Source organism: Haliotis rubra, unplaced genomic scaffold (assembly GCF_003918875.1).
Source record: "Haliotis rubra isolate DU_JTF1 unplaced genomic scaffold, ASM391887v1 Scf522, whole genome shotgun sequence".
Taxonomy (NCBI): domain Eukaryota; kingdom Metazoa; phylum Mollusca; class Gastropoda; order Lepetellida; family Haliotidae; genus Haliotis; species Haliotis rubra.
In genome coordinates, this window is record NW_025767216.1 from 509,226 (window position 1) to 653,404 (window position 144,179).

At 40.2% G+C, this 144,179-nt stretch overlaps 2 protein-coding genes and 2 long non-coding RNA genes across 4 annotated transcripts; 2 read left to right on the forward strand and 2 right to left on the reverse strand.

Moving 5' to 3' along the window:
• Nucleotides 1–14,319: 14,319 nt before the first annotated feature.
• Nucleotides 14,320–36,579, forward strand: LOC124252744. The gene is made up of 8 exons (XM_046686397.1): nucleotides 14,320–14,394; nucleotides 16,900–16,983; nucleotides 24,896–24,976; nucleotides 25,796–25,847; nucleotides 28,838–28,955; nucleotides 29,452–30,217; nucleotides 31,272–31,432; nucleotides 32,078–36,579. Exons 2-8 carry the CDS (start codon nucleotides 16,904–16,906, stop codon nucleotides 35,077–35,079), a joined length of 4,260 nt encoding a protein of 1,419 aa, XP_046542353.1. The 5' UTR covers nucleotides 14,320–14,394; nucleotides 16,900–16,903; the 3' UTR covers nucleotides 35,080–36,579.
• A 1,291-nt stretch (nucleotides 36,580–37,870) lies between these two features.
• On the reverse strand, nucleotides 37,871–38,102 carry LOC124252746. The gene is made up of 2 exons (XR_006892019.1): nucleotides 38,043–38,102; nucleotides 37,871–37,958 (listed from the first exon to the last, which is right to left on the reverse strand). It is a non-coding gene; the product is annotated as an uncharacterized LOC124252746 (long non-coding RNA).
• A 37,183-nt stretch (nucleotides 38,103–75,285) lies between these two features.
• On the reverse strand, nucleotides 75,286–76,560 carry LOC124252723. The gene is made up of 3 exons (XR_006892013.1): nucleotides 76,549–76,560; nucleotides 75,973–76,079; nucleotides 75,286–75,520 (listed from the first exon to the last, which is right to left on the reverse strand). It is a non-coding gene; the product is annotated as an uncharacterized LOC124252723 (long non-coding RNA).
• A 23,937-nt stretch (nucleotides 76,561–100,497) lies between these two features.
• Nucleotides 100,498–106,607, forward strand: LOC124252736 (E3 ubiquitin-protein ligase TRIM33-like). Its single transcript, XM_046686389.1, has 6 exons — nucleotides 100,498–100,576; nucleotides 102,451–103,502; nucleotides 104,301–104,359; nucleotides 105,212–105,272; nucleotides 105,436–105,504; nucleotides 106,339–106,607. The coding sequence occupies exons 2-6, from the start codon at nucleotides 102,452–102,454 to the stop codon at nucleotides 106,605–106,607; spliced, it is 1,509 nt and encodes a 502-aa protein (XP_046542345.1). The 5' UTR covers nucleotides 100,498–100,576; nucleotide 102,451.
• The last annotated feature ends 37,572 nt before the right edge of the window (nucleotides 106,608–144,179 follow it).

The following is a 144,179-nucleotide window of genomic DNA, read 5'->3' on the forward strand; positions in this document are numbered from 1 at the left end:
TATTCCACAAACAACATTGTTCATGTGAGTTATAAGCCCCCACCTCTCCTCTTCTGACAATCCAGGGCGTACCCAACAAGATCTCTTAGTTTTTCAGGTCGTAAACTGATTCCCTTATATTTTAGGTACTCTATGACATATCTAGAAAGCCATTTAATAAATTTATGAGGTTCCAAAGTGCTTATAAATATGATAATGGATCAATAATGATAATGCTATAATTAAAAGGCAAAACGTTCATTGACTTCATTTTCTTTCAATCCCAACATTTTTCACCACTGGCAGATGACGTTAAACTTAAACATATTTTATATCTATAAGTCTACTGTGTAATTTGTTGAAGCCTGTATTATGTTCTTTATTGGACATTTACGAAATTATTGTCCTTTTTTAGTACAGATATGTGTAATGTGCATAACCACTCCCAGTTAGTTGTGTTAGTATGTATCACTTTGAGAAAAACAAATGAAAAGCCAATGGGTAACTGAAACCTAATGGAGCCTTACCGGTTCTTCAGTAATTTAAAAGTTTAAGGCATCTGTGAGTGTACCTAACAAATCGTTAAGGAGACAACGTAGAATCTTAAGTTTCCGTAATATGCATATGGTTTAACTTTTCCTGAAATTATTCCTCTTTTCATGTGACAGTATCTTTTATTTGAATTCTGGTGTACAAAAACACTGAGATCACTAAACTGAAACTTATATACATGGAATACATAGACAGTTTAGCGTAGGTTAATGTCGGTTATATGCTGTATATACTGGTATATATGGAGTAATTTCGTTCGTTCGTTTCATTGACGGTCCCATCAATGATGGTTTCCAGCTGCTTTATGCAATGGAAACTACCAATGATACTTTACTTTAAATTTCCGTTTCTGGAAACTAACTTTGTTGGTTTCCGGTAGTTTCCAGTCGCTGAAACTAACCTTGGAAATTTAAATGTGTGCATTATATAAAAAAAATTTACCTGTCTTCGAAAGACAGTAAAATAACTAGTCTATCACAAATGTACACTAAAAACATATAACCATAAACACTTTAACAGTACAGTATAAAAATGGGCTATTGCTTTTCCTCCCTGCATGGACCCAAGCTGGATACTGTATACAGAAATTATTTTACAAGTGTAACAGTAAATTAATATAGCCCCCCCAATGGAACAACACAAAGCTAAGTTTGCCATTTCATCTAAGCTGAAATCAACAGAATTGTTAGTTTCCGGGTACAGAAACCTAGCTGAAACCTACATTACCCAGTATCCAATAGGTTTCCGCAACAACGGAAACTAAGTCATTTTGCTATAAATCTTTCAGCGACCTGAAACTAAATGGAAACTCATAATGACAGTTTCAGTTGTAGAAATCAGACGGAAACCTAGATTTGTTAGTTTCAGTTTTGTAAACTACGCGGAAACTCACATTGTCTGTTTCCGGATGCTGAAACCTAGCGGAAACGTACATTACCCAGTATCCATTAGGTTTCCGCAAAAATGGAAACGAAGTTATTTTTGCTGTGACTGTTTTCATGTGAAGATGTCTTCACATACATAGGGAGTATATACAAAGTTTTAGTTCGGTGAATATCCATATTGGACACTGTGAATAGCATCATCTAACAGATACCGCTTGTCGTCAACTGGTGTCAATGCCACTTTGCTTTGTCTCTCAGTGTACAAAGTGTTATTGTGTGATCCAATCAAGTGAAAGGAACAACTGAACCTCTTCTGATCAAACAATGATTGTTTATACATGTCATGTCTGAGAAATTTCTTGATGCCTTTGGCTGTCTTTTTTTCGATGACATTTTTTTTATTTTTGCATCAGGAAAGAGTACATTTTGCTTTTTAACCCTACAAACTCTAATATGATGCTCCCACCTGCTTCATCCTTCATTTTACCAGTCACCTTGCGATTTTTATCCGAATGTAACCCTTTGAGGTCATCAGGTGCATAGTTTGAAGTGTCAAACAAATGCGAATTGAGTTTCATGAACACATAAGGATCCAAAAGGAGCTCACGTGGAGGTGCATGTACATGCGTGAGCAAACTGTCCGTGTCCGTCATCAAAAGGTCAAGTCTTTCTGGTCCATACTGTCTTTGCATGACATCATAAAAGAAGGAGTAAATTTCATATTTGGCTGAATCCAAGATGGTCACCAACTGAACTGTTTTATGTTTTCGTTTATTCATGCAGAACCGTCCAAACACACAATTGTTCATAACGATCTTTATCACATTCATCCTTGGCATTTTTGCGGTTAGCCAAATTAAGATCAAAGTAAGGTTTCAACCATGCTCCTTGTCTAAGTTTGAGCACTCTGTGTACTTTTGGACATATCAATCCATGTATCAGATACAGCTGCGACGTTTTGACGTAAACCACGCAGTGGGAACGATCTTTCAGAGTAGTGAAAAGTTTTTTACCGGACGATTTCTTGGAACGTTTACGCGATGATTTTTTGGCTGAGTTAAAATGAGTTAACAGTTCCTGGTGAGCAGGTGAAAACTCATCGTAGGGAATATCATCATGTGTAGGAGCCATTGGAAAAGCGACATGAGCTTTGTGTAACTGTTTAGGGTAAAACAAATCCACTTCAAGGATGTAACCTGTATCTCCTTGTGTATCTACAGTTGTCCAGTCAATGCTGTCATACTCCTCAGAACTGATGAACTGATAGTTTCCAATGGGGAGGGCTTGTAGCATGATAGTTGCATAGAGGGAGTCATCAAAGTAGAGAAGAAAGGAGGTGTCTATCATAGCATCCAAATCTGATAGGTGATGATTGTTAGCAACTGCATATTTCTTGCTAATCATAGACACCCCACCACGAATGGAATTTTCAATAAAATTGTAAGTGTCAAAATTAGTGAACAGATCAAGTTTGGCATCTGTGATTTTCATGGCAGCATCCAGGCAGAACCCTGGCATGGAGTAATAATGACAAATGTCAAGATCATAGTCTGTCAAACACCCTGTTCTGAAAGTCTCTATGATGTCTGTTAATAGCAGCACATCAACACGCACATACAGCCGAACAAAGTCGCTCATGGTTTCACAGTCAAACTCCTTCCATAATTCATGAACAAAGGCATAGTCTTCCTGGTCAATATTTTCATCAGACAAAGAACTGAAGAAGGATTCTTGGAAAGGTAAACAAACCTCATTCAATATTTCCCAGTCATCCATGTATTCATAAGGAAAGGGAAGTTTCCTTGTTAACATGTTTCCATGATGGGGAAAATGTTCTTTCAAACAGACAAATGAATCTACACCTTTGTTCAATTGGCTTTGAGTCAGTGCATCTAATGAACTTTTCAGAAATTTTTAACTATCCAAAAAGACCAAATTGTTATCTACTGTAAACGACAGAAACTGTTCTGAATTGTGAGGGATGACTGTAATGACTCTGTCGCCAAAGTGTTGTGCTACTTCCAGTATTAAGTGAAAATCATAACGTTCAGAGTTATGAAGCATGACAACCACTTTCTTGCGTAACTGAAAATTCAGGTTACATCTATTATGCAAGACTTGTCGAAAACGTCCTGTCAGGTGGTCATGGTCTAACACTCGGTCAGTACTCAAAAGTTATCCACACAAACCACAATGAGCAGCATTGGCGATGGTTATCTTATCTTGTTCACACAGTTCCATTGGTTTGATAGAATCCAACAAAGTCTGGATGTTATCATATTCCCTTAAAATACTGTCAATAAAATGCTCAGCTGCCTCTTCTCCTACATAGGTTTGTACAGGTTTAGAGTACTGCTCCTCCGTGCACACCACTTTGCAGGCATAAGCACAAGGAACATGCTTATTTAGTCGTGAACTACCTGGGTTGCTTTCTGGAATGAGCAAGGACTCAAAATCAGCCATGATAACAAACTTGGCTGTTTTGCTTTGGGAACGTAAGCCAAACTGATACACAGCATCCTCCGGGTTAGGCATAATGACTCTTTGTGCCTTGTCATAACAGTAGTCTTTATGCTTATCCAAGCATTGTTGTGATGTATAACACCAAAGACATTTGCGACAGATGAACTGAGTGCGGTTAATACATTGCTTGTTTCTTACTAACCCACTTAAACTGGTAATGAGACAGTAATGTGTATTTGGTTTAACGTCTACGTCCATGTGTTCAGGTTCTCCTAACCCTAAGATTCCTTTAAAATTACCCAATTCACTTTCTTGTGAAAGCAACAACAAATCAATCTTTCTGTTTTCATCTACATCTAGCAGATTGCTGTTGTACATGGGATACAAAGTATTATCTTCAAATCCATACACATTGATACTCATGTCATTGACTTCTTCAAATCGTGGAATTTGTTTTAAAGTCATGGGAAAAATAAATCCTTCTAAATTCAATCTCTTTAAATAAGGATGATAATGCTCTTCACGTTCTTTGTTATGAGAAGCCGGAAACAGTTTTGCTAAAATGCTGTAGACAAAACAAAGGTTATCATCATTTTTTATGTTGATAATACTTTTGGATTTCTTAACAAGAGTTTGTGGGAGTGGAATATAACTTCCGCCTTTAAAAGGTTGAAACTTTACCACAGTGAGTTTCAAAAGTACAATAATGGAGATATTCAAACCAGAATGAACCCCCTCGTAATCATCCAGCGTCTGAAGCATCTTGTGCACGGCTTCAAGATACTGTTCATTTAAGTCACTTCCCTCTGTAGCTATAGTCATGACACTTCTGAAATAAGCCTCATGGTAACTTGTACTATCATCTTCACGATTAGGTTTAACCATTCTTATATGGAGGCACAACCCCCATTTCACTGCTTTTTTCTCACGAATTTCATCCTCACTTGTATCAATAACCTGACTTTGTTCATTGATTGAAATTCAGTGGATCCGCGCTATTCCGTCCGTCAAAGTCATAGTCTCTGACATCTCCCTGTAAGGACTGTCTCGAACATGATCGTGAGGTGTTATCGGATGGAGGATGGGTGTTAGGTGGAAGAGGAGGAACAGATACCGTGGCCGTTTTTAGCCTTTTTCCTACGTTTACCTTTACCACCACTGTCATGTCATGGTCAGTTTTATGTTTGTGCATTCTTAATGCTTTAGAGGTTGGGAAAGATTGATGGCAAGTTTTGACATATATGTCGCAGGTAAACAATGTGTTCACTTGTCCACAATGTTTCTGATGTCTTAACAAATGACATTTTTGTTTGAAACAATGACCGCAAATTTCACATTGGAAGACAGGGCATGTAGTTTGCTCAGACCTTTTGTTACCCGTAGTTATTCACCTACTAAAAATTTGAATACGATCCACTATTGCATGTTTTTTCTTGAAAACTTCTACTTTGATTATCTGAAATAATGAAAGTTATGATAGAACGTTTCTAACAATGATATGGTTTAAACTGATAAAAGAAAAAAACAATGATAAAATATTCTGATTGTTACTTACTTGTCTGTTGCTTGCACGTCCGCTGTTAGAAAAAACAAAACGTCCTAACTCTCTTAAGACAAGAATGCTTTCCGAGACTGACTCAACTCTTTTGATGGTCTGTTGAAGTGTGTTTCCAGTTGTACATAACCCTATCATTTTATTCCTAAAAAAAGAGTGCTGCATCACGGTTACTCGCTTCTTTTCTGTTAATCGGTGTTGGTAGCTGGGTACATGTAGGCGTATTGATAAAACGGGTTTTTTAATTGAAAGAGGGAGGGGTGTGTCTAGGTTCACGTTTGAACAGTGACGTGTCAGCCTTAGTCACTACTTCTTTTTCTGCAAGTCAGCGAGGTAGGTTGGTAATAGTGACTAACTGTGGTTGGACATGACCAGGTACTGCACATTTTGTGCTAAATCATGATGAGTTATAAATACAGCTTTCACCAGAGAACAGTTACGAAGTCTGCTCACTTCTGTCATTGCAGTTCATTCGACTTACCAAGCTGAAATCATGTCTGATTCAGTTAATTTTCAGTTTGCAGACAAACATTTTTGTCTATCAATTTGTTTAATTGAACTGTGTACATTCACCTTACGAACTGGAATGCTAGACACCAGAGAAAGAGCATATCTATGACATTAGATGTCTTCAATCAACTTTTGACTGATGCACCTCAGTACGTGCAACAGGCTGAAAATATTGCGCCAACAATACCAGACATCCCTCCCATCCCGGAAATTGATACACCTGACGAGATTCAACATGCATCAACACCGCTACTGATGCCACCTCCTCCCACACCGACAACACACCGGATATACGAATGACCAGCATCCCCACTACACAAATGAAACAAACTGGGAGAGTTACTCCAATGTTTGGGAAAGCAACCACCATCAGAAGCATGCCATATGTTCGTGGTAAGTGATGCATCAGTTTGATAATGTACAAATACTAAAATGCTGAAAAGTATTCTTTACCGGCAAGCTGTGCAGGAAGTGAGGTAAAATATTGTATGCGTAAGCCATGAAATCAATGAAGTGATACATAACTGTACCGCAAGCTACCAACAGAGTAGTCCTAAAATATTTTATATCGTAAGCTAACAACTGAGTGAAGCGACGTAAATTATTTGTATGGTACGCTATCAACTCAATGACGTGATGTAACTGTACTTCAAGCTATTCTGTGCTTGGAAGGTTCTTACAGTTAACGCAATGTTCATTGATGTTGTAAAAAATCACTGTTAACTTAAAGGTTACATGCAACCAAAAAATCAAACATAATTAAAACACAATTATCACTTATTCATGACATATAATATACATTTCTGGTTATGAAAAGGATATAAACAAAATTATAAACGTACAATCGCAAATCAAAAGTGCAATATTGTGTACTTGGGTTTACTTCCCAAGAAACGAAGCAGCCGGGATACCGAACCCAGTCAGAGACGGAGGGTGTGCACTCAAGTGTAACGGCTGGTTCATTTGCAGTTGCTCCCACGGCTCATTGTGTGTGTATATATAGAGATGTTGGGTTTTGTAAATACATGCTCATTTTTTGTGTATAACATTTTGCAATCAACAGACATCATAACATGTCATGTGTTCAAGTATCACACCTGCCTGTCTATGCAATTACATAATGTGACAGAGACCGAACTCGGGCCATAAATGCAAGCGTTTTGTTTATGGTGTATAGCCTGACTGGTGTTAAGTTCAAATTGCATGTGGTCAGTGATTGCAGTTGTGTATTGGATATTGTCATTAGCAGACAGGCAGGCAGACACACAGGTGTCAATAAAATAAGACATTGAGTTTTGTCTGTGACAACGACATATCTATATCACAGTTAGAAATTCTGTCTACGCTAAATAATGCTTTTAAGTATCGAACGGAGAAAGTAACTCGGTAAGAAGAACGTGTGGTGAAATAGACAAATGAAATTATATAAACTGTTTATTTACTGTCATAACATATAAAAAGCTCGCGCCTGTGAGATATCAACAAAACATTAGGAAAATAGCTCACACCAAAGCCTTCACCGAGTATTCATGGGACAGCCAGCTTCCAAGTTGCGCGAACCTATTTCACTGCGCACGTGCTATGAGCGCAGCCCAGCTGTTGAAACCAGTTTTCCCCCGATAAGTCGGGGGAAAATTAGTGAATCGTTTGAACTCCGATTTCGCGCGTTTTTTTGCATTGTGTTATTTTTGAACTTTATAAGTTGAATTTGCATTTTTGATGATTTGTTTCGGTAAGTCCAAACCGAAAGGTATCAGAATCTGCAAAGTTGTGTTTTACGTTGCATGTGACCTTTAAGGTGCTATTTAAGTGTCCAATTCTGTCTCCTTGATTTATCTTGATATCATCGTTTTCCATCTAGTTTCTACGTGTTTACTCTCATTGGAGGAAAAATAAACTACTTATTGCTGTAGAGACGTTATCCCTCACTTTCCATTAAGTGATCTTGTTCATTTATTTATTTTGTTTACAGGTAACAACAGCGCACAAAAGTAAATCAGAAGTGACAGACCCAACTTGTGGAGATTTCTAAAGATAATACGCTCACACCGAATGAATAAATACACATAACATCCGTATTGTTGTTGTTATCCTTTCACCATGCTTCAAGAACACTAGAATTACGGTTTGCTTAGACGGAGTCGCAGTGTTTGTGTATTTTGCGGTGTGGTAGTTAACGTGTCTTGTCAGTGTGTCGTAGTGAGAGTTCGAATCCGATCGGAACCGTTAAGAAAATATCCCCATTTAGATTATAAGACTCTTTGACTAAGTTCTGCACAACCGGAGGGGACGTTCGTGCAAGAGCGAGGTAGTCATGTCGCCCTGCATTGGCTATCCACACGAGTGTTAAATAGTGTCACATAGTGAGAATTCAGGGTGGTGTCACGCGCCCCCTTCTCCTGCGGATGAGAGGCTTGTGTAAAGAGCTGGCGGACGAGTCGCATAGCAGTGTGAACAGCTAGGTTTGTTGAGAAATGTAGTCGTTTGGAAACATTAAGAGGTGACAGGTAATGTTTTCTACGTTTTCAGCCTTAAGAATATTATGAAGTATTCTGTACACGGAGTATATGCGTAAATGTCGTGTTCCTTGGTTGAGAGCAACAGTGTGCGTAGTCACAGGATTATTCAACCCACTCAGGATGACCCACTGCAGCCTACAAACACACGATCTTTCACGACGGTAAGACTGTATATAGTATAGTGAACACATAGGCTTGCTGGCGACAGTGACCTAGTTCTAGGTTTAGCTGTATAACATCACAGTGACGCTGGTTGGAGGTAAAAACTAGGTTATACACTTAATGTTAATGTATTACTTCAAGAGTATGCTTGCAAAATATATCAGTCAGTTAGACTTGATCATACCATCACATAGACAACGTGATCAAACCAGGAGACCGAAACGCATGACTTACACGGTTTGGGGATACCATTCCGCTCAACGCAAACAGCATCAAACAAATCATTTTTTGCTTGAATGAAAGGTTAATTCGAGTTATTTCCTATTATACCATAAACATTTTGATTGACTGTTTTCAATCAACCAATGAAATACGACCCAAGTACACGCGCGAGAATAATGCACGTGAAAACAGCAACAATGTAACATATGATGTTCAAAGACTAAGGACAGTGGCGACACACAGTCTCGTGTCGGCGACAAGAAAGGAATGTGGGTGAGGGATATTGCACGTACACATTCTGGTTAAACCATAAACGATTTTCATACCTTACAAACGGGAGGAAACTTTCATTAAAAGTACGTCAATCTCCGACTTCGTCAAGATATCCGTGGCGCAATAGGACAACACCAGAAAAATGTTTTTTGGGAAAATTTTGGAAAGAAAATTTTTAAATTTATACCAATAGTGACAACCTCACTTACTCTTGCCCGTTTCAAATATTTTCCTAAATTTTCCTAAACGATTTCGGCAGAAAATTTATTTCAGATAATAGTTTCAAATCGTGATGTTTTTTAGGACATTTTCCGAATTCCACTCACCATCCGAATGATAAATTATATCAAGACTATTCATTGCTGGTGTGTACCCCGTCGTGAGTGGGTAAGTCTGATGAGGGGCATGTGTGTGTGTGTGTGTGTGTGTGTGTGTGTGTGTGTGTGTGTGTGTGTGTGCGTGCGCGCACGTCGCGAACAATGGCTGTGTGAGTTGGGGGATCACGTGTTTCCTCGGTGAAACGTCTCGCAAGCACCATTCATATATCGTTTTAGATTAATTCACAGAATAACTACACCGATGCCGTCCATCTTAATAAGACATTATGATGCTAGTAGTACTCATTTTAAACGTACATATATTTTAAAACTTGTGCAGAATAAATTTTAAGTTACATTAGTTAATCAATGTGTTTAGGTACGATATTGATGAGATATTGTCAAAGGAACTTTAAATCTTAACACCTTAAAGTAATACGCATGATTTTATTTAAATGCGGCGGTGACCTGTTGCAATATATTAACCCTAACTTCACAGCGGTATTTTCCCGCATCTTAGCAATAATAGTATATAGCAATAAATATGAAATTTATCCTACAGTATCGCGATGTGGGTGATATAAAAAGTGTGAGAGCAAGAACACTTTTGTGAATTTTCTCGTTCTCAGTAGAAATTCTTAATAGTTGTTCATACTCGCCTAGTATACGGTACACAAGATCATTATCTGAGCGGTTTATTACACCTATCAAGATGTATAAATTTGTGAATATCACCTTTGTTCAAGACAATCGCATGAACATAATTATAAACCACTTATCAGACAGATAAATGAATCTGTATCACATGATAGATAATACGTGTACGTGATTGTGATAAGATATGTGATGATAGAAGTTGATGCAAAGTACTTGCGTGTTAGATTCTGCAGCTTTTCAACAGATCACTAATCACGCGGCTTAAAATTTATTGTTAGCAACAAAATCTCCCTCAGTTTGCTAGTGAACTCACTATCGCATATGTATAAAGACTATGCACGTTCCAAATACAATTTTCGTTTTAGCCTAACTGCTATAATTCTATCTAACGACCTATCACTTGATACAGCACTCACATAATAACAAATTTCAATAAGAGTGGAAACATTGAGGATACCTGCACATGATAGTCCTTTTGATGAGGTAAAGTGCACAAAATGATTAAACAAAAAAGAGATAGAGTACTGACACATCTACTCTATATAAATAATGAATATACTTACCTTCTGTAAGTTATCTTTAAATTCTTCTTTGATTCGGTGAAACTCCACAATAGCATCGGCTTTAATCAGATATTCAACAATAGTTTTCATGTCATCCATATCCAATATGACAACAGAGCTAGTGTCTGTCTTTTGAATGGAAAGTGATCGAAACAGTCGATCGAAAGTGAAATGAATATTTTTTTATAATATGACTCAACAAACAACACGTGGTTACGTTGTATGTCTTAGATTTAAAATTTCTAGCTTCTTGGAAAAAGTCGATAAATAACGCTTTTAATTTGGAAACTGTTTCAAAATCTAAAATAAAATCCGAAGCGTTATTATTATTTCCAATTTTAAGTTCGTATTCTGTTTTTGTAGCATTAAATGTAACGCGAACACCCATTACATGAAATATTCCAACTAAATCCGTTGCGTACAGTGGTGCGCTTTAAGATGTAAACGAATTTTGCAAACCCTTAAACATGTTAAAAGCTATTGATGATGTGGCACGTATGCATACTTAAACGAACTGTCGCGGTACTAACAAATTCTTTTCATCATCAATTCTACTGAAACTTCACAGGGAGGGGTCTTGTGCATCTCAGTTCTATAGACAGTAATACAAAGCGAACCATCTTGACCTACAGATCAAGCTAATTGTCAGCACTTTGACACAATAGGATAATGAGAAAAACGGTGCATGCACGATATACAGCGTTTCTCTTGCTGATGACACAAGGCGAATTTCAGTGCACGAAATTACTACCACTAGATGGAGTCGTGATGGACTAGAGCGTGCATGTGTCTTGAAACAAAATCGCTAGATGTTTGAGTCTATTCTGGAAACTCGCCCCGGTCAAGAACAAACCGAGAAACTTTAACACCTCGCGGGTTTCAATTAGTCTCTCATTTCAATTCACCACCACCAATGTAGATGTTATCCGCCCGCGAGTGATAGGACAATAACGGCTATGGGTGCCTGATAGAAGTCTAACAATGACAAAGGTTAACCTTGGGTTTTAGATATATAACGCGATAATTCTGTGTGTCAGTCCTCTCATTGTATGAATTGTTGATCTTGGTAAGAGGATTGAACTCGGATAATAATTCAGATGAAGACAGAGTTAGTCAAGTTTTGTCAGTCATCAATTAACACGCCAACACCACCTAGACACCGCCTATGCATCCACTTTCAACATTTACCACTGATAATCATCCAGTCACGTTGTCCATTCATAGCTGTTCTATATATAGAGTACACCATGCATTGAGTATCATCCTATAACTGTACATGTATTTGACGTACATGTAATCACGAGTGACAGATAAGATATATGTGTGACAGGTCAACCTGCTGTCTGGGGTGGTGTACGGCAAATATGGTATTATGTCACAGCTCGTACCTGCTGTCTGGTATGGGGTAAGGGAACCAAGGTATGTATGTATTTATTCGTAGTTGTTGACTCGTATGGGGTAAGGGAACTGAGGTATGTATGTGTTAATTCGTAGTTGTTGACTGGTATGGGGTAAGGGAACTGAGGTATGTATGTATTTTTTCATAGTTGTTGTCTGGTATGGGGTTGGGGAAACTGAGGTATGTATTTGTTAATTCGAAGTTGTTGTCTGGTTTGGGGTAAGGGAACCAAGGTATGTATGTATTTATTCGTAGTTGTTGACTGGTATGGGGTAAGGGAACTGAGGTATGTATGTGTTAATTCGTAGTTGTTGACTGGTATGGGGTAAGGGAACTGAGGTATGTATGTGTTTATTCATAGTTGTTGTCTGGTATGGGGTTGGGGAAACTGAGGTATGTATTTGTTAATTCGAAGTTGTTGTCTGGTATGGGGTAAGGGAACTGAGGTATGTATATGTTAATTCGTAGTTGTTGTCTGGTATTGATAAGGGAACTGAGGTATGTATGTGTTAATTCGTAGTTGTTGTCTGGTATGGGGTTGGGGAAACAGGTATGTATGTGTTAATTCGTAGTTGTCTGGTATGGGGTTTGTGAAGTGAGGTGTGTAGGTGAAAGATCTTACCTGTTGTCTGTGTTTGGGATTTGTAAACTATGTATGTGTGTGATATATCGTTTGTATGTGATAAATCGTATCTTCTAGTAGGTATGGGGTGGTGTATCTTTTTAGTGAGACGTATCAAGGAATAAAGGATTAAACTTGAGCTGAAATTACTACATCTGCATATATGTAATTTGATGAGTTGGGAAGGTAGAGTATAAAGGTATGCTTTGCTTATCGGCGTACTAAACAATGTGTACTTGCCTAGTATAGATAACCCTAACATAAGGCATTAGCTGTAATGTATTATCACGGCGAAAGAATATACAGTAGAACACGGATATAACGAACTCCAAGGGACCAAGAAATTTAGTTCGCTATATCCGTTGTTCGTTATTCACATTTGACCGCCATCTTGGATTGTAGAGATGTAGAGACATGTATATGATGAGACTACAAATCTTTATTCTTGTACATGTACATTGACATAACACTTAGTGTTCGGTGGAAGGAAGACCAGTTTGACGTGTGTCCGGTGTTTCACAACAGGATGGGCAGGACAGGACTGTATACATTCCCAACTCCACAAGTGTGAATACAGGTCAGCTTTTCTCTTAGTGGAAAGGATCATAGAGTGATAAAGTGTTATCGCATTCAAGTACCCGAATGGGATTGAATATCTGTAGCCCATCACAGATGTTGTCCGTTCTTGTATTTCTGGAATATTGTCAAAACCAGTGAAATAATATCCACACAATACCGTTTTGAAAAATAGCGTCGGGAAATTAAAACCTACATATAAATGTAACAAACCAAACCTTAATATACTCATAAGAAATATTCTTTAAAAGCATAAATAATAGCTAAACATGTGGACTATACTGCTATCAAAGTTGGTATATGTATAGAAGGCATCCTTCCTTAGCGGCAGCATCCAGTGTGTATGGGTTTGGTTAAAGCGTTAGCTCGTCATGACGAAGACCCGGGTTCGATTCCCTACATGGGTTCAGTGTGTGAAGCCGATTTCTGGTGTGATATTACTGGAATATTGATAAAAGTGACGTAATACCATACTCTCCCATTCACTCACTCATCCGGTGTATGGATTTGGAAAAAAACGTTTCATTAGCGCTTGAATAAGCTAATTACTTAAAACCAGAGCTCATCCAATGTGAACGACGATTAAAAACAAACACGACCCATTTAACAAGGAATATGAAACAACGAAGGAAAGGGAAATGAAAAGCAGTGAACAAGGACGTTTTTAGCATGAACACAACATCGATATTGAACACATTGAGACATGGAATATTCCCCTTATGATACAAAATATTTCATTTAATTGGGATCGCATGTGAATGTTGAAACGATTTCGCAGTTCAGGTATGAGACGGGATCTCTCATTGATGGAATCTGCTGTCTTGATGTATGAATAACATGTGCTTGTGTGCGTGTATTGGTTTCTAACATGGTCATGGTGTTATCTCGTCTCGTTGGAGATATGTGCTTTAGAATGAGAATTGTGTCAATGCAATTAGTGAAACAAAGGATTGCGCCACTAAACTGTCAACCAGAATTGTGTTGAACAATTCAGAGTATGCTTGCACAAAGTCGTGTTTGTGATCCGGAAGGTGGATACTAAGGCTTGCATCGTTTGTGCTTCCTTGTGAGGGGTTGGGCAACCGAGGCATGTATATGTAAACTCAAGTGTGGTGTCTGCTGTATAGTTTGGTCATCTGAGGTAAGTATATGGCAGGGCCACATGTGTTGTTTGTGTGTGTGTGTGTGTGTGTGTGTGTGTATGAGAGAGAGAGAGACAGAGAGAGACAGAGAGAGAGAGAACGAACTGGAAGGGGTGTCTGCAGTGATGTTTGTTTACGTGTGTGTGTGTGTGTGAGAGAGAGAGAGGGAGAGAGTGAGAGAGAGAGACAGACAGACAGAGAGAGAGAATGGGAAGGAATAGACTTGCACATGGCTCTAATGTATAAAAGTAATAGTTCAAAAAATATTAATATCGCTTATTTTGACTTGCCTGTTCGAAGGATAGAATTATAAACAAAAGTATATATCCATGGGTTGAGCATTGGGAAGGGGAGACCGAGGCATCTCTGCGTAAAATCATGTTTGCTGTGTCTGGTCTGAGGTAAGGTTTCTGAGGATTGGTCTGATGAGGGGGGCTGGTGTGGAGTACGTCAGATGATAGCGTGTATGTACTAGTATGTGATTGGTCTGATGATGGGGGCTGGTGTGGAGTACGTGAGCGTGATGATAGCGTGTATGTACTAGCATCTGATTGGTCTGATGAGGGGGCTGGTGTGGATTACGTCAGATGATAGCGTGTATGTACTGGTTAGTCTGTGATTGGTCTGATGAGCGTGGGGCTGGTGTGGAGTACGTCAGATGATAGCGTGTATTTACTAGCATGTGATTAGTTGATGTACTAGCATGTGATTATTGGTCTGACATTGTGAGTTGTAGGTATGGGTGGGCATGTGGTAGTTCCTGCATGTGATCGATCATGTGTGTGATGTTTCAGGCTAATCCCTGTCTGTGATAGGTCACGTGTACTGTCTAAAACAAGTATGGATGAGCATAAGATATAGCGAATTTGCTGTCTGATGTGGGCCTACACTACTGTCTGGTTGAAGTATGCATGCGACAAGTGATATCCACTATGGGTGTGGCAAATGTAACGAGGTTTAGTATTGACATAACATTTCTGTGTCCTGGTGAAGGGTGTATCAAGTATACGTATGCATGTGATGTATTGTATATTCGTTATGTTGTGTGTATCAAGTATCAGTGCGTATGTGATAGGTGCAGTTTTGTGCTGGGTCGACTGTGGAAGGGGTGTAGGAACTTGACCTGGAAAGGTATATATCTGTGTTATAATCGTTTCATTTTGGTGTTTCGACGCGTTGTGAAGGAAATGGAGAATGTTTATGTTGCTGATTGATTGTTCTCATGCGTCAGCGGTTGTATGCCTTGTTGTGTTTGTCAAACCCAATGTCCATAAGTTTGTTCTATATTGCAAACCCCAGGAGTTGAAATTACACCTCGATTGATATCGACGTATGGGTAAGAGTCTGTAGTCGTCCATATCAGCAATGTTTGACTAAACCAATAAATGAGCGAGTTAAATTATAGACACAGCTTTGATTCTTTGTGTCTTACAAAGAACAAACAGTCATGAAGATCCAGGTAAGAATTGGACTTCAGCAACCCATGCTTGTCGTAAGAAGCGACTAACGGGATCGGGTTGTCAAGCTCGCTGACTTGGTTGACACATGTCATCATAACCCAGAAATTGTCGTACATCAACGCTCATGTTGTTTTACACCGGATCGTCTGGTCAAGACTCGATTATTTACAAACCGGGTATTGCTGGAATATTGCTGAGTGCCGCGCTATAACAACAAAAGCAAGCAAGCAAACAAACAAACGAATCGCGTGTTGTCAGTGTAAGCAATATGCCTGTGTGTGTATGTAAGTGGCGGGTAATGAAGCTGTCTTGAGACCTATTGCGTAGCTGAACTTATCGATGTCCTTTAACATGATGTAAGTGCACCAATGCAATTCACAGTGAGTGATATATTTAACGTATAAATTATAGGGATTATAAATGTTGTCAGTACGTACTTGAGGAATGAATCACACTCATGTGCAATGTATGTGGTAATTGGCATACCAGTTTTTTCTTGGAGACGAATACAACTCGGATTGAAATTACACTTTAGTACCATATTACTCGTAGTTTGAAATTAACACATCTCCTACTGAGGGGCTGGTCTCTCCTGGGACCTCAAGATAACATTTTACAGAGAAACAAATATTCAAGACTATACACTTAGCAAAGCACATTTGACCAACGCTGAGGTGTTCAGATTTAGGAGGAGTATGTAACACGCCATCATTGCTCAACAGTTTCATTAGATAACTGGGGATCAATTGAAAAGCTTACATGTTGACATGGAGGACATGTGAGCGTGTGCATGTACTTTATTCCTTATCGTATTAAAACTTCTTGTGCGACCAATAGTATCGATGTGGACTTGTTTATCAGGTAACACGCTTTAATGCAACCATGTTCAATAAGATTAACAGCGAGCGATCTTCTGAAATAAGACACCGCATCACATGTGAGCATTATCAGTATGATCCTTATGTATTTAAGCAATTGTGTCCGTTAAAGACACATGAGGATCTACAATGCATATGGTAATTGGTATCCAAATCTTACTTGCAGAGGAATGAATTCTTTGGTCGTGTGTACACATTGTGGAGAGAAACTTGAAAGGACTGAACAGGGCATCCATTCAGCTTGTAAACTGTAAGTATGTGTTGATTTACGTACAACGAAACATTCCAAGATGACTGATTCGTGGGTAGTTTCGGGTTGGGTTTTGTCTTGTTTGATTGTTTGTTATCTACCTCCGCACCCACCAATGATCCAATCTAAATAATCATGTCTGGGCCAGACAATCCAGTGATCAACAGGATCAGCAGTGGTCCAGGCAATTGGGTTACAATGACGTGTGTCGAACAAGTCAGCGAGCTTGACCACCCGATCCCGTTAGTAATGTCTGGCGACAAGCGTGGGTTGCTGAAGACCAATTCTAATCCGGATCTTCACGGGTATTCGAGCTAGGATGGGTTGACGATATCTCAGTGATTGTCATAAGATCCAGGGCCTCAAATGGAGATCGGTGTTTTTGCAAATGTTGTAGACTATGGTATAGAAACCTCAGGCAATAATTAATGGTTAAGATGCAACAGTCATCACTTATAAGCATCAGACAATCAACGGGCAGATGAGTGTACGATGGATGAAGGCTGTCTCTATCGAAATTAGAAGTGGCGTTGAGGTGTGGACTGTAACACTTGGGTTTAGGGGACAAACGTTATGAAACTTGTTTCCAGAGTTGGTCTGACGTTTTCTTTACACTCGGCGTTGAAATGAATGTTTGATCGTAAACCGAATTGGAGTTTGATTAGGATTTATCGGTATCATTTTGACCCAAACAGCCTATAAATAGGGATAAGATGGATGAACGCCGTCTAAATTCAAAGTGGAAGCGACGTTTAGGTGTTGGCTCTAACATGGAAATGTTACGCACAGAGGCATATGTACAAGTACGAGGAAGTGTTTATACACTTGAGCTGATATGGACGTGTTGACGGTAAAGTGGTGACGTTATGAATACAATACGGATGACATATAAGGCTCAGAATTGCCTGATAAGTGAGTGTCAGTATTTTGAATTAATACGTTCAGGAATATGAAGCCAGTGGAGAGATTGGAGAATGGGTGATGTGTCACAAAATGGTTGGCTTCTTGTTACAATACGGCCAGCAATGTTCTGAAATTTTTGTAACTTGCTGATCAACTCGTTAGAATCTCCAAACAATAAACTGTTACCATCATACTCATCATGATTACATTAACGTTCGGTTGATGCAGCAATGGTTTTTTCAATGTACCCACTACTTACAAACGTAAAACCTGAATCATCATGCCAATATTGACGCAGTGTTATATCATGAAACAGTATTACTGTTGTGCGAGTTAATTCGATATGGACGTAATCTATCCAACAGTCAAAGCAGAACATATATGCATGTTCATGAACACAGTTTTGTACAAGTGAATTTTTTCCTTCGTCGCGAGAGCGGTAGGCAGCCGAGTGGTTAAAGCGTTCTCTTGAGGCACCGAAGACCCGGGTTTGATTCCTCACATGGTTACAATGTGTAAAACCAATTTCTGGTGTCCTCCGCCATGATATTGCTGGAATAGTGTTAAAACTGCGTGCAACTAAACTCACCCACTCCGTCATAGTTATTTGACTGTCAGCAAACCCATTGATGTGACAAGCGCCGACAGAAATGGTGTCTGGCATCTGGAATGGTGTAAGCAAGTGAATCAAAGGAAATTCAAGTCGAAAGTACCCATGAATATAATGAGTGAAATTTGTTGTGAGAGATCTGGTCACTGCTTTTCTGTCTGTTCTAGGCACATTGACAGATGCAATGAAGCTGTTGAGTCATTCAGAGGTACAATGGCTACCAGCCCGAACATCCAATTCATGGGAATTCATGTTCACTATCTGTATGGCATCGACAAGAAATTAAGTAACAAAGAGAAAATTGAGAAACGGGAGAAACGGAATTTGAAACTAACAGAACTCACAAAATATGTCTCAGCTCTAAGAAATTCTAATGGTGGTTACTTACTTGTTCAAATTGTAGGTTTAATCCCAAATGAAAATTATGTTGGTGCTTTCGACGAGTTTGCAGATGAAACCCTGTACAGAATGATAGAAGACGGGAGAATGTTTGAAAGCGTGTATGCAAAAGAAAGGCTAAGCGAAGCCTCTGGATGCGTTAAGTTCCATGATTTCATCAGTATTTATGTCGCAAAAGGCACAGAATTTTCAACAGCGGATTTCAACACCAAAATATGTCTAGACTGGGGACTTGTAAACCCTTTACCATCCACGGTGAAACGGTTTGTTGTCAAAAAAGGAAACGGTTCCAGTCCTAGTCCTCGTGAAGAACTTGATTTCAGGTTCAATGGTGATTTTGAAACCATTCCTCAGTTGCAAGAGAAACGTGATTTACAGCTTAAAGGCTTCATGGAAGACAAGCTCAAAGTTACCTGGAAGGAATTATCGGACTATAATAAAGCTAGAACGATATGGGATGACTTTCGACTGAAGGAGTATGTCAGTGCTTTTACCAAAAACTCGCGAGGTGGATCCTTCCTGCTTGGAATAGGGGAAAAAGATAAAAGCAGAGGTAAATACAAATCAAAAGATCTGCTGATCCAAGGAGTGCCTCTGGAGGATGAAAATGAGTTCAGCCGCCGCCTAAAAGAGGTAGCGCATGACGAGAGCAAGATGTGTGATTTTAAAGGTGACACTGCTAAATGGGACATGATGAAGGTGAGATGCACTATGGTCCCTCCCGAAAAGATGCAAGCAAGTACCACAAGAGCTCAGCACAGTATGAAGTACTACGTTGTCGAAATACTGGTTTACCCAATCAATGGAATGGCATTTTATGACAAAGAAGGTCCTCTATCATGCCGAATCGTCGACAACAAATGTACCCCAGTTGATGTAAAAACGTGGTTCGAAAAGACTGCATTGACCAATTAAACTTCGTTCTGATGATTTACACACTGTCAGGTGTCACTAAGAACAGAATACATATAGAGATCAATGCAGATTGACAGACAGACATCTTCGTGATGTACATACATGTTTTAAATATTCATCTTGAGAATAGCAGCTACTTGTTATAAGTACCTCCGAACAAAAATACCGCGGCTTTGTTTCCGTTATCAAATGTTCGTTTTATGTGTCTCGTCCTTGGATTTAGTAGGTTTTACCGTGTATTACCATGTCAAAATGTCATGTAACAGTAATTAAGAAATCATATGATGTTCAAATTTATGTCCGGATTCAGTATATTTGAATATCTGGCCTTGGCAATCCTCGTCTATAACTCAAATATGTAGTTGTATGCCTATGTTATATTTTCTTGAATGTGAAGATCCGGAATACAATTGATCTTCAGTAAGCCATGCTTGTCGTAAGAGGCGACTAACAGGATCGGGTGGTCAGGCTCGCTGACTTGGTTGACACATGTCATCGTATTCCAATTGCGTAGATCGATGCTCATGCTGTTGATCACTGGATTGTCTGGTCCAGGCTCGATTATTTACAGACCGCCGCCATATGGCTTGGCTATTTCTGAATGCGGCGTAAAACAACAAACAATGCTTTGGCAATCCTTGTCTAATTAGTTTAAATGTGCATTCTTACACGATGTTCTATTTTCCGTCATGGATGTAATGAATGTCAGTATTCAGCATTTCACCACTATTACGCAAAGGCCACGGATATGTACAGTCATTGTTAACACAAACTTGCTGTTCGATTTGCTAGGGTTATTATCCTACTGGTTATTTACACTATTTGTAGCTAGTGAGTTTGGCTTCACACAGCTTTGGCAACACTGTTTCATTTGTACATGTATTAAGACTTGTCAACTTTATGTGGAGTGAGTCAGGATGATTATACACCGCTTTTAGCAATATTCCAGTAGTATCACTGCGGGGAATCGACTTCAGTGTGATGATTTGACGCTTTAACCATCACCGCTCCGCTTCATGTGGAGGAAAATTATGAATGACATAAAACTTGAAAATTACATGCATCGTAGGGTGCTTGCTCAATGTGACATTCACAACGATGGACGTGGGTTCATGGTACTGCTAATTGTGGACAATAGACCGATCCAGTCTGTCAATAAAAACTGGCGCATGCGTCACTTTTGGCCAATCAGAAGGCCGGGCGCGCTGTGTGGATTTGTCAGACTTATTTCCGGGCTCAAACGATGCCTCCGAAGCGATGTGCTTCGAATTACGCCATTTAAACACGCTATATCTATTACATATTGCTGTGATTTTATGTGTACTTTTAACAAAACCATTACGGTCAAGACAAAAAAAAAATGAGGCGGATCAAGGAGCGCGATAGGTCTTGCGATCAGATAATTGTCTGCACCATCGTTCACGAAACCTACGTCACGCCCGCAAATAAGAATTTGCACGAATTTCCACACTATTGCACATGTGCAAAATCATTACCAATTGATGACAACAAATAGCAGTTTAAGACTTTGCAAGTGTTATAAACACGGACAATTCTTGTAACTACAAAATTGTTTTTACTTAACGTTTTTAGTCACTACTGGGCATTGAGTTGGTACGCCCTAAAGCTGAAATGAGACAGGCGCCAAAGCCGTGACACAATGTAAACAAATCTGACAGCGATCCGATTTCGGTTCTAGGGTCGACCGAAATAGCAAAACTTGTTACATTAAAGAACAATGTGGCGGATACACATAGATCTTAGATATTCCTAAATTTGTCACACATTTTAGGAATTTTTTAAGTATCAAATGCGCAATCTGAAGCAGTAGTGCAGTAGGCACTGCACAGTATCGTGTTAATAGTGCAAAATATTCGAGGAGTAATATTGTTGCCTATCATGCAATATATAAATATCAAAATTAATTCATATGAGTGCCTATAGAACTATGCTTCAAATATTTCAGAATTTTTATAAAGAGATAGATGGGACTTTGAATGGAATTACGTTCCTCCATGTGGATCGAATACGGAAACTATGTGAGAAGAAAAGTGACTTTCTGGAGTATTGGGCGGAGTGAAATAAAGTGTATATCTTAATTATGAAGACATTTGAAGTTTTGTTACAACATAAAATTATTCACATATATTGGTACATTTTAGGAGCAATATTGCTACTGTCATTTTGATTAATTCACTGGAAATGATAGCAAGGTATGTTTTACGAATCTTGCTCTTTTTGGCAAATGTGGAAGGGTAGTAAATAAATACTAAACTAATCAACAATAAATAAGTCTTTAATTGATTGACATATCAGATTCATGTGATTTAATGTAATGTTTCTTATAAATCATCAGTTTTTGAGGAGGTTACTAATATTTGAAGACTGAGCCAAATCTAGTGTTTATTAAGATGTTGGTTTTGGACAAATTGTTCAAGGTTTATTGATGGTTATTAAATATTGGAGAATGAGCTTCATTAAATTGCACACTGGTTGTAGGAGGTGTTTTCCTAAACTCTTGCGATGACTTTTACCAAATTTTGAATCAACCTTACTATAATTTTTATATCACTAGTAAGTATCTCAGTAAAGGAAATAGATCAAAATTTAGAAATGTCCTCTAGGAATATAGTCTCAGATCTAATAATACAAAGATTGTCATTGTTTAAGAAGCAATAATGTCAATATATGTATTTGTATTGACAAAAAGCTTTGAACTTAGGGTATATTCTTTGCACCTTATTCGCACTAGTAGTTAGCAGTTAAATATCTCTGAAGTAAAAACAATATTTTTGTATTTTGTGTAGCATTCTATTTCAATGCTAGTTAATTGTTCGGCTAACAGCTAGTGGATCACCTGTTCAAAGATTTTGCATCACAGGTTTCTTATTTCTGGAAGATGGGTCACTGTGGAGGTGCAGACTGTATCTTGGATCTTCTTTGTGTTTTGGTGCCGTGACATACCTGTACATAAACGCTGGCAGTTCATGAAGTCAAGTTTTGTTGAAGTTTGTATGTAAATTAGGTTTTCACAACAAACTACATACATTGTATAGAAAAATAAAATGGAAAGGATGGTTTTAAAAAATGGATTTCCTTATATTCAGTGTCATTTTAGGATGGTGTACAGATTTTGAAGAGGGAAACTTTACTGATCAGCTGCTGAATATTTGCTTCTGGGTGTGTCCCGAGTACATCCATGGAAACATACTGTCACATTTTCCAGATTTCCAAATAAGATCAAATAAGTTATGCGCTGTGACTGATCTGTTTACATTAATTATATACAGACCAATAAGGTGCACGAAGTAGTAAACGGGAAATATTTTCTGCTTTTTATTTACCTTTCATTTAATTCATTAAAACAAAGAAACCCATGTTTTCAGATTATTTAACTAAGTTTGAACAACGCCAACGGATAACTAAGTAAAGGCGCCACGTGCAACATTGACAATCTATTTTATAGATACCGAAACGATCTGCAACATGAACATGTGGATGTGTTCACGGTTTTTATAATCTTATGATGGGAATTTTTTGGGAAAAAAATCCAAGCAACAAAATTCAGTTACCCTTCCCCTGCTGATATCTTTCACGGAGGTGAATTGCCAGATAGATTAATTGATTCGAAAGAAAATATGCTTCCTACTCTCAGCAGCTGGCCGAGACGATTTTTCATCGGGCATGTAACTCATATTCACTCGCGAAATGCAATCTGGCAACTAAAATATATTAAAAATCACATACCTATAACTTGCCTCTTTAAATATCATTCACAAACGACGGATACCGGGAATGGATCGGTCTATTACATGCCGAGAACCATCATGCCCCTCAGTAGTTATTGTTAGGTATATCTCATCTTTGTTCAAATATTTGCACATGATTCGTGTTTCTCTGTTGTGGAATGGTCTGTGCATTAAATAGTAAGTGCTCTAAGCTTCTAATAAAAACAAATTGGCAACAATGTGTTGGTTTTAATTTGCACTGTCACAATCGTATACTGTGTTTTACCTGTGCCAGGTTCCTCCATAAATACCTTATTTAAGACCTATATTACACGTTATGTAATACCATCGGGAACGAGACTAGTTAGACTGCAGTAATTGTCTTCCCTACTTTGGATAGGCATTACTTCGTTTACAAATACACCAATGATATATGGACATTTCACAGGAATTTCGCATCAGCGTTATTATTGTCGTGAATATGTCCAGGTAATAAGTCAGTGCTACTGCTTGTGGAATATCGTAGAAATCGTGGACGAATATCATCTATTCTCGGTCAGATCTGTATTTTGTATTCAGGGCCTTACGAATAAATTATGTCTTTAGTCCGGGTTTGAATTGGAATACATCAACCCATGACTGTCGTAAGAGCACCTGACGTGATTGGGTGGTCAGGCTCCTGACTTGGTTGACACATGTCACAGTATTACATTGTCGTAGATCGATGCTGACGCCTTGGAGCAGGGGATGGCCTGCTCCAGACATGTAGCAGGAAGATTGCAAACAAACAAGACGGTTATTGATCAGAAAAGCAAACAGAACATGTAACTCGATTCCAGTAATGAACACCCTTCACTGTGTGAATATGAATGTTTTATATTCGTCCCTGATATATAGGATCTATTTTGTGTAACGACCACACTGAAATATTGATTCAAAGACATCCTCGTGAGGGTTTTCGAGACAATAGCGTTTCCTGGCATACAATCTGCTTGTAAATGACATCGGAACAATGGGCCCCAACAAATAAGCTTCCTTTTCCGACATAAACGTTTCCCATTTCAAGTAAACCAAGCACCATAATCCGAAATTGTCATCACAACAGACATCCAATGTAACTAGGGAATAGAGCGTGTTTCTTTTCGAAGGACCGATACATACCAACCAAATCAGACGGTGCCATAACATCCAATGTAACTAGAGAATAGAGCGTGTTTCCTTTCAAAGGACCGCGACATACCAACCAAAACAGACAGTGCCATAACTTTCCACGAACAATATCATAACTTTTTCAGGTGATGAATGGTCATGCTAATATCGATATAATTAAATTATAATTTGATTATTTTATTTTCAGATGGCACTCTTTACTGGCAAAAAAGTTTAAACACATTGGTGAAAAACGAAAAGATGAAGAAGAGCAATTTGGCCAAGTCAAGTATGGACTATTGTATTCTCATCCCTCATCTTCAGTTGTTGGCGATCTTTAGCCTATTTTTATATCATGTATTGTCCAAATTGTGCTGTTAGTTTTAGCTTCATATGCTAGTTTTAAATTCGAATTGTGGTAGTCTAGTTGTTTTACTGTCCTTTGACGACGGGTTTTATAATATATACATATTCTTTATAATCAAATTTGTTCTCGTCACGATATGGCTGAAATATTGCTGATGTGACGTTAAATATCAAATCACTCACTCACTCATCCTGCATCTTAACGAGCGCATAAGAAGTGTGGCATCCATGTTTTGAACCAAACCACGAAGGCTAAACCACTTCCAACTTGTCTTTATTTTTCCAAACTGCAGTAATGCAATCTATGCTATATTTTGGACGACGCTTTATCAGTACTAAGAAAGTGTAATCCCAAATACAACACGTGTTACATTTGACCACTTCCTAAATGGCATCCTTTGTGCGTTTATCTTTCACCACGTTTATGGCTACAACAGAGTATGCTGATCCTTTCACCACGATTTCAAGAGCGTCACACGGCTCTGGCTAAGAACATTTAAGGCTGAAGCAAACATTCCAATCAAGTTTTATTGTAGTGAAGGGCATTTCAAACTTTGACTCGTCAGTGATACAAAAGGGTCCGTTGCAATTCCACATATTGACTTTTATCATATGTTTCCGATATTTTTTCAGGTGAACTTTTGACTAGGTTCTATGTTTTTTTCATCCCTAGTTTGTAAGTGATTCATAAAAACATGCTTATGATATAGCCGGAATTGTACAATCGACTTCTCTTCTTCAGAACAAGAAAGTATGACGCCCTAAACTATGTAGCAGCCCCATTTGAGCTTAAGGTGAGTTGTTTTCCTTTCTATATCTATATCAGAAAGTCATAGTATCATAACAATGTACTCAGTCATATCAGATGTTTGCGAAATTAAGAGTAGTTGTAGTAGCTCTTATAAAGTTATGATAGTAGAAGTAGAATTAACAGTAGAAGTAATAGTAGTAACAGCAATAGTATTTATAGTAGTAGTGGTAATAGAAGTAGTAATAGTAATAGCAGTAGTTATAGTAGTAGTATTGGTAATAGTAGTAGTAGTAACAGTAGTAGTAGCTATAAACGTAGTAGTGGTAATAGTAGTAGTAGTAGCAGTAGTGGTAATAGTAGTAGTGCTAATAGTAGTAGTGGTAGTAGTAATTGCAGTAGTTATAAATAGTAGTAGTAGTAATAGTAGTAGTAGTAGTAGTAGTAGTAATAGTAGTAGTAGTAATAGTAGTAGTGGTAGTTAGAGTAGTAGTTATAATAGTAGTAGTTGTAATAGTAATAGTAGTAGTTATAATAGTAGTTGTTATAATAGTAGTAGTGGTAGTAGTAATAATAGCAGTAGTTATAATAGTAGTAGTAGTAGTAGTAGTAATAGTAGTAGTAGTAGTAGTAGTGGTAGTAGTAGTGGTAATAGTAGTAGTAGTAATAGTAGAGGTGGTAATATTAGTAGTGATAATAGTAGAAGTGATAATAGTAGTAGTTATAATACTAGTAGTTATAATAGTAGTAGTGGTAATAGAAGTAGTAGTAGTAGTGGTGGTAATAGCAGTAGTAGTAGTAGTAGTTATACTAGCAGTAGTGGTAATAGTTATAGTAGTAGAAGTGGTAATATTAGTAGTAGTAGTAGTAATAGTAGTAGTAATAGTAGTAGTGGTACTACTAGTAGTGGTAATAGTAGTAGTAGTAGTAGTGGTAATAGAAGTAGAAATAGTAGAAGTGGTAATAGTAATAGTTATAATAGTAGTAGTGGTAATAGTAATAGTAGTAGTAGTGGTAATATTAGTAGTAGTAGTAGTGGTAATAGTAGAAGGATAGTAGTTGTGGTAATAGTAGTAGTAGTAATAGTAGTAGTGGTAATCGTAGTAGTAGTAATAGTAACAGCAGTAGTTATAATAGTAGTAGTGGTAATAGTAGTAGTAGTAGTAGTAGTAGTAGTAGTGGTAGTTGCAATAGTAGTAGTAGTAATAGTAGCAATAATAATAATAGTAGTAGTAATATTATTAGTAATACTAATAGTAGTAATATACTACCCATCAAAAGTTTAGACTCACCCCTGTTAACAGATTACCCTATTTCAATTAACTTTTGACTACTTGAATAGCCCGAAACTAATGAATTTTTCACATGTGTGGAATAAGGCATAACTCGAAATACTGTTCGGCATATTCGTAGCCTTGATGCCTAAGGATTTTGAAATCCATACCTGGTACAATTTTGGTGAAAATGATGAAAATGTCATGAAATTGTCAAGCCAAACGCAGCCATGAGCATGCACGGTGTGAGCACGTGCATCACAACATGTTGCAGTATGAACCTCGTGCATTTCACCTGTACACGGTTTGAAATTGATTCAGTGAGGATAGGGGCCAAATTTCACTTCTCCGTCAGCATGGGTCGAGTGAGAAGTTTGTCCAATGCAAAACGACATCAAGCCTTGGCACTCTTACAAGATGGGAAATCACAACGTTATGTAGCCAGGCGTCATGGTGTATCCCAGAAGGCCATTTCCAACCTCTGGACACGCTTTCAACAGACGAATTCTGTCCAGGATCGGCCAAGATCGGGTAGGCCACGAGTGACGTCGCAACAGGATGATCGTTACATCCGATTGATCGTTCTCAGGAGCCGACACATCACAGCCACCTCAGTCAACGATACGTTCAGACACGCCACTGGACGTCATGTTTCTGTATCCACGATAAGGCGCAGGTTACGTCGAGCTGGACTGCGTGCAAGACGTCCTGCCGTTAGGCCCCCTCTTACACCACGTCACCGTCGGGCTCGATTGGACTGGGTTAATGGGCATTTGAGATGGGGTGCAGGCAGATGGTCACGTGTGTTGTTCACCGACGAATCCAGGTTCAAACTGCACTTCAACGACGGCCGAATACCTGTGTACAGACGTCAGGAGAACGTTACGTTGACGCTAACGTTGTTGAACACGATCATTTTGGAGGTGGGTCCGTTATGGTCTGGGGCGGTATCTCAATGACTGGACGAACCGATTTAGTGGTAGTGGATGGGAACTTGACGGGTCAGAGGTATCGCGATGAGATTCTCGCTCCTGTGGTGCTTCCTTTCCTGCGGGCCATGCCAGGCCAGGCTGTTCTGCAAGATGATAACGCTAGGCCCCACAGAGCTCGCATCGTAACAGCGTGGTTGCAGCAGAACAGGGTTAATCGTATGGAATGGCCAGCGTTATCACCCGATCTCAACCCCATAGAGCATGTGTGGGACATGCTGGGACGCCGTGTTTACGCCAGAGTTCCTCCCCCTGCTAACCTTGACCAGCTTCGAAATGCCTTGTTACAAGAGTGGCAGAACATCCCCCAGAGGCAGCTTGGATACTTGGTACGTGGCATGAGACGTCGGTGCGATGCTTGTGCCAGAGCCAGGGGTGGACATACCCATTATTGACTTTTGAAACACACTTTTTCACAGTACCCATGTTTACGGTTCTTTACAAAAGTTTTGAGGAATGTACACGTCCTCATTTCATACGGATTAAAACCATAAATGAGTGATGTTGTGTTTGTTGCTGATTTTTGAACACGATTGCTATTTTCCTCCAAGATACTGACATTGCCATAACTGAGTCTAAACTTTTGATGGGTAGTATAGTACTATCTGTACTTATTTTGATGGTGAAAGCAATATCAGGTGCCTTGAAGCTCAGTGACGAGTACAATTGCCAGGAACATGGTCCTGTTATCAACCCTCACACTACAAATGTCATAATTGTGTTTCATACACGGACATATCAATGGAAACTAATTAAAAGTTGTATTTCTTCAGACTAACGTCTGTGTGGAACCGCAGCAGTTCAGCATTCAAACGAGAGACTTCTTTCTACCATCACTACAACAGATTGGTGACAGTATCAAAGACATTCGAGAATTCTACTGTCCTCGTGGTATGTTCTTTTTTCTATCCATCCAAGAAAGGTTTTTACATCAATGTTCCACTACACTGACAAATTTAAGATTGAAACAATCCCAGGAAGTAATTAATCGGTATGTCCTTATTGAAATGTGACATGTTTGTATGTCGCCCCATTCAGCAATATTCCAGATATATGGCGGCGGTCTATAAATAATTAATTCTGGATCAGACAGTCCTGTGATCGACAGCATAAGCATCAATCTACGCAACTGGGATACGCTGACATCTGCCAATCAAGTCTGACTACCCGATCCCGTTAGTCGCCTCTTAGGACAAGCATGAGTTGCTAAATTTCAATTCTAACCCGGACGTTAACGTGTCGGAATGTGTCACGTCCCCCAACACATACAAATAAATATTTCCTGTATTAAATGCAGATGATTTATATATATATAAAGTCACAGTAAAATGCATTCAAATGTTATTATAAAATAATTACCACTGATATTCATGATTTATACTTGCAGGTAAACTTAGCATTGTGCCTAAAAGCCTTACCGCCAGTCTAAAGAGGATCACTGAGAAACTTGTAACTTTCCTTCAAGAAGAAACATTTTCTTTGTCCCCAAACAGTGGCCTGATAGACACAGCCAAGCCAAGACTTCTTCAAGAAACAGATGGTTTCATCTTTATCGCTAAGACATTGTGTTTTCCATTAAATATACCGTACAGTGAGTTGCCATCAGATATCCACTGCGACATTGTCTTGATGCTCCCTTCTCAACCAGCATTTGTGCTGACTGTAGTCGATAACGACACCCCAGAAGCAAGGAAATACAACGTCAGTGTTGCTAGAGGGCTGATCACCTCCCTCAATAGGTTCACTGACGATGACTTTTCAGCAGTGTTTGGTGTTGTGTGCAAGTCTCATCTTGACTCATGGGATACATTTCAATCCAAGTTGAAGACGCTTGCGCATTCATGTAGCAGATTTGTTACGTTTGACTCCCTTTACATGTCAGAAGGCAAATATGATAAACTCATTACTTCTTTTTGGGCTTCAGTTGCCAAAGTAGAGCCAGGCGATCAGTTTCCCGACGCAGAAAGGATTAATTTCCTAACAAAAGAACAATGCACAGTGTTGTTAGAAAATATGAATTCCAAATATGTGTTTGTGTTGACGCTTCCAAAATGTGGTGGAACTACTCTTATGTTGGAAGTTGCTAGAAGACTTCAAAACTTTCTACCAACCTATCTCATGGTCAAATCAGTGGAAGACAAGTCCAAGTACAGGTCAGATCATTTCAGTATTTTAGATGAATGAATGAATGAATGATGAATGAATGAATGAATGAATGAATGAATGAATGAATGAATGAATATGGTTTTAGGCCGCTTTTACCAATATTCCAGCAATATCACGGCGGGGGACACCAGAAATGGGCTTCACACATTGTACCCATGTAGGGAATCGAACCCGGGCCTTCGGCGTGACAATGAATGCATGAATGTTTTAACCAGGTAAAATGCAGGATAATACCCCACCATCCATGTGAATGAAAATGTCCTTTAACATCATTAATTGCAAATAGTTACTGTCCAACTAGAAGAGAAACTCTTTACGGATGGTGGCAAGGTAACACATCTGGCAGCAACCGCAAAGCTGGCTCATGGATAAAACAAATACAAGACTCATCCTCTCCGGACACCATATTCTTGTCGGATTTTGTCACTAAAATACTCATCCAATTAACGTATCACAATACTTTTGCAAATATATACTTCTAATTATACATCTACCAAACCCATAGCTACTTTTTAACTTTTGCAACATGAACTTAACAAATGTTATCTTCTGAGTAGATATGCAGCAATTTTATTCTTCAAAATCGATCAATTTTATACATTTTGGGCATTATGGTACAACCTATTTACTTCGCAATGTTGTCGCTTGTTTGCTGCAACTTTCTTTGTAGATTTGTTGAATTCATGATCAAAACTATAAGGTAACGTAAAACAAATTACTATAAGATATTAGATTAATATGTACTTTTTACTGAATTTCTATTGTCTTGCATATCTATGGTGTTTTTGGAACATCTTAACGCATACGTGAACATCAAAGTCACAATGAAATAGTATCCATTATCAGGAAGAAGCGGACATGGTTAATTCCCAAGTAAGGTGTTAACGTTGAACACAAAGTTGATGAACTGAGCTGGCACAGAATAGTTATGTCTATGACATGTTGTTTTCATTTTGTATATTTTATACAACCTGGTCATGGCCTACTACTTTGTCAACAACAATTACCGTTTGGTATCTTCATAGTGTATATTTGTTTCAGAGGTTTGTGTGAGAGTGTTTCAACAGCATTGATTTCTGAAAGTCCTGCCATAACACATGTCTTGGACAACAACTGCGAGTCCGAGAGAGCCGCTGTCACAGAATCAATTCTACCTTTGCATGATGACGAAACCATCAAAATTACGTGGACCTTCTGTTCGGGTATATTTCAAGGACAAAATCATATCACAATACAATCAGAAATATAATCTATGTTAGACTAACTGAACAAATCACTGAGAAGTATTTTCGCATGACAATGTACCAATACATATGAATGTACTTCAGAAATACGAAATACAAACATGAAATGAAGATGTCATTTTGTAGAAGATTAATATTTATCATATATATATATATATATATATATATATATACGTTTATGCATAATTGGGGCAGTGGGGTAGCCTAGTGGTTAGAGCATTCGCTCTTCACGCCGACGGCCCGGGTTCGATTCCCCACATGGGTACAATTTCTGAAGCCCATTTCTGGTGTCCCCCGCCGAGATATTGCTGGAATATTGCTAAAATCGGCGTAAAACCATACTCAGTCAGTCAGTCAGTCAGGCATAATTATACTAGATTCAATTTGTTTGCTAATTTGATAAAAATGTACCTTTGGCGAGTTGAAGTCCAAGGAAGGAAATAGCAAATGGATTTGTAATGCACAGTAGACTTTACCTCATGGTATCTAGGGTAATATTTCTTTAACTATGTATCAAATAAGTAAAATCAAATTTAAAACTAATTCACAACATACAAAATAACACATATGGATGTATTTAAGCTCACTTTCTATATGCTGCAGACTTCATCAGGCCGCAAATTATGGATGAGATACTTGACTTGTTTGGATCATACCGGCATGTGCTTCTTGTTGGGTCAGCTGGTGAAGGAAAATCAGTCACGGGCCTTCTTCTTCTTGAGCACTTCAGGTCAAGGGGAATAAGTGTACTACATGCAACAAGTGCCGCGAAAATGAAGAGTGCTGTTCAAAACTCTGAAGAAACTTTCATCTTTTGCGATGACGTGTTTGGGAAATTCAGGTGCACATTTACATTAACACCAGATTTGGAAAATATGTTCAGTCGGCTCCAAACGAAGACAAACATTAAAATGCTGTTCACCAGCAGATGTGATGTTTACGACGATGCACGTCAGCGTTTGGGGAAGCTAAAATCCCATTTTGAAGGTTCAAGGGAACTGAATCTAACAGAGAAAACCCAGACAAGTGAAAAGGCGAAAATGTTAGATAGATACTTAGAAGTAAGTAACAGGCGTATTCCTGACATGGAGAAGGAAAGTATAGTTTTGAAACAAAATACGCATGGATTTGCTCATTCGTGTCATTTGTTCATCACTCTTGGAAAGGAGAATACAAAAGCCGGACAATTCTTTGACAATCCGTTGTCGTTTGCTGAAAAACGCATTCTACATCTTTTGAGGAATTCTGTCATGAAGTGCCTCCTCTATCTCTTAACGGCATTCAGAGGCACACTTGATTTGGAAGATCCTGCTGAAGATTCAGCAGAAAAACGACGGAAGGTTATAAGACATGTTGGAGAAACATCCATGTCTGAAGTTTTCTCAGTTGCTGCAGAAGAGCCATTCTTGTTTACAACAGAAGGTTCTGTGAAGTTTTCTCATCCATCCTTTCTTGAAGTATCGTCAAATATCATAGCCAAATGTGATATTTCTTTCATCATACAATATGGACCTCTTGAACTGTTTGAAAAAGCAAGCGATATGAGAGACCAAACATACAGCATTAAAATTTCGGAAGACATTCATTTCATCGAACTAGCAGAAAGGTTTTTACACGAAATAGAACTTGGTGCATTTGAAAGCTGCTGCTCACATCGATTGCTAAGAAATCAAAACTTTGTGGATCAAGTTATCTGTCGCCTCCCCACTTCGACAGATGACTTAGCTATCGACAAGCTATTATACTGGGCATCCAGCAATGGTTCAGATGCGATGATGAAAGCATTGTTGCAGAAGTACACACTTACAAGGGAAACGTGCCATCATGCAGTTTTGGGCTGTACCAGATGGGGCAATCATTCTGCATTGGAGTACATTATAAGCAGTTTGAAACTGACTTCACGGGATATTGATGACATCACTGAAGATGGGTTGCCATGCCTAATTGTAGCAGCCAATCAGAATAACGTTGAAGTGTGTAAAGTGCTGATCAAACACGACGTGGATGTATACATCACAGATCCACGTATGGGAGCAAATGCACTTCATTGGGCTGCTGCAGCTGGTCACTACGACAGTGTGGAGGTGCTGTCAAGACACATATCACTTGAACGTGAAAGCAATGGGGGAGTTACGCCTTTATTTGTGGCTGCAGAAAATGGTCACCTGGGTGTGTTTAACTTTCTCCGAGGAGAGGGTGCAGCTATCAATAAACAGATAAAAAGCAGGATTGTGTCATTAACAAATCCTAGAAACGAAGGCCGTGCATTGGTTAAACAACTAAATGTATCAGATGAAGGTTTTACACCTCTTCATGTGGCAAGCTATGAAGGACATTTGGACATAGTAGAACTTTTGATAACTGAAGGGGCTGATGCCAATTTGAAGGCTGAATTAGGACCTCCGGTAGCCTTTGCTGCAAAAGCAAATGATATGTGCATCTTTCGTCTGTTTCTCAGTGATGACAGAGTAGCTTTCAGTGACGTTATCTCTGCAGCATATGAATATGGTCGTACTGAAATGCTGAAAGAGGCTGTCCTACATAAACGGTCCAAAGCTAATGACATTATAAAAGCAACTTTGTGGGGGCAACTTGAAACTGTGAAGGAATTACTTGAGGAGTCTGAGGAAGGCTTAAGCTCACATATCGATAGATACACACTTCTTCATCTAGCAGCAGCTTTAAACCATGGAGATATTGTGGATGAGCTCCTACAAAGAAAGATTGAAGTGAACAAATCTTCTGAAGGTGGATTCACAGCTTTGCACGGAGCATCTATTACTGGCTCTTCTTCAGTTGTTGAAAGTCTCATCAGAAGGGAAGCTGATGTTGACCGGCTTGCTAATGGTTTTGGTCCTCTTCACTTTGCATCGATGTATGGAAACACAAATATAGCCAGGATTCTGATACAACATCAAGCAAATATCCATCTGAAAGGTTATCATCAGTGGAGCCCACTACACGTTGCAAGCATCCACAATCAACCCGACCTTGTTCGGCTTTTGCTGGAGAACAACGCTGACGTGGAAGCTTTGTCTGAAGATCTCTCAACACCTCTTCTATTTGCTTCATACCTCAACAATATGGACATAGCAGATATATTGTTAGATCATGGAGCTGACTTGCATCCCAGAGGTATGTCATACCACCCACTTCTAGGTACTGCTCTCTTGGGCCATCCTGAAGCTGTGAACAATTTATTGCAGAGAGGTGCAAAAGTGAATCATGTAAGTGCAGTTGGTGTAAGTGCTTTGCATGGAGCTGCATATATGGGGGCAATGGATGTGCTCGAGTGTCTTCTTGAGAATGAAGCAGATCCAAACCTGAAACTGTTTGAAGGGATATCACCTGAGGAGAAATCTAAAATTGCAAGTCATGTGGAGCAATGGTGCAAAAGCACTCCCGGGAAGGATATCAATTTGAGAAGGTATGATGGTGGTTCTGCACTACATGTGGCTGTTGACATGGGTTACACAGACATGGTGCGACTTCTGTTGAAATCGGGCGCTGATCCGAATCTCAGGAACATGAACAATGAAACAGCAATAGATATTGCGAGGGAGAAGAAGCACAGTGGCATCTTGAGACTACTAGAATCGTCCTAAACTGTCTCTGCCATTAATGAACAAAGGTTCAAGAAGCGCCAAGAGCTGTACAAAGAAGTCGTGATAGTTGTTTTTGTTGGATTGATTACAATTCAAAACAAATCTGACAAGCAAAAGAAAGTTTTGAAGTTGTGACATGAAAGGTACCTAATGGGGACGAGTGTCTCAATTGTTTCTTCATGTACTTTCAGTTTTTTGTCTCATTTTAACGTTTGAAGAAAAACGTTGTTGGTTGGTCTGAATGAGTCTGCCATGTTCTTTCTCAATATGTAACCTGACACTACAGTGCTCCGTTCAGCCTTTGAGAGACTGCAAGACAACCTATGATGTTTACCGCATGATTCTATGGGTTGACAAAGGGACATTTTTGACGACTGTCCATTTGGTCCAAGGGAAGCTATTCATTTCAACAACCATTTCAAGGTTGTAAGAAGCGGTAACAATGAATGTTGTGTTGATCTGGGACATAATACTTTGTTTATTAATGATCCTCTGAATCTTAATAATGTCATATACTACATAGCATGTCCTGCTTGACTGTGTTGTTATCCATCACAAGGGATAAATATTTCAGTGTCAAAACGGTGAAAGATCTTTTTAACAAAGTTAATTATCATTTACTTATTGAGTTATTAAAAGGAATTGAACTGATTGATAAAGTTTGATTGTTACAATTTGTCGATATATGTAATTTAATGATTGGCAGTTTAGATTAGTAGCTTAGATTGTTAGTGGCTGTAGCCTCAAGGGGGTTAAGGTATTGTAAAATTACTGTTCTCCTGAAAGGGTACGTAAGTTCCAAAACTCTCAAAGTAAATTTCAAACTTACCAGTATTTTAAGCGTAGAATTTTTGTGATTTCTATTATGGCTAAATTTGACTACAATCGCCGGCTGCTGAAGGGATGATGCAAATCCAAATAGGGTCCATGTAGGTAACAAAGGTACTGTAATTCCCCATGGTCCTTAGTATGGTGATCAACCTTTGGTTGCTGGTGATCTATAGCCCTTTCTTATATTGTACTTTAATTTCTCGTGATATATTTTTACGATAGCGTACTAGTTTTGAATTAAGAACTGTGATAATCTAGTATTTTTTCTGTCCTTCAATGGCAGGTTTTTACGTAATACATTTATTGATTTGAATATTGATATAAACTGTTCTCGTCACGATATGGCTGCAATATTGCCGAGGTGAGGTAAAATTTTAACTTATTGCTCGATATGCAAACGACAGGCAACTGCAAAACAGCGCCTTGACACACTAGTAACTCAGCATATTTGACATACCTGGACAGAATGTCTATGCATCTGGGGTGTTTTGTTGACAATAGCATGGTCAATCGGAAGTAGATTATCCGTCTACGAACAGAGCAGTTATCTCAGAGGACATTACAAAGTGCCCAAAATAGTCCGTTCACACTTTTTTAATAATACTGTTTGATATAGATATAGCAATGAATCCTGTAAATAAATACACATCTCTTTGTTTCCACATGGTTGCAAGTCTACACTCCTCTTTCAAATGTTCTTGTTTTACACTGACACAACCGGTCATTTCTAGGGTGTAAATGACAATACCACTGTACATAGACATTATCACATACGGTTTGGGGGCTGTAACTATCCATGTCGTTACACTGGTCATTTTATCACATGAAGTATATTCCTTTAAAGGTGGTTTTAATGTTCGTATAACAACATTTGTACTCATCTTAATGGTTTTCCTTTATATCAGATTATTTAGCTAAAATGTTTGGTACCTATTGCTAACTGTCTTCTTCTATGCAAGGTGTGTTTGGATTTGTAATGCTCGTACTAGATAATGACACCAGGACATATGACACCTGGACGTATGACAAAAGAAAATGACACCAGGACATATGACACTAGAAAATGATACCAGGAGATATAACACTACAAAAAGTCACCAGGACATATGACACTAGAAAATGACAAGATATATGAAACTAGAATCTGATACCAGGACATATGACACTAGAAAGTGACACCAGGACATATGAAACTAGAAGATGATACCAGGACATATGGCACTAGAAAATGACAACAGGACATATGACACTAGAAGAAGACCCCAGGATATATGACATTAGAAAATGATACGAGGACATATGACACTAGAAGATGATACCAGGACAAATGACGCCGAAGATGATACCAGGACATATGACACTAAAAAATGATACCAGGACATATGACAATAGAAAATGACACCAGGACACACGACACTAGAAAATGTCACCAGGACACATGGCACTAGAAAATAAAATCCTTGACACATGACACTAGAAAATGACACCAGGATATATGGCACTAGAAAATAACACCAGGACATATGACAAAAGAAAATGACACCAGGACACACGACACTAGAAAATGACACCAGGTCATAAGACACTACCAAATAACACTAGGACACGTGACACTAGAAAATGACACCAGGACATATGGCACTAGAAAATAAAATCCTTGACACATGGCACTAGAAAATGACACCAGGACATATGAGAGTAGAAAATGACACCAGGACATATGAAAGTAGAAAATGACACCAGGACATATGACACTAGAAAATGTCACCAGGACATATGACATTAGAAAATGACAACAGGATATATAAAACTAGAATCTGATACCAGGACACATGACACTTGAAAATGACAACAGGACATATGACACTAGAAGATGATACCTGGACATATGACACTTGAAAATGACACCAGGACATATGAAACTAGAAGATGATACCTGGACATATGACACTAGAAAATGATAAAAGGACATATGACTCTAGAAGATGATACCTGGACATATGACACTAGAAAATTACACCAGGACATATGAAACTAGAAGATGATACCTGGACATATGACACTAGAAAATGACAACAGGACATATGACACTAGAAAATGATACCAGGACATATGGCACTAGAAGATGATACCAGGACATATGACACTAGTAAATGACACCAGGACATATGACACTAGAAAATGACACCAGGACATGTGACACTAGAAGATGATACCAGGACATATGACACTAGAATATGACACCAGGACATATGACACTAGAAAATGACACCTGGACATATGACACTAGAAAATGACACCAGGACATATGACACTAGAAAATGACACCTGGACATATGACACTAGAAAATGACACCAGGACATATGACACTTGAAAATGACACCTGGACATATGACACTTGAAAATGACACCTGGACATATGACACTAGTAAATGACACCAAGACATATGACACTAGAAGATGATACCAGGACATATCTTCAAGTAACCATCCATGTCAGTACGCTTTTTCACAGGTAGATTAGATAGATCGATATACTTTCATCAGTAAATGTGATTATCTGTGACGGATAGAATAGGTATAAAATGCGGACTACATCCAGTCACAAACCACTCTGTGGCTGACTAATAATCTCACGTATGTTTACACAGGTCTTGTGCTGTTGTGTGGGTTGCTATAGTCTGTTTGCATTGAAAACGTACCGATGAATGTCAATTTAAACAACAAAGTAAATCGAATAAGATGAAATTAAGATTACGAATTTTACCTTGCCAACTGAACATTTAAATCTCAGAATTTTATTCAACTTAGGATAAAAGTTGTTTAACAAACGATCATGGTTTCAAATCGCTATTATTGGTTTGTATTACAAGGGTGTATGCACATTAAATGAAACACCGGTACATGTAGAGTTGGTCTAAGTAAACGCTTATCACGAACCGCACGTGCATTTGTTGCACTGTTCCAACTACTGCTCTTGCCCCCTTGTAATACAAACCAATAACAGCGATTTGAATGTATGATAGTTTGCAAACAACTTTTGTCCTACAATGAATAAAATTCTGAGATTTAAATGTTCAGTTGGCAAGGCAAAATTATGAGGATTCGCAGTCTTAATTTCACTTTATTTGATTCACTTTTTTGTTTAAAGTGAAATTCATCGGTACGTTTTCACTGCAATCAGACTATAGTTGTACCTCTGCCTATAGCCAGTTGATTCCCCAATACTAGCGTTTTGATCATAATATGCATTAGTACTCATTGTCAAGTAACTGTTACGTGTTTTATCATATTTTTGTTACTTTAATGTGTGTCATAATAAACATGCCATCTTAATGTTCATTTGAAATAATTTTCTTTGGTGTATATTCAGACTTTGTAATAAGCTCAATGGACAAGTACTTCTGAAAAGATTAATCTGACAGTTACCTAACTCCGTTGCAACCGCAGGCTGACCCTTTTTGTAAATACTGTCCACATGTCATCGTATCCTAATTGCATAGATCGATGCTTATGCTGTTCATCATTAGATTGTTTGGTCCAGACTCGATTATTTACAGACCGCCGATATATTCCTGAGTGTGGCTTTAAACAACAACAAAAGAAAAAACAAATTAAAGTTGCGAGCAACATTGAGGGCTCCTTGGCTTGGATAATTTCTAGCCATTTGGTACCTGTCATGCAGATGTCGAAAGCAGTAAAGGCTATAGCTGATATGGATCATATCACTGTCAGTAATGAGAAATACTTAAGTAGTAAACTTTGAATTCTTCTGTTTTTAGGGTTAGAAACAAAGGATTGTGTTGTATGGTATGGGTAATTGCACTTATGGCTTTGGAAACAGCTGTTGGCTTGATTAGAGATTCGAAGGAAAAAGAATAATGCACGTTCAATTGCTAATAATTTATTTCTTTTTACTGAAAATGTGGTTGTTTATGGTGTTTATTTTCGGGTGAGTGTAGATACAATTTCCATTTAAATATCAACAACAGCCAAGTTGAAATGTGACACAAAGCGCCCGTACTCTGTATTTGTGTAGCATGTACCAATATCCACAACACTGTTTCTCTCACGTTGAGCTTGGTTGACACATGTAATAGGTTCCCAATTGCGCAGATCAATGTTCATGCTGATAATCACTGGATTGTCTGGTCCAGACTCGATTATTTACAGACTGCCGCCATATAGCTGGAACGTTACTGAGTGCAGCGTAAAACTAAATTCACTCATTCACTCATTCTCACGCTGATGCAAGCGAACTTGTGATTTCACAGCAATTAACGTACTTCTGTAGTTTGTATCAGTATTCATTACACTGTTACACTCAGGCAGTTGTAACTGAATTTGTGAATCGAGAGCGGGTTTATATACACGTAACACGAATACACGTTACACCTGGATACAGGTTACCTATAGAGTTGTAAGATCCATGCAAACTGCACAGAACCCAAATGTTACCGAAAGCGCATTAGTCTGTGGGCATTGTAAAGCATGCGAGCGGGCAGTGTTGAAAGATTGTATGGGTGCTTCCTTCAGCTAGCGTAGCTCAACTACCTCTAACACTCACAACTACATATATGTATCTAACCCACAAATGGTAATACTTTCAACATGCACCATAGAACAGAAAATGATCAGCAAACTTTTGAGATACATACTGCAAATTTTCATTGTGCTCTCTAGAGGACCAATGAAGATAGCAACTACAGTGAGGAAAATAGAATTTCACTTGTCCCTCTGTTGTCTTTGAAGATACACTTAGACAAATTATTTGTTACTTCAGTATCGTCCAGCTTGTGTTTTAACCCGCTCACGCTGGACAGCTCTCGTCATTGTAAATTGAAATTGACATCGTCTCCCATATCTGCACGTACACCACGCTTTGCAGTGGTCGTCTCTTTATAGGACATATCGTCCTTGCGCTTTCCTTCAGACTGTCGCATGTTTTCCACGGTCAATCTGCCGTGTCGTAAATCTCCGAGAAACTTATGACACATTCCAGTCATCACAAAGTCGGCGAGTGAGTGGATCTTTAGGATTTTCAGGGCTGCTTCTAACCACGAAACGGCTATACCTTTAACATGCATGTTAGAATAAAAAATGATCAGCAAATCATAAACATATACACTGACAATTTGCATAGCCCTCAGTAGAAAACCAATCAAGATTAGCAACTGTGGTGAGGAAAATAGAATATTATTTGTCCCTCCGTTGTCTTTGAGGCTATGTTGCTGCAACTGGTACAAACAACTTGCACTGGTGGCATAAATACATATCCAGATTTTGGTCGAAATCGGACGGTTGGTTTCAGAGTTAGGGGTGTTTGAAACATATTTGAGGGCTTTCAACCGTCCAAAACACAGCCAGAACACGGATCTTCCAAATACAGCCAAGGTCGCGGGGTCATGTACCTTTTAAGAAGTTCCGGAGAAGAAAGAGTTCCCTCTTTGACAGGCAGTAGCTCCGTTGTCCTTCGGCCTACAGTTAAAACGATGTTCGAGGATGTTCATATTTGAGGTATATACTCTATATGTGCAAATGTGCAAAGTTCTTGACATCATACATTCAGAGTTATGGATTGCAGAAATGCCTACCCGTCAAAAACGTGAAATTTCCTTAAATCCAATATGGCGGCCAAACGGTGGCTCGTAGCCCCTTGGATCCTGCAGTTGAAATTGAAGGTAATCGGATTCCAGACCTGCTGCAGACATTTGGTAGTCATCGGACTTGTAGTTTCGGAGATTATTGCTTTGGAAATTGAAAATTTTGAATTAATTTTGAATTATCTCCCCTTTGCTATTGGGCCTAGAGTCTTGAGATTTTTGCAGAAACGACTTCAGCACTGTCGGCACCAGGGTAATTTTTTTCAAGCGATTCTGTCTAGCGGTGCTTTTTGTAGGGCTGGTACAAAATACGGCGGAATAATAAATAATAAAAACATTAACGATTCCAATAGGTCTCCTGCCTTGTGGCAAGGAGCCCTAACAAGCAGACATAATTATCTCTTAAATGTTTTGATGGGTTGGTTGAGATTGTGTTTAACGCAACCCAACATATATCATGTAACAGTCCAAGTCAAAGGCAAGTTGTTCACAATCCATTAACCGAGAAGCTTTTCGTGTCTTTACATGATGTAGTTTAGTTTTGGTTTTTGAGAGAGTATGGTAGAATATAGTTATTTGATTCACTGCATTGATCATGAGGCGCAGCGTACCCAAGATGACACTGCAAAACAAACTAAGCAAGATACAAATACACGAATACTAATATACAATGATATTTAAACAGTGGTTCCCACGGCCTAAAGCTTTGAACACACAATGTTTAGATAGTAGCTTTCATTGCCTGAAGGTATGAATGCACAATGTTATTTAGAAAGTAGCTTTCATGCCCTGGAGCTGTGAATACACAATAATATCTAAAATGTGGGCCCCACGGCCATAAAGGTTTGAATACACAACGGTATTTAGAATGTGGTTCCCACTGTCTAAAGCTTTGAATACACAATATTATTCAGAAAGTTGCTTTCATTGCCTAAATCTTTGAAAACGCAACGATATTAAGAAAATAGCGTTCATGGCCTAACGTTTTGAGTGCACAATGATATTCAGAAAGTAGCTTTCGTGGCCTGGTGCTGTGAATACACAATGATATTTGAAAAGTGGCTCCAACGGTCATAAAGCTTTGAATACACAATGATATTTCGAAAGTAGCTTTCATTGCCTGAAGGTACGGATGCATGATGTTATTTAGAATGTCGTTCCCACGGCCTAAAGCTACAAGTACACATCGATGTTTAGAAAACGGCTCCCATTCACACATTGTATGCATGTGGGGAATCGAACCAAGGTATTCAGCGTGACGAGCGAACGTTTTAACCTCTACGCCACGCAAATCATGACGCGTGTTATAAACACATATATGTTAAATGTACTTCTGCCTCCTCATGTATTCAGGAAAGGACTGTGGAAGTGAAATATGGCGTCTACTACAAGCCCACGGTTTGGGTTAGAATCAACACGTGGTGTCCCATTGATCGTGTCACGGAGTTAGTGTGTTCGTTGGTCACGTTGTCAACCAAGTTCTGAATATTTGCAAGCCAAGATAACATTTGACCATAAAACAAAATTGTGTCACCGAAAAATATTGGGTTTTTTTAAATGTAAAACTTAAGAATCTAAGTATCCAGGAGCGGTTGGGTAGCCTAGTGGTTAAAGCGCCCCCTGTCTCACCGAAAGCCTGGGTTCGAATCTCCACATGGGCACAATGTGTTAAGCCATTTCCAGGTGCATCCCTTCGTGATCTTGCTGAAATGTTGATTCAATTCCACAATACGCTTATTATACAGGAATTCAATGAAAGCCAACTCAACAACAACAACCTTTATGACAACTGAATGCATTAAAAAACGTGTTACTAGGTTGCTCGGCCATAACACTCTGCCATACTTGTAATGTGAGCATTCAAGTTGACTATGAGCTATATATCGCTTCTATAATACAATACCACCCTGTTACATAACACTTTGCCATACTTGTAAAGTGAGCATTCAAGTTGACTATGAGCTACGTACCGCTTCTATAATACAATACCACCCTGTTACATAACACTCTGCCATACTTGTAATGTGAGCATTCAAGTTGACTATGAGCTACATACCGCTTCTATAATACAATACCATCCTGTTACATAAAACTCTGCCATACTTGGAAATGTGAGCATTTAAGTTGACTATGAGCTACATACCGCTTCTATAATACAATACCACCCTGTTACATACCACTCTTCCATACTTGTAAATGTGAGCATTCAAGTTGACTTTGAGCTACATACCGCTTCTATAATACAATACCACCCTGTTACATAACACTCTGCCATACTTGTAATGTGATCATTCAAGTTGACTATGAGCTACATATCGCTTCTATAATACAATACCACAATACCCTGTTACATAACACTCTGCCATACTTGTAATGTGAGCATTCAAGTTGATTATGAGCTTCATACCGCTTCTATAATACAATACCACCCTGTTACATAACACTCTGCCATACTTGTAACGTGAGCATTCAAGTTGACTATGAGCTATATACCGCTTCTATAATACAATACCGTCCTGTTACATACCACTCTTCCATACTTGTATTGTGAACATTCAAGTTGACTATGAGCTACATACCGCTTCTATAATACAATACCACCCTGTTACATAACACTCTGCCATACTTGTAAATGTGAGCATTCAAGTTGACTATGAGCTACATACCGCTTCTATAATACAATACCACCCTGTTACATACCACTCGGCCATACTTGTAATGTGAACATACAAGTTGACTTTGAGCTACATACCGCTTCTATAATACAATACCACCCTGTTACATAACACTCTTCCATACTTGTAATGTGAACATTCAAGTTGACTATGAGCTACATACCGCTTCTATAATACAATACCACCCTGTTACATACCACTCGGCCATACTTGTAACGTGAGCATTCAAGTTGACTACGAGCTACATACCGCTTCTATAATACAATACCACCATACCCTGTTACATAACACTCTGCCATACTTGTAATGTGAGCATTCAAGTTGACTATGAGCTACATACCGCTTCTATAATACAATACCACCCTGTTACATAACACTCTGCCATACTTGTAATGTGAGCATTCAAGTTGACTATGAGCTACATACCGCTTCTATAATACAATACCACCCTGTTACATAACACTCTGCCATAGTTGTAATGTGAGCATTCAAGTTGACTATGAGCTACATACCGCTTCTATAGTTTAATACCTGTAAGGCTGTGAAACGCCCAACATGCGTAGGTAGGCATGCTCCCCATGTACATTTTTTCCAACCACTGTGATGTGTAAACATTTCGCCACACCACATGATAGGTTGTCTATCACAATATAGCGGTTTTGATTGCAGGTTTTTAATAAATGTCAATATACGTCCTATCAAGTCAGCCCGACTTTAAATGCATAGAGCAGTGTACTGGGTTCAACTATCTGCGGTTTGGCGCGTGGAACAACTTTTATGCATCGATGAGTATGCGTATATCTGTATGAAAGAAGGTACCCATGATTTCTCATTCCATTAATTTTTTTATTTTATTTATTCCCTTTTGGGGATCAAGGAGATTAGATGTTGATTGGCTAATTCAGCCACGTGATTATAGAAGGCAGGATAACTCATGAAAAGGGAAATGAATATAGGGCGTCACAGGTTAGAAAGGTGAATCGAGTAGTGGTTGTTCTAGTGCGCTCTTGGGGGAAACCATTCATGACATGAAATCAAAGCACAGTAAATACTAATTACCTCTGCTGTGATGGTGGTGTAATTGTTTTATTCTGAAGCCCACTTGACAAAGATTAATGACATAGGGTATTGGTCCTTTATGGGTATCTCTAAAATGGTGATGAGGAATTGTTTTTGTAGATATCTTGTAACGATTAAGGTCAAGGTCACGGCGGAAAAAAATACCCAAACCGCTTGTGCCTATACGTGTGTACTATACTGTCAAAAAGCCAATTATGTCTTTTCAAATATCAATTCATATGAACATGTTATGTATCCTTTCAAGCTGACTATCAAATATGTTTCGTTTTAGGTTTGCATGTAATATGGAGCATGTATTGTATTAGCCTCACGTGACAGGGAAGTTCTATGTTGACCATCAAATGCTTCATTTGTTGTGTACTAAAGATGAATTTGAAACCACGGATACTGAGAGAATGGAAGAGAGAGCAAGGACGAAAGAGAGAGAGAGAAAAGGAAAGAAAGAGAGAGTAAGGGAAAGGGCGTGAGAGATAGAGAGAAAGAATGAGAGAGAGAGGAGAGGGAGAAAGAAAGAAAGAGAGAGAGAAAGAGAGATATTATATACACAGATTTTTCTTTTGCTATAATGAGTGAGTGAGTGAATTAAACTATTAAGTCACATCGGCATTATTTCGGCCATATCGTGACTAAAGCAAGTTATAAATATATCAACAATTTAAGGTAAATTATAAAATTCTGCCGACGAAGGACACTAAAACAACTAGAATATCACAATTTGAAGTAAAACTAGCGTAGAAAGTTAAAACAAATAGCACTAATTGGACAATACAATATAAAAAAGTGGCTAGAGATCGCCAACAACTGAAGGGAGATCACCATACTAGAGACCATGGGGACTTACAGTACTTTTGCTACCTGGATGGACCCTAGCTGGATTTACACCATCCCTTCAGCCATTGGCGTTGATGCTGACATTAAGCCATACATTAAAAACAAAACAATACTACGATTAAAAACCTGGTACACTTAAATTGACTTCAAATGTTTTGGGACTGACAAACCCTCGCAGGAGGACAATAATTTTACGCTACGTCAACCCCCTTTGAGGGTACAGCCACTAACAATCTGAGTTACGAATTCAAACTACCAATAATATAATATATATCTATTTACAAATCACTTAACAAATCTAATTCCTTTAAAAATGCAATAATTAAATGAGAACTGACATTATTATAAAGATCCTTCAATGTTTTGACCTGAAATACTTTTCCCTTGTGATGGAATATTCAACACAGTCAAGCAGGACATGCTTGACTGTGATCCTTTCATCACAAGGGATGCAAAACGGAGGATCTTCGCCTTTCAGTAAATATTCGTGAGTATATCTACTGTGGCCAATGCGACATCATCGCATAATGACCTTTTCAAATCTGGATTGACAACCTAAGTAGTTGTAACCAATATAAGGTTTTATTTCATTTAATTTATTTATATCTACTTGGGTGTTCCACTTCTTCTGCATCAGATCACGGATGTAGGTTCTAATGCTAGCTTTGTAATCAGAGTATGGGATCAGAAGAGGTGTCACAGATTTGTGTAGTGCTGCCTTGGCAGCAAGATCGGCCATTGTGTTCCCAGAAATGCCAACGTGGCTGGGTAACCAACAGAAGACGATGTCGCATTGTCCAGTAGCAAGATCATTATATAATTCGATCATTTCAATTTAAAGTGGATGTTTGCAAGATAGATTTTTTAATAGCCTGAAGGCAAGAAAGAGAGTCAGAAAAGATTATTAAATTGTTTATGTTTAGGATGTCTTTGAATATATTTAAGAGCTGTTAAGATAGCGTTTGCTTCTGCTGTAAATATAGAGCTGTTATCCGGTATTCTAGAAGATATTGTTCTGGATCCAATGACAGTGGCACATGCCACTGCGCCACCGTCCTTGGACCCATCTGTAAATAAGGATTTGTATGTATTATATTTATTTCTTAATTGACTAAATTCTTGTTTATACTGTTATTCATTTGTTTCTGATTTTTTAAATGTAGTTAATGTTAGGTCAACTTGTGGCCTAACCAATTGCCAAGGCGGAGAAGAAAGAAGACGGGAAGGGGATATATTTTCCAGCTCAATGCCGGCAGCAGAAATGAATGGTTGAATTCTTAAACTAAGAGGCGGAACAAGAGAAGGCTTTTTGTTCTACAAGTCCTCATAGAGAGGATTAAAGACACAATGAAATGCAGGGTTAGATTCAATAGAATAAAGTTTGGTGATATACTGCAAGGACAATTTTATACGGCGTTGTGTAAGAGATGGTTCATCTGCCTCGACGTAGAGGCTGTCAACAGGTGAAGATCTAAAGGATCCAAGACGAAGTCTTAGACCTTGGTGATGAACAGAATCTAAGAGCTTTAAGTTGCTTTTGCAGGCTCCACGATATATGATGGAGCCATAATCATTTTGGAACGGACCAATGATCGATAAAGGTGTAGGAGAGTGGCTTGATCCCTTCCAAACTTAGAATTTGAAACAACTTTCAACAAGTCAAGTGCCTTCAGGCATTTAGTTTTAAGGGATTTAATATGCGGCAGAAACGTTAAATGAGAGTCGAAAACTTAGGCCCAAGAACTTGGCTTCCTTAACAACTTTGATGGAGGAGCCATTTAGAAACAGTTCAGGGTCTTTATGAGGTTTATATTTACGACAAAAATGTATACAATTAGTTTTAGATTTAGAAAATTTAAAACCTTTTTCAAGACACCATTTATCTATTTTGTTTATACACAACTGCATTTGCCGTTCAATAGTATGCATATTTGTACCACGACAAGAACTTTTAAAATCATCCACAAATAACGATCCATCAATTGAATCGTTTAAAACTTTTGATAAACTATTTATCTTTATACTAAAGAGTGTGACAGACAAAATACTGCCTTGTGGGACACCCTGATCCTGATTGTAATGGTCAGACAGGGTAGAACCTACGCGGACTTGAAATTGTCTGTCATTTAAAAAGTTGACTATAAATTGAGGCAAACGGCCTCTCAACCCAAAGCCATGTAAATCTCTTAAAATGCCATATTTCCACGTTGTGTCATATGCCTTTTCAAGATCAAAAAAGATAGACACAGCGTGTTGTTTATAAATGAGAGCATTTTTAACAAATGATTCTTAACGCACTAAATGATCGACAGTACTTCTGTTTTTGCGGAAACCACATTGTATATCTGTTAAAAGGTTATTTGTTTCCAAGTACCAAACAAGTCGATTGTTTATCATACGTTCCATGGTTTTGCAAACACAGCTAGTTAGTGAAATAGGTCGATAATTCCAGGTTTAGGTATTGGTACTACCAGGAAAGCTACCTGATGTCTAAATATCATCAAAAATATTTAAAAGAGTTTCTACACAGGATTCTGGTAAGTGCTTAAGGAGTTGATAATGTATGTTATCAGCCCCTGTAGCAGTATCGTGAGCTTGTTCAAGAGCAGTATGGAGCTCATGAATAGAAAATAGTTCATTATAGTCTTCCCCATTATCTGAATTGAAATTAATAGTTTTCTTTTCTTCTTGTTTTTGATATTGTTCGAATTTAGGCACATAATTAGAAGAGGAAGAGTGTTTAGCAAGAGTTTCACCAAGTTAATTCGCAATATCTGATTTATCAGTAAGTAATTGATCACCATGTTTAAGATGATGGACGCTAGATTTAGAACCTATGCCTTTAATTTTCTGTACCATGTTCTATACTTTGGACATGGGCGTTCGAGAATTGATTTTGGATACATAATTTTGCCAAGATTGGCGTTTATTATGTTTAAAAGTATGCCGCGCTTTAGCATTTAAAATTTACATTTGTTTAAATTATGCACCATAGGGTGGCAACGGAAATAACGTTCTGCTTTCTTCCATGCCTTCCTAGCTTGTTTGCACTCATCGTTGAACCAAGGTTTTCGAATATGTGGAACTGCAGAGGAGTTTGGTATACACTCACCAACTATGATGTTCAGTTTAATCGGAAAAACATTTAATAGCATCAGGAACGTCAATGAACAGTTCATGTGTAAATTTTGCAGCACACAGTGTTTCATATAGAGCCCAGTTAGCCTTTTTAAAATTCTGCCTTGATGAGGGAGGAACATCAGATGGAGTTACAGGTTTTAGTATAGTGGGAAAATGGTCACTTCCACAGAGGTCATCGTGGACTGACCATTCAAATTCATTTAGTAGTTCTGAAGTTGTGATTGATAAGTCGAGAGCAGAATAGATTCCTGTACCAGGGTGTAAATATGTGTTGGAACCATCATTACAAATACATCAATCATTATCTGAACAAAAATCTTCCAGTAGTTTACCTTTAGCGTTTGTAGTTGCACCACCCCTGAGTGGATTGTGGCCATTGAAATCTCGCATGATAATGCATTGTTTCGGCAGCTGGTCAAATAGAACTTGAAGATCAGTTTTGTGAAACATTGAAGACGGAGAGATAGATACAGAGCATAATGTAAACGCAACATGCAAAGTAATTCGCACTGCAACAGCCTGCGGATTAATAGTTAGTGAAACAGGACTATGGATAACGTTCTGTTTGACTAGGATGTAAGTTCCTCCCGTGGCTCTGTCACCCGGAGGTGCAAAACAATGATATGCATTGAAAGAACGCAGGACAAAAGCATCTATCTGTTTTAAATAGGTCTTATGCAGACAGAACGCTGATGGTGCTAAATCCTGGACTAAAAGCTGCAATTCATTGAAATTAGTCCTTAATCCTCTGCAATTCCATCGTATAATATTATTCTGATAACCTATCTTTTGGGGGGATTTACTGGGGATCGACCCCGCACTTTTTTGGTGGGCGACAAGCTATGTGTCCTAGAACGGACGTTTTTGGACACGTCCATATCCTCAAGAGATCCATATTTGTTGTATAAATTGTATGAATTTTATTTTCAGACCCTTTTGGGGCTCTGCCACTGAGTTATTTTGAAGAATCTGGCAGTTTACTTTTGGTTTTAGTGACACCTTTTTGACACCGTGCTGATGACTGAGAAGATGGTTCTTGATCAGGGAATGTCTCTAATTGTGTCTGAGATGTACCAGGCAGTGAGTCTGATTGAGTAGACGTAGTAGATGACAAAATGGTAGGGGAATCCGTTTTCACCCAAGTCAAGGTTGTCTGACAGCATGTGAATACCGTAACTACTCTAGGTGTTGTTTCAGGCGTTCTTCTAGCAATAGAAGCATAGCTTTCAGTTTGTTCTGAGCTTAGAACTTGTTTTTTTTGCATCTGCAAAGCTTATGTTTTGCGCGAACTTTACTTTATTAATTGCCATTTGTTGTTTCCAAACAGGACAGTCCTTAGAATAAGAAGGGTGATTCCCTGCGCAGTTGATGCATTTTTTGACAGTACTGTCACAATCTTCTGTTGTGGGTGTCTTTTCACCACAGTGAGCACACACAACCGACAATTGACAAGAATTCACACCACTTTGGCATTTGAAGCACCTGAGAGGATTTGGAATGTATGTGTCAACAGTTAGATTACAATAGCATGCCTTAAGTGATCTTGGAGCTGAAGGTAGAGAAAAGGAAAACAGATAAGTATTGGTTTTGAAGGTTTCATTATTTTTACGAGTTGAAACGTTTCACATAGAGTGCACCCTGATCTTTCATCTCAGAGACGATATCTAATTCTGACATGTCAGCGAGTAATCGACCACGGTCTCTCACTATACCCTTACTCGTGGTGAGTGTTTTGTGGGCCGTGATGGTCACCGGAATGCCAACAAACATTTTGCTGTTCAACAGGTTCTTTGATTGTTGCTTTCTGGCACACTCAATCAACAGTGCACCAGAACGTAATCGTTTAATATTCTTCACATCCCCAGCAATGCCTTGGATACCCTTGGACACAGCAAAAGGGTTTAATTTCAACGGTATGTGATCTTCAGTCTCAATGACTAGAAAACGTGGCCAGTAATCGATTGGTGTGGGACGTCCGAGGTCAGTATCAATAGGATCAGTTTCAAGTTGATGCTTTGTGTTTTTTTGTTTTTTTTCGTAAGCCATGGTTATTTTATAGAATTCATCATCCGGGGTCCCCGCCCACCACGGAATATCAAAAGGACAATCCTAAAAACAAGTGGGCCTCCAACTTGCAGCACCAAGGATATCCGGATGATATACTCAAGCAGAAAAAAACTAAAATAATAATTCTTCCACCGGATTGGTCCATGAGCCACCACCTTCTGGCATGAAGACTCTAGGCAAATTTCTAAACATCATATGTCAAAATCATACAGTTTTAAAAGAACACGTGAGCCAAGACCAAAAGTAAAACAATTCCAAATCAAATTTGTGCAAGTTCATATAAAATAATCGATGCACAGGGCTTGGCATGACCAGCCGATTGGTTGAACTGGGCCCATTCAACCACCCGTCTAGGTGAAGTCAGGGCCTAAGTGGTGTGTTGGGCAAAGGAACACTGCTCCTGGAACCAGTGCCCTCAACCACCAGAATCCCTTCTTCCACCGACACAGGGGCGCAACCCACGGCAAACGGGTTGGTGGACCAAATATACCCCCGGGTCCACAACGGGGGATCGAAGAGTGCTTAGCGTTACCAAGCACCCACCACGAGGAGGTGGCTCTTCACGGGTGCCTGCTATAATGAGACTTACGATGAATCTCACTTGTAATATTTTAATGTCCTAACACATTGTCATATATGTCGATTCTATTGTTTTAATGTTCTCACACAAAAGTCATGCTATACACCCAGATGCAAACAGTTCATAAATCATTCAGAAAAAATGTTCTATTATCTTAATTCAGAGAATCATAGGTGTATGAATTAGGTGTTGCTTAAATTTTTTCCATAAGTATAAGTGTGATATGGAGTGAAAACGTTCAAAGTGCTATCTATCTAGGTATCTATGTATCTATCCGAGGTAAACATTCAGATTTTTTCAGCATCCCCGCTGAGACCTTGATGCTGAAGATTTGACTTAAGGACGTATGAGCGTTTCATAAACATGCCTACACAATTATTATCTTAATTTAACACACACTCACACACCCTATGACAGCCTTATGTGAACTGACAAATGGACATATTTCTCAATCTTTTTCTCAGTCATCATACCTAAGTATGCGATCTTGTGTGTTTCGTAAACATCAGACATACGATTTCCACATAAAATCTAGGTTCACGTTTGTACCGCTTTTCTTGTTGTTCATGAACCGTAATAAATGGGATCACAACAGCCTCGATTAGAAGTGCATTTTATGTAATGATCATGGGCTTGTCAGTCTGTGCCTACTGCCTCTCTCATCATACTAGATTCAGTGCACACCACATGATAATCATATAGCATGATTAACAAGCAGAGTGAACTGAACTTGCCGAGTATCTTTTTCTCTTCTGACGACAGGCTTCACTTGTAAAGAGCGGAAGACACTGTACGTGTGTCTGTTCCTCTGGAAAAACCCACAGCTCGTACCTGTGTCAGGGAGTTTGTACCGCTTGGTGGTGGCAATGTAAAGATTTTGCTGTGACTTCGGATTAGGGAAGAACGTAATATGTGTGTTGAATATTATCTCACAGCAAGTGCCCACTCATACTAAATTAAATACGACATCCTCCACCGACCCACGATGACAAAATGGCAAGTACATACAAAGCATAGTGTCCATCACTTCTAAAGGTCAATACCGTCAATGCTCGACCACCACTCCGACCACTTTGATCAACAGATGAAAATACGGTCTGGCTTCACGCAGAACTGATTGAATACAGGCGTTCGGGGTCAGAATTGCCCCGAATACCAAATGGCGCCATCCGACGTTGAACGAATGCGACAATACGTCATGCAAGGGCGGGTCTTGAAGCCAGTGTCGGACAGATGCTATAATTATTATGGTGACTTTAACGCCGTCCAAGTTCAAAGCCTTTCATCTCAACCTTATTCTGTATAAGCGGCTGGAAACTGACAATAAACTCCCCATTTCTCTCCGAGGTAGTATTATTAGTTACACGGTGTTTTGGAAGGGTGTACGGGACTGTATGATCCTTGTAAATTCCGTATTTCCTGAGGGTGTACGGGACTGTATGATCCTTGTAAATTCCGTATTTCCTGAGGGTGTACGGGACTGTATGACCCTTGTAAATTCCTTATTTCCTGAGGGTGTACGGGACTGTAAGAGCCTTGTAAATTCCGTATTTTCTGAGGCGCACCACCTGAGCCGCACCACCGTGTGACGAATGTATTACCATTAAGATGTGTTCATTCAGCTTATCATGAAACAACAACATTCAACTTTCGACAGAATGAGACACAAAACGTTTCGCCATGATATTTCCTGAACGTTCATAAAGGGAGATTACTCGGGATGGCTTAGTTTATGATAAAAATAATCGAATTTGAGGTTTTTGTTAAACGACAAGTGAAATACAGAAACATTTGGGGGGTATATTCCTTGACACAAACAACTAAGAAATTATGGCAAGAATTTTATTGCTCTGTTTATATCCATAATAGTATACCCCAACTCTAAAATGTCGAAGCGATCAGCCGTTTGGCAGCCACATTCCATCTAAGGTCGAGGTCATTCGTACAACCCGTGCAATGTGTCACGTGAGAGATTTGACGTGGTGTACCGTTCGTACACCCCGGCAAAGCCGCCTACATGGTTTTGTACATATGTGACATTCCTAAAAATACAACTGGGAAATGGATACATTGATAGCTTAGAACAACTACATGAAATATCTAATGGTCTAAACCCAGGTATTTCAACTCTGCAACACTGATGATTACCAGGCTACAGGAAATAAATCTACTCCATTGCTGATTAAAATCGACTGGTATAAAAGGATTCCTTGTCTAACTACTGTAATTTCATTCTTATCCGGACTCACAGCGGATCCTCACTGTGATTGTGATGTGTTGTGGGTTGTAGCAGGTAATGGGACGAGTTATCTCCCTTAGACCAGAACAGTGTGCGGCAAAATGTTTGTCTGTCTGTGTGTCTTTTTCGAAGCGTGAAAGCTACACAATTTCACGTTCGCCATTGATTCATCGTTGTACGTCGGAGTTTGTAGGTTGGAAACGAAGAAACAATAAATTCAAGTACGCAGAGACGAGTTTTTATTTGTGAGTACGGAACAGTGAAATTGTATTCACAAGCTGAGATAGGATGGAAATGTGCGTTCGCTTTTGCCATGTGGTCGCCATGTGCTTTGCAATTCGAAGTTTCATGGTGGATTTGTGAAGTGAGACATTGTCAGATTGTTTTCATCGTAAGTTGATGAGAATTTCTTGCATATATTTATACAATTCATCGCCAATATGAGTGGCAATCAATCAAATGTGGCGGCGAGTGTGAAAAGTGACAGAAGTAGAATTTCATCGAAGGCCGCAGCGGCAGCCGACATAGCGGCATTGAAAGTTCAGATGAAATATGCAGATGCAGAAGCACGTAAGAAATTAGAACTGGACAAATTATCGATGCAGAAAGAATTAGACATGGCGGAGGCGAGGTTTTCTGTGTTAGCTGATGAATGTGAAAGGACATTTTTGTATGGGAGAGACATTATAGTTGATCAGAAACAACAAAGTGCAGAAGAGTACGTGAAAGATTATATAGTCAATAATCCCCTGATGCCTGATGCAGTCGAGACTCCCACCATGGAACCTCAAGTTGCTACAGCTACCACAAGAGAGAATAATTGGAAACCTACCCCTGCACCTCGTGTGTCCACTAGACTTTCTTATTTATCTCCTGAATTCAGACAAAATGACAATTCGTTGAACATTGCTGAAATCACAAAGTCATTTGCTGATCAAGTCTCCCTTGGAAGGCTTCCTATCCCTGAACCTGGGGTATTTATGGGTGATCCAATCATTTTCGTCAGCTGGAAACGTGCTTTTGAAACATTGATTGAAAGTAGAGGTGTGCCACCTGCAGAACGCATCTATTATCTACAGAAATATCTAGGTGGATCTGCGAGGGAGTGTGTTGAAGGATTTCTGTTACTGAACACTAGTGAGTCGTACGAAGAAGCAAAGGCTTTGTTAGAGAAACCATTTGGCAGCCCCTTTGTGATCGCCAATGCATTCAGAGACAAACTTGACACATGGCCCAAGATTGAGGGTAAGGACGGTTTAGCTTTACGAAAACTCTCGGATTATCTTGGACAGTGCTTGATCGCCATGCAGTCGTTGGATACACTGAACATCTGGAATGATGAGAGAGAAAATCAAAAGATTATTACAAGGTTACCTGAGTGGCTAACTTATCGTTGGAGCAGAATTGTTGCAAATTGGAGGGATCAAAGACATGCCTTTCCCCCATTCAAGGAGTTTGTTTCCTTTATAAGGAAAGAATCAGACATTATGTGTGACCCTGTCACACTATCCCGTGTATCTACTCGGAAATCAATCTCGGAAAAACCGATAGTTCCTAGGAAACGGACAGTTTTTCAGACTTCACAAGTTAGCACAGTATGTCTGTACTGTAACAAGAACAATCACGATATTGACAGTTGTCGAGCATTTGTGGTTTTATCCATGCAGCAAAGGAAGGATTTCGCACAGGAAAGAAACTTGTGTTTTGCTTGTTTGAAATCAGGACACAGATCTATGAACTGTCCAAAGAGAAGTAGATGCTCCATTTGTGGAAGGTACCACCCGACACCCCTTCATGGAAATATCCGTGAGAGATCTTTGCCTCAACACTCTCATCAAACCGAAGCAAAGGAAACAACAACACAAAACAGTCAGGTTGAAAGTGAGGCAACAAAATCCAGTGTTAGTCATGTGAGTGGTCATGTTGACAGCGGACAAGGTGATCAGTGTTCTATGATACTGCCTGTGTGGGTATCGCATCGTGATAGGCCTGAATATGAACGTTTAGTCTATGCCCTATTGGACACCCAGTCGGACACTACATTCATTCTGGACAAAACTTGTAAGTCATTGCAAGTTGAAGGACCTGAGGTCAAGTTGATGTTGTCCACAATGACGGCAGAAGATCAGCTTATCAACAGTCAGAAGATAAGTGGTCTACAAATTCGTGGTTTTAATCATCATGAGCAAATCAGTTTGCCCCCGGCATACACCAGAGACATTATGCCAGCAAATAGACAGCACATACCAACTCCGAGTAAAGTAAGAATGTGGTCTCATCTGCAGCATCTGGAAAGTGAACTTATCCCTCTATGTGATGTTGATGTTGGTTTGTTGATAGGCTACAACTGCCCGCGTGCACTCACACCAAGGGAAGTAGTTCCTCCAGTCAATGACAACGATCCCTATGGACAAAAAACAGACTTGGGTTGGGGAATAGTTGGAACTGTTTATCATAAGGATGTTGACCACTGTGGAGTGGTTGGATTCAGTCATCGCGTGATGACATCTGTTGTTCCATGTGCGTTACAGTCTGAACCAGAGAAAACCAAGAGAGTGTGTGTATCTTACAAGACTTCAATCAAGGAAGTACCGGTATATCCAGCCGATGTATCCAAGATGATGGAAATGGATTTCAATGACAGAAAGTGTTCAGGTGATCCATTGTCATTAGATGACCAGGAATTTCTGTCAATGATGGAGAACGGCATACATCAAGGACCTGATGGACATTATGAAATGCTTTTTGCCGTTCAAGGGATCAGATCCCATCTTACCAAACAATAGAACTGTTGCTTTAAATAGACTCCAGCAGCTGAAGCGACGTTTTGTGAGAGACCAACATTTCCAGAGTGATTACAAGAGTTTCATGGACAAACTTCTTAAGAATCACCATGCTGAACAAGTGCCAGTGTATGATGTGAAAAATGAGTCAAGAAGTTCTTGGTACATACCTCACCATGGGGTGTACCACCCCAAGAAAAGGGACAAAATACGTGTAGTGTTTGACTGTAGTGCCCAGCATCATAGCATATCACTCAATGATCATCTTCTGAAGGGACCAGAAATGACAAACACATTGATAGGTGTGCTCTGTAGATTCCGCAAAGAACCTATTGCGGTGCAATGTGACATTGAACAAATGTTTTACCAATTCAATGTGGTAGAAAAACACAGAGATTATCTTAGATTCTTGTGGTTTGACAACAATGACATTAACTCTGAGCCCATAGATTACAGAATGACTGTGCACCTGTTTGGGGCAGCATCATCCCCAGGATGTGCCAACTATGGACTAAAACAAGTGTCGAAGGATTACGAGGACCAGTATGGTTCAGATGCAGCTAAGTTTGTGCGTGAGAATTTCTACGTCGATGACGGCTTGACTTCCGTATCCACAGTGGAAGAAGCTGTTCAGCTCATACAGAAGAGCAAACAGATGTGCAGTGAGGGTGGAATAAGGCTCCACAAATTCATATCGAATTCAAGAGATGTATAAGCAGCAATCCCGGAGGAAGACTGTGCGAAGGAGGTAAAGGGAATTGACCTCATGAAAGATCCTTTACCGCTCGAACGAGCCCTCGGTGTGAACTGGTGTATAGAATCTGACACTTTCCAGTTCCGCATCACACTCAAGGATCAGCCTCTCGTCAGACGAAGTGTGCTATCAACCATTAACTCCATCTACGATCCACTGGGCTTCATCGCTCCTGTAGTGTTAACAGGCAAACAGGTTTTGCAAGCTGCTTGCAAGGATCAGCTGGATTGGGACAGTCCCTTTACCAAACAATCTAAGATCTCAGTGGGAGAAATGGAGGTCTGAACTTTTCTATCTAGAGGAATTAGCAATTCCAAGATGTTTCAAACCTGAACACTTTGGTGAAGTCAAGTCGCAGGAACTTCATCATTTTGCTGATGCGAGCATGTTAGGCTACGGTCAGTGTACTTACCTCAGGAGTACAGACGTTAATGGCAATGTGTGCTGTGCCTTCGTTATTGGGAAAGCAAGAGTGTGTCCCCTGAAACCAGTCACGATACCGCGACTTGAACTAACAGCCGCTGTTATTTCCGTACGCATCAGTCAGTTTCTTCAAAGGGAACTTCACTGTGAGAAGTTAAGAGAGGTGTTTTGGTCTGATAGCAAGGCAGTGTTGGGCTACATATCAAATGACTCAGTTCGCTATCATGTGTTTGTGGGCAATCGTGTTCAACAAATCAGAGAACATACAACACCAGATCAGTGGAGACATGTCAAAGGTGTGGACAATCCTGCAGACGAAGCTTCGTGAGGTGTTAGTGCTCAGAACTTGGCCACATCAACTTGGCTCAGTGGTCCAAGATTCCTGTGTGATCCCAATTTCGACATTGATAATCAGGAATGTGAACGTTTTGAGGTATCTCTGGATGATTCAGAGATAAAGCGAGTGAAAACCCTCGCTTCTAGTGTTCGAACAACGTTCGAAGTAAGTCGTCTGAGTCATTGTTCAAAGTGGAAGAATGCCAAGAAAGCTGTTGCTCATTGTTTGAGATTAAAGCAAAAGCTGATGCATAGAATTCGTAAGGAATTTCCCAATGAACCTGTTGATAAAGGTGAGACTCCAGTGATAGGATCACTGTCTGTTGATCAGTTAGAGAACGCTGAACTTGAGATTCTTAAACATGTGCAATCTGAGTGCTTCTCAGGTGAAGTGAAGTTAATCGTAAATGGACCCTGAAACAAGTTAAGGGAACAAGTCCATTGTTCAAGCTTGACCCGTTTGTAGACTCCAATGGTCTTCTTCGTGTTGGAGGAAGAGTGCAGTTGAGTGAACTCTCGGACAATTTGAAACATCCAATCATTCTACCCAAGCGTCATCATATCACAACCCTCATTATCGGACATTATCATGAGGAGGCAGCACATCAGGGACGTGGACTCACAGCAAATGCCGTACGTGCTCATGGCTTTTGGATAATCGGTTGTTCATCATCAGTGAGGTATCATATCGCCAAGTGTGATATGTAGGAAACAGCGTGGTTCAGTTCAGGAACAGAAAATGTCGAACTTGCCGACTGAAAGAATGTCAGAGGCTCCTCCATTCACCTATTGCGGCATGGACATGTTTGGGCCATTTTACGTGAAAGAAGGAAGAAAGGAACTAAAGCGTTATGGCGCGCGCTTTGTTTACCTGTTTAGTGTGTAGGGCTGTACACATTGAGGTTACCCACACATTGTCTACGGATTCATTCATAAATGCGTTGAGGAGGTTCATCTCTGTGAGAGGACCTGTTCGCCAGTTGAGATGTGATCAGGGTACTAACTTTGTGGGAGCTCAAGGAGAATTATATGATCCTGATTCTGTGAAGAACTTCATGTTGAGCAAAAACTGTGACTTTGTGTCATTTGTCATGAATCCACCCAGTGCTAGTCACATGGGGGGAGCATGGGAACGACAGATTCGTTCAATCAGAAGTGTACTCTCTAACCTCATGTCACAAGTCGGAAAGCAACTGGATGACGAAGGTTTACGAACCTTAATGGCTGAAGTAATGGCGATAATGAACAGTCGGCCATTAACAGTGGACACTTTGTTTGATCCAAACTCATCAGAACCGCTGACACCAAATCATCTTCTCACCACTAAATCAAACATTGTTTTACCGCCTCCCGGCAAGTTTCAGAAAGAGGACATGTATTCTCGCAAGCAATGGAGACGTGTTCAGCACTGTGTCAATGAATTTTGGCACAGGTGGAAAAGAGAGTTTGTGCAAAACCTGCAAGTACGTCAGAAGTGGTTACGACCATGTAGAACTTTGAAAGCTGGTGACGTTGTGTTAATCATGGATGATAATCTGCCGCGTAATCAGTGGAAGATCGCACGTGTTTGTGAAACTTACACTGGTAAGGACAATCTAGTACGTAGAGTGAAGGTGGCTGTCGGGAACAGAAACCTGACAGTGAGTGGTAAGAGACTTGGACCTGTATCTTACTTGGAGAGACCAATTCACAAATTGGTTTTACTGGTGGAGAAGGACGAGCAGAATGAACTATGAACTGTGCAACCAGTGCCAAATGACATTTGCACATTAACATGAACATTCATGGTATGAGCAGACATTGTGTGCCAAAATCACCTCAATACATTAGTGTGATGCTAACGTGTGAAATTCTAAAGGAATTTGAAGTAATTATATTCATAATAGTTTATGTACAAGTGGTACTGTTGTGTTTGCAGATATTGCTGTACAAGTATTTGAAATTAGAGAATCCTAATTTGGGGGGAGTGTAGCAGGTAATGGGACGAGTTATCTCCCTTAGACCAGAACAGTGTGCGGCAAAATGTTTGTCTGTCTGTGTGTCTTTTTCGAAGCGTGAAAGCTACACAATTTCACGTTCGCCATTGATTCATCGTTGTACGTCGGAGTTTGTAGGTTGGAAACGATGAAACAATAAATTCAAGTACGCAGAGACGAGTTTTTATTTGTGAGTACGGAACATGGGTGTTAATGTTGCAAGCAGATGAAGTCTCTTTTAACGCCATTCCTATCCCCTTGTATTGTCAGGTTACAGCCTTAAAACGGCGTTCTATCGCGAGTACGTATAATGCAAATATGATTTAGTATCGATAATGTACTATAAACAGCAGGTCAAGTATGATTTGCACACAATATTACTGATAAAAACTGTTTCTGGACCACAAATAATGCAAGTAAGGTGCCTTCGGTGTGTAAGTGTCCAGTTACAACACGAGGCTGGCTTGATTATCAAGTCACTTCTTTGATGAGTTCACATGTGATTTGTTAGCGATATCTCAAAATGATATGTGCTGTGTGTTAATAAATAGAAGTGTGAACGATGCTTCAATGTAATGACCTACTTAATGTGGTTGACTTGTGTGGTTACCTTAACATGCATTTGGGGCGGTGGGGTAGCCTAATGGTTAAAGCGTTGGCTCGTCGCGTCGAAGACCCGGGTTCGAATCCCAACATGGGCACAATGTGTGAAGCCCATTTCTGATGTCCCCCGCCGTGATGTTGCTGGAATATTGCTAAAAGCGGCGTAAAACCAAATTCAGTCAGTCAGTGACATGCATTAACATCTTATTTTGTCACACACGAGACATAGGCGCCTGACTCTGATATATGTATAAGTATGACCTATATATATAAGATATCTATAGGTCATACTTATACATATATCAGAGTCAGGCCTAGATATATAAGATATATATAGGTCATACTTATACATATATCAGAGTCAGGCGCCTATGACACGAGATTAGGTTTGGGTTGTTTAGTTGAGGCCCGAATTGACACAACGGTCGATACACTACATCCTTAGATAAATGCCCCACCACCGTAACCGACTGCCGGCTTAGAAAACACCAGCAGCAGTGGGATTCACACATTGTAGCAATGTGGGGAATCGAGCCCAGGTCTACTGCTTGACGAGAGAACGCTTTTAACCACTAGACTTCCCATCGCCCCGTGTGCAGGGAATGTAGGATTGATGGTTTCTACCTGCTTGTTTGCACATACACACATTATATAATACACGCTGTGGCATACGCCCAAATACCCCCACACGTTGTCATGTGTCAGTCTATATAAACAGCACGAATATGTAGTCAGGCAACAACACTGTAAACATGCACCGGATAGATTACACTTCAAGATTGTAGCCACGTGTCATCTGCCGGAAGTGACCTCTGTGCCACAGAGAAGGAAGTTATTTGTCCAGATAGGTGTGTTGTTACTGTCTTCTTCTCGCTGGCCAGTACACGGTTATCTGTCTGGTCTAACATTTGCTAGAATATGTCACGTTGCCACGTTGTTACTGCTGGAGGTACAAATACCATGGTCGTACGTTATAAATCCTGGTTATTTGTGATACGTAACAACAACAAATTTCTAGTTTCGTTTTACGATGATGGCAGCTACTCATACACGCCATGACTCACCGTAATTGTTTCATATGGAGACAGACAAGCCTATATCGTGTTGCAATGGTTTAAAAGTACGTGTTGTACAAAATTGTATCAGCTGGCTTCTCACATACGCCATGACACACTGTCTTTGCAGGGACGTAGCTACCATTATAAAAAACAGTCCGGGCTTAAACATAATTGTTGATATAAAAGGTTGAGAAAGCCCTCAATACTATCGTAATATAAAGCGTTCCAACCTATCGGGCTTACACGAAAAACAATTGGCTTGCTACGCGCCTGCTCTGTGTCATATCGAGACAGACAAGCCTCATCGTGTTGCGTTAGTTTGAAAGTATGTTTCGTACCAGCTTGCTACTCACAAACGCCACGACACACTGTCTTTGTGCCATATCGTGCACACACAAGCCTTTGTCGTCTTGCTGTAGTTTGAAAGTGTGCTCTATGCAAAATCCTACCAGCTGACACTGTGCTGATGTTGAACGTACGGAAAGGATCGATTGAAAGAATAGTTCTCTTATTGTGATCGTGGTGAAAAGTCTGCACTGCAGGGATATATGTGGTATTGACATACATGACAAGGGAACTCTCGTTGCTAACGAACAGCCTCGCCTCAGTGGGTTGTGGATAGAATGTGGATGTGTTGTCCGGCGCCCAGTATTTCGATGACATAAAGCAGCACAAGCCTATTCAGACACAGTATTATGTGTCTGAGAAGAGGTTTCTATTTCAAATTACTGCCTCGTCTCTCATACAATACAATAAACTGGCGTTAGTTCTGACATACACAGTCTGGTGCGTCTTGCAATTCATTGTAGTTTGCTTCTTTTATAAGCTTTGATGGATTTTGTTTGTTGTGTAACGCTGCACTCAGCAATATTCCAGCTATATGGCGGCGGTTTGTAAACAATCGAGTCTGGACCTGACAATCCAGTGATCAACAGCATGTGCATCTACTGAATTTGGATGCTATAACGTGTCAGTCAAGTCAGCGAGCCTGACCACCCAATCCCCTTTGTCGACTCTTGCGACTTTTTCTAACCCGGAGCATGACGGGTTGTTGCTTTCCTGAATGTGTGTCTGGAGCCTTTTTATTATATTTAATTAATGTTTTTTAGGAATCATTTGTACTGAAAATATGTTAATCTCCGGGAATAGCTGTTATTCTTCACAGAGACTAACTCAACGAGACATTGTGTTGAAGACACAGTTATATGTCTTATTTGAATAGATGGACAAACAGACAATGCAAAGTTAGGGATATATGAAATGCTTAAACTGTCTGGTAACACATCAGGAATAGGTTTTTACAAAATATTATATCGGCTTGAAAGTACATTCGTCAGTGAATTTGGAAAATATAGGTAAGAAATCTGTCGAATGGAGCATGCAAATCACAATAACCACCTTTGAAAAAACAGGTGCTGTTACGGGTGCGTTGTCTCGAGGTCAAATATTTATACACGAGTACTTGAATATATGGATAGGTATAATTACAGATTACAAAACTCCAGTGTTTATGATTGTGTGGCACGAACAAAACTTTGCAAAAACACCACAGAGAACGGCAAAAAGGGCTCTAAAATGGTCTTTTTTCAACATTCTACTGTGGACCCAAATGCCTTTGGTCACAATAAGCGATTTGAAGTTCGGTGTAAACTTAAACATTGAGATGCCTGTTAACTGTTCTTTGGATGCCAAGTATATGTTGGTTTGCAAACTACCTATCTCACCATAAAGGGAAATATAACAGAGATCACTCATTAAAGTTTACTGTCTTCCAGAATGGACATCTTCCCCAAGTGTTCTGTCTGTCAGCAGCAGTTTGTCCTCAAAGGTCCCGCCCCCTACCTACTGCCCTGTCTACACGCGGTGTGTGAGACGTGTGTGACATCTGCAGCTGGTGGTGTGATATCATGCTCTACTTGTCAGACGGAGGTCAACCTCACAGATACAAGGCTCAAGAAGGATGCAGTGAGACAGAAAGAAATATTCCATCTGACAGCCAAACATCGCCCCACAGAGCTTCTCTGTACACATGAAGATGACGGCAACCAGGCTGTGTGTTGGTGTCGGGAGTGTGAAGAGCTCCTCTGTGAATACTGCCAGAATATGCACAACAGCTTCAAACTTACCAGAAAACATGTACTTCAAAACCTCAGCGACTTTATACCCGTTGTCTCAAACATTCCAATCCCTTGCAGTATCCACAGCCCTGACTCCCTTTATCTTTTTGATCGGAGATGCAACATTTTGATTTGTGGAAGATGCAGATTTGAAGATCACGCAGATCATGAAGTTGAGAAAGTAGATGTGGTAGCTGAAAGTATTCTCAAACAGATGGACCAACACAAAACTGAGCTGGCAACCTTACAAGCTCGCCAACAGTCCAACATTCAGAATATCAGACGAGGGACCGAAATCACAGATACAACGCACAACACACTGAAGGAAAATATTGGCCATACTTTTAGAACTCTGCGATCACAACTTGACCAACGAGAGAAGCAACTTCTGACTGATCTTGAAGGTCAGACGAAGACGGCCAAGACAAGTCTCCGTACTCAGCTAAACACATGTGAAGAAGCTTCGAAGAAATGCTCTGAGGTTTTAGACTACGTCACCAGGTTCTCACGTATGCCTCACAATCAGATCTCCTGGAGTTGGAGAGTCCTGTAAGGGAGGCAACTCGGACTTTCCTTGACACTGTTGAGACTCAAACACAGGACATACCCGCAGCTGTTTTTAACACCAACGACTTGTCAAAGCTGAAATCAAACATATCACAATTTGGGGCTGTCATGACCAAGGACATGGAAAAAGAATATGCAAAAGGTATTTATATGAGATATGATTTCACGTTCTTTTTTTATTGCGTGTAGGAGTGGAACAGCGTTCTATAGTGCTTACAGATGCACTTTTCTTATGGATACACAATGCCATTTAGAAAGTGATCAGAGTTGATTTTTTATTGCGTGTAGAAATGAAACAGCGTTCTACAGTGTTATGTTGTATTTGGGACTACACGTTTTCAGTAAATTACAGATTCTATGACTGTTTTGGGTCTAGAATCCGTAATTTACTAAGAAGCGTCCTTCAAACTGACATTGTCTATTTATATCCGTCGGCTGTGTGGGCGGTGTCAATTCACATTTGTCAGAGGGATACACTAAGTACATGATGTAGTCTACCAGTTGTCAGACTTCTATTTCTATTGAAACCGCGGTGGTTGAGTAGGTTAGATCGCTGACTTTATGTGATCGGGTGCCTGACTCTGAGAATGTAGGTTCAAATCACGACTGGACTCAACCTAACAAAAAGTACTAGAATTTGTACTTTACGGAGAGAGTGTAATCCCAAATCATGTGACACATCATTCTCAGGAACTCGAGTTTTTTGCTCGAAAGACAAGTAATGTTATATTTAAAGCACCGGTAGTTATTGACACAATGCCATTGTCTAGTCAGCGGAGTTGTATTAGATACTTAAAAAACACGCACTTTATAAACAGTAACACTTGCTCATAATATGTTGGAATGTTACAGTCGAGATTTCTTATGGATGTCCCATTATCGCTGATGGGGCGTAAAGCACCAATTATTCATTCATTCTTAAGGGTGTATTTACATCATGGTGTTTTATTCAGGAAACTCAAACTGAACATGACTTCATAGCTGAGATGTAAATCAAATATAAGAACGTGAGTTTGGTAATTAAAATAATATAATGCACCATAACCGCTAAAGAAAAGCGTATGAGATAGTATGTATGACTACAAAGTATTAAATGTACTAGAACCAACTAAAATGTAAGACAACGATCTAAAACATTCTGAATCCGTTTTCAGAAGTACATGTCCATAATTACCTCTCTAATGTCTACAGCACGTCGCTCGCCGCGAATAGCTGTAATATTGCTGATGCAGGGTTAAGGAATAATTATTCATTCATTCATTCATTCATTCATTCATTCATTCATTCATTCATTCATTCATTCATTCATTCATTCATTCATTCATTCATTCATTCATTCATTCATTCATTCATTCATTCATTCATTCATTCATTCATTACATCGGAAAACAGAAGAGGGTCATTGACTGAGACAAAACCAAAATCGAAATACATGCAAGCTATATCAGAATTAACAATCTGAGACTGATATGCTTTTTAAACATTCACTTTATTAAAAAGAGGTACAAGGTAACTTCAGTTATTTTGGGTCACCCTGGAGACCCGGGTTCGATTCCCCACAAGGGCACAATGTGTCAAGCCCATTTCTGGTGTACCCCGTCGTGATATTGCTGGAATATTGTGTAAAGCTAAACTCACTGACTTACTCATTCAATTATTTGGAGGTATTTGTTGACAACGAAGAGGGCACAATTTATAGATAACACCTTTATAGTGACTACACATCGTAGGCCGTTATAAGGTTGTCAGACCATGTAAAGCAATCCAGAAACATCGCTGTGCCAGTAGATAACATATACGGCATATTCGGTACATTTTATGTTCCTTTCCGAGTTAAGTTTAAAATATTTAGATAGTTGTACATACCTATCACCTACCGTCCCATATGTCCCGACATACATACAGACAATAATGTCTGATTAAGGGTTATCTTTTCAGAGCATCCATGAGAACGAAAACATCGTGAAGAGAGCCTTAGAAACCACCCATTTCATGCTTGGTAGAGTCCAGTCACCTTTGTTCCTTTACTTTCTTCGTTCAGATAACGGAGTCCAGGTTTTAACACTAAAATGTTGGCCTGTGTGTTGGCTTTATTATTGACATTCACTACAAGATATGAAAATGTTGTTTTATCAAAGTGATGGCAATGTTGATGTTGCAGGGCAGCTCAAGGAATGCGATGTTCACCTGCTGAATTCAGACGCCTTGGACAAGTCGATGGTGCTGAAGTGTACGTTCACAATCTACCCATTTACCATCTATCCTTACACTACAGCCTCCGACCATATTGTCACAGGAGGTGATTCGGGGGTGGGGTGGGGGTGGGGAAGCTTGGCTACATTAGCCATCCAGTGTATTCTGTAGTAGAATGTTTTGGAACAACTGTTTGGCTAATGATCGACGTACAAAGTGTTTGTTTGTTTGTTGTTTAACGGCGCAATCGGCAATATTCCAGCAATATGGCTTCGTGCTGCAAATACTCGAGTCTGGACCAGACAATCCAGAGATGGACAGCATGAGCATCCATCTACGCAATTGTGATACGATGACTTGAGGCAACCAAGCGAGCCTGATCACCAGATTCCGTTAGTTTTCTCTTACGACAAGCATAGTTTGCTGAACACAAATTCTGATCCCGATGTCACTGCTGACTATATTCGGGATAAAGCAACATCATCCTAGAGAGAATTTGTCTTCTGAATCGGTGACACCTGATTAGTGTTTGCTGGACTGGTCACTTATTGTACCTTCTGACAGAATGTTACACTCAGTAGATACGATGTTTATGTGACAGGGCGTGAAATGATATACATATGACATTTTCGCTTTGTCAGCTTCCTTTGGCCATGTGGACGAGACATCCGACTTCCAATCAAAAGGTCCATGGTTTGAATCCCATCACGGGATACGGTAGTTTTATGGCCTGTACATAACAATCAGTTATCAAAACTGACCTTCACGTTGTTGTGTTTTTTTATCATTTTGTTCTTAAGATTATCTTTTATTCGTTTGTTTGTTGTTTAATGTTGCATTCAGCAATATTCCAGATATGTGAAGGCGGTTTGAAATTATTCAGACAAGCCAGTGATTGACAACATGAGCATCTAATCCACGTTTTATGTGTTGTAGGTATACATCTGAAGTATGACACAGATATAGTCAACCTTGACCTCACTCACATCAACACAGAGGGGGACTTGATCAACAGCATGTCTGACACCAGGTCTGCAGGGAAAGGGAGACTGACGAACTACTGTGGCACATGCAGCACTATCCCCCTCCCCTTGGCTGGCTACCCCCAGTACTGGGAGACAGAGGCCAGGGTCGGACTGGACAAAACACTCACAAGGAGCAGTCTCATCCTTGAGGTTGGTGTCTGTGGCGAGGAAGAGATGGACATGACACACTGTGTAGCCCGTCGTCCCCATGCCTACAGTCTGACCGTCCACCACTGTCCTACTCACAAAGGGATATGTAGGGTAACCTGGAAGGATGAAAAACCTGTGTTACATCTACCTGACACCATCCCCAACACAGCAGGGGCATCACACAGACTACACTACGGTGTTGTCTATGATGACGCAAGGAAGAAGATTGTCTTCATTGATGTGAAGGAGAACAAGATGATGTCGACGTTAGACAATGTAGACTCCAGTCAGCCCTTGTGGCCGATGTTCGGGGTGTACAGCACATACCTCCTCACTGTCAGCATGAGACCTGTGGTGGGCAGCGATATCAACATGACAGAGGAGAAGAAAGCAATGATTGTCGAGGCGCTGTCGTGATATCGTGTTATGACGGGGAAGAAGAAAGCTCTAGTTATAAGACACTGTCATGATGCCATGTCATGACACCGGCGGCCATGATGGTGGGTAGGAACACACGGAGATATGTACCAGCGATATCAACATGACGGGGAAGAAGAAAGCTCTAGTTATAAGACACTGTCATGGTGCCATGTTTTGACACCGGCGGCCATTTCGTGAGTAGGAACACACGGAGATATGTACCAGCGATATCAACATGACGGGGAAGAAGAAAGCTCTAGTTATAAGACACTGTCATGGTGCCATGTTTTGACACCGGCGGCCATTTCGTGAGTAGGAACACACGGAGATATGTACCAGCAATATCAACATAGCGGGGAAGAAGAAAGCTCTAGTTATAAGACACTGTCATGATGCCATGTTTTGACACCGGCGGCCATGGTGGTGAGTAGGAACACACGGAGATATGTACCAACGTTATCAACATGACAGAGGAGAAGAAAGCAATGATTGTCGAGGCGCTGTCGTGATATCGTGTTATGACGGGGAAGAAGAAAGCTCTAGTTATAAGACACTGTCATGATGTCATGTCATGACACCGGCGGCCATGGTGGTGGGTAGGAACACACGGAGATATGTACCAACGATATCAACATGACGGGGAAGAAGAAAGCTCTAGTTATAAGACACTGTCATGATGCCATTGTCGCGAGTAGGAACACACGGAGATATGTACCAACGATATCAACATGACGGGGGAGAAGAAAGCTCTAGTTATAAGACACTGTCATGATGCCATTGTCGCGAGTAGGAACACACGGAGATATGTACCAACGATATCAACATGACGGGGGAGAAGAAAGCTCTAGTTATAAGACACTGTCATGATGCCATGTTTTGACAGCGGCGGCCACTGTCGTGAGTAGGAACACACGGAGATTTGTACCAACGATATCAACATGACGGGGGAGCAGAAAGCTCTAGTTATAAGACACTGTCATGATGCCATGTTATCACACCGGCGCCCATGGTCGTGAAGATCAACACAAAGCGTTGTGGACAGCGTCATAAACATGGCAGAGAAGAAAGTTCTGGTTATTTTATGATGATGGTACTTCAGACAGATAGACAGACACTAGTCTGTATCCTGTCTAAGCAAGATGCTCCTCCCTGATTACTACTAATCTCCTCATCGTGTTGCTGTCAGAAATGTTTGTATTATAATAGCTTTCTACACATTGTTAACATAGAGGACACTGAGTCCAGCCATACTGTACACATTGTTAACGTAGACGACACTAGAGTCCAGAAAAACTGTACACATTGTTAACGTAGAGGACACTGAGTCCAGCCATACTGTACACATTGTTAACGTAGAGGACAGAGGAATGTCCAGCCATACTGTACACATTGTTAACGTAGAGGACACAGAGTCCAGCCATACTGTACACATTGTTAACGTAGAGGACACGGAATCCAGCCATACTGTACACATTGTTAACGTAGAGGACACTAGAGTCCAGCCATACTGTACACATTGTTAACGTAGAGGAAACTAGAGTCCAGCCATACTGTACACATTGTTAACGTAGAGGACACGGAAATCCAACCATACTGTACACATTGTTAACGTAGAGGACACGGAATCCAGCCATACTGTACACATTCTTAACGTAGAGGACACTAGAGTCCAGCCATACAATACACATTGTTAACGTAGAGGACACGGAATCCAGCTATACAATACACATTGTTAACGTAGAGGACACTAGAGTCCAGCCATACTGTACACATTGTTAACGTAGACGACACTAGAGTCCAGCCATACTGTACACATTGTTAACGTAGAGGACACTAGAGTCTAGCCATACTCTACACATTGTTAACGTAGAGGACACTGAGTCCAGCCATACAATACACATTGTTAACGTAGACGACACTAGAGTCCAGCCATACTGTACACATTATGTGTATCTTGATGTCGTGGGTATAAACATGCTGTAAAACAAGTTATGAACGTGAATTTGTTAGTGACATTGATTATATCTGGACTTAGATGATTTCTAGAAATGTGCAATGTAAAACAAGACCTGTAAATAATCTCTTTCACTACTACGCTTATATTATTCTTGTATTCACATCTAACCTCTCTGTAATTTGTTGGTAGAAATAAAAGCCTGAAAAGGGAAAGAGAAATTATGTGCAATTAGTTAATAAAAGTGGCTTGGATATGAAGTGTCTATGAAAGTTGGCTTTGAGTATAATCTTATACAGCAGGACGTTTTCATGTATTTATTGCTTATCCACATCTACTATTCAGCAGCAATCTCCTACTGTCTGCTTGTGTGATGTTGGGAATGTATTGAAGAGAGCAGCTTGTACTGATGGGTCCAACATGTTTCAGGCGCCAATACGTATGGAGGTTCCAACATGTTTTGATTGGCCAACATGAATTAAGGGTCCAACATTTTTCAGGCGCCAATACGTATGGAGGTTCCAACATGTTTTGATGGGCCAACTTGTATTAAGGGTCCAACATGTTTCAGGGGCCAATACGTATGGAGGTTCCAACATGTTTTGATGGGCCAACTTGTATTAAGGGTCCAACATGTTTCAGGGGCCAATACGTATGGAGGTTCTAACATGTTTTGATGGGCCAACATGTATTAAGGGTCCAACATGTTTCGATGAGACCAATACGTATGGAGGTTCCAACATGTTTCGATGAGACCAATACGCATGGAAGTTCCAACATGTTTCAGGGGCCAATACGTATGGAGGTTCAAACATGTTCCAGGGGCCAATACGTATGGAGGTTCCAACATGTTTTGAGGGGTCAACATGTTTGAGGAGCCAATATGTATGAAGGCGTCAGCATGTTTTGAGAGGCCGATATGTATAGAGGCTCCAAAATGTTTTTAGGTACCAACATGTTTTGATGCTCTAATATGCTTTGAGGGGCCAATGAATGAATGAATGATTGGATGAATGAATGAATGAATGAATGCATGTGCTTTATTTCCTCCATTAAGACGGAGAGTACCTATATGAAAACAGGGCTTTGAGGTTCCAGGAGCTGATGCTTTTTGCTGTAATGTCAATAAATACAGCCCACTCATTCAGTGACATGTTTTCAATGAGTGGTGTGATTCAGTCTTTCACTCAGGCGCGTGTCACTGCAAATCAAATTACACATATATCTCAATAATGACAAACTGTACGGCGACGGAGTCATGGCCTGCTCCAACGGCATTCCAACAGGTATGAGCCTTTTCAGGCTGACAGATGCACCGTAGCATGTTGCTGTTGACTTCTGGACTGCCGCCGTGACGGATATTGTGTTGTGTACCCAGATGCATCCCGCGATAATGTTGCACGCATATTTATGCTATCTGTGAGCCAAAGCAGGTGTTCCTGTTGCATCACTACAATTAGTTCCGCATCATTTGAGAACATTTGGAATCCACATTCCTATAAATATAGTTTGGCCTGGCTTAATTTTTTTGCTCGTCATGTGTATATCTATATTTATATTCTGTACAAAAAAAATGTTAAATGATCAGTGCCATTATTTGGATGACGTCAGGGTATAATTAACATACCATCTGTGATTCTTGTTTGTATATGACGTGAATTGGTAAAGATCTTCAAGTGCTGAGCCCAGAGTAACTCCTAGAGATTCCAGTAACACTGGCGTCTCACAGTAACAGTCATCCACCCATCGTTGATTGTGCATAAAACAAAAATATGTACTAGTATATTGTGATGAAGCGTAAAATAAAAAGGTAAATACATGAAATACAGGTAAATACAGGTAAATACAGGTAAATTATTACATCATCCTATCCCGGATATTGACATCATCCAATTACGTCACAAAATAATACAAATACATAGGGTGTTTTTATTTACAATGCATGTTTAATTTGACAATTTAGTTATGAAAATCTATTGCAATTTCCGTGGTCTCTATTTCAACAGGAGAATCCATGTCGATGTATTACGACATTACAACAACAGAAGCGGCATCCATGACTATATATGAGGACATTAAAAGAACATTAGTATGGTCGACGTCAATGTATTAGGACATACAAACAATGTACAAACAGCATACATGACAATGCGTCAGGACATTAAACCAACAGACGCTGTGTATTAGGACATTCAAACAACCTAAATCGCATCCATGACAATGAATTAGGACATTAAAATCACAAAAGCGACATCCAGGACAATAGCTTAAGTAGCTCCTGCAGATTGGCGTCTCACAGTAACAGTCATCCACCACTCGTTGATTTTGCATACAAGAACGATATACAGTGTATTGTGATGAAGCGTACACTATGACTGACTGACTGACAATATTCCAGCAATATCACGGCGGGGGACACCAGAAATGAGCTTTCACAAATTGTACCCTTGTGGGGCATCGAACCCGGGCCTTCGGCGTGAGGAGCGAACACTTTAACCACTAGGCTACCCCACCGCCCCGCGTAAACTATGAAGGTAAATATATGAACAACAGGTTGTACGCCACCCTATCACTTATATATTGACATCATCAAATTACGCAACAAAACAATACAAATGTATTTAATATAAACATTTAGTTATGAAAATCAGCAAAATCCATTGCAATTTAGGAGAATCCATGTTGATGTATTACGACATTAAGACAACAGAAGCAACATCCATGAAAATATATTAGCACATTAAAAGAACATGAGCAGCGTCCACGACAATGTTTTAGGACATTCAAACAACGTACAAGCAGCGTCCACGACAATGTATTAGGACATTGAAAGAACATGAGCAGCGTCCACGACAATGTATTAGGACATTCAAACAACGTACAAGCAGCGTCCACGACAATGTATTAGGACATTCAAACAACGTACAAGCAGCGTCCACGACAATGTATTAGGACATTGAAAGAACATGAGCAGCGTCCACGACAATGTTTTAGGACATTCAAACAACGTGCAAGCAGCGTCTATGAAAATGTAGTATGACATTAAAGCAACAGACGCTACATCCACGATAATGTGAAACATCAGAAGCAGCATCCATGGCATAATGTCCTTGTACCAAAAGAAAGGAGGCGCCTCACACAGTGTACATTTATTTTTTCTCTCACTTTCATTCTCTCAGCACTCGTGTCTCCAAATTGATCTTTCATGAATTTCTTTCAAAACACGTTACTTCGATGGTAAAAATAAGACATTAATGTTGTTGTACTAAATATATATCACGATATACGTTCGATATCAAACTGCTCACCTTAAACTGTAAGAAGCCTATAGTCATCTTGAATGCTCATATTAACATTTACATGAAATTCTTTTGAACAAGCGTAATGGTTTAGAGCGTTCAATATAGTTACCCTTTTCAGTTAACATAGTAGTGAAAGGTAATTCTGCGGTCGAAGCCGTTCTCGTTGTTGTGGTTGCCAACGTAGTACTCGTCAATGATGTCGTTGCAGCTGCTGCTGAACCTACAACACTATTAGCATTCTAATGTTGCGTCAAACAAAATGCAGCCTTACTCAAAATGATTGAAAGCTGAAGCATGTCCCGCTGTCTTTAATGTTCAGTTCAGGTTTGAAATATTTGTTTATCAAACGGTTCTTCCCATAGAAGAGAAACACGTACAGTATCTTCTGCTCTTTACATATGGAACCTGTTCTTAGTAGAAAACAAGACACTCTGCCAGTCCAGTTCACTTGTTCAGTTAGCGCCTACCAGTGTCAACAAGATCCCTCGGAAAGATTTATTGGTATTCTGATTTGGCGTTACACACAAAATGATTGAATGTTGAAGCATGACCCGACCGTTTTCAATGTTTGATTTCAGTTTTACATTTGTTCTCCATTGATGTGCTTGAACTAAATGAGTGGCATGCAAGTTTATTTTTGTGGTATGACTTGTTAAGTTTCAGACTTTAAAAGGGGCCGAGACTAACAAAGGAACATTCAAAGTAAAGAGACAAATACATACTGTACCTTTTGAGCAAGTCTAAACACAAAAGGTTTTGGTAGTTTCTTTGATCTTATGACCTTTGGCAGTTTAATGATTTGTACAAAACGATTTCCCCATCACTATCACAGAAGGCAAGTACCGTATGTCAATAATCTATGTCAAGTGGGATTTAGTATAGAGCTCGAGTCACAAATCAATGTTGTGAGTGAGTGAGTTTGGTTTTAGGCTGCTTTTTAGCAATATTCCAGCAATATCAAGGCGGGGGACACCAAAAATGGACTTCACACATTGTGCCCATGTGAGCAATAGAACCCGGGTCTTCGGCGTGATGATCGAACGCTTTAACCACTAGGTTACCCCACCGTCCCGACAAATCAATTGAAGGTAAGCAGCGTTGGTCACGGAGAGTCTTGGATGGGTGACCGTTTCCGGCAGTTTCACTCCTAGAGGGTTCTGGGACTTCTGTACTGTCCCACAACGACGCACACGTGATTCATGTTGTCTCCTTAAGCAAGTAAGTTTGTTCAAAATCGTGTCTGTTCAAACAGCAGAAAATGGGTACCTGCTGGGATAAGTCACATGACTATTAACCTTCACAGGCAGCTTGGATTATGTATAATGTTCATTATAATTGTACTGCTAAAATCGCTCTATGCAACTGGGCCCTGGGCCCCATTCCTCAAACCGATCGTAGCGCTAAGACGACCGTATCTCCGATGCTTAGGCTTACGAGTGTGGTAGCGCTACAATGGCTTTGAGGAACGGGGCCCTGGTATGTAAGAGTATATATGAGTCTTCATCTGTTCTCGGTCCTGTTCTTGTCAACAGTAATTATTACGGAACACGTAAAGTTACTGATGAATGCAGAAGTAATGCATGCATCAACAATAATAATAGATCACAAATCTCGCTACCTTTCTTCACACAAATATACGGGTGCACATAGTGACATGGAAAGTCATTCCAAGCGCCGAAAACCCCAAAGTTGGGCCCAATGCAGTGCTCTCCAGCTAAGTTGTCAGGCTGACCTGAAAGAGAATTAACATTTATGAAGCACCTGAAAGCAGTACAGATACATTGTGACAGACAACCTATCCTGTGGTGAAGGTGCATTGATAAGTCACAAGGGGCACTTCCAGGCATAAGGTGCTACAACGTCACACTATGGACATAACGAACCATTCTCTGACGATGACTCTGCCCTACAATGGGTAAACAGACACCTGTATCTGAGAGTTTCTCTCAATACACTTACCTGTGTAAGTGAACTGATTTTATTGACTGAAGGTTCCACAGGTGTGGAACTCAGTGGTCTGAGTTTCTGTTATTCAGAGTTATGTCCCTTATGTCCCTGCCAGGATATGATAATTTAAAAATTTCCAGCGTGATCATTTACTTGCCATTACCGTATTAGAGGGCTCAGTTGTCACCCACATGAGAACAATGTCTGTATTGCTACACCCTTACGACAATATGATACCTGATTCCCAGTTAGAGAAATCAGGTGCAGACCCGTCCGTCCAGCGTAAAAACCTTCTTGTTGTAGATCATTTAAACCGATCCAAATGGGCATAGATGATTCAAAACCTGAATCAAAACCTGAAACAAAATGGCATATACATTGATCAAATCAGATACGCTATATGCCATAACTATAATGTGTCTGTTTCTTTAAATGAATTTCCAGAAATGTATCGAAGTCAGAATTTTAAGTCAAGTTACAGCATGGCACATATTTTCCGATTGGCTATTAAAGCTTGCCAGATGAGCTTCTCTTTTTTGACTATGCTTGTAAGTGGAATGTCAGTCCGTTTTGTCAGAACTGATGAAGTAGCAGTTTGTTTCAATGAAATTTGTCGAGGTCACAATGTTAAATCAAGGTACAGCATGGTTGCCAGAAAATTACGTAAACGTTATATTGATATGCATAGGCTTTATTTTTATTTAAACTCCATCAATGTCATAATCATAATTGACACGTTATATGATTCGTTTACAAAAGGATTAAGTGGAAATGATATATTCAGCAAATAGTAGTATAGTTAAGGTTCCATACTTGAGATATATGCAATGTTAGCGGAATGCCAGTCCGTTTTGGAAGAACTGAAGAAGTAGCACTTAGATAACATAGCGCTCGTCAGTAGAAAAGGGCCATTATGTCCACCGTCACATCAATAAATTCAAATAGTTAAGGTTTTACTTTGCACTGAAGGGCCTGTGGAAACAGCTTAGTATCAGAATGAACGAACACGGAGTTGGGTGATTGTCAGACAGTGCATACACTCCTTTAATCACCTGATGGCGGACTCTTAAAATATGTGTAATTGCTGTACAATGCGGAACTCTACCATATTCCAGCATATTCCAGCTGTAAATAAAACGAGTGAATAATATCATGGGCAAACCTCGCTGTCGGTGGACGTCAACATGCAGTTAACCAGGTTTCTGAACTTGAGTGCGTGTCTCTTATCATACGGTGTCGCGTTACGTGCAATCAGTGAAGTATGGTACACTACGAGGTTGTCGTGCACGAGGTTGTACTGACGGTCTTTGTTGTTGAGTTGACATTCTTCCTAGTTTTGGATAATACGATTCTGAAATTCTACACCACATTAATGAATGGCAAAGAATGCAACCTTTTTCTAGCAAGCAGTAGTCAGCTTCTGGTATCGCGGCTTGTAAAGATTCGAAATTTGACTGTCAATATGAGCAGGGACCCACTACCAACTTGACATGTGGACACGCAATCGATCAAATATCACTTGTCGATTCTGATGGAAATCATGAACTTCTAGTAGGGACCACATGTTCGTTTTTTATACTGAATATTTGAAGAAGCAGAGGTAGAGATTACAGTGTGTAAGATTGCAGGCGTATTTCATATGAATAGGTTCTATGATCCATAATTAGTTGATACAAATCTAGGGTTAGGGCTAAAATGTCACCACAGCAAAACGGCACCTGGCTAAAACGGCACCAACTGGACATAACGAAACCTCGACTTGGCGAAAACGGCTACAAATCTTATGGTGAAAACGGCACCAACTAAAATCTTATGGGAGAAACTAGGGACCAACAAGTACCATATTTTAACGTCTTTTGGTATCACGCGGTCGGGGATCGAACCCGCGACCTTCCGCTCTCCGGGCGGACGCTCTAACCACTACACCACGGAAGCGGTCTGCGTCTATATAAGCCACTAGGGTTGTTCGCCTATCCAGGTTTCTTTGACGAAATAAAAATGAGTTTAAACCAAATATATCTACTGTGCCGACAGTGATTGGAAATGGGCATCCCATAGCTGATAATCGGATTGCAGAATGTTTAGATAGTAAATACATCTACTGTGCCGACAGTGATTGGAAAGGGCATACCAATTTAGCGTAAAACATCGCAATCTTTGATGTTTTAAGTGCAATTACTCAACTTAAATCGCTCAGTGTCAAACTCAGTGTCAAAAATGAAATTGTATTTAAAACACACAAATGTACCCATTGTTTACCGTCGCCGAAATACCTTAGTTGTGCGTGCGACCTTAAATAAAGCAAATAACAAAAACCCATTGTTTGTTAGTTTTTTTGTTTTATGGGGATTTTTTTCTTTTTTGGGGTATGCATAACATAATATTATTTCTGAATATACATAACATACATTATGCAAGCTTAATGATGTTTCATTTTTCGTATTTTACCATTTTTATTAGACATTTCCTGAAATTGTGTCACTGCCGTTACGAAATTTGTAACATCATTTTGAAAAGAAAAAATCAAAAGATAGTATCCAAACATTCAAATGCCACATCTGTGACATCAGCCACTGGAGTTGTGACACATGAACACTGAGTAAAATTGAGTGGTGTAAAGTAAATATAAAAATATATTTTCCCTAATTGTGTTACTGTAAAGTGTAGAAGATACTGGGATAAGTTAGTTACCATAAATGTTTTGGTTTGATTTTGACTTAAGTTTGTCGGCTACAAACATCTGACATAAATATGCACGGATTTAGAGAATGAGTCATATGTTGATATAATCTTGCTAATGTTACAATGAAATGGAATAGAAAGTCAACGTCATACCTTTTTTATATATCGTGCCGTTTTAGCCCAGAAATCAGTGGTCGTTTTCGCCAATATGGTGCCGTTTTCACCAAACAAATTTGGTGCCGTTCTGCTGTGGTGCCGTTTTAGCTATAACCCCAAATCTACAGGTAAGACATGTGATCTCAACAATAATCTGTGACTGTACATAGGCGGATCCGGAGGGGGTTTGCAGGGGTGCGCACCCCCCTTTTGTACTGAAAGTTCATTAAATGGTCATTGAAACCCGGGTGAAAATGAAGTGTGCACCCTCCCTTTTCTGAATAGTGTGCACACACACACACACCCACCCCCACCCCTTCTCAAAAGCTGTATCCGCCCCAACTGTGGGTCTGCCAACTAGCGACAAAGATTGTGTATCCCTAAACGAGCCACGAGCCAATGAATTCCTATTCCAAAGTGATCATGTGATTGGCTACATCCTGTATTCCTCAAGCCAATGACGTGCGTGACTTAGGATTCACACATAACATAAGTGATACTGGTTTGTTTGTGAGCGTTACTGCTACGCTGTAATGTTTATACGTTTCATCAACCATTTATACACAGTGATGGAAAATATAGGTAGTAAGAGAGTAACTATACATTACTCCTGTTCTAAATAATGTCTTTGCTTTCATGTTCGCTTATGTTGAATCAGCCCTCTCAGATACCTGCAACCAGTTGGGGAGAAAGATTAATGCTCTTGAAATATTTTGTCAGGGAACAGGTATGCAAGTTAATCTTAACAATACTTAAGTTATCGATTTTGGAAATGGTGGTCCTCTTCGCATTTATGAGAAGTGGTATTTTAATGGGGAACAATCTGAAATGGTTTCATTCTATAAGTACTTTTGGATCACGTTTACACCTGAACTTGTTTGGTCTAAAGTTCAAACCTGTCTTGGCACAAGCCAGGAAGGCAATACCCTCTGTTAATGTCTTTCAAAGAAGATTTGAAAACATATGCTGCTCTGACGTTTTCAAAATACTTGTTGCAATGATAACACCTACGTTATGCTATGATAAGAGTACCTCTTATTGTTATTGCAAAAAGTTTCTAAAATCCAGCAAATCATCGTGTAATGTTATGGCTCTGGGCGAAAGTGGCAGATTCCCTTCACAGCTTATTTACATGACACGTGTTGTAAAAGTTTGGTGTAGACTAATTCATCTTCCACATTCCAGACAATCATATCAAAGTTACACTATGCTCAAAGCTCCACATAGCAGTGGACACACAACACGGGCAACAAAGGTTTAAAATATTCTGTTTTATTATGACTTTGGGTTTGTCTGGTTTAGCCAGGATGTTGGTGATGTAAATATGTTTATCTATCTGTTGAAGGAAAAGCTTCCAGAAAGATTGTCTGATACACTGCTACATTCATGGCAGTCTTCTATTAATGAACATTTGAAATGTCTTTCTTATAAACAGTTCAAATCATTCCTTGGTGTTGAAAAGTACCTATCTTATGATATTCCTTTCCATTTAAGAGCAGTCCTTTCACAGTTTAGATGTTGCCATTTTAAAATAGGAGTTGAAAGTGTCCCCTATGATAACATTGAATATACTCAAAAGCTGTCTGTGTATTGTAAAAGGTAAAGTCCATATTGAGGATGAAATGCATGAACTTATCTGTGAATCTTACTCAACATTAAGAGACAGATATAGTACTAAGTATGTTACGAAACCATAGCCTTTACACTTTGGTAATCTTTAACTGAGAACAACAATTCTGATATCATTAGGTCCAGGACTCCTCATTTTTGTCTGAAATATTTTAAGTCACAGAAAACAGGTAAATGATCTTGCACCAGGAAACAAATCATCAATGTAATGCTGGCCTGTTCTGAAATAAACCTGACTGTCTGTCTGCCTGTGTGTCGGTCCTTGTCGGTCTGTCTGTCCTCTCAATCTATCATGGCTGAACGCAAATAAGTGAGTCTGGTACAGACAAACCAGAAGGTACTGACATAGTTAATTTACCCCGCCTTTAGGGAGGCCTACCCATAACCACCTACCACCGAGACTACAACTCTTCAACACCGGGTTCTATACTGACTATAGTTTATCATAGGTTTACCTTTCCTCGTGATGAGACGTCCACCCTCTCACTTGACACCTACAACTCTTCAACACCGGGTTCTATACTGACATAGGTTCACCTTTCCTCGCGTCCACCTCTCTTACTACAACTCTTCAACACCGGGTTCTATACTGACACAGGTTTACTCTTCCTCGCGTCCACCTTTCTTACTACAATTCTTCAACACCAGGCAATATTGGTTCGTCCTAAAGTGGGAACCTGAGTGACAGAAACTCTACTCTTGTTAAAAGTATCTTCTAAATAGTTTGAGTCTGATCATGTCCAATTCATCGATTTGATTTGTTAATCTGACCATGGTTTGATGTCTTGCCACATGATCGGAGAATGACTGCAAACTACTCACCACTGATTCACCGTTAACGAACGAAGAGTTTTGTGCATTCTGTTTCTCCCCATTATTACGTTATATATATCTTGATTTATTACAAAGCAGCGATAGCGCCCATGCTATCACGGAAAAACCGAAATTCTCAATCATGAGCTTCTTATACTTTTCTTATGTGTTGGGGAGGCATGTCTACCTTATAACTCAAGTGAAACTTATTATCCTTGCTTGCCATCATTCTCACGATGTTTGTAAATCAGTATATTTAATGTATTTGGTTGTCACACACGAGATTGACATTTAACAGGGCATTTTGTCACACACGTTCGATCGAGTTGCATTTACGATAAATGCACCACCCCAGTAATCATTGCCGTCTGAACACTCCCGCCAGTCTCAACTATACCCCTTATTTATCCCATCCGACAACCGTCTGCACACACGATCCAAACTGCATACACCTGATTAGATCCGGGTTAGAATTGGTCTTTAGTAACCCTTGCTTGTCGTAAGAAGCAACTGAAGGGATCGGGTGGTCAGGGTCGCTGACTTGGTTGACACACGTCATCGTATCCAGCTGCGTAAACTGACAAATACAAATAACCATAGACAATAACATGCACAGAAATGTTTAATTGAAAGGCCCAACTAACACGCAATGGACATATAATGTGAGACTGACATGAAATAGGTGATCATGACAGCAACAAACAAATCTCATAATCAAGGAACAAGTCATTGACCATGACACAACAACTGTAAATAGATGTTATGGGATCCATGAGATACGATTGCAGCCTGGCACCGTCCTCTCATGCTACCAAAGAAAGGTAGTGCCACTCATGGGAGAAAGCAATTCCGATTTCTTGGAGCAAAGCTGATACACAGGACGACGTGAGATGGAAACCTGAGGCTTGTTTCAAATGTGTTCTATCGGGTTGAGGTCCGGTGAACGAGCTGGCCACTCCATACGGACGGTTGTCTCTTGCTCAAAGAAGATCAACCACCCTGGCACAATGGGGTCATGTATGGTCGTCTATGAGGATGAAGTCAGGACCAACTGCACCAGCAAACGGTCTACCGTACACATCCATGATCTCATCCCTGTAACGCATGGCACATGTACATCACTAGCACATGGAGATCCTGGATGTGGACTCTTAGCCCTGCTGATACCTCCCCAAACCATTAATGAGCCACTCTCCGCCTTTGATGCTCAGCTACGTTAACATCATGAAATCTTCGATCGGTGAAGTCCACCAGTACCTTCACTCGTCTGTGATGATCATTGACTGTCCAATTGACATGATCATTGCCGGTGACGCAGGTTAAGAGGGATGCAAATGCATGCTCTCCTTGACCGACGCATCTGTCTAATTCTTCGACTGTCAAACGAGGTCGTTGATGGGGCATTTCTGTTTTCAGTAATTGCAATTAACTCTTGTGAAGCTCTCAAACACAGGGCGCAGTGTTGCATTGACAAAAAAACAGAACGGAGGAAACAGTGGTCATCATGCTTGTCCCTGCTTTATGTGGTAGTGTGGTTCCAGTGGGGTTACCCAGTCATTGCGTACCGGGTTTTAATCGAATCTGACTTCAAATCAAAATTTCATGTTGATTTGAAAATGGGATCCTTAGCAAACTTTGAGTAGTATATATGGCAAGGGATCTCTCGATGTTAACGAACTGCATGTGTGGATAGATAGTGGATAAGTTCTCCGGGGAGTAAGTATTTCGGGGACTTAAGGAGGAGAAACACATTATACTGTTTTACAGGTTTTAGTTTAAATTTCTGCCTGGATTTTATATGCAATGCTTAAACTGATATCAGAGTTGAGGTACATTCGTCTATGGATTTGAAAGTTTACCTCAATCAATGCCTTTGGTAGATCAGCATTTGCATATAACAATAGCCAACTTTAAAACAGGTGTTTTATGACTGGGTCGCCGCGAAGTTTGATATCTCTATAGACTAGTACTTGAAACATTGACAGGTATAATTACAAATTACAAAACGTAGTGTTTAAGATTGTGTTACACGATTGATTTCGGCTAGATGGGAATATATGTAGCTTGGGGCAGAAAAGTGGACTTTAAAATGGCGCTTTTAGCTTCTAGTGTGTGCTCAAATGCCTTGGGTCACAATAAGCGATTTGACGTCCGGTTTACATTTATTCAACAAAGCTAAATGCCCATGAAGATCCGGATGCTATAGATCTTTAGCAACCCATGTTTGTCGTAAGAGGTGACAAACGAGATCGAGTTTTCAGGCTTGGCTGACACATGTCATCGTATCCCAACTGCGTATGTCGACGCTCACTGGATGTTCCATTCCAAACTCGACTATTTACAGACAGCCATCATACAGCTGGAGAATTGTTGAGTGCTGCGTTCAATAAACAAACAACAAATATGATAATGAATCACCAGTGGCTTAATCTTTATCATGAAACACAACTGATATGGACAGCTTGTCCTATCAACCCGCCACCTGCCAGTATCAGAATCAGTTATCACCAGGCTCTATGTAGCGCGCACTCACAGTATATAGCACTCAAATCATTACATTGTTTTCCTGAAAGAGGATCTGATTATTCTGCAAAACGTCTTATAATTAAGGAACAGTTTTAGTCCAAATTCTAAATGCCCTTCAAACATGTGTTAACACTGACTGTATATTCAGTACATGTTTTGTTTTGGGTTTTCTTGTGTTCCAGAATGGACATCTTCCCAAAGTGTTCTGTCTGTCAGCAGCAGTTTGTCCTCAAAGGCCCCGCCCTATACCTACTGCCCTGTCTACACGCTGTGTGTGAGACGTGTGTGACATCTGCAGCTGGTGGTGTGATATCATGCTCCACATGTCAGAGGGAGGTCAACCTCACAGATACAAGCCTCCAGAAGGATGCAGTGAGACAGAAGGAAATATTCCATCTGACAGCCCAACATCGCCCCACAGAGCTTCTCTGTACACACGAAGATGATGGCAACCAGGCTGTGTGTTGGTGTCGGGAGTGTGAAGAGCTCCTCTGTGAATACTGCCAGAATATACACAGCAGCTTCAAACTTACCAGAAAACATGTACTTCAAAAACCTCAGCGACTTTAAACCCGTTGTCTCAAACATTCCAACCCCTTGCAGTATCTACAGCCATGACTCTCTTTATCATTTTGATCGGAGATGCAACATTTTGATTTGTGGAAGATGCAGATTTGAAGATCACGCAGATCATGAAGTTGAGAAGATAGATGTGGTAGCTGAAAGTATCCTCAAACAGCTGGACCAACACAAAACTGAGCTGGCAACCTTACAAACTCGCCAACAGTCCAACATTCAGATTATCAGACGAGGGACCGAAATCACAGATACAACGCACAATGCATTGAAAGAAAATATTGGCCATACTTTTAGAACTCTGCGATCACAACTTGACCAACGAGAGAAGGAACTTCTGAACTGATCTTGAAGGTCAGACGAAGGCGGCCAAGACAAGTCTCCGTACTCAGCTAAACACATGTGAAGAAGCTTCGAAGAAATGCTCTGAAGTTTCAAATTACATCAGCAAGGTTCTCATTTATGCCTCACAATCAGACCTCCTGGAGTTGGAGAGTTCTGTAAGGGGAGGCAACTCGGGCTTTCCTTGACACTGTTGAGACTCAAACACAGGACATACCCGCAGCTGTCTTTAACACCAACGGTTTGTCAAAGGTGAAATCAAACATATCACGATTTGGGGCTGTCGTGACCAAGGACATGGAAAAATAATATGCAAGAGGTATTTATATGAGGTATGATTGCACGTTCTCTTTTATTGCGTGTAGGAGTGGAACAGCGTTCTATAGTGCTTACAGATGCACTATTCTTATGGATACACAATGCCATTTAGAAAGTGATCAGAGTTGATTTTTTATTGCGTGTAGAAATGGAACAGCGTTCTATAGTGCTATGTTGTATTTGGGACTACACTTTCTCAGTAAATTACAGATTATATGACTGTTTTGGGTCTAGAATCCGTAATTTACTAAGAAGCGTCCTTCAAACTGGCATTGTCTATTTGTAGCCGTCGGCCATGTGGGCGGTGTCAATTCACATTTGTCAGAGGGATACACAAAGTACATGATGTAGTCTACCAGTTGTCAGACTTCCATTTCTATGGAAACTGCGTTGGCTGAGTAGGTTAGATCGCTGACTTTATGTGATCGGGTGCCTGACTCTGAGAGTGTGGGTTCAGATCACGGCTGGACTCAACCTAACAAAAAACTAGAATTTTGTACATTACGGAGAAAGTGCCATCCCAAATATAACATGTTGACACATCATTCTCGGCAACTCGAGTTTTTGCTCGAAAAACAAGTAATATTATACTTAAAGCACCGGTAGTTATTGACATAATGCCATTGTCTATTCAGCCGAGTTGTATTAGATACTTAAAAACACGCACTTTATAAACAGTAACACTTGCTCATAATATGTTTGAATGTTACAGTCGAGATTTCTTATGGATGTCCCATTATTGCTGATGGGGCGTAAACCACTAATTATTCATTCATTCTTAAGGGTGTATTTACATCATGGTGTTGTTTCAGACAAAGAAACTCAAACTGAACATGACTTCATGGATGAGATGGAAATCAAATATAAGAACGTGAGTTTGGTAATTAAAATAATATAATAATATAAAATAATAATATAACCGCTAAAGAAGAGCGTATGAGATAGTATGTATGACGACAAAGTATTAAATGTACTAGAACCAATTAAAATGTAAGACAACGATCTAAAACATTTTGAATCCGTTTTCAGAAGTAAATGTCCATAATTACCTATCTCATGTCTACAGCACATCGCTCGCCGCGAATAGCTGTAATATTGCTGATGCGGGTGTTAAGGAATAATTATTCATTCATTCATTCATTCATTCATTCATTCATTCATTCATTCATTCATTCATTCATTCATTCATTCATTCATTCATTCATTCATTCATTCATTCATTCATTCATTCATTCATTCATTCATTCATTCATTCATTCATTCATTCATCACATCGGAAAACAGAAGAGGATCATTGACTGAGACAAAACCAAAATCGAAATACATGCAAGCTATATCAGAATTAACAAACTGAGACTGATATGCTTTTTAAACATTCACTTTATTAAAAAGAGGTACAAGGTAACTTCAGTTATTTTGGGTCACACTGAAGATCCGGGTTCGATTCCCCACATGGGTACAATGTGTGAAGCCAATTTCTGGTGTCGTCCGTCGTTATATTGCTGGAATATTGCTAAAAAAATGTGTAAAGCTAAACTCACTGACTCACTCATTCAGTTATTTTGGAGGTATTCGTTGACAACCCCCTTGGCTGATTGTCCCCAGTACTGGGAGACGGAGGCCAGGGTCGGACTGGACAAAACACTCACAAGGAGCAATCTCATCCTGGAGGTTGGTGTCTGTGCTGAGGAAGAGATGGACGTGACTCACCTTGTAGCCCGTCGTCCCCATGCCTACTGTTTGACCTCCATGGTGGTGAGTATGATCACACCCAGATACGTATGTATTAACATGCCGGAGGAGAAGAAAGCTCCAGTTACAAGACACTGCCATGATGCCAAGTTACGACACCGGCTGCAATGTCGTGAGTAGGAACACACAGAGATATGTACCAACGATATCTTTTACAACCTTGATGGGAGTGCCATTTAAAAACAGTTTTGGGTCTTTGTGTGGTTTATATTTACGGCAGAAGTGTATGTAATTAGTTTTTGATTTAGAAAATTTAAAGCCGTTTTCAAGACACCATTTATGTATTTTATTTAAACACAACTGTAGTTGCCGTTTAATAGTATGCATATCCTTACCGCGACAAGAAATGTTAAAATCATCCACAAAAAGTGATCCGTCAATTGAATCATTTAAAACCTTGGATAAGCTGTTGATCTTAATGCTAAATAAAGTGACAGACGAAATACTTCCTTGTGGTACACCCTGATCCTGAATATAATGGTCTGACAGGGTTGAACCCACTCGGACTTGAAATTGCCTGTCTTTTAAAAACTGTGATATGAAAAGAGGCAAACGGCCTCACATACCAAAATCATGTAAATCCTTCAAAATGCCATGCTTCCATGTGGTATCGTATGCTTTCTCAAGATCAAAGAATATCGATACAGCATGTTGTTTATTAACGATAGCATTTTTTTACAAAGGATTCTAAACGTACCAAATGATCAATGGTACTACGATTTTTCCTGAAACCACATTGAATACTTGTTATAAGATTATTGGTTTCAAGATACCATGTTAATCTATTGTTTACCATTCGTTCCATGGTTTTACAAACACAACTCGTTAAAGAGATTGGTCTGTAGTTGGATGGATCAGTATGATCCCGGCCAGGCTTTGGAATAGGTACAACAATGGCATTACGCCACGAAGTTGGGAAATTCCCTGAAGTTCATATTTGATCAAAAAGTCCTAAAAGGATTTCTAAACATGATTCAGGCAAATGTTTCATGAGCTGATAGTGGATATTATCAGCCCCTGTTGCTGTATCATGAGCTTGCTCAAGGGCAGTGTGGAGCTCATGTAATAAAAATAATTCATTGTCGTCTTCACCATTGTCTGAGTTAAAATTTATTCTCTTCTTCTCTTGTTGTTTCTGGAACTTTTGAAATTCTGGGACATAATTTGACGAAGAAGAGTGTTTGGCGTGAGTTTCACCAAGCCTATTGGCAATGTCAGACTTATCAGTTAATAAATGGTCACCATCCTTCAAATGGTTAACAGTAGATTTGGAACCTTTGCCCTTTATTCTTTGAATCATGTTCCACACCTTTGAAATAGGTGTGCGTGAAGTAATTTTGGAAACATAGTTCCTCCAAGACTGACGCCTAGTCTGTTTGAAGGTGCGTCGAGCCTTGGCATTTAAAATTTTAACTTTATCTAAGTTATGGACAGTAGAATGTTTGCGAAAAAACTTTTCAGCTTTCTTCCTACACTTTCTAGCCTGTTTACACTCATTAGAAAACCATGGTTTACGAATGTGTGGAATTGCAGAGGACTTCGGTATAGTTTGGTCAGCAATGTCATTGAGTATTTCAGAAAACGACTGTATAGGATCTTCACTGTTCCTGAAAAGGTCATGGTTTAAGTGCTCAACACACAGAGTCTTATATAATGACCAATCAGCCTTGGCCAAGTTCCTTCTTGATAAAGGAAGATCAGCACCAGGGTCGATTGTTGTAACACAATAAGCAGCATGCCGCTGTATGTTGGCCCATGACACTAATCAGGCGCGAGTGAGACAGACGCACTATTTCTCTGCCACCTAGCTGACCGGTGCGTGTCGGGCTGAGAAACTATATTTCACTAAAAAGTCAGGACAGGGTCTTTCGAAGGCTTAAAAAATGTCACACCAGACATTAATGAGGGAAGTGATTCATGTAGTGGATAGAAAACAGGAGCAAATGCATCGGACACTAATCCAGCGTGACCGGTGTACTGCCCACAGTCCCTCCAGACTGACCGGGATATGACAAGTAAGACACCATATCTCACTAGAAGTTAAATACAAGGAGTTAAGAAAACTGACGCGAAACGCCACACTGGACATTGGCCATGAGAATGATTAATCTAGTGGACTTAGCTGGATCAACCTGCCACATTGTTTGTGACCAGTATGACGTTTAAGAGAGGGGGGTACGCTGGTTAAAAAGCAGCCAAGCCCCCACTCTCAAGACAGAACCCAACTGACTCTCACAGACGACGCTACTGCCAGCTGAGAGGGACTCTCTGCCTGCCTCTACCTACAGCTGTTTGGACCCTGCCGGGACCATGCTGACCAGACCAGCCCTGTGGACTCTGTGATGGGACTGTGTCTGAAATAAATACTTCAATTCCTTGCAAACCTTTTGTTGTCGCCCGTTTTACTTTGTTACAAGTAAAGGCGATGCTCAGGGTTCTTCAACTGGTGCCGTGACCCAGATCTCCATTGGAAACGAACTTTCGAGGAGGAAAAAGCTACGTGGAGACTGGCCCGACGAGAAAACGAGTGAGTAGACAAGGGTTTTGTTGTTAGTACTGTCCAATATTCAAAATGGCAAGCCAGGAGTTAGGCGAGTTTCTTCAAGGTTTGGCAAACCAAATTTCAGGACAGTTGTCCAGTTTATCATCAAAAATAGGGACTCAAGGAATATCCTCGGTAGTTCAGAGTTTCGATGGAGACCCCAAAAGGTACAAGGAATGGATTAAGGCCATTGAAAAGTATTCGGGTATTAACCAATTCAAACCAAAAGAAAATGATAACATACCAAACTAGCGCAGGGGCCATCAGTGACTTCATACACAGGTTTATGAATGACCACAAGCAGGCAAGGTGGGAAGACTTGAAAGTAGAACTAGCAAGGTGGTTGGCAGAAATAACCGATCCACAACATGCTTTTATGTTACTCCGATCCCTCCGGCAAAAGCATGGTGAAAGCGTACAGCTATTTGCTACTGGTTATTTGGCAAAAGAACTGGGTATCCTGGTTAGCAATTCCATTGTCAAGATAGATAAACACAGAAATGTCCCAGGCATGCTAGTAAATAATACCAACAAATCCATTAGATTAAGACGAGGTAGTGTTATGGGGAAATTGGAAAGCATTCCTTCAAAGAGCGTAATCAACATGTCAGACTTGCCGGACAATGACGAATGACAAGGACGTTGACATTAATGTGCCACCAGAACACAAGAGTAGTGTTTATGACGTTGTTAACTGTAACCGAGACCTTCTTGCAAAGAATGACATGGACTTAGGGCATACAAACACAGTGAAGATGAAAATAGACACTGGCGATCACCCCCCCCGATTAGAATGAAGCCCTATAGAACGCCGTTAAACAAACGTCAGGTAGTTGATAAGGCAATTAATGAGATGCTTGAAGCTAAAATAATACAACGGTCGAGGTCACCATGGAGCTTCCCAATTGTAGTAGTTGATAAGAAAGACGGCAGCAAAAGATTTTGTATCGACTTCCGTGCATTGAACCGAATCAGCCGCCCGATTTCGACCCCGCTACCTCTGATCGATGACATCCTAACCCAATTAGGCGATTCTAAATACTTTACAACCCCGGACTTAAAGTCTGGATATTGGCAGGTGTTGATGGATGACAAGGACAAAGAGAAAACCGCATTTGCCTCCCACCGGGGACTTTTCGAGTTTTCAGTAATGCCACTTGGCTTATGCAACGCCCCCGTCTGTCTTTACTGAACTAATGAATAATCGTTTTAGAGGACCTGGAGGCTTTTTGCAATTGCCTACCTTTGATGATGTCCTGATCTTCTCTAAAACCAAGGAAGAACATCTGAAACACATTCAATTGGTCTTTGACAGGATCCGGCGACATTCTTTAAAATTAAAACTGTCAAAATGCTCATTTATGCAAAAGGAAACCAACTATTTGGGGTTCATCATCAATCAGGATGGGATCAAGCCTGATGAGAGAAAAAGGTTGAGGCGATCCGCTCCATGGAGGCCCCTGCCTCGGTTCGAAGTCCGCAGCTTTGTTGGTATGTGTAGTTATTATAGGAGGTTTATACCAAACTTCTCAAAAATAGCTGAGCCAATTGTGAAACTGACCAAGAAGTATGCCCGATTTGCTTGGACAGAAGAATGTGAACAGGCCTTTCAGTTCCTGAAAAGGAGTCTCACTGTGGTACCCCTGCTGACGTATCCAGATCCAATCAGGCCATATGTACTTTACACTGATGCCAGTGATAGCTGCGTGGGTGCCTGCCTAGCACAACTACATTATGACGACAGCACATCTCCGGGAGTTGAGAAACCAATCCATTTCCTATCACACAAGTTAACAGATACTCAAACACGATGGTCAACGATTGAAAAAGAAGCATATGCCATTCATTATGCTTTGCAAAAACTTGACCATTATCTGCATAATGCCAAATTCGTCATCCGAACGGACCATAAACCTCTGAAGTACCTGCTGGAGTCGCTGATGCAAAATAAGAAGGTACAACTTTGGGCACTTGGAGTTGCAGGCTACAACTGTGAGATTGAGTACATTGCAGGAACAACCAATACATGTGCTGATCTCCTGTCAAGAGTACCGGTCAACCCTGGGGTTGATACCAATCCAGGGGAGGAAATTGTACTAGATGGCCCAAGCAATGCCCTTGAAATTAATGTCCTTGACTCAAGCACATTCTCAGCAAAGGAGTTTGCCAGCTGTGAACCTCAAGAAAGCGAGACCCCCGACGTCCCCAAAACGTGCAGATTGGGACTGGACATGAGCTCAGAACAACTGAAGGACAGGAACATCCAAGACATTAAGATCAAGCTGGAAAAGGGTAGTGGAGACGAGTCATCATTGAGAAGGTTTCTACTTATAGGTGGGTTACTATATTTTATGAGTGATGCGAATGATGAACCAGCTCCAAGATTATATGTGCCTGAACATCTTCAACAAGATGTAGTGACGCAATACCATGATGAGAATGGGCATATGGGAATTGACAAGACATTTGAGGCGATTAAGACCAAATATTATTGGCCGAACCTCTACAAAAAGCTGTATAGCTACATCACAAGGTGCATCACCTGTCAAGCTCGTATGATGAAAGCACAGAAGCCACCACTACAAGATACTGATATGACACCCTACCCATTTGCCAAGGTGAGCATGGACCTTTCTGGCCCATACCCTACTTCCTTGTCTGGAAACAAGTATATCATTAGCTTTGTGGAACATTTCAGCGGTTGGCCCGAAGCATTTCCCGTCCCAGACAAAACAGCAGAAACCGTGGCCCACTTACTAATCGAGGAGATCTTTCCACGATTTGGTGCCCCACTTCAGATTGTCACTGACAATGGCACGGAAAACGTAAACAGGGTAGTTAGGGAGACCCTGGAGGCACTCGGGATACATTATGTGAAAACCTCGTACTATCATCCACAGGCCAACAGCCGAGTTGAGCGATTCGATCGAACCCTACACGATGTACTCGCTAAGAAACTGGACGACGACTTGACCAGCTGGGACCTGTACCTTAACCAGACATTGGCGGCCATAAGGTTCAACATCTGCGAATCATCGAAATTCTCACCCTTCTTCCTGTTGTATAACCGAGATGTCGTGTTACCTATTGATAACCTACTCAAACCAAGAAGAAAGTACACTGGAGAAGACGAACACAAGATCGGGTTACAACAGCAACATAAATCCTTCGTACTGATACATAGGAACATGAAGAAGGCTAAGCGCCGACAGAAAAAGTATGCTGACAGGAATAGGAAGCCAAACAAAATAAAGATAGGTGACCCAGTCTTCTACAGGCTCCACCAGAGAAAAAGCAAATTTATCAAACCCTGGCTTGCCAAAAGAATTAGGAGAGGAAAACACACCCATGTTGCTTCCGGGTTCGAGTTGGTGTCTGTTGAAACGGAAGGTGCGGTTACCACCGACGGGTAGCGGATAGCCTCTGCACCACTCGTGCCTGGAAGGGTGGACGGAACGGGAACCACAACGGTAGTGCGACAACTCTACCCAAGTCTGGACGTGACTGGATAATCACCACCCAGGAACGACGGCGGCAACGTGATCCAGACTGTGGTGTGTCCCGACGGGATGTCCAAGGACTAACTCGTGAACGACCAAGTTCGGTTAGATTCCCCAGTGTGTTGAAACTGTGGGAATGTGAGTGAACTGTGTAAATATTTACCAACCCTTTCAAGGAAACTATAATTTCCCATTTGTGAACTATGGTGGACTGTAGCAACAATATTCGGCTGAAACACAACGCAAGGACTATATAACAGTACAAAAAAAATGAAATTTTTCCTGCGAAAAATTTCAAAGTGAAAAGGGGCGAATGTAACACAATAAGCAGCATGCCGCTGTGTTGGCCCATTACACTAATCCAGTGAGACAGACGCACTATTTCTCTGCCACCTAGCTGACCGGTGCGTGTCGGGCTGAGAAACTATATTTCACTAAAAAGTCAGGACAGGGTCTTTCGAAGGCTTAAAAAATGTCACACCAGACATTAATGAGGGAAGTGATTCATGTGGTGGATAGAAAACAGGAGCAAATGCATCGGACACTAATCCAGCGTGACCGGTGTACTGCCCACAGTCCCTCCAGACTGACCGGGATATGACAAGTAAGACACCATATCTCACTAGAAGTTAAAAACAAGGAGTTAAAGAAAACTGGACGCGAAGCGCCACACTGGACATTGGCCATGAGAATGATTAATCTAGTGGACTTAGCTGGATCAACCTGCCACATTGTTTGTGGCCAGTATGACGTTTAAGAGAGGGGGGTACGCTGGTTAAAAAGCAGCCAAGCCCCACTCTCAAGACAGAACCCAACTGACTCTCACAGACGACGCTACTGCCAGCTGAGAGGGACTCTCTGCCTGCCTCTACCTACAGCTGTTTGGACCCTGCCGGGACCATGCTGACCAGACCAGCCCTGTGGACTCTGTGATGGGACTGTGTCTGAAATAAATACTTCAATTCCTTGCAAACCTTTTGTTGTCGCCCGTTTTACTTTGTTACAAGTAAAGGCGATGCTCAGGGTTCTTCAACTGGTGCCGTGACCCAGATCTCCATTGGAAACGAACTTTCGAGGAGGAAAAAGCTACGTGGAGACTGGCCCGACGAGAAAACGAGTGAGTAGACAAGGGTTTTGTTGTTAGTACTGTCCAGTATTCAAAATGGCAGGCCAGGAGTTAGGCGAGTTTCTTCAAGGTTTGGCAAACCAAATTTCAGGACAGTTGTCCAGTTTATCATCAAAAATAGGGACACAAGGAATATCCTCGGTAGTTCAGAGTTTCGATGGAGACCCCAAAAGGTACAAGGAATGGGCTCTCACAGACGACGCTACTGCCAGCTGAGAGGGACTCTCTGCCTGCCTCTACCTACAGCTGTTTGGACCCTGCCGGGACCATGCTGACCAGACCAGCCCTGTGGACTCTGTGATGGGACTGTGACTGAAATAGATACTTCAATTCCTTGCAAACCTTTTGTTGTCGCCTGTTTTACTTTGTTACATTGTTTTGATAATGGTTTGGGAAGTGATCACTCCCGCATAGGTCATCATGAACCATCCAGTCAAATTCAGTATACAAGATTGAGTCAGCAAGTGATAAATCCAGGGAAGAATATGTTCCCGTAGCTGGATGTAAATATGTGCTTGTATCGTCGTTAAATATACATAGGTTATTATCTGAAATAAATTTTTCAAGGATTTTACCTTTATGATTTGTATGGGAACTTCCCCAAAGCGGGTTGTGTCCGTTAAGATCGCTCATGATTAGACATGGCTTCGGAAGTTGATCATACAGGTTTCTGAAGTTCTGACTCTTGAATAGTGGAAGAAGGAGGGATATACAAACTGCACAGTGTCAATGCAATGTGTAAGGTCAGACGAACAGCTACGGCCTGAATACTGGTATTAAGAGGGACAGTGCTATGGATAATACCCTGCAGGACCAAAATAGAAGCACCTCCAGTCGCTTTATCTCCTTGAGGAGAGAAACAGTGATAATCTTTATATTGTCGTAAATTAAAAGTGTCAGTAGATTTTATGTATGTCTCCCGAAGACATAAAGCTGATGGTCGAAAATCCTGTATTAGTAATTGTATTTCATTGACATTATTTTTCAGACCTCTGCAATTCCACTGAAGTATGGTACTTGAGCTAATGGAGGCTCAATCGGAGTTCTAGATTGGGATTGGGATCCACTCCCGTAGTTTTGGAGAGGAGGACAGACCTCCATCTCCAAAGGTTCAAACTGATTTCGAACCTTTACAGGGGCTGACTGAGAAGAAGGCACCTCAACGTGTTGGAGGGCCCTGGTCTTTTTCATTTTCTTCTTTTCGCTGTTGGATAAGCGTTTTACAATTTTGGATTCATCCTTATCTTTTGGCAAGTCTGGCTCAGATTGGACGACATTGAATTGTGACAATTCCTCCGTCTGAGAGGAAGACACAGATGTTGTCACCTGTTCTTGGGACATCTGGGTAACTTCGTTAAGCATCAGTTGATCTATAACCCAAGAAATTGATGTTTGGCACATGATGGAGGTTTTGGCAACTTTAGCTACTGGAGTTGGTGCAGAAACCACAGTTGAGAATGTTATGGCAGAAGTTTCAGATGGAGTAGGAACGAGTTTTTTGGCCTCAAAAAAAGAGATATTTTGTGTATATTTGATTTTAAGAATCTGTGATTCGTGTTCAAACCATGGACATTTTTTCGATGAAGCCAAATGGTCTCCAGCGCAATTAGCGCACTTGATGACACTTGTGCACTCAGTGTTTTCATGACCACCACTGCAACGGGAGCAGACTGTTTTATTTCGGCAAGTTCTAGTGCCATGTCCAAACTTCTGGTATTTAAAGCACCGAAGTGGAGTTGGAACATAGACAGCAACACCTATATTGAAATATCCAGCTTTGATAGAGGTTGGTAGGACTGCAAGACTAAAGGTTAAGAGGTAGGTGTTTGTGTTGACAATTTCATCATTTTCTTTACGGGTAAAACGTTTGACTGCCGTGACTCCTTGACAGTTTAGTTCCGCTGTGATGTCATCTTCGCTCATATCTGACAGACAACGAGCTCGATCTCTGATGATTCCTCGACATGAATTCAGTGTCTTGTGCACCGAGACAACAACATTTGTGTTAACAAAATGTTTCAAAGACAGTAGGTTAACGGATTGATGCTTCCGCGCACATTCCACAAGGATAGAGCCATTTCGGAGACTTGTGACATTTTTAACATCACCGCAGACACCTTTGATGCCCTTAGCAATGACAAATGGATTAAGCTTTCAGGGTCTTTCATCTTCAGAAGCAATGACGATAAATCTCGGCCAAGAATCAGAGACAGTTGTAGGGATTTCCTCGTCAGATGACGAACCATCAATATGACGACGTTTGTTCTTAGATGAACCAGAAGAAGTATTGAGAGGCATGGTGGAAGTAATATCATTCAACACCTCTGATCCCCACCCACCATGGAGTGTCAACATGGACGATGTTGTAACGGAAACCAATCAACAACACCAGGGCTACAGGGGTGTTATACTCCAGATATAAAAACATGAAAAGCTGTAAGGACTAAAAGAATAAATGCCAGGCTGGTTCGGCCCATGACACTTTTCCCAAGTAACACAGAATTCAGAGGTCAGTATATCCAGATTGGCCCATGAGCCACCGCCTACTGGCATAGGACTATATCATGAATAAGTTGAAAATGGGATAACCAATACCAAAATATTTTATCAAATATGTGCAATAATACTCACTATGCACAGGGGCCTGGCGTGACCAGCCGATTGATTGAACCGGGCCAGTTCAACCACCCGTCTAGGTGAAGTAAGGGGCAAAGTGGTGTGTTGGGCAAAGGAACACTGTTCCTGGAACCAGTGCCCTCAACCATCAGCCTCCCGTCCTCCACCGACACAGGGGCGCAACCCACGGCAAACGGGTTGGTGGACCTAATATCCCCCCGGGTCCACAACGGGGGATTGAAGGGCGCTTAGCGTGACCCAGCACCCACCACGAGAAGGTGGCCCTTCACGGGTGCCTGTGCATGTAAAACAAGACCTGTAAATAATCTCTTTCACTACTATGCTTCTATTATTCTTGTATACAGATCTAACCTCTCTGTATTTTGTGGGTAAAAATAAAAGCCTGAAAAGAGAAATAGAAATTATATGCAATTAGTTAATAAAAGTGGCTTGGATATGAAGTGTCTATGAAAGTTGGCTTTGAGTATAATCTAATACAGCAGGACGTTTTCATGTATTTATTGCTTATCCAAATCTTTTCTATTCAACAGCAATCTCCTACTGTCTGCTTGTGAGGTGAGGTGAGGAGAATATTTCGCTCATATGACGACGTGCATGCGTGTGCATGTGTAGGTGCGACTGCTTGTACTAGCCCAGACTGAAGCTGGTTTTATAGTGCTAGCCCACTGAGATACCAAGCCGCAGTGAAGCATGAATACCCCACTCAGACACATTACACTGACTCCGAGCCGGCTAGTCCTTGTTGTACCCATTAATGCCGAGTGTCACGCAGGGACCAAAAAGTACCATATTTTAACGTCTTTTGGTATGACGCGGTCGGGGATCGAACCCGCGACCTTCCGCTCTCCGGGCGGCCGCTCTAACCACTACACCACGGAGGTGTGATGTTGGGAATGTATTGGAGAGAGCAGCAAGTATTGATGGGCCAACATGTATTAAGGGTCCAATATGTTTCAGGGGCCAATGCGTATGGAGGTTCCTACATGTTTCAGGGGCCAATACGTATGGAGGTTCCAACATGTTTTGATGGGCCAACGTGTGTTAATGGTCCAACATGTTTCAGGGGCCTATATGTATGCAGGTTCTAACATGTTTCAGGGACCAATTCGTATGAAGGTTCCAACATGTTTTGATAGGCCAACGTGTATTGAGGGCCCAACATGTTTCAGGGACCTATATGTATGCAGGTTCTAACATGTTTCAGGGGCCAATTCGTATGGAGGTTCCAACATGTTTTGATGGGCCAACATGTATTAAGGGTTTAACATGTTTTAGGGGCCAATACGTATGGAGGTTCCATCATGTTTCAGGGGCCAATACGTATGCAGGTTCCAACCTGTTTTGATGGGCAGACATGTATTAAGGGTCCAACAAGTTTCAGGGGCCAATACGTATGGAGGTTCCAACATATTTTCAGGAGTCAATACGTATGGAGGTTCCAACATGTTTCATGGACCAATTCGTATGAAGGTTCCAACATGTTTCAGGGGCCAATACGTATGCAGGTTATAACATGTTTCAGGGGCCAATTCGTATGAAGGTTCCAACCTGTTTTGATGGGCCAACATGTATTAAGGGTCCAACAAGTTTCAGGGGCCAATACGTATGGAGGTTCCAACATATTTTCAGGAGCCAATACATATGGAGGTTCCAACATGTTTCAGGGACCAATTCGTATGAAGGTTCCAACATGTTTTGATGGGCCAACGTGTATTGAGGGCCCAACATGTTTCAGGGACCTATATGTATGCAGGTTCTAACATGTTTTAGGGGCCAATTCGTATGGAGGTTCCAACCTGTTTTGATGGGCCAACATATATTAAAGGTCCAACAAGTTTTAGGGGCCAATACGTATGGAGGTTCCAACATATTTTCAGGGACCAATACGTATGGAGGTTCCAACATGTTTCAGGGGCCAATACGCATGGAGGTTCCAACATATTTTAATGGGTCAACATGAATTAAGGGTCCAACGTGTTTCAGGGGCCAATACGTATGCAGGTTCCAACATGTTTCATGGGCCAATTCGTATGGAGGTTCCAACATGTTTCTATGGGCCAACATGTATTAAGGGTCCAAAATGTTTCTGGGGCCAATACGTATGGATGTTCCAACATGTTTTGATGGGACAAAATGAATTAAGGGTCCAACATGTTTCAGGGGCCCAAACGTATTGAGGTTCCAACATGTTTCAGGGGCCAATTCGTATGGAGGTTCCAACATGTTTTGATGGACCAATGTGTATTCAGCGTCCAACATGTTTCATCGGCCAATACGTATGCAGGTTCCAACATGTTTCATGGGCCAACACGTATGGAGGTTCCAACACGTTTTGATGGGCCAAAATGAATAAAGGGTCCAACATGTTTCAGGGGCCAAAACGTATTGAGGTTCCTACGTTTCAGGGGCCAATTCGTATGGAGGTTCCAACATGTTTTGATGGGCCAACGTGTATTAAGGGTCTAACATGTTTCAGGGGCCTATATGTATGCAGGTTCTAACATGTTTCAGGGGCCAATTCGTATGAAGGTTCTAACAGGTTTTGATGGGCCAACATGTATTAAGGGTCTAACATGTTTCTCGGGCCAATACGTATGGAGGTTCGAACATGTTTCAGGGGTCAATACGTATGCAGGTTATAACATGTTTCAGGAGCCAATTCGGATGGAGGTTCCAACATGTTTTGATGAGCCAACATGTATTAAGGGTCCAACAAGTTTCAGGGGCCAATACGTATGGAGGTTCCAACATGTTTTGATGGGCCAACATGTATTACGGATCTAACATTTTTCAGAGGCCAATACGTATGCACGTTCAAATATGCTTCAGGGGCCAATACGTATTGAGGTTCTAACATATTTGATGGGCCAATACGTATGGAGGTTCCAACATGATGGGTCAACATGAATTAAGCGTCCAACGTGTTTCAGGGGCCAATACGTATGCAGTATCTGGAGAGAAGAAAACAAGTTCAGAGTCACACGAGTTTCGCTGAGATGCACAGATGGCTTGGTAGATTATCAATGTGTCAGCCTCTTCATTCCCACACTGATTACTGCATTGACAAAGTTCAGTACATTATTGAATGTGGCGGCCATTTTGAAATCCAAGATGGCCGCCAATGGGATGATGGGAAAAATTGGAAACATTGTATTTAAATCAAGTGTATTTTGTTGGTTGGTTGTTATTGTTGTTGTTTTGGCTGGAGTTGTTGTGTAACGCTGACCTCGCTGACTCCGCTGACATGGTTGACACATGTCATCGGTTCCCAACTACGTAGATTGATGTTCGTGCAGTTGATTACTGGACAGTCCGGTCCAGACTCCATTATTTACAGACTGTCTCCACATAGCTGGAATAGTGTTGAGTGCGGAGTTAAACAACAAACAAACACAACCCAACTACATACTCCTGCTTTCCGATCCCAGCCATTCCCCGTTTATACACGTGTATTCCACTATACACTCACTTACTACATCGCATACACAGGGGGGACCTTATTGTGCTTGTTAATGGCCATGTCAGTTTTCCTCAACACCAGTTTAAAGAACTGAGCAAAGGTGTTCACGTGCACAATGCATTTTCATTTTACACATGTTATGTATAGGATTACGCGTTTTCCGTAAAGGACAGATTCTAGTACTTTTGACCAACTTTCTAAATGGCAATGGCTATTCATAGTTTTCGGCGGCAATAGCCATGCCAATTTCCACTTGTCAGAGGGTTACACAAAGTGTGTAGTCTAGACTATCAGTTGTCTGACTTTTTGTGAGCCGGGAATCTAAGCGAGTGATTATTGAGTGAGTCCGATTTTAGCAACTTTTCAGCAATATCACGCGGGGGACACTAGGAATGGGCTTCACACATTGTACCTATATGAGGAATCGTGCCCGGGTCTTCAGAGTAAGGACCGAACCCTTTAACCCTAGGCTACCCCACCGCCCCCTTGTGTGGGAACAAGATGGTTGGGAAAATGGTCATATTGAGTACCTTTTATACCTGTTTGTTTGCACATAACGATGAACGATACACACACATTAAACACGCTGTGTTTCATTCACCAGATATACGCCCCAACACCCCACATGTTGTTATGTGTCTCTACACATGAACAGCGTGGATGTGTAGTCAGGCAATAACAATGTAAACATGCACCGGATAGATTACACTTCAAGTATGTTAGTCACGTGTCATCGGCCGGAAGCGACCTTTGTACCACAGAGAAGGACGCTATTTGTCCAGGTAGGTGTGTTGTAACTGTCTCTCATCTCGCAGGCCAGTACACGGTTATCTGCCTGGTCCAACATTTGCTAGTATATGTCATGATGCCACGTTGTTACTGCTGGAGGTACAAATACAATATTTGTACAGTTTACAACCTGGTTATTTGTGATACGTAACAACATGAAATTTCTACTTTCGTTCTACGATGATGGCGAACTCACGCCCTGACACAGTGTTTTGTGTCACATTCTGGACAAACAAGCCTCTACCGTGTAGTGTTGGTTTAAAAGTACGTTATGTAAAAAAACGTACCAGCTTGCTCTGCAAAGATATCAAAAGCACGGAAAAGATCGATTATTGCAGAATAGTTATTGTGGTCGCGGTGAAAATACTGCCTTGCAATGGTATATGCTGCAGTTAAAAGAATGTGTGTGGATCTCTCACTATGCTGAGGCGATGACGTTGATATGCCGCGCGTCGCCCAGTATTTCGGGGACATAGAGATCACATGGAGGTGGGCTGGTAAAATGATACTCAGGGTGAGTTTTCTGTTTTAAATTTCTGCCTGGCCTCTCACTGAACAACACAAATGAACTGGCGTAAGTTCGGTCGTAATAGCCACACGTGCATGCGCGTGCGCGTTACAATGTATTACTTTTTATTGTTGTTCATTGGTGTGTGTGGGTTTTGTTTGTATGGGCTTTGTTGTTTTAGGGATTATGTTTGTTTGTTTGGTTGGTTGTTATTGTTGTTGTTTTGGCTGGGGTTGTTGCGTAACGTTGCCCTCCGTGATATTCCAGCTTTATGGCGCGGGTCTGTTAATAACCTGAGTCTGGACCAGACAATCCAGTGTACAACATCATGACTATCTATTTGGATCGGATGATATGTGTCAGCGAGCCTGACCAGCCGATCCCGTTAGTCGCCTCGTGCAGCAAACCTGGGTTGCTGAAAATCAATTCTAACCCGAATCTTTATGAGTTGTTGCTATCTATAAGTGCAATGCGTCTCTGGACATTTTTATTATATTTTAAGAACATAAATATAAAACCATTTTCATGCAAAATGAGTTAATGCCAGAGACTAGATGTTAGTCTAAACATAGTCTAACTCAACAACACATTGTGGTGAGGACACAGTGACATATCTTATTTAAAATAGTTGGACAAATGTACAATGCAATGTTGGGACCGATAAAATGGTTTAACTTTCTGGCAAAACATCAGGTATAAGCTTTTACCAAATGTAACGTAGGAGTTAAGGTACATTCCTCAATGGATGTTAAATATAAGTGAAAGAAATATGTCGATCAGGCCTTGCATGTCACCATAACCTCCTTTGATAAAAACTGATATTTTACTGTTGCGTCTCCGCGAAATCTATCTGTAGACGAGTACGTGAAATAATGATTGGTGTAACTACAGATTGCAAACCAGTGTTTAGGATTGTGTGAAACAAACGAAATTGTGCAAATGAACACGACAGATATTGGCCGGGTCCAAATATTTCTAGTTTCTGACAGAAAGGAGGATTTTAAAAGCTTTCTACTGTGGACAAAAATGTCTTGGGTCCCAATAAGCGATTTGACGTTCGGTGTAAATTAAACATCGAGATGCTTGTTAACTATTCTTTGGGTGACAACTTTATTTTGGTTTGCAAACTACCCATGTCACCATAAAGGGAAATAGGTACACCTACAGAATATCGGATACCTACCAGCCATACTGTTTAGTGTCACGTCACCCTAACGCTAAACATTACCCTAAACCTTACCCTCACCCTAACCAAAAGTAAACTCGCGTGCTTTCAAAGATGGCGGAAGGTATCCGGAATTCTGTAATCTTACTGGGAAATATCACAGAGATCCCTCATTAGAGTCTACTTTCTTTCAGAATGGACATCTTCCCAAAGTGCTCTGTCTGTCATCAGCAGTTTGTCCTCAAAGGCCCCGCCCCCTACCTACTGCCCTGTCTACATGCTGTGTGTGAGACGTGTGCGACATCTGCAGCTGGTGGTGTGATATCATGCTCTACATGTCAGACGGAGGTCAACCTCACAGACACAAGCCTCCAGAAAGATGCAGTGAGACAGAAGGAAATATTCCATCTCACAGTCCAACATCGCCCCACAGAGCTTCTCTGCACACACGAAGATGACGGCAACCAGGCTGTGTGTTGGTGTCGGGAGTGTGCAGAGCTCCTCTGTGAATACTGCCAGAATATGCACAGCGACTTCAAACTTACCAGAAAACATGTACTTCAAAACCTCAGCGACCTTAAACCAGCTGTCTCAAACATTCCAACCCCTTGCAGTATCCACAGCCATGACTCTCTTTATCTTTTTGATCGGAGATGCAACATTTTGATTTGTGGAAGATGCAGATTTGAAGATCACGCAGATCATGAAGTTGAGAAGGTAGATGTGGTAGCTGAAAGTATCCTCAAACAGATGGACCAACACAAAACTGGGCTGGCAACCTTACAAGCTCGCCAACAGTCCAACATTCAGAATATCAGACGAGGGACCGACATCACAGATACAACGCACAACACGTTGAAAGAAAATATTGGCCATACTTTTAGAACTCTGCGAGCACAACTTGACCAACGAGAGAAGGAACTTCTGACTGATCTTGAAGGTCAGACGAAGGCGGCCAAGACAAGTCTCCGTACTCAGCTAAACACATGTGAAGAAGCTTCGAAGAAATGCTCTGAGGTTTTAGACTACGTCACCAAGGTTATCACGTATGCCTCACAATCAGACCTCCTGGAGTTGGAGAGTTCTGTAAGGGAGGCAGCTAGGGCTTTCCTTGACACTGTTGAGACTCAAACACAGGACATACCCGCAGCTGTCTTTAACACCAACGGCTTGTCAAAGCTGAAATCAAACATATCACGATTTGGGGCTGTCGTGACCAAGGACATGGAAAAACAATATGCAAGAGGTATTTATATGATCCTTTTTATTGCGTGTAGGAGTGGAACAGCATTCTATAGTGCTTACAGATGCACTATTCTTATGGATACACAATGCCATTCAGAAAGTGATCAGAGTTGATTTTTTATTGCGTGTAGAAATGGAACAGCGTTCTATAGTGTTCTGTTGTATTTGGGACTACACGTTCTCAGTTAATTACAGATTCTTTGACTGTTTTGGGTCTAGAATCCGTAATTTACTAAGAAGCGTCCTTCAAACTGACATTGTCTATTTATAGCTGTCGACTATGTGGGCGGTGTCAATTCACATTTGTCAGAGGGATACACAAAGTACATGATGTAGTCTACCAGTTGTCAGACTTCAATTTCTATGGAAACCACTGTGGCTGAGTAGGTTAGATCGCTGACTTTATGTGATCGGGTGCCTGACTCTGAGAGTGTTGGTTCAAATCACGGCTGCACTCAACCTAACAAAAAGTACTAGAATTTGTACTTTACGGAGAAAGTGTAATCCCAAATATAACATGTGACACATCATTCTCAGCAACTCGAGTTTTTTGCTCGAAAAACAACTAATATTATACTTAAAGCACCGGTAGTTATTGACACTATGCCATTGTCTAGCCAGGCGAGTTGTATAAGATACTTAAAAAACACGCACTTAATAAACAGTAACAGTTGCTCATAATATGTTGGAATTTTACAGTCGAGATTTCTTATGGATGTCCTATTATTGCTGATGGGGCGTAAAGCACCAATTATTCATTCATTCTTAAGGGTGTATTTACATCATGGTGTTGTTTCAGACAAGGAAACTCAAACTGAACATGACTTCATAGCTGAAATGGAAATCAAATATAAGAACGTGAGTTTGGTAATTAAAATAATATAATGCACCGTAACCGCTAAAGAAGAGCGTATGAGATAGTATGTATGACTACAAAGAATTAAATGTACTAAAACCAATTAAAATGTAAGACAACGATCTAAAACATTTTGAATCCGTTTGCAGAAGTACATGTCCATAATTACCTATCTAATGTCTACAGCACATCGCTCGCCGCGAATAGCTGTAATATTGCTGATGCGGGTGTTAAGGAATAATTATTCATTCATTCATTCATTCATTCATTGATTCAGCACATCGGAAAACAGAAGAGGATCAGTGACTGAGACAAAACCAAAATCGAAATACATGCAAGCTATATCAGAATTAACAAACTGAGACTGATATGCTTTTTAAACATTCACTTTATTAAAAAGAGGTACAAGGTAACTTCAGTCATTTTAGGTCACGCTCAAGATCCGGGTTCGATTCCCCACATGGGTACAATGTGTGAAACCAATTTCTGGTGTCGTCCGTCGTTATATTGCTGGAATATTGCTAAAAAAATGTGTAAAGCTTAACTCACTGACTCACTCATTCAGTTATTTTGGAGGTATTCGTTGACAACGAAGTTGGGACAATTTATAGATAACACTTTTATAGTGACTACACATCGTAGGCCGTTATAAGGTTGTCAGACTATTGTAAAGCAATCCAGAAACAACGCTGTGCCAGTAGATAAAATATACGGCATATTCGGTACATTGTATGTTTTTTCCGAGTTAAGTTTAAAATATTTAGATATTTGTACATACCTATCGCCTACCTCCCCATATGTCCCGACATACATACTTACAGACAATTAAGTCTGATTAAGGGTTATCTTTTCAGAGCATCGATGAGAACGAAAACATCGTGAAGAGAGCCTCAGAAACCACACATTTCTTGCTTGGTAAAGTCCAGTCACCTTTGTTCCTTTACTTTCTTCGTTCAGATAACTGAGTCCAGGTTTTAACACTTAAATGTTGGCCTATGTGTTGAGTTTAAATATTGACATTCACTACAAGATATGAATATGTTGTTTTATCAAAGTGATGGCAATGTTGATGTTGCAGGGTTGCTCAGTGAATGCGATGTTCACCTGCTGAAACCAGACGCCTTGGACAAGTCGATGGTGCTAAATTGTACGTTCATAATCTACCCATTTACCATCTTTGCTTACACTACAGCCTCTGAACCTATTGTCACATCATGGAGGTGATTTGGGGGGCTTGGCTACATTAGCCACCCAGTGTATTCTGTAGTAGAATGTTTTGGAACAACTGCTTGGCTAATGATCGACGTACAAAGTGTTTGTTTGTTTGTTGTTTAACGGCGCAATCGGCAATATTCCAGCAATATGGCGGCGGCCTGGACCAGACAATCAAGAAATGGACAGCATGAGCAATTGTGATACGATGACATGTGGCAACCAAGCGAGCCTGACCACCCGATTCCGTTAGTTTTCTCTTACGACAAGCATAGTTTGCTGAACATAAATCCTGACCCCAATGTCAATGCTGACTATATTTGGGATACAGCAACATTTTCCTAGAGGGAATTTGTCTTCTGAATCGGTGACACCTGATTAGTGTTTGCTGGACTGGTCACTTATTGTACCTTCTTTCAGAATGTTACACTCAGTAGATACGATGTTTATGTGACAGGGCGTGAAATGATATACATATGACATTTTCGCTTTGTCAGCTTCCTGTAGCCATGTGGACGAGCCATCCGACTTCCAAGCAAAAGGTCCATGGTTTGAATCCCATCACGGGATACGGTAGTTTCATGGCCTGTACATAACAATCAGTGATCAAAACTGACCTTTACGTTGTTGTGTTTTTTATCATTTGTTCTTAAGATTATCTTTTACTCGTTTGTTTGTTGTTTAACGTTGCATTCAGCAATATTCCATATTATTCAGACAACCCAGTGATTGACAACATGAGCATCTAATCCACGTTTATGTGTTGTAGGTATACATCTGAAGTATGACACAGATAGAATTAACCTTAACCGCACCCACATCAACACAGAGGGAGACTTGATCAACAGCAAGTCTGACACCAGGTCTGCAGGAAAGAGACTGACAAACTACGGGGGCACGTGCAGTACTATCCCCTCCCCTTGGCTGATTGTCCACAGTACTGGGGAGACGGAGACCAGGGTCGGACTGGACAAAACACTCACAGGAGCAAACTCATCCTGGAGGTTGGTGTCTGTGCTGAGGGAGAGAGGGACATGACTTACTACGTAGCCCGTCGTCCTCATGCCTACAGTTTGACCGTCGGCCAGTGTAATACTCATGAAGGGATATGCATGATAACCTGGAAGGAGGGAAAGGTTGTGTTACATCTACCTGACACCATCCCTAACACAGCAGGGGCATCACACACACTACACTACGGTGTTGTCTATGATGACGCCAGGAAGAAGATTATCTTCATTGATGTGAAGGAGAATAAGGTGATGTCGGCGTTAAACAATGTAGACTCCAGTCAGCCCTTGTGGCCGATGTTCGGGGTGCATGATGTATATAAAGACACTGTCAGCATGAGACTTGTAGTGGGCAGCGACATCAACGTGACTGAGGAGAAAAAGGCGACGATTGTCGAAGCACTGTCATGAAATCGTGTTATGACATCGGCGGCCATGGTGGTGAGTAGGAACACACGGAGATATGTTCCAACGATATCAACATGACGGGGGAGAAGAAAGCTCTAGTTATAAGACACTGTCATGATACCATGTTATGACACCAGCGGCCACTGTCATTAGTAGGAACACACGGAGATATGTACCAACGATATCAACATGACGGGGGAGAAGAAAGCTCTAGTTATAAGACACTGTCATAATGCCATGTTATGACACCGGCGGCCATGGTGGTGAGTAGGAACACACAGAGATATGTACCTACGATATCAACATGACGGAAGAGAAGAAAGCTCTAGTTATAAGACACTGTCATGATGCTATGTTATGACACCGGCAGCCATGGTCCTGAGTAGGAACACACGGAGATATGTACCAACGATATCAACATGACGGGGAAGACGAAAACTCTAGTAATAAGACACTGTCATGATGCCATGTTTTGACACTGGCGGCCACTGTCGTGAGTAGCAACACACGGAGATATGTACCAACGATATCAACATGACGGGGGAGAAGAAAGCTCTAGTTATAAGACACTGTCATGATGCCATGTTATGACACCGGTGGCCATGGTGGTGAGTAGGAACACACAGAGATATGTACCAACGATATCAACATGAAGGGGGAGAAGAAAGCTCTATTTAAAAGACACTGCCATGATGCCATGTTATGAAACCGGCGCCCATGGTCCTGAAGATCAACACAAAGCGTTGTGGACAGCGCCATAATGGCAGAGAAGAAAGTTCTGGTTATTTTATGATGATGGTACTTCAGACAGAATGACAGACAGACAGACACTAGTCTATATCCTGTCTAAGCAAGATGCTCCTCCCTGATTACTACTAATCTCCTTATCGTGTTGCTGGCAGAACTTGAAATGTTTGTATTATAGTAGCTTTCTACACATTGTTAACTTAGAGGACACGGAGTCCAGCCATTCTGTACACATTGTTAACGTAAAGGACACTGAGTCCAGCCATACTGTACACATTGTTAACGTAGACGACACTAGAGTCCAGCCATACTGTACACATTATGTATATCTTGATATAAGCATATAAACACGCATAAACACGCTGTAAACACGCTGTAAAACAAGTTATGAACGTGAATTTGTTAGTGGCATTCACTATATCTGGACTTAGATGATGTCTGTGATGTAAAACAATGTAAAACAAGACCTGTAAATAATCTCTTTCACTACTACGCTTATATTATTCCTGTATACACATCGAACCTCTCTGTATTTTGTGGGTAAAAATAAAAGCCTGAAAAGAGAAATAGAAATTATATGCAATTAGTTAATAAAAGTGGCTTGGATATGAAGAGTCTATGAAAGTTGGCTTTGAGTATAATCTAATACAGCAGGACGTTTTCATGTATTTATTGCTTATCCACATCTACTATTCAGCAGCAATCTCCTACTGTCTGCTTGTGTGATGTTGGGAATGTATTGAAGAGAGCAGCATGTACTGATGGGTCCAACATGTTTCAGGGGCCAATACGTATGGAGGTTCCAACATGTTTCAGGGGCCCATACGTATGGAGGTTCCAACATGTTTTGAGGGGTCAACATGTTTCAGGAGCCAATATGTATGAAGGCTTCAGCATGTTTTGAGAGGCCAATATGTATAGAGGCTCCAAAATGTTTTAGGTACCAACAAGTTTTGATGCTCCAATATGCTTTGAGGGGCCAATGAATGAATGAATGACTGAATGACTGACTGACTGAATGAATGAATGCATGTGCTTTATTTCCTCCATTAAGACGGAGAGTACATATATGAAAACATCTTAGGATATAATATTAAACATATTTACATATTCAAACATAGTCTCTGGCATAGCCTCTGACATAATCTCAGCTTCAGATACAGCAGGGCTTTGAGGTTCCAGGAGCTGATGTTTTTTGCTGTAATGTCAATAAATACAGCCCACTCATTCAGTGACATATTTTCAATGAGTGGTGTGATTCAGTCTTTCACTCAGGCGCGTGTCACTGCAAATCAAATTACACATATATCTCAATAATGACCACGGCAAGTTCCTCAAAACGAGGAGCGGGAAGTCTAGTGGTTCAATCGTCACACCATAGATCGATTACCTACATGGGAACAATGTGTGGAGCTTATTTCCGGTGTCCTCCGTTGGAATATTGCTAAAAGAGGCATAAACCCAAATTCAGATTAACATCTCACGCAACTGTGATAAAACATCTTAGTTAACCAACTCCCAGTTTTACACACAGCAACAACTGAGACGACTTAGCTGGGAAAGTCTCATTTTAAAACATGATACATATAAATATGTATAGATCTGAATTTAGATACCATTGTTTTACCTATTACGTATCGAACTATCATTCCTGTTTGTAGTTGAGTACAATAAATCAAACAGAAACTCATGTGCTTCAATTAACCTGGTTACTGAAAGAGTAACTAACATGTGGTATCAAATTAAAATGTTCTGAACATAACAAAAAGCAAATGAAATTATTTAAAAATATACATCGGTCATGAAAACACTCACCAGACGAAATTCGAAGAACACACTTTGCAATAATTACACAGGCCTCTTTCTTGCTTGTCTAACCCTTAATTCAGAAATTTTCCAGCCACATGGCAGCGTTCTGAAATCAAGTTTGAATCGGACGATCTAGTGATTGACACCATGAACACTTACTTGAGCAGCCTGGCGATTCCATTGCAGCCAAACTGTACGGCGACGGGTCATGGCCTGCTCCAACAGCATTCCAACAGGTATGAGCCTATTCAGGCTGACAGATGCACCATAGCATGTTACTGTTGACTTCTGGACTGCCACCGTGACGGATATTGTGTTGTGTACCCAGATGCATCCCGTGATAATGTTGCACGCATATTTATGCTATCTGTGAACCAAAGCTGGTGTTCCTGTTGCATTTCTACAATTAGTTCAGTATCATTTGAGAACATTTGGAATCCACATTCCTATAAATATAGTTTGGCCTGGCTGAATGTTTTTGCTCGTCATGTGTATATCTATATTTATATTCTGTACAAAAGAAATGTTAAATGATCAGAGCCATTATTTGGATGACGTCAGGGTATAATTAACATATCATCTGTGAGTCTTGTTTGTATAGGACGGGAATTGATATAGATCTTCAAGTGCTGAGCCCAGAGTAACTCCTGTAGATTCAACACTGGCGTCTCACGGTAACAGTCATCCACCCATCATTGATTGTGCATAAAACAAAGATATGTACTAGTATATTGTGATGAAGCGTAAAATATAAAGGTAAATACATGAAATACAGGTAAATACAGGTAAACTATTACGTCATCCTATCCCGGATATTGACATCATCCAATTACGTCACAAAATAATACAAATACATATGGTGTTCTTATTTACAATGCATGTTTAATTTGACAACTTAGTTATGAAAATTTATTGCGATTTCTGTGGTCTCTATTTCAATAGGAGAATCCATATCGATGTATTACGACATTACAACAACAGAAGCGGCATCCATGACTATTTTTAGGACATTAAAAGAACATAAGTATGGTCCACGTCAATGTATTAGGACATTCAAACAATGTACAAACAGCATGCATGACAATGTATCAGGACATTAAACCAACAGACGCTATGTATTAGGACATTCAAACAATGTACAAACAGCATGCATGGCAATGTATCAGGACATTAAACCAACAGACGCTGTGTGACATTCAAACAATGTACAAACAGCATGCATGACAATGTATCAGGACATTAAACCAAAGGAACGCTATCTATTCGGACATTCAAACAACCTAAATCGCATCCATGACAATGAATTAGGACATTAAAATCACAAAAGCGACATCCAGGACAATGGAGATTAGCGTCTCACAGTAACAGTCATCCATCACTCGTTGATTTTGCATATACATGATATACAGTGTATTGTGATGAAGCGTAAACTATGACTGACTGAGTATGGTGTTACGCCGTTTTTTGCAATATTCCAGCAATACCACGGCGGGGAACATCAGAAATGAGTTTTCACAAATTGTACCCTTGTCGGGAATCGAACCCGGGCCTTCGGCGTGAGGAGCGAACACTTTAACCACTAGGTTACCCCACCGCCCGCGTAAACTATGAAGGTAAATATATGAACAACAGGTTGTACGCCACCCTATCCCTTATACAGTCAAATCCCGATGAGTCGAATCGCTGTATTTGAGACATAGGTATGTCTATGAGGGTAGAAAAAAAAGACGATTGAATATTGAACAATTCCTTTATTCAGCACATCATATCTAAATATAGCACAACAATACATTAGGTGACATAGATAATGGATAATAAAGGATAATGGAAACAAACAGTATACAAATGAGAACACATTTCAATACTAGCACAATAAAATGCAAAATACATGTACATTTACCTCTTAAAATCCATGAACAAAATCTATCGGCAATCGATAGATATACTTGTACATGCCGCCATCTTGAATCTTATTAATACAAAAAGATGAACTCACTTCTGGAAAAAGTCTGATATTAATGTTTGTTTCTGTGAATTTCCCTTACATTTATATTGACATGTATATTGACATCATCAAGTTACGTTACAAAACAATACAAATGTATTTAATATAAAAATTGAGTTTTGAAAATCAGCAAAATCCTTTGCAATTTACGTAGTCTCTAAGTCAATAGGAGAATCCATGTTGATGTATTACGACATTAAGACAACAGAATCAGTATCCATGAAAATATATTAGGACATTAAAAAGAACATGAGCAGAGTCCACGACAATGTATTAGGACATTCAAACAACGTACAAGCAGCGTCCACGACAATGTATTAGGACATTCAAACAATGTACAAGCAGCGTCTTTGAAAATGTATTATGACATTAAAGCAACAGACGCTACATCCACGATAATGTAAAATATCAGAAGCAGCATCCATGGTATAATGTCATTGTACCAAACGAAAGGAGGCGCCTCACACAGTGTACATTTATTTTTTCTCTCACTTCCATTCTCTCAGGACTCGTGTCTCTTAATTCATTTTTCATGAATTTCTTTAAAAACACATTACTTCGATGTTAAATATAAGACATTAATGTTGTTTTACTAAATATATATCACGATATACGTTCAATATCAAACTGCTCACCTAAACTGTAAGAAGCCTTGAGAATATAGGGCTTATGTGCTAATCGCTTGAACTGTATGTTCATAAAACGAAATATTTATATTCTTACGTAATGGTGCTTAAATTGTAGTGAATGAATGTATTTTAGTGAAAGTGATTATTTATACATGGTAAAATGGTAATGGAAACATGTGTCAGTGATACAATATACCTCCAGACCTTTGGACTATACATAGTAAACATTATAAACATACTTTAGTATTTGGTGTTGTAAGCGTTTATGAATATTATAAACTGATATCAAAACCCAGAGCCCAGTTCCGTGCACCAGTGATTCGCTATGACATGGAGAAGGCTTCGTAGGGGGCTTATATTTTTGATTTCTTCTTTTTGGGGTGTGTGGGTGTGTGTAGGGGTGTGGGGTGTGGGGGGTGTGGGGGGGTGCTGTTGGACTGAGGCTTTTAATGAGCATAGCCTGCATAGGTTTCACTTCCACGTTTACTGTCTTGTTCTTGATCACATTCTAGTTTCATTAACTACGAGGCTTCGTGTCTCTCTGACGTCATGCAAAACGTACAACGCGGACACTACTGACATTGAAGTCCGACAATAGCTACCATACAGTGATGTCAGTTGTACCTTATAAAGTGCCGTACACAGTATTCCATTAATGTCAATTCTTTGATTAAGTTACATTTATAACGCAGATTCCAAGATAATGGAAGGGTATGGCTATTACGAATATGTGAACATTTTCAAACGTTTCAAAACGAGGCCCACTTGGAAAAATCACCAAATAAATGTTTGAAAATGAACACAGAAATCAACACTATTCTAAACGTCGTGTCTTATCACTTTATTATTTGTGGAACAGATGCTGCTTGTTTTGCAGGAACCACTTTGACACGTCAGAAATACTATACAAAGTAGATGCAAACGGTACTCACGTTTTGAGGAAGAAGACACATTCAAGAATAAAGGACAAAACACTGGATGTCAGTTGGAAAACAAAACCATGAAGCGCCAAAGAAAGGACATTGATCGTGGATAGGCATGGGTGGTTTGTGTTGCTTGATTTGCTATTGATGTGCTCTGTGGTGATCTAAACTCTTCACCTGGGGTCATTACACCGGCCATTCTGGAAGAGGTTGATGGCGATTTGGTCAAAGTATCGTGGGTAGGGTCAACATTATTTGGAACGTTCTCATTGTGCGGTAAGAGTGCTTGCTTCAGGGCTACAACCATACGTTTTAGCTGTCAGTTGAGCAGAGCAGAGGTTCAGGTCGAATGTTAAACTACGTGTGTGGCAAACTCGTTTGAGAAGGCAATTCATATCTTTACGGTTTATTCTGTTGTTCGCGCCACATTCACCACGGAGAGCAAATGTGCACTACTCCATTACATTCTTGTTCAATGTACCTCTTAATGCTTTGTTATATAATGATATATATATATATATATAGGTTATATCCCAAAACTTCCACATCCCAATACCAGCACACATTGTTAAAACAACAACTCCACATCACCCCTTTGTAGGCAATAGGATAGCCCAGGAAGTGCACTGAACTGAAACAACAGATAATTATAATCACCTGACTTAGCAGAGTAGAGATTTTAGTAGAGAAGAGAGCAGTTAGTTAATAAATCTGAAATATATATAATATAAATTCGTATATATTTCATGTAGGCAAAAATTGTAAATTTTGTTTTGTTATTTATACCTTGAACTGTTGTTGATTACTTTCATAGTATTCTAGATATACAAAACATGAATTATGCAAGCTTGAGGTACATTTAATGTACATGTATATTAAAATAAGTAGTTTTACAATATAACATGGCTAATAGGTTTTGAAATTTTATATTATTGCTTAAAAGGGGCCAACAAGCCAAACAATTCCTTTCAATTCTGATTTACAAATATAAAGTAATATGTAGCAAAACATTCAAAACGAGAATATGTTTTGTATTATGCTTACGTGAAGCTCTACTACGAAACACTTGCACTACAAATTTCAGAAATAAACACATAAATCAATTTTAATTAAATAAGGACTGACTGACTGAGTTTGTTTTTACGCCGCTTTTAGCAATATTCCAGCAACATCATGGCGGGGGACACCAGAAATGGGCAATTAAATAAGGAAATCGATAATGGTGTGGTATACACATTGCCATTATTGTTATGGTAGTGACACAATAACGGTAGTGACATTTTTAATAATAGACAGTTTTATATGTTTACTTTTAAAGATAATTTAATGACATTTGTCAGTCAGATATTTCAGGATGTTTAAAGAATTTGTAATAGACAACATATTTATTTTTGGATGTCCCTGTCATGTATAAAACTGCGTGTTACGGCAGTGACACTGTGGAGGTATATAATGTCACTACAGTAACAACATTATCACAGTTGTGTTCTTCTACGCCAGACTCTTCAGGTGCATCAGAGACAGAACCGTCCACTTGCTCCAACAACAGTACACAGTGACAGGGTTATGACTGTCAAATGTGCGGGTGAAATCGTAGACACTATAGGACATAAGTTCGATACAAATGTTCTACATAGACTGTTATATCAAACCAGAAAAGATATGTATTTTTGTTAATATATTACTAAGTGATTGTTTGTATTCACTACTGATTAATGGGTTAAACCATTACAGACTGAGGTAATCAGTATGCCATAGTGTGTGCAGTCAACCAGAAATGTTGTTGTTATAAGCTGTGGAAGTTTTGGGATGTGGAAGTTTTGGGAGGATACCACATAGGAACTATGTATTGTACATTTCGATGTACTTTACTTACAGGTTGATTGATTGGGCAATTAGGTGATACCCATGGACATTGGTTTGAGCAGGTATACGTATCTGTGCGGTTCCTAAAGACTGTTGTCACGTCAGTCTTTGCCACACACAACTCAGGGTCATTGTGTACATATTAGGGACACACGTTCGGTATCTCACCTAATACATAACTGACTGTTCATCCGTATTTTGAAACATTTGTCTGCAATGTTTGATGCTCAACCACGAAATAATGTTGAAGTTCCCATGTTGAAGTTCATTACAGGAAAAAAACACACTAAATATGGAGCATATTTACTAAATTTTGTTGTGGAAACAGTATGATGAAAGAAATACATGGTTCATTCAAAGAACTAAATGTTTCAAATGAAATTCGGACTAACAGCTACAAATATACCAAACTAATGACGGACTTTTTCAGGACCATTGGCAGGAATTATTCAAGACAGAATTGGAAACAGATTGACGGGTGTTCTGGATGGCATATTGATGTTTGTAGGACTGACAGCTGCATCCTTTTGTAGGACTGTCACGGTTTTGATCCTTACGTTTGGAGTCATAGCAGGTAAGATTCAACATGCTTGATGTGTATACAGTATGGTCAATATGGCACTTTGATTCATGATTTCAAAACAAAATGAAAAATGAAAGAAATTTATCATACAACAATAATCTTCAAATGTGCTTGGTAGATTCTGACAACATTATTGAGTTGAGATATTTGAAACTCAGTAGTAGGAGGCCACCACATTTCCGAGATGCCGAATTAACCTAATGCTAAATGTTTGGTTATTACCTACATGGGTTAAAATAAGTGGCAGCTGGTATCATTTTGATATTTACACATTGTGCAGTTAGTGAATGACCCTCGAAGCAGACAGTCAAACAAAGATATATATTCATTGGACGACGGAACTATTTCTCTCTCACTGACTTCATTCACAAATCCAGGGCATTCTTTTCAATATATTCTACGTGCTACAGTCTCACTATTTCGAGATTTACAAGACAGGAACATAGTTTCTGATCACCAACATTTCACATTATGGTCAACAAAACATTCATTTCCAATGAGTTTCAGTTTACAATCAAAGTAATTACAAAATGTTTCAGCTAAATTCGCGTTTGTAAACATGGCTGACCATTTGTCACCTTGAAAGTTTATGACCTCTGAAAGTAGATGGAGATCTGACAGGAACTTTAAAAAGTGACACATTTTCCGTAATTACTCGTACCTCGTTGATTATTCTGTGAATTTACGCGTAATAACTCATTCATGTATACTTCCACAACCTGCTAACGTCTGTATTTATATCCACAGGTTTAGGTTGTGGTCTGGCTGCTAACGTGAGTGGCGTGGCTCCCAGCAACTACTTCATTAAGAGACTCCAAGTAGCATACGGTATCTGCATGTCTGGAGGTGGAGTAGGACTGCTGGTAATCGGACCATTAGCAGTTCAGCTGTTAGAGATGTACAGATTATCAGGCGCGTTGCTTATTTTGGGTGCCATTGCATTCAATGTGTGCTTAGCTGGAGCTCTAATTCGACCATCGTCTACACTGATGCAACAGGAGTCAATGTCAATAGATCTTGCTCGCCAAGAAGACACAGGGGAGATTTGTGATGCACAAGGAGACCCTACAATGACGATGCAATCACAATTTAATGTTGTAACTGTGGAAAATACGACTGTCAAATTTGAACAACATGAAGAGGACCATTGTTCCCCAGGTCATTTGGCTCGGATTGGGATGCAGCCTGCATGGTTCATTTACCAAATTTTGCTGAATTGAGAGGCAGTACACCTGCACAGTCTGCAAGTTTGTTCACTGTCATGGGTGTGCCTGCCCTTTTTTCCGGATTGCTGACTGGTTTTGCCTCTTCTGATCCAGCTATTGGAAACATTATTCTTCACGTTGGACTACAAGGAATGACAGCATTGTCCCTTCTGTTACTCCCCGTGCTGTCACATACGTACAGTCTCCAAATGATTTTCAGTGTCCTGTATGGTACATACAGTTAGGAACCATTTACATTGGTTAGTCCTATATGCATTGAGCTCATAGGCCGATCCAAATTGGACGTTGGCTATGGTATATGTTCCTTTTCCTTTGGACTCGGCAACATGGTTGGACCACCCATTGCAAGTAGGTTAAACTTGAACGTATATTTTGTCGGTGAATGTGTGAGTGGTTGATGCAATAATGCGTTATTTAATGTGTTAATAGACGACTAGTATCCCACTACCTGAGTGAGTGAGTGAGTTTAGTTTTACGCCGCACTCAGCAATATTCCAGTTATATGGCGGCGATCTGTAAATAATCGAGTCTGGACCAGACAATCCAGTGATCAACAGCATGAGCATCGATGTGCGCAATTGGGAACCGATGACATGTGTCAACCAAGCCAGCGAGCCTGACCACCCGATCACACTAGTCACCTCTTACGACAAGCATGGGTTACTGAAGGTAAATTCTAACCCGGACCTTCACGGGTCCCACTACCTGACTGGTGCGTGGAGGTATGAACCAATTATGAAACATGTATAGTCATAGATACTGAAATATGCATTTTGGTATATACTACTAAAGATTTTAGTTTTTGTGTTCCAGGCCTTATCTATGAAAGTACTGGAGTGTATGACTTCACGTTTCTTTTCTCAGGTAGGTGATTGTGATCACCATTATTGAAAAATCGCCATATAGTAAAGAAACAAGTAAAATGAGTGTTATGCAATTGGCCAGATGCAAATATGTCGGAAGAGAAAAGTCCACTAAATGATCAGAGAGTAAGTGTGCACTGTGTATTTTGTTCAGATATAAACATTCGCGTCCCATTTGTTGGACTAAACAGTATGACAAACCAATAATGAAGCATGCAACTTTATGGATGACAACTCCTTGTCTACTGTAAAGAGCGTTGTTTCGATGTAGATTTCTGCACCTTTATAGCGTTTAACTAGATAACAGTGTAAGAATCTACATCAAAAGGTCGCTCTGTGCAATAAACAAGATGTCATCCATAAAGTTGTATGCTTCATTGTTTACTCCCCAACTTCAAGAATGCTGAACCTGCAGGAAAACAATTTCAAACAATAAACAAACCATTGATTGTGAGGCGGTTACCTTTAATTTCTGATAAAGACAAACAATTAATTTAAGAGGAAAACCACAATCGTACATTTTTTAGAAACAACACGTTTTCTTTGTAAACATCGGATTTTATTTTCCGTAAATGTACATTTAATGTGCTTGCTGTCTATTTTTTTTCTCAAACGCCGTTATGGACAGGGAACTAAAATTTGGTATGTGCCTTCAGGATATGATTGAGTTCAAAAACTGGAATCCGTGTTACAAGTTGTTACAGAGTTATGGCCCTTGTCATGCGTTTCTTGACTCAGTGCGTGGTATCCCCAATAGGGACAGATACATCGGCTCAGCTCCAATGCAAACCTTCTCATGCATAGTTACAAATTCTGCTTAAGAATGCAAGGCTGATAACATATATGTGACCTGCGGTTAATTCCTAAATGAACTAAGCCTTCAGTTCCTGAACCAACAGGGGTTTTTTCCCGGACACTTAGCTGCCAACCGAACTGAATTAAATATTCAATGGTAAAGAGATGGTAAGAGATTACCAAGAAAAATAAAAAACAATTTATTTGTGTGTCACATGTTATACATAATACATACATAGACACTTTAAAACACCCAATAAAATATAACATCCGGCCATATGGCCTATGAGACTGTAACAGGAGGATGCTGCTCAGGTCCTCAGGTCCGCAGGATTCAGGGCTTTGAAGCCACAATGACAACAGAACACAAGATATTATAAACAAAATTAATTTATTTCAAACTCAACAAATATATATCCCGGAATCAATAATAAACTAAGTTCAATAAACAACAACAAAAATAATGCCTCCAAGGATCCTAAGAAAAGTGAAAACCCTATTAAAAATACCTAGTCTACAGAAACAATAGTGACCTCAGAGTAAAAAATAATCTGCCCTTTGATACCCCTAACCTACACATTTTACCCAATAAAATTCTTGCTCTGAAAATTACCCAATAAATGCCTACAAAAGAAAAGTTCAATGGACTGATCTATCTGCTCATGGGATACTCATGCACTGGCCCATCCCATTGTATTTCAATGGGGAAACGCACACTATGCACATACCTAGTGGGTCCTTACACCTCAAGAGCTAAATGGACCAGCCCACAGAAGCCTAAGCCTGGTGTATCTTTACTAGTCTAGCCTATGCCTAACCCTGTCCCAACCCTAAAAGAGAACAAGCTTAATTTATACTAAGAAACCTAACCATTACAAGACACAAGACACTACATTATACCTAAAACAGATAGTAGTGCATAAAATATCACGGATTTACAAGCAACAGTGAAGTGTGGTATGTTTAATTACAGGACTACAAAGTGCGTTTACGTCTATTAAACATTTTAGTAACCAATGCAGCTAAGGGTTTTATTCATTTAACATTACCTAGCATAAATGTGGCCTGCTCAGTAGGCAACAAGTGAAAAAAGGGTTAATACATTTTCCCACAAGTCATATCGTAAATCCGAACATAGCGGACAGCTGACCAAAAAGTGGGCTTCGTCCTCAATCGTATTGTCATCACAACATTTATAAATTATATCCTCTGAAGGTGTTTTGGAGCGTGTAAATGTACAGATGACCATTTCCAAAGGTACCGCATCGTAACTTACTCAGTATATTGCAATGAGATTAAGGTAAAATATCAATAACATATGGCTCAGCTGTTAATAATTTCTTAAATTATCTATAAGTACGGAGTTTATTCCGTTAGGTTTGTCTCTGTCGTTCCAAAGTTCTTTATTCGAATTCTAACTATCTGAATATCCTATCCACTGTGAAACAGAATGGAATTCCAAATTAGACATATTGTACAGGTCCACCACGCGAAGATCTAAATTGTTAAGAATATTAACAAACAATTCTATCTACAAGCCTTATTTAGTACAGAAGTTATACAACTGAATTGGTTTGTACCCATAACATAAGATAGGCTAGACAAGGTTATTGTATAAAGTAATAAAAACGTTATAAGCCAAACCACCACAAGATCTGAATTTACACCTGATAACACCAGGTGCTCCCCTAGCAGATTTAGCAATTTCTTCAGCTGTAAGTGCCTATCGATATTTTCCTGCAACCAAACGCCCAGATGTTATAGTCCATATTGACATCGCCAGTTTTGAATACAACTTGGGATCTATTGAAACAACAGAGTTGGTATTGATCGACATTAGTTTTCTTCTTGCTGATAATTAAGCGACAGCGTTTACACCAATTATCATCCGCTGTAGGGACAACCCGTCTCCTGCTATCATAGCAATATCATCAGCGTACAGTAGTGTACTCAACATAACATCATCAATGGAGATTGTCGATTTCTTCAGCCAGGTCATTAATAATAAAAATAATAATTGAATAGTTTATTACTGTGTAACGCTGTTTCATAATATAAACAATGGTAAAATATATGTATGTAACAACCGGGCCTCATAAGTCACAACATTTAAAACATTCCTTTACATAGGAGAAAAAATAATGAAAATAATCAGACATCCAAGCTCTCTCGGATAAGCATACAGACACATCTTAGTCGGTCAGACCCTCAAACTCATTCGAACAAACACGTCAACTCCCTCGACAAACACCCTTTTGGAAAAGGGCACCAACTCCCTCGGTCAGGCACTGGTTCACTCGAACAGACGCAGGGACTCACTTAAACAGACGCCCTCGGATAGACACATCAACTCAATCGGACAGACACACCAACTCACTAGGACAGACACACCAACTCACTCGGACAGACACATTGACTTACTCGAACAAACACACTAACTCAATCGAACAGACATACCAACTCACTCGTACGGACACACCAACTCACTCAAACAGACACACCAACTCAATCGAACAGACACAACAACTCACTCGAACAGATACCCCGACTCAATCAGACATACACAACAACTCACTCGGATAGACACACCAACTCACTTGGACAGACACAACAACTCACTCGCACAGATACTCCGACTCGCTCAGACAGACACAACAACTCACTTGGATAGACACACCAACTCACTCGGACAGACACACTAACTCACTCGAACAGATACTCCGACTCGCTCAGACAGACACAACAACTCACTCGAACAGATACCCCGACTCAATCAGACAGACACAACAACTCACCCGGATGGAGACACCGACTCACTCAGACAGACACAACAACTCACTCGAACAGATACACCGACACACTCAGACAGACACAACAACTCACTCGGATAGACACACCAACTCACTCGAACAAATACCCCGACTCACTCAGACAGACACACCAACTCACTCGTACAGATATCCCGACTCACTCAGACAGACAAAACAACTCACTCGAATAGACACACCAACTCACTCGGACTGACACACCAACTCACTCGAACAGATACCCCGACTCACTCAGACAGACATAGCAACTCATTCGGACAGATACCCCGACTCACTCGGACAGACACAACAACTCACTCAGATAGACACACCGACACACTCAAACAGACACACCAACTCACTCGAACAGATACCCCGACTCACTCAGACATACACCACAACTCACTCGGATAGACACACCAACTCACTCGGACAGACACACCAACTCACTCGAACAGATACCCCGACTCACTCAGACAGACACACCAACTCACTCGTACAGATATCCCGACTCACTCAGACAGACAAAACAACTCACTCGAATAGACACACCAACTCACTCGGACAGACACACCAACTCACTCGAACAGATACCCCGACTCACTCAGACAGACACAACAACTCATTCGGACAGATACCCCGACTCACTCGGACAGACACAACAACTCACTCAGATAGACACACCGACACACTCAAACAGACACACCAACTCACTCGAACAGATACCCCCACTCACTCAGACATACACCACAACTCACTCGGATAGACACACCAACTCACTCGGACAGACACAACAACTCACTCGGACAGATACCCCGACTCACTCAGACAGACACAACAACTCACCCGGATGGACATACCGATTCACTCAGACAGACACACCAACTCACTCGTACAGATACCCCGACTCACTCAGACAGACGAAACAACTCACTCGGATAGAGACACTAACTCACTCGGACAGACAAAACAACTCACTCGGACAGATACCCCGACTCATTCGGATAGACCCATCAACTCACTCGGATAGATACACCAACTCACTCAGACAGACACAACAACTCACTTGGATAGACACACCGACACACTCAAACAGACACACGGACTCACTCAGAGAGACACAACAACTCACTCGAACAGACGTACCCACTCACTCGGACAGACACACCAACTCACTCGGATAGACACAATAACTCACTCGGACAGACACACCAACTCACTCGTACAGATACCCCGACTCACTCAGACAGACAAAACAACACATTCGGACAGACACACCAACTCACTCGGACAGACACATCAACTCACTCGAACAGATACCCCAACTCACTCAGACATACACCACAACTCACTCGGATAGACACAACAACTCACTCGGACAGATACCCCGACTCACTCGGACAGACACAACAACTCACTCGGATAGACACACCGACTCACTCAGACAGACACACCAACTCATTCGGACAGATACCCCGACTCACTCAGACAGACACAACAACTCACTTGGATAGACACACCGACACACTCAAACAGACACACGGACTCACTCAGACAGACACAACAACTCACTCGAACAGACGTACCCACTCACTCGGACAGACACACCAACTCACTCGAACAGACTCCCGACTCACTCAGACAGACACAACAACTCACTCGGATAGACACAATAACTCAGTCGGACAGACACAACAACTCACTCGGACAGATACCCCGACTCACTCGGACAGACACAACAACTCACTCGGATAGACACACCGACTCACTCAGACAGACACAACAACTCACTCGGACAGATACCCCGACTCACTCAGACATACACGACACCTCACTCGGATAGACACAACAACTCACCCGGATGGACACACCGACTCACTCAAACAGACACAACAACTCACTCAGATAGACACACCAACTCACTCGGACAGACACAACAACTCACTCGGACAGATACCCCGACTCACTCAGACAGACACAACAACTCACTCGAACAGATACCCCGACTCACTCAGGACAGACACAACAACTCACCCGGATGGACACACCGACTCACTGAGACAGACACAACAACTCACTCGGACAGATACCCCGACTCACTCAGACATACACGACACCTCACTCGGATAGACACAACAACTCACCCGGATGGACACACCGACTCACTCAAACAGACACAACAACTCACTCAGATAGACACAACAACTCACTCGAACAGACGTACCCACTCACTCGGACAGACACACCAACTCACTCGAACAGACTCCCGACTCACTCAGACAGACACAACAACTCACTCGGATAGACACAATAACTCAGTCGGACAGACACAACAACTCACTCGGACAGATACCCCGACTCACTCGGACAGACACAACAACTCACTCGGATAGACACACCGACTCACTCAGACAGACACACCAACTCATTCGAACAGATACCCCGACTCACTCAGACAGATACAACAACTCACTCGGATAGATACACCAACTCACTCAGACAGACACAACAACTCACTTGGATAGACACACCCACTCACTCGGAAAGACACACCAACTCACTCGAACAGACTCCCCGACTCACTCAGACAGACACAACAACTTACTCGGATAGACACAATAACTCACTCGGACAGACACAACAACTCACTCGGACAGATACCCCGACTCACTCGGACAGACACAACAACTCACTCGGATAGACACACCGACTCACTCAGACAGATACAACAACTCACTCGGATAGACACACCAACTCATTCGGACAGACACACCAACTCCCTCGAACAGATACTCCGACTCGCTCAGACAGACACAACAACTCACTCGGATGGATACACCTACTCACTCAAACAGACACACCAACTCACTCGAACAGATACCCCGACTCACTCAGACATACACAACAACTCACTCGGATAGACACACCAACTCACTCGGACAGACACAACAACTCACTCGAACAGACTCCCCGACTCACTCAGACAGACACAACAACTCACTCGAACAGATACCCCGACTCACTCAGGACAGACACAACAACTCACCCGGATGGACACACCGACTCACTGAGACAGACACAACAACTCACTCGGACAGATACCCCGACTCACTCAGACATACACGACACCTCACTCGGATAGACACAACAACTCACCCGGATGGACACACCGACTCACTCAAACAGACACAACAACTCACTCAGATAGACACACCAACTCACTCGGACAGACACACCAACTCACTCGGACAGATACCCCGACTCACTCAGACAGACACAACAACTCACTCGGATAGACACACCGACACACTCGGGCAGACACACCGACTCACTCGAGCAGACACACTGTCTAACTCGGACAGACACAGGGACTCACTCGGACAGACACACGGACTCACTCAGACAGACACAACAACTCATTCGAACAGACACACCAACTCACTCGGACAGACACACCGACTCACTCGAGCAGACACACTGACTAACTCGGACAGACACTCCAACTAACTCGGACGGACTTATTAACTCACCTTTTGCCGGACGCTTTCGTTCGGAACAAGCGCTCTAACACACCATACTTCATCTCGATTTTTCTATTTCAGCAATTCAGTTTGGTATATTTTCTCTTCTACACGTTAGGCACATTTTCAGAAAATGGTTACATGAAGACATAATAAATATATTTGTTTTCATAAATATACAGAAATATACAAATATACACATATACAGAAATATACAAATATATACATATACAGAAGTGAGTTGTTGTGTCTGTCCGAGTGAGTCGGGGTATCTGTCCGAATAAGTTGTTGTGTCTGTCCGAGTGAGTTATTGTGTCTATCCGAGTGAGTTGTTGTGTCTGTCTGAGTGAGTCGGGGAGTCTGTTCGAGTGAGTTGGTGTGTCTTTCCGAGTGAGTGGGTACGTCTTTTCGAGTGAGTTGTTGTGTCTGTCTGAGTGAGTCGGGACTTACTAACTCACCTTTTGCCGGACGCTTTCGTTCGGAATCTGTTTCGATACAACAAGCGCTCTAACACACCATACTTCATCTCGATTTTTCTATTTCAGCAATTCAGTTTGGTATATTTTCTCTTCTACACGTTAGGCACATTTTCAGAAAATGGTTACATGAAGACATAATAAATATATTTGTTTTCATAAATATACAGAAATATACAAATATACACATATACAGAAATATACAAATATATACATATACAGAAATATACAAATATACACAAATACAGAAATATACAAATATACACATATACAGAGAAAACAGAAATATACAAATATACAGAGATATACAGAAATATACATAATTATTCCAACACAGGGACACCAACCAGGTCTCAGACAATATCCCCACATGCCTCTGGGGTGTGAGCCCCATTCACTGTAATATGAACATTCCAGCAGAAAATTAATCTCAATTTCAACTTGAGCTTTGTCACATAATGTACACAATCGTTCATGTAAGGGAGTAATAGGTTTGGTGTATCTACCTCTTTCAATGTTGAGAAGTAGGTTTCCACACTTCAGTGATGCTACTAATCTTCTTTGTTTTCTTCAAAATGGCATGCTCGCATATGCTGAAGTAGATATTTCCTTTTTTAAACAGTCTGTAGGTTCTTAATTTATTATCGTTTAACTAAGTATTGTTGTCATTACATAAATCTGAGTTCCAATTTCCTCTATCCCATATGTCTAACACATGTAAAGCACAGCTGAGGAAGTTGGATCTGTTGGTTGATACAGAATAATCAATTACATCCTGATCTCCGGGAATCTGAAGTTTCTTCACAAGTTCCGTAACTCTATAGTCCCATGAAGACATTCCTCTGACTGGCCAGTTATGAACAACAGCTGGTAAATAATCACTATGGGCTGTTACAGTTTTATGAAACTATCTCAGCACTTCAATCCAGATTTTTGAGTATGAACCTCTTCACCCCATGTCACCTCTGACAGCTGTGTTAGAACTGTTTTTCCTCACTGCCAAGAAAATTCTGATGGCCTTATTTTGTATATAATTCATTTCCTTGTACATATTCATACTCCAGACAGAAGTACTGTAATTACGTATAGGCAGTATAAATATTATTATATTAAGTATAAACAGAGAGGCCACCAAGAGCATTGAACTTGGTCATTATCACACCAAGTGCTCTGTTGGCAGATTTAGACACTTCTTGCACTGATATTTCACTAAATTCATGTATCCACATACCTAAATATTTATATTGAACACAATATTTGATTATCATATCACCACAACTGAACTACACTGTTGAATTGCACTATTAATGTAAATAGAAATCAGAGTCGGCGACGTTACAAAACCATTATCTACCTTATCAAACGCTTTCATATCATCACACAAAGGTAGATTTCCTAGTTGCCTTTCTGTTGTTGTTTACAGAATATAGACTATAAATGTGTTCTTGAGTACTACGCTTGGATTGGAAGCCATTATGTTCCTAAACCACCAAATCATGTAATTCTAGCCACTTTGTAAGTCTACTATTACCCATAGAATATGATAGACAGACAGACATATTTTAATTCTGTATTTCTAGGCCAAGGGCCCATAATACAAACATGCAGGCACATCGGTACATCATATTGTGCATGCTTACGTATTGGCACTATAAACATAATGAATAAACATTGTAATATCAGATTTGCTTCTTACTTTCTTTATATCATTCAATCGTTTATTCCGCATGTGTGGCCTCCGGCCCATATACAGACGATACAGTAGGTTGGAACTTGCATGCTATAAAATTTTGACGTCTCAGACGTAGTGCACAGTCAACATAAAGTTGTAGTTTAATAATAACTATTGTATCGTTAGATGCCATTAGGTTGGTGAAATTAGTTTTTATATCATAGGATGTACAGACAAACGGTAGGTATTTAGATCTTAAGCTCTCATAAACTGGATATATCATAACAATATGAAATTCATCTTCAATCATGTCTAACGTACACACTTTACACAGTCGCAGAGTTCTTATTACGTTACAATATCGACCAAGTTCAACTTGTAATCTGACCATGCCAATATGCAGTTTCACCAAGTCACGACGACATAAGGAACAATCGTCATGAGTTAAATCCAATTCCGGTTGTAAATTCAATTGAATGAAGAATAAGAGTCATATCTGCTGCTACAATGCAAGCTAGATTTCCATTCCTGAGTTAAGAGATCCGTAGCACGTTGCTTAAATTCTGACAAAAATACTTATTCACTGCCAACACCCTGGAACAGCCAAACGTAACCAAATCCGTAGCTAAATAAAACTTGCTTAACCGATGAAGCCCATGTATGGCGATCAACATTATCTAATGTGTACAGCATTCCATAAGCTTTACGTGGATACCTTTGACTAGGCATAGGAGTAACTCTAAGCCAAAATTTAACACATCTCAACAAAGAAGACACATAAACTGGGAATCTGCCACATTCGCACATAGCTAGAACATTCGGAGCTCTTGTACTAATGTTAAGAAACCGTTTAATCGCTAAATGTTGTATTCTCTCTACACACTCTAGACGCTGAAAGCCCCACAACTCGGAACCGTATAATAACATTGGCATAATCTGAGAATCAAATATTGTTAAGAAAACCTTATGGGAATACATCGTTCTTAAAACTTCAAATAAGGCTTTTTGGCCTTTTATAGCAACAAAATTGCAGCTCCGTGAAAAACTTGATTTGTAAGAACTAGACCCAGATAGTTATTATTAGAAACTACATCCACATTATTCCCACTGTAGGTCCACTTTTCAAAACGTGATAATTTTCCACCTTTTCTGAAAAACATTATTTTAGTTTTAGACATATTAACCGTCAAATCCCATGATTCACAATAACTTTGGAGAATATCAAGACGATTCTGCAGACCATTTACACTATCTCCAACATTAACAACGTCATCTGCGAAAAGTAACAGAAAAACTTCAATGATATCAGGAAACAACTGGATACCTCTACTGTTTACTTAATTACTCCATTTGCCAACTTATTAATGAACAAGGAAAATAGTACAGGACTCTAGACGCAGCCTTGCCTGACTCCATCCGGACATTCAAAGAAATCTGAAAAACCTTCATTTGTCTTGACACAGGATTTAAATACCTTATACATACTCTTAACACTACGAAACAACTTTCCCTCCAAACCAATTCTGCGAAGAAGTAACAGCAACGTATTTCTATTAATACTATCAAAGGCCTTTTTGAAATTAACAAAGCAAAATAGAGTTTACATTTCCTCTTGGATATATATTTTTGCACAAGTGGACAGGGAGTAAAAGGATTATCAGCCGTAGAATATCCGGCTCTGAACCCAGACTGAGATGCCGAAATAAGCAATTCATCATTAGCCCAGTTAGTTATTATACTGTTAATAATACCAATATATACTTTGCTAAAGTTTGACAACCACAACGTTATACCTCTATAATTATCTGGACAATCACGAGATCCACCTTTGTGCTACGGGAAAATAATACCTTCTGACCATTGCGAAGGGAAAGCACCTGAATCATAAATAGTGTTAAACAGCTTAACCATATAATAAATTATGGATTATGGATTACCATACAAAAGCATTTCCACCAAAGGTTTGTCAATACCAACTTCAAGCGTCTCAAATGACTGAATGACCTTGTGCTTGACCATATGACAATTAAACCACTCGCACCCATCATCATTATCGACTGAATCTGTAACCAAACAAAGCCCACGATTGTCCTCAACAAGGATGCCAGTTTTAGCTGACCCACTACCAGCGCTGTTATATAATCCAGTAAAATAAGCAACCCAGTCTGCACGTGAAATCGGTGCTGGAGCAACTCTCCTACGCATACGCTTCAAACAGGACCAGGAGTTTCTGTGATCATTCTTTGAAGCTTGAAAACATAAGTTATCCACCTCTTTGTTATATAATGCCTGCTTTTTACCTCTAACAGTTGACTTATACTTATACGAACCCTGTTTATACTGAATATAAGCATGACGTGCTTTACATTTCCTATGACGTCTAAGCAACCTTCTACTATCCAATTTTAAGTCATACCATTCTTTATCATACAACACATTTTCACACCTTGAGATGTATAATGGGATGTTTTCACAAAGCATTTAGATGCATCGTACAAGATATCATTAACATAGAAATAGACACATCAAAATCAGCATGAAGCATATCAGCTGCATTGCTTGTAGTCAATTTAGTTTCCTCACAGGAAAGATTGTTCACATACCCATGCACCTTTTACTCATCCAAAACATATTTTATCAGTCCCTGTACAGCTTTTAGTGACAAGTAATTGGGTTCCTGTTGAAAAAGTCAGTAGTAAAATGTTTAGATTCAGATCTGTTTCCAAGTTCAAAGTCTCTTATATAGGAAAACAGTTCAGAGGGAGCAATACAATAATAAATTGAACATGCACCATTATCACAAAAGACAGAAAACAATTACCAGTTGGGGGAGATACCCGACCGTCCAGGATGGATATATTTAGAGATTTGCACAAATCCAGAAGAAAATTACCAAACAGATTGACATTATTGTCCTCATTAGCTCTCGTTGTTGGTAATCCAGCATAGAAAATGTCATCTTCATCCACATGTCTGTTTGGTTCGATATAATCCTTTAGTTGACAAGTCCTTGAGTTGAAGTCACCACAGGTCTCATTTTTTGCTGTTGTAAAATATCGAAAAGAGTTTCTTCCAAAACAATTATGATGTTTTTATTAACATTGTCATCGTAAATGATGCATACCTTGGTGGGATGTACACAAATCCTAATAAAATGTCACTTTCTGTACTAACAAAATGTTTATCAACACGGAAAGCCACACCAATATGACATTTATAAATACAAGTAAAAGTTTGACAATATTTCTTTTGATAAATACATGTATACCAGCACAATAACGATCCTTGTCGTGAAACCTGGTGGCATTCTGTACAAAACACTTATACTCCCTCAAACTAGGTTGGTCAATTTCCTTATCCGCCCACGTCTCCAAAAGGGCGATAGCATTGTGTTCCAATAAACAAGAGATGAAATCAACATCAATCAGTTTTGAGATTAATCCTTCAATGTTCCAAATGAGGTAGTCACATGTTTTGGGTAGTGGTATATAAGCTCTGACCACACCCCTATTTAGTTCCTTTGCTGTTAGCCACTGAAGATCTGTGATTGGGTCTGTTTGGACGTCGGTCTGTATCCTGTTGGTCCACGACCACCAGTTTACCATGCTTCGAAGTTCCTCACGTTGTCGTCGTGTCAAGTCATAATATATTGTGATGTTCTGTGGCGCCAATAGCTTCCGCTGGGAGAAGATTCTCTGTTTGTCGTCCGAGTTCATAAGTCTGGTGACTATAGGTCGGTCACAAGGAGGAAATTGTATCCATCTTAAACTGCCTGTAATTTACACACTTGACCGATCCTTTCTTCATAAAGCAACCCCTCCAATCTTCCCGTGTTGATTCTTAGCTGTATCTCGGATGAACGTAACAAAAACAATAATCTTCTTAATTCCTTATTCTTGACAGTTGATAGATGACCCTCTGTATTTAAAACGAATTTAAAGTCTTTGTAATATGTCATTTTTCTTGATGTTGATAATGCCTCAGTCCATTTTTGTTGATACCAATCTTCAATCCTGTGTTTATATGAAGCTCAGAATACCGCCGACATCTTGTGACATCCAAACGAATCCAAAGCCATACTGAAAAATAATTTCTCTTATATGACTAGTCCATGTTCTGTTGCTAAGTCCAGTTTAAACATCATGGTATAAAACTGTTTCGGGTGCCTGTTTGATGGTAGACGTAGTATCTTACGCCAGTTTTTAATACACCTTGTGTGGTAGTCGACGCACAATGGATAGCGTCCACAGTCGCCGACAGCCGCAACGTTAGAGACGTGATTCCCGGATGAACGAATGAATTTACAAAAGCTTGTATGGAATTTTTTGATGACATATCCTCTTTCGTATCCCCAGATTTCTGATCCATACAAAATGATTTGCCTCATTTGAAATCGAATATCTTAAACAGGATATTTGGTTCTTCAATTGCCCCGGGTGTGCTTTGATGCTGAACAATGCTTTGCTGGCCTTGGATGCTAGTACATCAATAGCTTTGCTCCATGAAAATTTCTATGAAAACATCAGACCTTGATACTACTACTACTACTATTACTACTTCTACTACTACTACTATTACTACTACTACTACTACTACTACTAATAATAATAATAATAATGATTAGAGATTTTATATCGACTTCGCCATATTTCCATTTTTCTGTTCCTTTGACGATGCCTCCATTTCTGAAAGCTATCATCTCTTGCTTTTCCTAGGTTTGCTTCTAGAGCTTATTTGAGACAAACGCCTTTAAAACGTCAATCTTCCGTTGCATTCCTATTACTGTATCATCATAAATACACAAATCATCGACAAAGAATAATAAAAGAATTTCTAAAAAGTATTGTCCAACAAATATCCCTCTGAGTTCCGAGTCTTCCATCATGTGCTCCAATTCCCCAATATATAACGAGGACAATATCGGACTTAGATGGCAGCCTTGTTTCACAGTGTCGAAATAGTAATAGATGAATTAGTCATCTGAACAGAAGATTTTACTTTTGAATGTCATGAAAAATGTGAAATGATTTTCCATGAATACCTCTTTTCAGTATCATAATCCATACCAGATTTCAGTCACACAGTCAAATGCCTTGCAAAAGTCTACAAATAGACAATAGAATTGTCCTTCACGTTTCGATAGGTATTTCTGTGGTAAACCCTGGAGACAAAACATGTTATTCAATGTACTGTAGTCTGACAGAAATCCAACCTGTGATTCTGAAATCATCTCCGGGAGTATGATTCATCCTCGACCAAATATAAACCTGACATCAGTCGTGACATAAACCATCATACAAGCTTTGTTTGAAGGTGATCATGAATAAGTTTACATTACCAACATCTTGGGATAGCCATACAATACCAAAACCACACTGATACAAAATGTGTTAACCCAAGTATTTCTACCAGCTTCATCCAATAACATAAGCATTTGATAACAATGAAGCGATCTACACCAATATTTCACACATCTAGACATATACTGACATTGCAATGGAACTCTGACACATTCACCTAGCGCCATAACATTGCTGGTATATTTACTAACTTTCAAAAACCTTTTACTGTACTAATGTCCACCTGATTTTAAGATATGGTACTTGTTGGTCCCTGCCTGGCGCTCGGCATTAATAGGTACAACAAGAACTGGTCGGCTCGGAGTCAGTATAATGTGTCTGAGTGGGGTATTAATGCTTCACTGCGGCATGGTATCTCAGTGGGCTAGCACTATAAAACCAGCTTAAGTCTGGGCTAGTACAAGCAGCCGCACATACACATACACACGCATGCAGGTCGTCATATGAGCGAAATATTCTCAAGCACGACGTAAAATCCAATTTCACCTCACTTCACCTCACAAACACTTCACAGAATTCCAGATTTTCCTTTTCAATTTCTGTTTCTGAGAATGCGTTTGAAATAATCCTCCCATTCCAAGGCTGAAATACTTTCTGCTGTTTCTGTTTTCTTCTTTGTGATCTGTTTGAACTGTTTCCAGAAGTTTTTGGAATCATCAGGTTGTGAATTAAGCGTACGTAATAGATCTCCTATCGCTTTTTATCTCTGCATAACTTCCGATAATTATTCCTTAAGCGTCTAAATTCTGCCAAATCATTGTCCGAAGCAGTAATCCGCACTTTATCTAAAGCTTTTGTATTTATTTTGTTTCATCATTTGTCATTCTTCATCATACCACGTCTTGATTATGGATTGTTTGGATCGATTGGTTCTTTTCATTCCACACATAGCGGCTGACGACGTTAATACATCGCATAACATATCTGAAACAGCGTTGATATTCGTGTTAACATCTCCTGTGAACTGTACAATGTCATTATCTACCATTCTCTCCTGCACTGCACCAATAAATATCGGTTGATTCCTCCATCCCGATGTAAATATATACTTTTGATATTTTCAAATTTTCATCCGTTCCATCTTTTAAGTCTGGTTTTGAAATTTTCATAGAATGATCGGATTCACAGCGTGTTAAAACACTGAAATCAATATTGAATTTAAAAAGATCCGAAGTGCAAAGATCGATGAGACTAGTTCCCTCCCCCGAATAACATCCAGGGGGTCATTTATGCTTCTCCCATTCATGATGTGTAAACACACGGTTTTACATTGTTCAATAAGGTCAATTCAAGATACAGTTGTCCCACAATCTTTGCTATTTCTTGGTATATGAAATATTTCTTCGACGTAATCCATATCTTTAAGTGATGGTATATGAACTGTCATCATCTATGTAATCTTGTATATGTCCACATCTAGCATACAGATCTCCCAAAATTATCATTGATGGAATACTGACGGATGTGTCCGATAAAATGGAAAACAAGCAACTTTCCACAAAATCAATCCTATTTTGTGGCCTGGTATAACCTTTCACTTTCACTGATGAATTGAAGGGATGTATATACACAAATCCAAACTTTGTAAATCTTTAAATTGACACAAACTGCAACTGTCTCTATACACTTATGGCTCTGAACACAACTTTAAATATCAATATCACGGCAATAATTCAAAATCTCAGCAGCTATGTCCTGTAGCTGTTCTTGCGAATGTCGGTTTTCGGTTTTCAACTTGTCCAGCTCGGTTTTCAAGTGCGTCTCCATCTTGTTAACTTTGTCATTGATGCGTATGGTGCGTTTATTTAAACCACATATCTCACTTTTTAGTTCCATTAATACTCTCATGAGGTCTTCGTAGTGTACTCAACATAACTCCGTCAATGTTAACACCACAATTGAGATTGTTGATTTCTTCAGCCAAGTCATTAATGTAACTAGAAAACAGAGTTGCCGAAATTACATAACCATTATCTACCTCAAACGCTTTCATAGCATCGATGAAGCACACAACAGTGGATTTCCTAGTTACGTTTCTGTTGTTAATTCCAGAATATAGACTATAAATGTGTTCTTGAGTACTGCGCTTAACCAACTCATCATGTAATTCTAGCCACTTTGTAAGTCTAGCATTAAGGATATCTGAATATATTTTACATGACACTAAAATCAGTGAAATACCGCGATAACCCAATGGATTACGTGGGTCTCCCTCATGCTTCTTAATAGGATACATATAACTTGTACACCAAATATCCGAACACTTATTGTTTTCAAAGCAAAATGTAAACAGTCAAAATAAACGATCAACACATGTTTACTTTTTAGAGCTTCAGCAGGTAAACAATCTGGACCGGCAGCCTTACCGCGTTTAGCACAGGCAACCGCGCACTCAACCTCCACCAATGTTATTGGTCTATCTATGTCAAACGCCCCGGCACTCGTCATTTGTCCGTTATCCATTTCATCTCGAAGTTGCTGTAAGTGGGCATCATCAAAGCAAGACGAATTATCAATCTCATACAGAGTACAATAGTCACATTTCCATGTGTGAAGAACACTCAATTTGTCTGTAGAGTTACTTCCCACGGGGTAATATTACCGCGGTCTGAGTGAGTGAGTGAGTTTAGTTTTACGCCGCACTCAGCAATATGCCAGCTATATGGCGGCGGTCTGTAAATAATTGAGTTTGGACCAGACAATCCAGTGATTAACAGCATGAGCATCGATCTGCGTAATTGGGAACCGATGACACGTGTCAACCAAGTCAGCGAGCCTGACCACCCGATCCCGTTAGTCGCCTCCTACGACAAGCATGGGTTGGTGAAGATCAATATTCTAACCCGGGCCTTCACGGATAACAGCTGTCTGAAGCAATGCCTAATTTACCGATAGTTTTCCAAAAACTGCGCGGATCTTTATCGTTATGTTTATCCAATAGTCGCCGCTGCTCGTCCCGTTGATAAGAACGTGTACATTTACGAAGCTTTCTATCAAAACAGCCAAGCAACAGTTCCATTTTTACAGCCGAAGCAAACGCCATTTCATCTGCTCTGAAGCATATCAATAGACAATCTAAATATAAACAAAACATAATTTTGGCATATTCTCTTTCTTGCCTTCAGACCATTAACAATTTGTCATATAAACATCCAATTTTAATTGAAATACTTGAATTGCAAAATGATCTTGCTACTGGCCAATATAACATCGTCTTTTTGGTTGCCCAGCCATGTTAGAATCACTGGTAACACAGAGGCTGATTCTGCTGTGAAGGCCGCTCTCAGCAAATCTGTGCCACCACTTCTGATATCTTACAGTGATTACAAACTTGTTACAAGAAGTTACATCCGGGATCTTATGCAGAAGAAGTGGACACCCAAGTAGGTATCAAAATGTACATACAATAAAACCAACTATACACATACTTTGATTGTCTAACAAGATTTGAAGAGGTTATTCTAAGATTATGCCCTATTGGACATTCTCGACACACCCTCGATAAAAACCCATGACTATTGGCTTAAAGGTGAGGATCCTCCGTTTTGTATCCCTTGTGATGAAAGAATATCGGTCAAGCATGTCCTGCTTGACTGTATTGATTTTTCCATTACAAGGGAAAATATTTCGAGGTTAAAACATTGAACGATCTTTTTAGTCATGTTGCTCTTCATTTAATTCTCGGAATTTTAAAAGAAATTGAATTAATTGGTAAATTTTGATATTGTGTAGATAGTTGATTTTTAATATTGCTAGAAGTTGCAACTTAGATGGTCAGAGGCTGAATCCTCGAAGGTGTTAGACTGTTAAAAGATTATTGTCCTCCTGAGAGGATACTTAAGTCCGCAAACTTTCACAGTCAATTTCGACCAACAAAATTTTAGAATATGTGTTGTTTTAAATTATGGCGAAATTTCGCTACAATCACCAGTGGCTGAATGGATGGTGTAAATCCACCTAGGGTCCATGCAGGTAGCAAAGGCATTGTAAGTCCTCATAGACCCTAATATGATGATCTCCCTGCGGTTGTTGGTGATCTATATATCCTGTTTTTACATTGTAATGTCCTAATTAGAGTATACGTTTAAGTCGCATGCTAGTTTTAAATCTCTCTAGTTCGTGTGCTGTAATAAATAAATGAATGATAAATAATGAATAAAACAAATCCCATTTGTGATTATTAAAGCCTATTTAGAAACATAATGGGAAATATAAGGTGAAGAGCTGGTAACAATCACGTTAGAATATGTCTTCAAAATGTGATTTTCTCCTTCTTTTAGTTGTATCAGAGAGGTTTAATCCTTTAGAATAAATAAGCAAAAGCAAAAACAGCAAAACAATGTACGAATGATTCGGTGATATAAGTACCACGGGATCAAAACAGGAATAGAGTAATCGTTCTTGTTAAAGGTGGTTCTGATGTTCATACGGCAATATGAAATCCTTCCAGAGTCGCTATTCGGCTTGTTCCGGAATAACACGAGTAGGTCACGAATGGGTCAGGATGAGACCAACTGACAAAAGTGAATGCATTGTGCAGTGTCAAAATTCTCAAATGGAGACAATGGGTAAAATGGGGAAAACATTAGAATGTGTGGGTGATAAGATTTCATCAGTGAAGATTTCCAAAGCCTCCCGATCTATGCCGAGTACTTCAATGCAACTCTATCGGAAGTAAACAAACCCCAAGCGGTAGTGGCCAAACTGAAGCAATGGCCAAGACATGCCTGACGTGGGCTCAGATGAAGTTGAAGACAGTCAAAAGACGGATGGTTTTGAGGCGATCTCGAATAAGGTGGGTCAAGATAATTCAGATCAGACAGAATACTGATGGCACTGCGTGTGAGTCGGATGCTTCATTTATGGTTGATTGGTTGAGTTTAGTTTTACCCCGCACTCAACAATATTCCAGCTATATGGCGGCGGTCTGTAAATAATCGTATCTGGACCAGACAATCCAGTGATCAACATAATGAGCATCAACCTACGCAATTGGGATACGATGACATGTATCAACCCAGTCAGCAAGCCTGACCACCCGATCCCGTAAGCTGCCTCTTACGACAAACATGGTTTACTGAAGATCAATTCTTACCCGGATCTTTACGAGTAGACAAGCATGGTTTACTAAAGATCAGTTCTAACATGGATCTTTACGGGTAGACAAGCATGGGTTATCGAAGATCAGTTCTAACATGGATCTTTACGGGTAGACAAGCATGGTTTACTAAAGATCAGTTCTAACATGGATCTTTACGAGTAGACAAGCATGGGTTACTGAAGATCAGTTCTAACATGGATCTTTACGGGTAAACAAGCATGGGTTACTGAAGATCAGTTCTAACATGGATCTTTACGGGTAAACAAGCATGGGTTACTGAAGATCAGTTCTAACATGGATCTTTACGGGTAAACAAGCATGGGTTACTGAAGATCAGTTCTAACATGGATCTTTACGGGTAGACAAGCATGGGTTACTGAAGATCAGTTCTAACATGGATCTTTACGGGTAAACAAGCATGGGTTTCTGAAGATCAGTTCTAGCATGGATCTTGACGGGTAAACAAGCATGGGTTACTGAAGATCAGTTCTAACATGGATCTTGACGGGTAGACAAGCATGGTTTACTGAAGATCAGTTCTAACCCGCATCTTTACGGGTAGACAAGCATGGGTTACTGAAGATCAATTCTAACCCGAGTCTTTACGGGTAGACATGCATGGGTTACTGAAGATCAGTTCTAACCCGGGTCTTTACGGGTAGACAAGCATGGGTTACTGAAGATCAGTTCTAACCCGGATCTGTACGGGTAGACAAGCATGGGTTACTGAAGATCAATTCTAACCCGGGTCTTTACGGGTAGACATCCATGGGTTACTGAAGATCAGTTCTAACCCGGATCTTTACGGGTAGACAAGCATGGGTTACTGAAGATCAGTTCTAACCCGGATCTTTACGAGTAGACAAGCATGGTTTACTGAAGATCAGTTCTAACCCGCATCTTTACGGGTAGACCAGCATGGGTTACTGAAGATCAATTCTAACCCGGATTTTTACGGGTAGACATGCATGGGTAACTGAAGATCAGTTCTAACTCGGATCTTTACGGGTAGACATGCATGGGTTACTGAAGATCAGTTCTAACCCGAGTCTTTACTGGTAGACAAGCATGGGTTACTGAAGATCAGTTCTAACCCGGATCTTTACGGGTAGACAAGCATGGGTTACTGAAGATCAGTTCTAACCCGGATCTTTACGGGTGGCATCATTTATGTCCGTCTTCATGACGGAGGTTGCAGATTTCTTCGGGGATGACGAGAAAACATTCAATGACATTAAACCGGAGCTTGCCAAATCAGTCGGTGAAGGTTTGGCAAGACCACTAAACCTTGCCAAACTGAAAGACTTGATAGGAAAATAATATTGGCCACGGAATTGTGATGGTTTAGTTGTGCCAAAAGTGAATGAAGAGATATAGCATGAAACAAGGCAGGCAAGTAAAGTCACGGGACATAAACATGCAGCATGTACAAGATCTGACTGTGAAATCTATGGTCCCTATTATGCATGGTGCGGACATGCTGATGACAAGACATAGTATTGGATAGTAAGAAGACAGATGGTCTCTTCAAAAAGACACATATGTTCTGCGACTGCTTCCTGGGGCCCAGGCCGATATGAACATGATAAGGCGTGTTGCCTTTAAACAAGACTTGAGTGGGCCGTACAAAAGGCTGTGTACTTCAGGCATAATAGTGACGGGCAAGATTTTGTTTGGGGATGAGCTTCAGAAGAAGATTAAGAACATTGGGGATTCCGAACAAATGGGGAACAGTGGTGCTCTCCCATGGACGACCACCATTCCGTTTCGCAAAGTCACGTTACCAGCCATACCATAACAATAGTCCTTCTCATCAATTCCGTCAGCAGTGTGTCAAGAAATACTACAGCTACAAGCACAAAGCTAACCATGGAAGAGGGCAAGAACCTTTTTACAGAAGCGTCCGAGGGACGAGATGGTCCACAAGTAACTGCCCAGCAAACGGCTGATGGAACAGCGCATGCATGCACTTCAGGTGCAACTCAGCACAGCCCCGTACTAGTCAGGAAACAGCCGGCGCTATTCCACCAGCCGTTTGTCATCCCTCGGTGTGAAGTGTGAAAATGAAAATTTAACATGAGACCGGCACTCCCGAGATATACTGTAACCTGGGATGTGAAATATGTGTTAAACTATTTGAGATACATGGAAGATTGTGACCAAACTCATAAACTTACCATGCTCCTTTTGCTTCTGTCAGGTCGAGGAATTAAGCATTGCACTTGATAGATGCTATTGTAATCTTACAACATCCATAGTGTTAGAATTAGATTTGGAGACCTACTTAAGCATCGCAGGGTTGGTTTTCGTCAAAGGGAGATGACCCTTCAGAGCTTTGAGCTTTACACCAGACTGTGTATTGTGATAACTCTAAAGTTGTATTTAGAATTGTTTATTGGTATTAGTAAAGCCCATAAGAAAGTGACAAAATACACTACAGCAAGATGGATCAAGACAGTGGTGAAAGATGCTGCCATAGATATATACATTTTCAAACCTCATAGGCCATAACTGATGCACTGGTGGATGCAGACCTAACACTATGTGCATATACAAACTGTTCTCCGTACAGCAGGTTGGAGCAATGATTGTGTCTTCAGACAGTTTTATCACAAACCGGTTACTCAGGACAATAGCTATAGTAGTGCAGTATTGGAATCAGTGTCAAATGAATGATTAACTTGTATGCCTCTACCAACTCTAATTAACAAGTTGTTGGTTTATCGAGTTAATGTTCATCATTTAAACATGTTTATTCATTATTGCTTATTCATGTTCAACTTTATAGTAATAAAGTTTCAGTAGTGTGTACATCATGTTATTTAAGGTAATTGAGAAATATCAGGCTCTAGACATCTCACGGAGTCCCGAGGGACGGGGTATGGTGATTGAATTTATAAAATAATGAGACTTAATGTGAAGTGAAATTTGATTGTAATTCCACCGACCTATGATGTACTGAGGGATTACGTGCCCACCCCATATTCCCACCCGGATATACACTAATCATATTTCTATGCTTTGAAAAACGAATATTCTGCGCATGCACATCTCACGTAATCCCTCACTACCTCATAGTTCGGTGGAATTACAATCAAACTTTACCTTAGAGGTAAGTCTTATTTAATTTTGTAATTCATCACGAATCTAGTGGCTTGTTTAGCCCTAATACTCTCCCTCTCCAAATACTCATCAGTGAATGGGTAACCGGTAGGATGAGATGGCTCAAAATTGTAAATACGGATTTGTTTCGCTTGGTGTTATAACCCTTTTGTAAATATGCCGTGTCACTTTGGTTACAATGTGTGTTGGCTGAGGTCGTGTTAATACTTAAAGTGGCATGGGCAATATGTATAGCCATACAGCAACGTTAATATCAGTATGTGACAGATTACATGTATGTAGGATAGGCACTGTGAAGAGAGCTTACCTCTCAGTTTATCAACGAAATTGATAATTGATTTTATATTGGGATAGTTCTACAATTGGGGAACACTGTTCATCACCTACAGGTAAAAATTGCAAATTGTAACCACTGGCAAGTGACTAAATGAATCGGTCCCATTTTGCCTACATCCCAATTAGCCTACAGTGAAGGGAATGTGGGACACCCCTTTTGCACAAATGATTATATCCCAAGTCTAATTACCAGTGCCGAGTTCTAAGTGACTGACAAAGTGACAGTTTGATCTTGATCTTACCATACTTTGATCATGAGAGAACAGGCTTCTGCATTCGGGAAATAAATTAGCCATGGACACTTTACACACTTACTGTTTATACAGTACAACCAGAAATTATTGAGAATTTAAGATAGTAATTTTTTTCACTCATTACTCACGTATTAAATGTGAATATTAGCAGAACATAACTCCAGATTCAAAGACAGGTGAACAGTTAGTATTTTGTCATGTCACCATGGGCAGCAATGCAGGCTTCAATGCGGCGGGGCATACTACTGATCAAAGAAGTCAGAAAGTCGTGGTCCATGCTGTCCCAATATCGGACCACCTCTTCTTTCATTTCAGCAATATTTGTCAGATTTTTTTTATTGACACTTATTTTCTATTGGATTCAGGTCAGGGCTATAGCTTGGCCAATCTCATAATGCTGGAAAATCCAAACATTTACATAGAACATGTGAGCAGATGGAAGCAAATGTTCCTGCTCTCTAAATCATCCATACTGAGGATCACTGAAAATGTCGTCTGCTAGCAAGTAAAAAAGGTGGATAACTCTTCACAAACTAGTGAAAAAGGATTAACGTAGTTGTCTCTCTTGAATGAAACCAAGCACTTGATAGTTGGTCAAGGTTGTTTATACTAGAAATCCAAATAAGCATATTCCTAAAATTCTCAATAATTTCTGGTCACGCTGTATATACATGTATATATAACTATATTTTTGTTAACAGTAAAAGGATTATGCGAGTACACACAAGAAGATTATCTCCCAGAACACTGTTGTGACAATCAAACTTTGATCACCAGAGAACATGTTTCTCCAAGAGTTAATGAGTAGAGGTTGCTCAAAGTTTGTTGTTCCAACATTTGTACAAATAAAATATCTGGTCTTCGTTCCAGTGCAAAATAGCATTTCTACAGAGAGCAGAGCTTGTCACTTCTGAGCATGGCAGACAGTAGGGCATTCACGTAGGTAACACTTAAACGCCATATGGCTGAGATATTGCCTATGTGACGTTAAATATTAACTCGCTCACTTACTCACGTAGGTTACAGATGCCGACTCAACATGGCCTTGTTACCGACAGGTTATTACACAAGGTCCCAATGGCGAGAAGACCACAACCTTTAATGACTTTGTGACCCAGACCTGGGAGGACTATGATGTCCGCTTCCCTCTTCAGTTGTGGAACCAGCATGATAAACTAGGACCAGATCTAAGAAGCACCTGGAGGGATTTTATAGTGGATTGAAGAAGCAGATCAAGAAGACAATCCTACCCTTTATGAATTCATAGAGGCAATTAAAAAAAAGAAACGACAGACAAACGAGCCCGTCTACAGCTGGAGCATGGTGTAACTTCCCGACCACGTGTATATAGTGGTATAGCGTCTGAAGCAGCAGTTTGTGACCGGGAGAAGGACTGCCATTCAGCTCCTTGACGCAGCAGGACACTTGATTAAGCTTCATTAAGTTCCTGAATCCAGTTACCTCAGCCAGTATTATCATAATATGATAGTGATTAAGGCATTAGAACTGACTGATTAGTCCATTGTACAGAGTAGGTAGTTCAATGTTTAACTTTGCATGAAGCATAGCCACTGAGGCTAAATTTGTTTTTATAAGAGTCTAGGCAAAATGGGATGTTGGTAAAATGGGAACAAGCCGACTAAAATTGTGGTGAACACTGTTCAAGGGTCACCATGCTCAGTTTACTCACATAAGGCAGAACTCCCAAAACGCAGAACTCCCCTATCGCAAGGGATTACCGCTATGTTATGTCACTGAGTAGTAGTGCACAACAACTACATTGTTTTAACACCTATTCTTACCATTTGTATTTTTACGTGTCTTTGCATTAAAAAAATACTTTAGTTATTTACTGACTTCACCTATTCATTTCCTGCTTATATTAGGCAATATCCAGTCAGCCACGAACTCACTCATTTGGGGGTTAGTTATAATCAAATATTCGTTAACTATGGTTGGATTCCCTGCGGGCAATACCGGTGTAGATCCTCAAATCTTCAGGAAAGCGTTCAACAACAATTCGATAAGCAGTAATAATCCGGCCAAGGCAGTGAAAGTGAAAGTGTTCACTATATGATCGTGTCATCGATAAAGAAAAGCACATTGTATCGTATTGATGTTTCGGCACTACATCAGAAACGTTAAAAGCGATAAACTGATTTAGTGGGGCGAGATGTGGGACTTGACCATATTATCATTAATGAGCATAAATTACCCTCATATACAAGCTGCTGAACAACGACAATATATGTCGTGTGCAAAAGTGTGTGCATGGCAACGTAGCAGGCATCGGGCGTGGACATGAGGGTAGCATCCAGGTCACCTCACTCCCATTGGTCATCTCAGTCAGTATTGAGGAATCCATATTTCATGATACACGAGTTGCACAAGTCCATGCGTCCAGCACAACCGTAATTTCATGAACATGAACATCAGCTGTTCGCGGAGGAAATGGTCGAAGTGGGTTCAGTGAAATCGTGTCATTTTAAAACAGGTACTTACCCGAAGTATCGTTTAGAAACAAGCCGAGAGCGCCCCGCTGCTTGCATGGTATGCTTGCGAGGGACGATGGGGATTTACAGTATTTGTACAGGATTTACACCATCGATCCCTTCAGGTGTTGGCGATTATTGAGAAATTTATCTGCACATTAAATGAACATTATTCTACTGTTAAAACGATGCTCTTGTAAATTTTAAGATTTACCTAATCATATTAGAAATGTCAGCCGGATGTGGATTCACCTCAAAAAGGAGGCATATCATGAAAGATAAAGGGAAATAACCCTACCAATCTTCGTGTCAACTCTCAATGTTGCCTCGCGGGTAAAATGTGTAAAGCCTATTTCTGGTGTACCCCGCCGTGATATTATTGGAATGTTACTAAAAGCGGCATTAAATACTCACTCACTCGCTCTCTCGCCCACCTACCCACTAATCGAATCTGGACCAGACAATCCAGGGATCAACAGGATCAGCATCGATCTACGCAGTTACGATAAGATGACATGTGTCAACCAGGTCAGACAGCCAGACCACAGGATCTCATTAGTCGCCTCTTATGGTTGCTGAAGAAAAGAATTTAACCAGGATGTTC

Coding starts and splice junctions, on each gene's coding strand:
- LOC124252744 (XM_046686397.1), top strand. CDS start 16,904: ATGAATTCTTTGGTCGTGTGTACACATTGTGGAGAGAAACTTGAAAGG. Junction 16,984..24,895: donor ATCCATTCAGCTTGTAAACT/GTAAGTATGTGT, acceptor TTTTATTTTCAG/ATGGCACTCTTTACTGGCAA. Junction 30,218..31,271: donor GAAGACAAGTCCAAGTACAG/GTCAGATCATTT, acceptor TATTTGTTTCAG/AGGTTTGTGTGAGAGTGTTT.
- LOC124252736 (XM_046686389.1), top strand. CDS start 102,452: ATGGACATCTTCCCAAAGTGCTCTGTCTGTCATCAGCAGTTTGTCCTC. Junction 105,273..105,435: donor AACCACACATTTCTTGCTTG/GTAAAGTCCAGT, acceptor TTGATGTTGCAG/GGTTGCTCAGTGAATGCGAT. Junction 105,505..106,338: donor CAAGTCGATGGTGCTAAATT/GTACGTTCATAA, acceptor TATGTGTTGTAG/GTATACATCTGAAGTATGAC.